This window comes from Lygodium microphyllum, chromosome 5, assembly GCF_053477565.2.
Source record: "Lygodium microphyllum isolate KBCC chromosome 5, Lygodium_microphyllum_v1.1.10, whole genome shotgun sequence".
Taxonomy (NCBI): domain Eukaryota; kingdom Viridiplantae; phylum Streptophyta; class Polypodiopsida; order Schizaeales; family Lygodiaceae; genus Lygodium; species Lygodium microphyllum.
Window position 1 is genome coordinate 172190620 of NC_141139.1, and position 144179 is coordinate 172334798.

A 144179-nucleotide genomic window follows, 5' to 3' on the forward strand; every position below is an offset into this window, starting at 1 on the left:
TTTATAGAGATTGTGCTTGTCATTATTTTAATGGAAACTTTGACCATTTTAAGAAAGAATGCTACCATAAGTAGAACACTATGTCTAGAGGTCATAGAAGGGCTGGGTATAGTCATTATGCAGGTGGTTATGGAGGCACATGCCATGTCTCTAGAGGTGGTTCATTACCTAGAGGCCATATTTTCTCTATGGAGCATGTAGTTGGTAGCATGATGCATCCCCTTAGAGAGGATGACTGGTTTTTGGGTTTCACAAGATACAAATCATATGACACATCATGTAGAATGGTTTAATAGGAAGGAAAAAATGCAAAGTGAAGAGTGTATTGCTATAGGAGATGATATGTTGCATAAGATAACTCACATTGGTAGTGTTCCATTGGTAATAAGAGATGGGATGAAGGATAAACTTGGGGATGTTTGGTATGTGCCTACAAAAACTAAGAATTTGGCTTCTATGGACAAATGATTGATTAAGGGACGCAAGTAAGTTTCAAGAAATATACTTTTTTCATTGAAGAATCTAGAAATGGAAAACTTGGTAGATTGATTGCTCATGGCCAAAAGAAAGGGAGGTTTTTTGCATTGGATATAGGTACTTCTGTATAGAAAGTTCTATGTATGTAGAAATTGGACATAGACAAGACACAGATTTTGAGTTATGGCATAGAAGAATTGGATATGTTAACTTAAAAAGTCTTAAATAAATGCAACCTAGATAGGTCATGTATGTGAGGCATGTCAATTTGGCAAGTAGTCTAGACTCACATTTCCAAAGAGGGAAAGAATCAACATATATCCTTTGGAAATGGTACATTTGGTCATATGGGATCCCATTTCAGTAGGATGACATGGGTCTATTTCTTGCAACATAAAAGTGAGTCTTTTTAGAAGTTTTTGGAATTCAAAGTTATGGCAGAAAAGTAGTTTGAAAGTTACATAAAGTGCTTGAGATCGGATAATGGATGTGAATACATGTTAATTGATTTTTTTGACTATCTAAGGGATCATGGATTAAGAGATTAGTTACATGTAAATATATACCACAACAGAATGGTGTTGCAAAAATAGAAAATAGGTTCATTGTTGAAGTTACAAGAGCTATAATGAACCAAATGCACATGCCATTAACCTATTGGGTTGAGGTAGTACATATTGTAGTTCTTATTATGAACAAAAATCCTAAAGTATTGACTCATCACATATTATCGTATGAGAAGATATATGAAAGAACACTTGCAGTTACATATTTCAGGGTGTTTGTTGTATATGCTATGTTCATGTTCCTAATGATTTGAGAAGAAAAATGGAACTCAAGGATATCTAATGTATTTTCCTTGGCTATCCTCTTTTCACTAGAGAGATCTATATAAGTAGGGATGTAAGATTCAATGAATATGAGTCTTGATATAGACCTACACCTTGTAGTTGAGTTGGATGCTATGAAAATAGTGATGATGATGGTTATGAAAAAAAATTTGTAGCAAACATACTCAAAGAAATCAACATATTAAGATCTACATGGTCCTCAAGACAATGAAGCAAGAAGTGGAGCTATAGTCCATAGAGTGGTAGGTTGAGGAGTGCACAAAAGAAGGCAAAAATAGCACAAGGAAAGAAGCTTATGTGTGAGCGTTTAGACGATGAGTCCATGGATGATGAGCTTGAGATACCTCACGGTAGAACTCCATGCATAAAAAGTGTAGGAAAGTATATACCACCACATATAAGATCAATTGAAACACCTTCTAGTGCACCTCAGTTGAGATGATTGGAAAGAGTAAAGCATCTAGTTGACAGGTTGACATACAATGGCTTTATGAAAATGCATTATATGTATATGGTATCTTATGTGCAACATGTAAAGCCTACTTGTCTTAAAGAAACAATTGAAAGCAAAGATTGGAAGGAAGCAATCGATAAGAAAATAGATGCATTGACCAATAATAATTTGATCTTGTTGAGCTATCTTATGTCAAGAAATTAATTGGTTAGAAGTGGTTTTATAAGGTTAAATGCAAGTCTAATGCTCATTATATAGGCACAAAGCTAGATTGTTTGCAAAGGGTTATGCAAAGACATATGAATTGGACTATGAGGAGACATTTAGTCAAGCTATTGTTAAAGATGACTATTGTTAGATCAAGGATTTTCTTGACTTCGATTTATGGCTAGAATTTATACCAAATGGATTCTTGAATGGAACTTTGAAAGGAAGTATTATGGATGGAGCCCCAATAGAAACACCAAGAAAACTTGAAAACTACTATTAAAAAATCTATCTTGTCACACCAACAAACATGTTCTTCATACTTTAATTAACCACAAGAAGAAAAATAACACTAAGAACAACCAATCTTTATGCAACATCACATAGTGAATCTCCCATGGATTTATTGCAACAAATATTCAACATATTCTTCATAGAAACCATCAAACAACCATAAGAACACAAAGGAATGATCAACTTTGAATGGAATTCATCACATAGTAATCATATTTCATCATCTTTATAGTCTTCACAGTTTTCTCTCAATCTCTCTCATGTAGATACATTGTTTCTTCATAGAAATTAACTATCTCTCATACACTATCTCTCTCACATATGCTCTCTCTAAGTAGTATATGAAAATAACAAAGAATCACACTCAATAATGCTCTCTTGGTTGTAGATACACCTCCTAAGAGGTATGCCTAATATGAAGATGCACTAGAGCCACTATAGTGTCCCTTGGTAGCTCATTAGTGTCACTATCACTTTAGTCTTCAGTTCAAGTCTTCATCAACTACTTCTTCTACTTCTCCGAGCTATAAAGAGATTCCATTCTTCTCTTTCTAAGATTAGAAAACATCCTCAAGCTAAATATCCATCTATCAAAGCACTTACACAAGTATACATAAGGCACTAGAAGGCATACAGAAGCTCAATAGTACACTACAAAAGATCTATAGAAGGCATAAAAACCATACTATAGCTCAAACCAAAACCAACTCAAACCATTAGAAACCATCCAATACACTCTCAATAATTCATCAAATCACTCATTTACAATCATAACCTCTCAAACAAAAAGAAAACAGATGAAAATAGGAGCAAAAATAGATCCATTAGAACCAAACAGACACATAAGAGAACCAATTAGCACATCATAAGTGTGTTTGGTGCATGAAGCACGTGCCGCCATGTGAATTATTGGGATTATTTTATTTTATTTTAATGGTATATTGGATGATGCAAATACACATGAAAAATTAGATCAATTGGTTTCCTTTTAGGAATTAAATGTGATTTTTTGTGCATTAAAAAAAGAGAGGAAACATTGATACTTGTAGGATGTGCGTATGCACCCTAATTTGAATGGACACACTAAAAAGTAACGGCCATGTTCAAGATGAAAACCAATTTGCAATCCAACCGGTATGAGAATTGATAGCATAAGGGCAAATACAAAAACATGACATGTTTTAAAAAATATATTTTTGTATTTTTATGAATATTGAAAAAGAACGTATTTTGTTTCTTTTTACATTAAAATGAACCAATTGGAAAGACAAGCAACAATAATAACTATGCAATTTTGAATTATATTTTCTTTCTAGTTTTTTCATATTTTAATGCTATTTTTAGCCATTTTGTGATTTTTTCAAGATTTTTAATAAAAATTCTAAGTTTTTATTAGATTTTTCTAAAAAAGTTCCAATTTTTAGATGATATTTGCTATCCAAAAAGGGTGCTTAAGTTTTAAAAAAACTATTTGTGTAAAATATTTAATTTTATTTGATTTTTATTTTTTATATTTATATTTTTTTAAATTATGAAATTTTTTATTATGTTTGTGTTTAAAGGTTTTCAACAATTTGAAATTGGCAAGAAGACAGGTACCAGGGTTTGCAATGAGCTTCGTGGCACAAACAAAACACCACGCATGCCATTGTGCATGAATGGCGACAAAGAACCACATACATGCACGTACCACGATGCACAAAAACTGAAGCAGAAGCCAGCATGTGAATAGTAATCAAGAAGATAGTACCAGGGGGAAGAGATAATGGGGATTGATGGTATGAATTTGTGCTTTTTATGTTGGTGGGTTTTGGTACAAGTATGGGGGTGAGAATGGGGGCTAGGGAGGGGAAACCAGGAGGAAACTCAGGGGCAAGGAAGAAGTATTATGGGGGTTGGAAAATGGGGGGAGGAAGGGGTAGGAATGGGGTGTATTAGGGGGGGGGGGGGGGTGTGGGGGTGGGGGTGATGGTATTGGCTGGAACGGGGAGGGTAGGGAGTAGGAAAAGGGGAGGAGGACAAGGTGGTAGTGGTAATGGCCCATGTAGGGCCACATGCAGTGGGGATGGGGGCGACAATGAGCAACCACTAGACAAGGAAATAGGCGGCGGGCAATGGGTGCTAGTCCACTAGACAGGCGGATGGAGGAGGGAGAAGGAGAGGGATAGGAGGAGCATGAGGATAAGGAAAAGGAGGAAGAGGAAGAAGTGGGAGGAGGAGAAAGAGGAGAGGAGGGAATAGGAAGGAGGAGTAGGAGGAGAGGGAAGAAGAAGGAGAAGAAAGGTGACAGGGAGGAGAGAGAAGAAAAAGAAGAAGAAAGAAGAAGGGAAGGAGGAGAAGGATAGCAAATGGATGGGTGGGGGTTTTTGTTTTTTCTTTTTTTTGTTTTCTATATTTTCTTGGCTGGTTTTTGTTGGTTTTTTTAAATCTTGTAGTAAAGGATGAACCACATGCACCTCCTCGGACCATATCGAGTGTGGGGTGGGGTAAAAAAAATTGAATTGCTAGGATCAGAGGGAGCAGGTAGAGCATGGGTGGGTCAGACACGACACTCGCGTGTATCATCATGAGATGAAAACCAGGTGTTCATGCGGCATGCAAGAAAGACGATAGGAAAAAAAAAATCAAAAAAATTAATTGGGGGCAAACTAGACATTGAATGAAGGTGTAAAAAAAAGGAAAAAAGATAAGACAAATGGGGAAACTGGATGGACAACTCAAATGATGCTTCCAATAGCAAAAAGAGGTGCTCACATGGAAAAATACCAATAAAACAAACAAAAACACAAAAAATTTTAAAAACAGAAAATTGGACAATCCAACAGAATGTAGCAGGAATAAAAAAGTCCAAGTTGAGGTAATAGTCAGGTTTATCAAGTGAGAACATAGTTTTTGATGAGAAATGAGGGTGTTCACATGAAAAAATATAAAAAAATATCAAAGAAAAATACACATAAATATGCAAAAATTAATAATAACTAATTTGTGCATTGTAATGATGGGAGCTAAAAAGGAAAAATATTTCAGGGAAGGAAAAATTAAAATGATAAGGTCAAATTATAATTGTGGAGCAAAAATGACCATTCACATGAAACACGTTTAAGGTGCATAAAATTCTTAAAAAATTAATAATTTATGAACCAGAGCTTGAAACAAAGGGTGATAAAAGGAAAAAATGTCAAATTCAAAGGGAAAAATAAGGCTAAAAGGTTAGATTTCAATTTTTGGGAGGATAGGAAACGTGCCCATGGAAATATGTCCAAAGAGCGTAAAAATGGTAAAAAATGAATAACAAATGAACCATAAGCCAAAATAGGGGATTGTACAAGGGAAAAATGTCCAATTCAAAGGAATAAATTGGAGTATGATATTAAAGTGTAGTTGTGTATCGGAATGATAGGTTGTAAATAGGAAAAATGTGTGGTGTGATGGAATGATCTAGGCTAGAAGGTCACATCACAGTTTTGACATAAAAAGAAGGTGGTCACATGAGAACATATTTGATTAGTGTAAAAATTTTCAAAATTTCTAATAGACCAATCAATAGTCGGAATAGGGGACTCTAAATGGAAAAAGTTTCTAGTTCAAAGGGATGAACATGTGTACCAAATTAGATATCAATTTTGTTGATCTTAAATGATGTTCACGTGGAATACTCACAAAACAAGAACATTACTAAAAGGAAAAGAGGGAAATCACTAGTTAAGGGAGGTGACATGATGGATGGGTGGGGTAGGATCCCCTTGAGGGTATAGAAAAGGGAATTTTTTGTTTGCAGATTGGATAGAGACATATGTATGATGATATGAAAAATAAGCACATAGAAATGCATCCTCGTACTTAAAATCTTAATAAACCAGTGATGCTAAATCAACAGGGTTTGAGATACTAACAATCACCCTCATATCTCCATATTTAAGATAATACATACACATATAAATGCGATAGGTAGGGTTAGAAACACTTGGCTTGTTAAGTAGATAGTTGATGCTCATAATCATTAACGTGCCAAGTATCAAAATTGATTGGAGAATGTACCACTGCTTGCCACTGCATACTTCAATCATGGTAAGGACTACCCAACAACACCCAAGGAGATAGCATTGTTGATGCACCCACTAACTTATTGACGATGAAGAATATAGCACTCAACTCACAGCTACTCATGTTAAAATGAGAGATCACTCTCGCACCCCATAGCTCATGTCACTAAGAGAGGAATTAAGGGAAACCATATCCTACACCTAGTTTAGAAATCAACAAGAGGGATGGCTCAGAGGGAGTATGCCAGTGTGCACAAGTGATGGCGCATCAATGCATCCCAATCCATCTAGCATAGGTGCAAGAAGGAAGGCTAGGGAGCCTTGTAGTATAGTGTATAGGATAGAGTGACATGTCTTGATATGGTGTGACAAAGGCGACCCATGTCTCCTTAGGGAAATAAGAATGTACTTGATCACTTGTTGTCGTAATGGCCCTTAATCCTTACCTCTAAATTGATTGAAGCAAAGATTACACATTCTCAATCCCCCATTTGTCTCACACTCTGTTGATAGATATAGGAGGGCACCCTAGTTCTGCACACCCATTAATATAATCCTCATTGCTACTTATGCAAAGGTTTGTATGCCTTGTGCACAATTGAAGGAAAGATTATACACGCTCAATCCCCCCTCTATCTTACACTCTGTTGATAGATATAGGAGGGTAACCCAGTTTTGCACACCCATTAATATAATCCTCACTACACTTATGCAAAGGTTTGTATGTCTCATGCATAATTGATGGTACAACAGTGCATTCTGTAGTGTTCTAGCATACAATACATCAAGAAAGGCTAGAGAGTCTTATAGTGCCATGCACAGGAATAGATCATGCTTTGTACATTGAAAGGCCCAACTTGTGCATGCATGAAAGCAACCCTCCCACAAATAAAAAAACCACAAAACTGAGGATAAAGCACACAAAATCTGTGTATGGCTCTGCCATTAATATGAAAATTGAAAAGAAACCATAAATCTTTCTCTTAATAATTAACAAATTTGTTGTTTTCATCATCTTCATCCATAGCTTCAACCATTATGCACAAAAGAAAGAGCAAAAGGGAAAATAGGAATTTTTGCACAAAAGACAGTGGAGAGAGGAGAGAGAAATATTGACACCATCCAAAAGGAGAATGTGTGTGTCTTGGAAGAAAGGAGAGAAAGAGACACATAATGAGCTGTGCACTCTATCCCACCTCTTTCCCAAATTTTCCCAAAAGACACACAACCCTTCATATTTTTTATTATTTCTTTGAATTGTTTTGATATATTTGTATTGTGATAGATGATCAACTAGAACATAGGAAGGTTTGGATCATCTTGCTCCCCTTCATCACTCTAAAGGATTCATGATAGATGATTAGCTAGAACATAGGAATGACCAAGTTTAGTAACCCCTTCAATATCAAACTCCTACATTAAAAGGAGCAATCTCATCATTTTTCCTTTGACATTTGCCTTGTTCATTAGGAAACATAGAGTCTCATAATCCACATAAGACTTGAAATGTGTTGATAGAAGGTAATTTAAAGAAGGCGATCTATGGGCTGAAGCAAGCACCTAGAGCATGGTTTGACAAGATTGGAGAGTATCTTGTCAATATTGGATTTTGTATTTTTGATGCTGATCACTCACTTTATGTGAGAAAGGGAGATGCAGGGTTGGTCATCATAGTCATCTATGTGGATGACTTGATTATTACAGGTGACAGTGACAATGGGATTGTTGAAGTTAAGGACTTTTTGAAGAAGAAGTTTGAGATGAAAGATTTGGGTGAGCTGAGATACTTTCTTGGTATTGAGGTGATTAGATGTGATGATGCTATATGGCTATCCCAAAGGCAGTATGGCTTGGATATGTTATCCAAGTATGGTATGACAGCATGTAAGCCTCTTTCAGTACCATTGGAGCAAAATGTGAAGCCGAGTGCTGGTGTTGGGGATGAGATAGAAGACCCTACTATGTTTAGGAGGATAGTAGGGAGTTTGATTTACATGACTAGCACAAGGCCAAACTTGAGCTATGGTGTTGGCCTTGTCAGTCAGTTTAATGCAGATGCCTAGAAAGCCTCATTTGGATGCAGTTAGACGTATATTGAGGTATGTGAAGTCCACTTTACATTATGGACTTTTTTATGAGGCAGGTAAGGATGTACAGGTCTTTGGATACGTAGACGCAGATTGGGCTGGTAGCATGTTAGACAGAAGATCTACAAGTGAATTCATGTTTTCCCTTGGTAGTGCAGCAATTACATGGAGTAACAAAAAGCAACCTACAGTTTCTTTATCAAGTACAGAGGCTGAGTACAGAGGTGCTACTATGGCAGCATGTGAGGTGGTATGGTTGTAAAAGTTATTAGGTGATTTGGATGTGCAGGGAGATGGTCCAGTTGTCATTCATTGTGACAACATGAGCAGCATACATTTAGCTAGGAATCCAATGTTCCATGCTAGGACAAAACACATTGAGGTGCACTACCACTTTGTGAGAGAGAAGGTACTTGCAGGAGAGATCGACTTGGTTTGTGTCAGCACACAGGATCAGATAGCTGACATTGTCACAAAGGCATTGGGTGAAAAGAAGCTTCGAAAGTTCTGAAGCTTACTTGGAGTTGCAGAGATAGAGTTGAGCTTGAGGGGGAGTGTTGAGATGGCAAGCTCAGCATGTGTGGACATTGATGATGGACCGCTTGGCTAGATGAGTCCGCACGTCTACACTTAGCACGCTGGTGGTCATTATGATACTCACATGGCCACTGACTTATCACTTATTTTATTTATTTTGTTACACCTACCTACAGCTGGCAAAGATATAGTGCCAGTCGATTATTGTAGCCAGTTATGCACTGTTTGACTTAGAAGGCCACTTTCCTTTATGTTGTATCTTATCTATACTTTTTGTGTACATTGTATAGTGTGTGGAAGAAGAAGAAGAAACCAGCAAGAAAATGTTTTGACCTCCATCTCTCTTCTTGTGTTCTTGAGTGAGCTTCCTCTTGTGTATACAAAGTGTGTGTTTGGCGGAGCAACTCAAGCGCATCCCCCCATCACGCGATTCTTGACAGTTTGTACTTAGGAACACCTGTTTGGAAAATGAGTCATCTAACAAAGGAATTAATAAGACGAAACTCTTTCAAACTGGATTTAGGTTGAAATACTTGGAAAAGGCACGTTGAGCACCCCTAGCTAGTCACCAACCCTATCAAAGGGGGTTTTTGATAGGCACATCGGGAATCTAGATTGAACCCATCATGAGAGGTCTCTCCATAGAAATTTCTATTCATAAGAGGATGCTCGGGTGCCAGGGGGGCTCTGGCTATAAATCCCCTGCCTTTGGGTCCTACTCAGAGGGTCTACGTGACTCGGGAAGGAATCTTAAGGCCCTATTACTAGTGCAAGGGGCGGAAACTTGGAGGAAAATAAGATGCATCCTTATGGATTACAGGAATTTTCCTATGGACAGGATTTGTATCTCAGTTGAAATTCTAATATAAAGTTTATTTTCAAAGAATTTGTCTAAACTATTTTTGTGTTAGTACATAAAATTACATAAAGAAAGATGTGACTAACGGGTTAATAAAGGAAGCTACTTGTATGTGTTACCACTAATGTGCCCTTAGGTAGGTAGAAAACTAAAGATATTAAGGGAAGCAGGTGGGCAGAACCCCCAATGGGTTTGTCCTACGGCAGGGTGGTCCCTGAGAACTGGGAGGCTTCTTGACATTCAAATCACGATGACATATTGACCTTAGATAATGTAGGGCAGAACCCTGGCTCATATCGTTTTAGGGGATCGGAATAGGACTTTACCCTACAGGTAGAGAGGTCAAGCGATGCATCCCTCTCGTTTCCCGTTCTCTTTGAACCAAGTGCGATAAGACTCCATGTTAGTTTAGATGCTCTACTCAAAGTAGATCATGATAGAAGGTTGTAGAATGACTTGACATTAGAAACCTAGGAGGATTCAGGTCGATCCTAATAGGGTTGGCCGATACACTTCATTACAGAGTAGACTCAAGATTCGCTATCCAACAAACCCTGTGACATTCCGTGGGAGTGCCAGGCAGTGTCTTTTAGATCAAACTTCCGATGGACTATTAAAACATGTCGCGACCCAAGCACATTGCAGTTGGTATCAGAGCAAACCAACAAACAACATAAGCAAGATAAGAGTAAATCACATAGCGTTAAGTAATTTTTTCACTAGAAAATATATTTTTTAAATTACTCATGTTAGTATTGTTGTTGTATCCGGACCTGCGAGGCGTGGAGTAGATTCCTCATATTTCATATAATGTTTGGGACTGTTATGAGATCCTCAAGCTATTGTCGTCGAAGAATCGACATGATGGGGATCCTGGATCACCTCTACAACCCTTCACCGTTGTTTGTGGAAAGGCATAGAACTTGAAGTGTAGGTTATTGCTACATAGATGCCAACCAGTTTTCTTATCTTTAAAACAATATGAAGAGGCTAAAATGGCTGGAGGACTTGAAGGTTATCAAGTTATTCATCTTCCACGAGGCACATGTGAACTCGATCCTGCACATTGGATGCCGGCAGGTAGAACAGACTTGCTACATCTATGAAGAGGTGGTCAAAGTCTTGCCGCCAGATAGAATTAAAATAATAGGGTGATGCGAACATCATGGCTATCAGAAGCTGAGATTCCATGAACTTTTCATGACTTAATGCTTCCTGAGAATCCATTCCTCAAATCCATATTACTACTTTGTCCCTGTAGAAGAATCCAATAAGGAATTTCTCTCCTAGTGTTGATATATCTTTTGAATAGTTATCCAGCCTATCTCTATCTCCCCTGAATGATTGTACTTGAGGCTTATACCTCTTTTGAATAAATGAGAATTTTATGATTACATGATTTATTGCATAATGTTGAAGTATGTGTGAGTTAAATCATAATCTATGCGTTGAGACAAGTTGTGAAGAGATGTGTAAATGCAATCTTAACACGGAAATTTCAATCAAATCAAACACAACCCCAAACACAAAATCAAGATTGTGTTCCACCACTAAACCGATAGAGGCACAAGAGAAGAAGTTTCTTCTCAAACAAATCAAACCACTGGAACTTGATGGAAAAGGGAAGAATGTTAAGCTAATGCTGAAGTATGGATTGAATCCATGGAGGATTAGTTCAGTGCAAAGAAAAAACAACACTTGCAAACTAGGCTATGATTGTCAAGCTCAAGCTAATTGGCGAAGCTAGGATCTAGTGGAAGTAGTGGTGCAAGGACCAAGCAGTAGATGAAAGAACATTAACTTGGGATAAAGTCAAAGAGGCAGTGCAAGGGAGATATATGCCACTGGCATACAAGACTCATAAGAGGAACGAGTTCTTTAAGATAAAGCAATTTGGTCTATCTCTGGAGGCATACTACTTAAAATTTGTCTCCTTGCTAAAGTACGCCCAGAGTATGAGCATATCCCAACAGGTTTCTAAATTTTGCGATGGGTTAGATCCACCAATGAATACCTGATTGGAATCGATGTGTCCTACAGATTTACAAGACACATTGATAAGAGCACGTCCCATTGCCCAAGAAGTTCAGCCCAAATCCAGGAATAATAGATATTGGTCTTACAAAGACCAGAACCAGGGAATGACAAAAGCCCAATTTAAAAGAGTACAAGGAAAAGCTCAAGGAAAACGGAAGAAACCAAAGGCAAATGTAGTTAGTGACTTTGTTCCTACACAAAGAAATGACCAAAGCCTGTGATGCTTCTACTGCAAGGAACCCGAGCACTTCAAAAGAGAGTGTCCCAAACTTGGTAAGGACCACCACCAAGGACAATTCTGTGGGGAAGCCAGAGTTACACGTGGTTGGGGTCAAGCAATAATGGGGAGGGCAAGGACTTTCAATATTACCATTAAGGAAGTAAATGAAGAGGAAGAACCAACTATGGAAGCAGAGATTGAAAAGGTGATAGTCCATGCTGCTCTCCATAAAAAGGAACCAAATCACCAATTCTCGGTGATCTAAACCCCTTCAAACTACCAAGGTAAGAATTTCAAAACCTTGATTGACTATGGAAGTATGCATTCTTTTATTTGTCTTGTTTGTGCAAGAAAGTTAGGAATAACCACAATAGTTGCACCCACTTTACTTGTGGAATTAGCAAATGGGCGTGAAATCAATTGTACTAGACAAACTGCCAAAGTGAGATTCCTACTCAGTGGAAAGCCAACAATTGTAAAATTCAGAGTAATGAACTTAGGGGCTCATGAATGCTTACTTGGCATGGACTAGTTAATACCCAATGATGCCCACATTCACTGTGGAAGGGACCAAATTTCCTTCTGAAGTTTTGAAGGGAAACTAGTCACAACTCAAGGGGAGGTTGGTAAACCCAAAATCCAATTAGCAAAGGCATCATAGATAGTTTAGGGAATGCATAAGGGTTTACCCATCTACTTAATCAAGCTAAATAAGGTAGAGCAAAGCAAGAATTCTTAAGAAGAACCTTCATGGCTGAAGGAGTATGTAGATGTGTTCCTTGAAGACTTGATGGCGCTACTGCCCCTAAGGGAGATTGATCATGAGATCAAACTCATAACAGTCACCGCTCCAGTTACCAAAAGACCTTTAAAAATGTATATTCTCGAAGCCATCAAATTAAAGGAGCAGCTCAAACAACTTTTAGATCAGGGGTTCATTCGGTCTAGTAGTTTGCCATCGGGAGATCCTGTGTTGTTTCAGAAGAAGAAGGATGGAATGCTTCGGCTATGTATCGACTACAGAGGGCTGAATCAAGTAACCATCAAGAATAAATATCCTATCCCAAGGATAGATGAGTTACTCAATTGCCTACAGGGGGCAAAAATCTTCTCAAAAATTGACTTAAGGTTAGGGTATTACCAAATCCGCATCAAGGATGAGGATATTCCAAAGACAGCTTTCAACACCAATATGGTCATTTTGAGTTCACACTAATGTCCTTCGGATTAACCAATGCTCCTGCTACATTCAATAGGAGAATGCAGGATATCTTTAGACCATATCTTGACAAGTTTGTACTTGATTTCTTTGATGACACCCTAGTCTACTCCAAGGAAGAAGAAGACCATGAGCCTCAACTTTGCATTGTCCTTGAAATCATGAGGACGCACAAGCTTTATGCCAAAAAGAAGAAGCGTGCCTTCCTTAAATGAGAGATTGAGTATCTAGGCTTCATTGTATCTAAAGAGGGAATCTCTTTGGGTCGTGCAAAGGTTAAAGATGTACAAGAATGGCCCCCACCAACCACTATTAAGGAAGTGCTAGCTTTCTTGGTCTAATAAGATGGTATAGAATCTTCATCAAAGATTATGCCTTAGTTGTGGTACCCCTTATAGATCTACTAAAGAAGTAGGTTGCCATAGTGTGGATAGCCATTGAACAAGTGAACTTTGACTAGCTCAAACATAGCTTAGTGACATTGCCAATTCTAAAGATCCTAGACTTGAGCAAGGAGTTTGAAGTTGTTATAGATGCCAGCTCACTTGCACTAGGCTGTACTAATGAAAGAAGGTCATCCTCGAGCATATTCCTCAAGGAAGTTAAAAACCCATGAGAAAAATTATGCTACTCGTGACTTGGAACTGCTGGCTATCATTTATGCCCTCAAACTCTGGAGGCACTACTTGCTCTGCAACAAATTCTCCTTGATCATGGACCATAAGAGCCTCAAATGGATCTTCTTTGAGGAGCCTGACCTCAACATGAGGCAACATTGTTGGATCGAGGTGCTACAAGAGTATGCCTTTGAAATTAGGTATAGACCTAGCAAGGAAAATGTGGTCATCGTTGATGCCTTAAGCCATAAAGCATTCCTCAACTCTCTCACTATGGAGGAACCTTTGATGGCTGAATCACTAGCCACCATGGTGTCAATGCCAAGCAACCCTATCCTTGAATTGGCTAGGGAAGACTCTAAACATGACCCACAATATTAGAAAATGATAAAGGAGATCCTAAAAAAGGACCAAAGTCCCAAACTAAAAGTTAAATACCAAGAGTACTCTGTCTATGAAGTCCTAGACTACTTCAGGACAAGACTATGTATTCCTTTGAGCCAAAGACTTAAACAAAAAGTACTTTGGGAAGCACATGATTCCCCTTTCTTTGGTCATCCAGGATATGGCAAGACCCTCAACATGGTCTGGAAGAGCTATCATTGGGAAAAACTTAAGGGAGATGTACTCAAATATGTCACGGAATGTTTTTCTTGCCAATGTATCAAGGAAGAGCATGTCAATATGCTTGGAAAGTTACAACCCCTTGACATCCCTCAGATGAAGTGGGAATTTATTAGCATGGACTTTGTTGTTGGGTTACCTCCGGTTCCAGGTGGGTACAACTCAATTATGGTTGTAGTAGATATGCTCAGCAAGGTTACACATCTCATCCTAGTAAATACAAATTATAAGGCTTTAGATATTCCAGACTGTTCCCTAAGGAGATATTTAGACTCCATAGTCTACCCAAAAGGATCATCAATGATCCAGACTCCCTTTTCACATCTCATTTCTAGAGAGGGATATTTGAAGCTATTGGGACTCAAATCTATTTTAGTACACCCTATCATCCTCAAACTAATGGACAAATAGAAAGGTTCAATCAAGTGATTAAAGATATGCTTATAGCATATTCTGTCACAAATCCAAGAAGTGGATCCAATATCTACCCTTGGTGGAGTTTGCCTACAATGCTTCCTTCTAGTGAAGCATTCAAATGACACCTTTCCAAGCATTGTATGGGTATGATTTCTATTCTCCATTAAATTTCATGGACTCTACTTTAAGGTTAGAGACTTCCAAGAAGATGCTAGAAGAAATGAATGAACAGGTTAAGGCCATTAGGCAAGACATCAAAGCCGCCAAGGATAGGCAGAAGGCTTATGCAGATTTGAACATGCAAGAGTGGCTCTTCAAGGAGGGGGATATGGTTTTCATTCATGTACGACCCAAGAAGAGTTCTTTATCCTTGGGAGAGTTTAAAAGGCTTAGCCTAAGGTATTGCGGGCCTTACAGGATCCTCAAAAGCCTAGGACCTAATGCTTACAAACTTCAACTCCCTGAAATGTAAAAGTTCACAATGTATTTCATGTTAGTCTAATAAAAAAATATGTGCCTAATCCTAGCCATGTACTGAGTGATCAACAAATTGTAATGCCTAGCCAAGGAGTCCTTAGGATGCAACCAAATAAGATCCTAGATACTAGGGAGAGAGAAATGAGGAGTAGAATCCTTAGAGAATATCTTGTCTAGTGGAAGGATTATCCTAAAGAAGATGCTACATGGATAGATGAGAATGCTCTTCATCAACAATACCCATGGTTTTTCTCGAGATGAGGATATCTCAATTTCTCTAAGGGGAGGAGGATGTAATACTTCCACACAATTAAAAATTAGTTGGTTAGTTTGAAAGTTAGTTAGTCAATTAATAAGTTAGTAAGGTTATTAACTAAAGACTAACTAAAGTAAAAACTAACTAATATTTTTTATTTAATTAAAAATATTAAAAAAATCGAGAGTCATAATCCGACATTTTCCCCGGATTTACAAGGACCATAGTCATGACCCCTTCGTGGAAGTTACAACGTGAACGAGAGTTATGAGCCATATTAATAATTAGTGTTAATGCGTATAGTATGGATGGTCCAAAAATACTAGATTTTTTGGTAACTAGCATATTTTAGATATTTTAGATATTACTTATTGTAAATATCCTAAAAAGCTATGGAGATTTCTAGAACAGGATGTCATGTAAAAAAAAAGTAAGTGTTTTTTTCAGCTTTTTTTGGAGATTTAATACAAAAAAAGAAGGATTGGCAAAATCTCACACACTGCGATCATAATTTTCAAGTAGTAAATAGCACTTCGAATAGGGAGAAGAAGAAGAAGTGATCTAGAAGATTTCTAATCAAGTGTCCTGGGGTTTTACCCCTCTTTCGAAGCTAATCAAACCATCAGATTTATGATTTGAGAAACATATCACTAATTTTTCCAAGATCCCCTCCACGAAGAGCTCTTCTTCTCAGCCACAACCCTTCTTCTCTAATTCACTATAAATAAGAGGCATGGGGAGCAATTTGGAGAAGCACAAGGAGACCCCAAGAGGCTGCAAGAGAGAGGTAGAGAGAGGAAAGTAGAAGGATACCCCTCCAAGAGATTGCGAGAAGGAGCTTGAGAGAGAGAGAGAGAGAGAGAGAGAGAGAGAGAGAGAGAGAGAGAGAGAGAGAGAGAGAGAGAGAGAGAGAGAGAGGAGTTACCTCGAGAGGCTTCGAGGGAGAGAGTTAGCTCAATTCCCCCTATCGCTCAGTCTTCCACTAAGCCATCTTCTCTTAACTCTCCCATCTCAAATTCATTCCCCCTTCTTTATCTCTCGAGTCCACTTGTGGATGATGGCCCCCAAGTAGAAGATATCTCCAAATGCTAAAACTCCCACCACAACCAACGAGACCGCGAACTAAGGGACCGCAATTATGGGAAACACATCTCTTATGAATCACATGCACCCCGTTGTATTAGGGAAAATAAATTGGGAGAAAAGAATTTTTACATTAATTATCATAACTTAATTGAGCATGTTTTGAGATAATGAGCATACTAGAAAAATTTGTTCATCGCATTCATCTCACGTGATCGATTAAAATTACACTTAGAAGCTGTTAAATTGCACATGAATTGCATGGAAAATTTATGCTAATATATATAAGAAAAGATTCAAGAATATGCATTAAATTGCAATTAAGCCAGATAGGTTTTATGCATTTGCATCTGTTTGCTTGGTTGAAATAATAGGAAATCCTATTACATCTCATAAAATATAGATTGAACTTGTGATAGAAAACGTAAGGTTCTTAGGAAGTTGAAATAATTCAAACCCTAAAGTGTTAGAAGTTGAAAGGATTCTTGTCAAGGCCCATTTTTCTTGAAGGTGAAAGGAATTCAAAGTCCTTAAGTAACTATATGAATTATGCGACAAACCCTAGTTCAAATGAATACGTAGGGTTTCGTTGTAGGGAATCCAATGTCCCAAATTGCAATCAACATTGCAAAGATACTGCTTCATTCAAAAGAATGAGGAAATTAAATTAGGTTATCTCTAGAAATCTTGGACGATAATGGGAATAAAGTCAAGACTAGATGCTACTGCATCAAGTCAGAATTTCCTTTGGCAGAGAGAACAAAGAATTGTCTAGTACATATTGTGCACTTTTGCTTGTGTTTGTACTTAGGAACACCTATTTGGAAAAGGAGTCATCTAACAAAGGAATTGATAAGAAGAAAATCTTTCAAATTGGATTCAAGTTGAAACACCTAGGAAAGGCATGTTGAGCACCGCTAGCTAGTCGCCAACCCTATCCTATCTAAGGGGGTTTTTGATAGCCACGTTGAGAATGTGGACCGAACCCATCGTGAGAGGTATCTCTGTGGAAACATCTGTTTGTAAGAGGATGCTCGAGTAATAGGGGGCTCTGGCTCTGTAAATCCCCTGCCTTTGGGTCCTACTCAGATGGTCTACGTGACTCACAAAGGTATCTTGAGGCCTTATTACTAGGGCAAGGGCGAAAACTTGAAGGAAAATAAAATGCATCCTTAGGATTGCAAGAATCGTCCTATAGACGGGATTTGTATCTCAGTTGAAATTTTAATATAAAGTTTATTCTCAAGGAATTTGTTTGAACTGTTTTTGTGTCAGTACATAAATTACGTAAAGAAACATGTGACTACTAGGTTAATTAAGGAAGTTGCTTGTATGTGTTACCACTAATGTGCCCTTAAGTAAGTAGAAGACTAAAAGCTATTAAGGGAAGCGAGTGGGCGGAACCCCCAACGGGTCCTGAATCCTACGGCACGGTGGTCCTAGAGAACGAGGAGACTTCTCAACATTCAAATCGCGATGATATATTGAACTTAGATAATGTAGGGTAAAACCTTGGCTCATATCATTTTAGGGGACCAGAATGGGACTTTACCCTAGAGGTAGAGAGGTCGAGCGATGCATCCCTCTCATTTTCCATTCTCTTTGAACCAAGTGTAATAAAAGCATGCATTGGTTTAGATGCTCTGCTAGAAGTCTGTAGAATGACTTGACCATTAGAAACCCAAGAGGATCCAGGTCAATCCTAACAGGGTTGGCTGATATGCTTCATTGTGAAGTAGACTCAGGATTCTATCCGACAACCTTGTGACATTCCATGGGAGTGCCACACAGTGTATTTTAGATCAGACTTCCGATGGACTACTAAAATGTATCACGACCTGGGCATGTTACATGGATATATCACAAAAGAAGATGCAATCCACAAAAATGTATTCTTTATGAGTGCAGTCCCGAAAATAGTGCATGCCAATCATATGTAAAAGATACACCTCTCTAACATTTTCTTTACATTGCAAGCCTTTCCCCTAAATGATATATGCGTTATTATGCACAATCCATGCATAATCCCTCTATATTCTAGTTAGTACAATAGCAAAGTGGTCTAGATATTAAAGTTATGATTTTGACTGGAACCATATAAAAATGATAATATCAACTCAATTTTATAACTAAAAGTAGGGAAATATAGAGAGAACACCTAGGGTCCATTGCAAGTTGTGCACTTATTTTCACATGCTTGCAAGAATAGTAGGATCAAGGTGGGTTCGAGGAATCACCCTCCAACTTGGTACTTCCTGACTTAAAGGTGTTGCCACCACTTGCTAAGATATGGTAGTTAGACCAACTGATGCACAAGGACCGATGGATGAACTCGCTATTGAGTCCCAGAATAAGAGATGCCTCCTCCTCTCATTTTGTTAAGAGTGGAAAAAGATTGAATTTTTGGTTGATTTTTGTTGTTTTTGAGGTCTGAATGGTTGATTTTTGATGGATTAAGAGTGATGTATGTTTTTTAATGGAAGTGTTTGAGAGTGTTTTGGATGAAATTGATTATGTTTTGGAAGTTCATGATGATTCTTAGTAGAAATATGAAGCTCTGTGATGTTCTGATAGGTTCTGTTGAGGTTCTGATACCTTCTGTTTAGTTTATGTTTTGTTTTGATTTTCTTCTGTAATAAGCATGGATTGATGAATTGAAGGATGAAAATTTTTGGAAGTTTATTGAAATTTTTTTGATAGTTTCGAGTGGTTTTCGTATGATATATAAGGATCTGCTATTCTCTGATGACCTTCTATAACCCTCTATAAACCTTCTGTAGAGCCTCTATCTCTGTTGTGTTCCTGTTATGTTCTGTTCTGTAGATCTTCTGTAAGTGTTCTATAGAATGTATGTGTGACTTTGGGAAAATTTTCTAACTTTTGGAAAAGATGAATCTAAGTTCAAAATAGCTAAAAAAAAATAGAAGAAGTAGCTGCTGAAGACTGAAGAGAAGACTAGAGTGACAGAGACAGAAGTGAGCTATGAAGAGACACTGTAGTGGCTCTGGTGCCTCTTCGACACAGACATACCTCTTGGGAGGTGTATCCATGACCTAAGAAGGATTATTGAGAGTCATTATTGAGTATTGTAGTGAGGAGGTGATGTATTATTGAGAGAGAGAGAGAGAGAGCCAGAGATAGCTATTTCTATCAAAACAATGTATCTTTCTATGAGAGATTGAGAGAGAAAACTATGGACATTGAAGATGAATACTGTGTGATTTATTTCCATTCAAAAATGGTGTATTCTTTTATGTTCCTTGTTCTATTGATGGATTTTGTGAAGATGTTAAAGATTATGGTTGATTCTATCAAATCTGTGGGAGATATCTACTATAATGCTGCGTGAAGAATTATTGTTTTCTTTGTTTTGGTCATCAAACGAATGAAATAAAAGCTTATTGATGTTACAAGATAAATTTTCTTGGAGTAGAAACCCCTTTTCCTTGGTGTCTCTCATGGGGCTCCATGTTTTTTGTGCGCAGCCAGGGAAGCTTGCCATCAACAAGCATCAAAAGAGCCTTATCCTTTTTCTTTCCTTCTCTCTCTTCTCTTCCTTCCTCTTTGTTGAGATAGCAAGCTCAACACGTGTGGACATTGATGATGGACTGCCTGGCTAGATGGGTCTACACGTCTATAGTTAGCATATTGGTGGTCATTATGATACTCACACATCCACTGACTTATCACTTATTATATTTAGTTTATTGTACCTATCTACAACTGGCAAAGATATACCACCAGTTGATTAGTGTAGTCTATTATGCACAGTTTGACTTAGTAGGCCACTTTCCTTTATGTTGTATCTTATCTATACTTTTGGTACATTATTGTATAATGTGTGGAAGAAGAAGAAAAAAATCAACAAGAAAACGTTTTGGCCTCCATCTCTCTTCTTGTGTCATTGAGTGAGCTTCCTTTTGTGTATACACCGTGTGTTTAGCGTAGCAGCTCAAGCAAGTCCCTCCATCATGCGATTCTTGACATGGTATCAAAGCCACGGCACTGAGAGAGGCTGATTTTGAAGGCTAAAGTGAAGGACAAGAAGCAAGGTTTGAGTAAGCAAGGAACAGGTAAGAATCTCTCCTATTCTTCCACTTCTTCTCTTAGATAGTGCCTATGGAGGCACCGGAAGCAGGGTAGAGTGAAAATCTTAGATTGTTGAGAGATTTGGTGTGCGAGTAGAGCAGTGTATATTTTGCAGATGAGCCCTTTAGGGCATTTCCGTAGTTTTTTTGGGCATTTAAGTCTGTTTCAGGCCCCATTTTAGAGCCGCAAGGTTGTGGACATCAGTTTCAGGGGGTGCACTGTGATTTCAGCTGTATTGACTGAACCTGGGTGCACAGGTTACAGCTTTTAGCATTCCTGATATGTAACCTGTGAAGTTTCAGCATTTGTGATATGTAACTTGGATTTCAAATTTCAGGAATGTTGAAACTTCATGCATGTTATCTAAAATTTGAAATCCAAGTTACATATCATGGAACATGGGTGCACAGGTTACAGATTTCATTGATATTAGGAATGCTGAAACTTCACATGCAACTTGGACAATTTTTGAGAACATATTTTCAGTAAATACAAAGGCACGAAAGATTCAACTCAAGCAAGAGTTGAATACCTTGAAGAAATGAAAAATGTCTGTCAATGAGTATGTATCGAAGGTGAGGAGCATTGCAGATGCGTTAGTAGGGATTGATGCAATGCCTGATGATGATGATTTGGTTTCATCCACTTTAAGTGGACTCAATAATGAGAAGGTATGGAAATCATTTGTTACTTCAGTATACGTATGGAAGCCATTTCTAGATTTTGATAAGTTGGTTTCTCTCATGATTACCGAAGAGATCAATATGTAGGGTGACTCATCTGAAAGAAATGGTGAACAGGTCCAAGAATTTTACTCAAGTTCAGGAAGGGGTCGTGGTAGATCCTCTTTGAGAGGCCGTGGTATGGGACGTCCTGGTGATAACCAGCAAAATAGGTTCAATTAGCAATTTGGTAAAATGCAAGTTTCAAGAGGCCGAGGAAACTTTAGAGGTAGGGGGAGCTCTAGAGGAAGAGGTGGATGTCAGAATAGAGAATCTAGAAATTCTGCTATTGTTTGCCATTATTGTGAAAAACCAAGCCATATTGCATCTCATTGCTATGCTAAAAATGATGATATTCGCAATGGTAAATTGCAGCAAGGAAACTATGCATCATCTTCACGATAGAATGAAGACAAAAATGAGTGTTTGTTTGTTATGCATCATATGATGAATGCAGTTATGGGAAAGGGGATGCATGATTATTTATGGTATGTTGATTTAGGTGCATCTAATCATATGACCTCTCATGTTGAATGGTTTGGAGAGATGTAAGACTTACAAAATCTAGGTTATGTGCAAATGGGTGATGATTCATGCCACCTAATTTCACACATTGGAAAGATTCTCTTGTCCTTGCAATATGGCCAGACAAAGAGTTTGATAGATGGATTACATGTGCCATCAATCACAAAAAATCTAGTGTCTGTTGGCCAAATGGTAGATCAAGGGTTGTAGGTCTGATTCAATGCAAAAGGTTGTTTTGTAGAAGACTTTAATGATAAGTGCAGGTTGGTCACAAAAGGAAGTAGAGTTGGCCGCATGTTTACTTTAGATGCTAGAATTTATGCAATGGATGCTGCTATATATGCTAAAGGAAAAGAAGTAGTTGTAGATATTGAAATATGTCATAAACGTATTGGACATGCAAATGTGCAAAGGTTGAATCAATGCAGTCCATAGAATTGGTTACAGAATTGCCTTCTTTTAGAGTTGCAAAATTGCACAAACTTTTTGAAGCATGCCAGTTTGGTAAGGAGGTAAGACAATCCTTCTTGCATGAGAGAGAAGTGAGCAAAAATATACTAGATGTAGTGCATACAGGTATTTGGGGGTCTACACAGAATGTATCTCTTGGGGGTAGCAAATACTTTGTCACATTTATTGATGACTATTCAAGGAAGCTATGGGTATACTTCATGAAGTAAAAGAGTGATGTGCTTGAGCACTTCAAATTTTTTAAGGCAACTGTTGAAACAGAAACATGCTTGAAAGTGAAGTGCTTGAGATCAGATGGAGTAGGAGAGTACCTCTGTAATGAGTTTAGTAGCTTCTTGAGGACTCATGGGATAAAGATGCAATTTACTTGTAGGTATATCCCACAACAAAATGGGGTTGCAGAAAGAAAAAATAGACATATTGCAGAAGTTGTATATGCATTAATGGCTGAAAAAAATATGCCAAAACATTTTTTGTCTGAAGCTGTCCATACTACTGTCTATATTATGAATAGAAGTGCTACAGCTTCTGCAGTTCATGGGATGACTCCCGAAGAATTATTTACTGGCAAGAATCCTGATGTATCCCACTTGAAGGTATTTGGCTGTGTTGCATATGTTTATGTGCTAGATGAGCTATGGAAGAAGTTTGATCCAAAGGCTAAAAAATGTATTTTTATTGGATACCCTTTAGAGCAGAAAGGGTATCGTTGTTATAACCCTATCACAAGTGAGTTTAGAGTGTGCATGGATGTCATTTTTTTATAAGATGAGCAATTAGTATGCACCTATTGGTGATGTATTAGATGATGATAATGATCATGACAGTTATGTGTAGAAGGAAAAGAAAGAATCACAAAGTCTTAGTGGACCAGAAACATCATCTGGTACTACACCTACATTAAGCCCTTGGTCTAGGAGACTAAGGAGTAGCCCCACATCTTCAGGTGGATCGATAAGTGTTGTAGGCAAGGACAAAGGAAAGAAGAAAGTGTTGGATGGTAATGATGCATCTACTAGTCATTTGGGATTTGATGGAGAGTTTAGTGGTTTAGAGAGTTTGGATGATGAGCTTGGTATCCCTTCAATCAGGACACCAAGCATACAGAGAGCTCATAGTAATGTAAAGGCTCCATTAACTGATCCAGTGGTACACAGGTCTAGCAGGGTCAGATACCCTATTAAAAGATTTATGCAGCTCACCATTATGCTTGTATGGTGAAACTAGTTGGGGATGTTGAGCCCACTTGTTTTGAGGATGCTGTTGGTCATGGTCATTGGGATGCAGCAATGGATGAGGAGATGGTTGCATTAGAAGCCAATAAGACTTGGGATTTGGTATAAGGATAGGCTAGCTAAAAAAGGCTATGCTCAAACATATGGTATAGATTATAAAGAGACATTTAGTCAAGTTGCCAGGATGGCAACTGTTAGATGCATGATTTCCTTGGCAATAGCCAAAGATTGGAGTTTGCAGAAAATGGATGTTAAGAATGCCTTCTTGAATAGTGAATTGCAAGAAGAAGTGTATATGGAGCAGCCAGTAGGTTATGAGAATTTAGAGCATCACACATATGTGTGCAAGATAAAGAAGGTGCTCTAAAGGCTGAAGCAAGCACCTAGAGCATGGTCTGACAAGATTGGAGAGTATCTTGTCAATATTGGATTTTGTATTTTTGATGTTGATCACTCACTTTATGTGAGAAAGGGAGATGCAAGTTTGGTCATGATAGTCATCTATGTGGATGACTTGATTATTATAGGTGACAGTGACAATGGGATTGTTGAAGTTAAGGACTTCTTGAATAGGAAGTTTGAGATGAAGGATTTGGGTGAGCTGAGATACTTTCTTGGTATTGAGGTGATAAGATGTGATGATGGTATATGGCTATCACAAAGCAAGTATGACTTGGATATGTTATCCAAGTATGGTATGATAGCATGTAAGCCTCTTTCAATACCATTGGAGAAAAATGTGAAGCTTAGTGCTGACATTGGGGATGAGACAGAAGACCCTACTATGTTCAAGAGGATAGTAGGGAGTTTGATTTACATGACTATCACAAGGCCAGACTTGAGCTATGTCATTGGACTTGTCAGTCAGTTTATGTAGTTGCCTAGAAAGACTCATTTGGATGCAGTTAGATGTATATTGAGGTATGTGAAGTTCACTTTACATTATGGACTTCTTTATGAGGTATGTGCAATTGGATGTATATTGAGGTATGTGAAGTTCACTTTACATTATGGACTTCTTTATGAGGTAGGTAAGGATGTACAGGTCTTTGGATACACAGATGTAGATTAGGCTGGTAGCATGTCGGATAGAAGATCTACTAGTGGATTCATGTTTTCCCTTTGTAGTGGAGCAGTTACATGGAGCAGCAAAAAGCAACCTAAAGTTGCTCTATCGAGTACAGAGGCTAAGTATAGAGGTGCTGCTATGGAAACATGTGAGGTGGTATGGCTGCAAAAGTTATTAGGTGATTTGGATGTGCATGGAGATGGTCCAATTGTCATTCATTGTGACAACATGAGCAGCATACAACTAGCTAAGAATACAATGTTCCATGCTAGGACAAAACACATTGAGGTGCGCCACCACTTTGTGAGAGAGAAGGTACTTTTAGGAGATATTGACTTGGTATATGTCAGCATACAGGATCAGATAGGTGATATTTTCATGAAGGCATTGGGTATAGAGAAGCTTCGGAAGTTCTGAAGCTTACTTGGAGTTGCAGAGATAGAGTTGAGCTTGAGGGGGAGTGTTGAGATGGCAAGCTCAACACGTGCAGACATTGATGATGGACTGCCTGGCTAGATGGGTCTGCACATCTATAGTTAGCACGTTGGTGGTCATTATGATACTCACATGGCCATTGACTTATCACTTGCTATATTTAGTTTGTTACACCTACCTACAACTGGCAAAGATATAGCGCTAGTCAATTAGTGTAGTCTGTTATGCATAGTTTGACTTAGTAGGCCACTTTCCTTTATGTTATATCTTATCTATACTTTTGGTACATTGTATAATGTGTGGAAGAAGAAGAAAAAATTAGCAAAAAAATATTTTGGCCTCTATCTCTCTTCTTCTGTTCTTGAGTGAGCTTCCTCTTGTGTACACAGTGTGTGTTTAGCACAGCAGCTTAACCAAGTCCCTCCACCACGTGATTCTTGACATTCTTTCCTCCTCTTTCTACTCTTGTTTATATATATGTTTATCACACTAAAGCTCTCTCTCTCTCTCTCTCTCTCTCTCTCTCTCTCTCTCTCTCTCTCTCTCTCTCTCTCTCTTTGTGCTTCACCGTTGAAGGATTCTACTGCATGGAGACATCATGATAGATTTGGCAGTCGTCAGCCAAGGTGCAAGGTTGCGGGCTCTGTAGGCATCTACATGATCGCTCTCATTCTCTCCATCATTCTCTGGGGTGTGGTAGTGGAGAACCCGCTATCACTTTGATTGAGGACACGTGAAAGTACCATCTAAATACACCCACTGATAACTAGGAGCACTACACGACAATCACAAGTACAGACTAGGAGCACCACATGATTGCCACTATATTGCTGAGATATAACAATTGTGTCAACAACTAGGTCCGTAGGTCTGCAAGTCCCCACAGGCTGGACAGAAGTTCTCTCTTTTTGTTTTTTGTGTCTATCTAGTAGTTAACAACAACCTGCTCAGAGTCCATTTTACCTATGACTGAGCACTTATTTACCTAATTCCTTGGGCTGTTTATCTAACCTTGTTGTCTGTGTGAAAGTTTGGAAAATGTTTGTTCCCTATTCAGAATAGCTCTCTCGACAACCAGGCTGTCTGTGTGAACCTGCGCTTGTTTTACTTGCTGCCTCGTCAGTCACAACTCCTGTCATGATGCTTGGGTCTGTTTGATGTGATGCTCTACAAAAATTAAGGATAGGTAAGCCTCTCTCTCTCTCTCTCTCTCTCTCTCTCTCTAATGGAACCAGGAAACATGACTACGATTGGAGATACTAATGAGCGCCTTTCTTGGAGTGGACGATATGTCACATGCAGTGCAGCCAACTTGACAACCATAGTTTCACCTCTCTCTACTGGCATGTTGGAGCATTCGTGTGTTAGAGAAATCTCACAAGATGGGATATGGAATTTTTTGGTGACACTTTAAGCATCAATCAATGTGCAAAATCAAGAAATCACATGCTTGGCTCTCAAGTGTCAAGCATTGGAAAGCAAGAATACACAGTTGGAACAGACTGTGGAGGAACATGTCAAGAGAATCACAGACTTGGAAATGAGTAACGTGACATGCAATGCATGGAAACACCAAATACATGGGCCAGCGTAGTAGCACATACTCCCTCAAATGGAGACATGACTGTACTTCATTTAAAGGCTGGTGATGCAGTGGTAGATGATGTGGATGCATGTGAACGTAAAGAAAGAGAAAAGTGGACTCAAAACCTAGTTATTTGGGGGTTGCTTGAAATAGATGATGAGACTGCACTATCTCTTACTACAGAAGTCACCGAGTTTTTTGGTAAGCATTTTGCCATGGTAGATGTACCTGTCTATGGTGCTCTACATATGGGCAAGAAGAAAGACGATGGGAAGGCAAGTGCCATTGTATGCACTCTATTGGATGCATAAGAGAACTATACTTTTAGATAGTAGTCGAGTATACCTCAAGGGAACAAATTTTTATGTAAATGAGGATCGCATCCCCATGCAACAGGAGAAACGTTGGAAGCAATACAAGAAGCGAAAGAAATCTAGTGATAACACTTCAAAGGATGCATAGGGATGCGCGATCCATGGGAGCTGCGCACTTGTGAAGGTATTTTTTTGCAATTGCAGAGGGTTTCCATGGCATAAAGTTGAAAGCATTAATATTATGGCTGGTGATGCTGACATTGTGTTCCTCACCGAGACATGGGAGCAGGAGACATATAGAATTTTGGATATTCCAAGGTACATAATTCATAGCGCATATCAACCACATGTAGGAAAAAGAGGGCAAGGAGGAGTTGCATGCATATATTGTCACGAATCGCATGGTGGGGGGGCCTTACTCAAGATGCTGCGCCGAACACACACAAAATGCACAAGGAGAAGCTCACTCAAGAGACAAGAAGAGAGATGGAGGCCAAAACGTTTTCTTGCTAGTTTCTTCTTCTTCTTCCACACACATTACAATGTACACAAAGTATAGATAAGATATAACATAAAGGAAAGTGGCCTACTAAGTCAAACAATGCATAGCCGACTACACTAGTCGACTGATGCTATAACTATGCTAGCTTTAAATGGTGTAACAACCTGAATATAATAAGTAATAAGCCAGTGGCCATGTGAGATTCATAATGACCACCAACATGCTAAGTGTAACAAGTGGTCCATCATTAATGTCCGCATGTGTTGAGCTTGTCATCTCAACACTCCCCCTCAGGCTCAACTGCATCTCTGCAACTCCAAGTAAGCTTCGGAACTTTTGAAGCTTCTCTGTACCCAATGCCTTCGTGAAGATGTCAACTATCTGATCCTGTGTGCTAACATACACCAAATTAATCTCACCTACTAATACCTTCTCTCTCACAAAGCGGTAGTGTACCTCAATATGTTTTGTCCTGGCATGGAACACAGGGTTCCTAGCCAACTGTATACTGCTCATGTTGTCACAATAAATGAAAACTGGACCTTCCACCTGCACATCTAAATCAGCCAATAACTTTTGCAGCCATACTACTTCACATGCTGCAACAGCAACACCTCTATACTCATCCTCTATACTTGACAAAGCAACTATAGATTACTTTATACTTCTCCAAGTAACTGCTGCACTACCAAGAGAAAACATGTATCCACTGGTATATCTTCTATCAAACATACTACCAGCCCAATCTGCATCTGTGTATCCAAACACCCGTACATCTGTACCTACCTCATAGAAAAGTCCATAATGTAATGTGGACTTCACATATCTCAATATGCATCTGATTGCATCCAAATGTGGCTTTCTAGGTACTTGCATAAACTGACTCACAAGACCAACAACGTAGCTCAAGTCTGGCCTTGTAATGGTCATGTAGATCAAACTCCCCACTATCCTCTTGAACATAGTAGGGTCTTCTATCTCATCCCCAACATCAGCACTCAACTTTAAATTCTGCTCCAACGGGACTGAAAGTGGTTTGCATGCTGTCATACCATACTTGGACAACATATCCAAGCCATACTGTCTTTGGGACAGTCATATACCATCATCACATCTGATCACCTCAATGCCAAGGAAGTACCTTAGCTCACCTAAATCCTTCATCTCAAACTTCTTCTTCAAAAAGTCCTTGACTTCAGTAATCCCACTATCACTATTACCTATAATAATCAAGTCATCCACATAGATGACTATGATGACCAAACTTGCATCTCCCTTTCTCACATAAATAAAGTGATCAACATCAGAAACATAAAAGCCAATATTGACAAGATACTCTCTGATCTTGTCAGACCATGCTCTAGGTGCTTGCTTGAGCCCATAGAGTGCCTTCTTCAACCTGCACACATACGTGGGATGCTCTAAATCTTCATAACCTGCTGGCTAATCCATATACACTTCTTCTTGCAAATCACCATGAAAGAAGGCATTCTTCACATCCATTTGCTGCAACCTCCAACCTTTGGCTGCTGCCAAAGCAATCACATATCTGATAGTTACCATCCTAGCAACTGGGCTGAAGGTTTCTTCATAATCTATGCCATATGTCTGGGCATAGCCTTTTGCAACTAGCCTAGCTTTGTACCTACTAATAGAACCATCTGCATTGTGCTTAATCTTATAAACCCACTTACATACAATAGCTTTCTTGCCCTTTGGCAATGATACTAGATCCCAAGTCTTATTGGCCTCTAATGCAGCCATCTCCTCATTCATTGCTGCATCCCAATGATCATGACCAACAGCCTCCTCAAAACATGTGGGCTCAACATCCTCAATCACTCTCACCATATAAGCATAATGGTGAGATGCATAACCTTCAAAACCAAATCTGTTAATAGGGTATCTCACCTTACTAGACCTGCGTACCACTGGATCACTCAATGGAGTCTTTGCATTGACGCGTGCTCTCTGCACACCTGGAGTCCTCATTGAAGGAATGCCAAGCTCATCATCCAAGATCTCTGAGCCACTGGAGTCTCCATCAAGGACTGCATCAATGCCATCTGACACTTTATTCTTTCCTTTGTCTTTACCTGTAGTGCTACTAGATGCACCTAAAGATGTAGAGCTACTCCTTAGTCTCCCAGATCAAGGACTACCAGATGATGTCTCTGGTCCACTAAGAGTCCGTGATTCTTGCTTTTTAGCCTGCACATGAGTGTCATGATCATCATCGTCATCCAATGCATCACCACTAGATGCATACCAATTGCTCATTTCATCAAAGATGACATCCCTACTCACTCTGAACTTACATGTGACAGGGTTATAACAACGATACCCTTTTTGATGTAAAGAGTATACAACAAAGACACACTTTTCAGCCTTTGGATCGAGTTTCTTTTGCAACTCATCTGGCACATGAACATATGCAATACAGCCAAACACTTTCAAGTGTGAGACATCAGGCTTCTTACCTATAAAACATTCTTTGGGGGTCATACCATGAACTGCAACTGTGGGAGTTCTGTTCATAATATAAACAACAGTATAAACAGCCTCAGAAAAAAATGCTTAGGCATATTCTTTTCAACCATCAAGGTGCGTGCAACTTCTGCAATATGCATGTTTTTCCTTTCTGTAACCCCATTTTGCTGTGGGGTATACCTGCATGTGAACTGTCTCTTTATCCCATGAGACCTCAAAAAATCACTGAACTCATTCGAGAGGTACTCTCCCCCTCCATCTGACCTCAAGCACTTTACTTTCAAGCATGTTTCTCTTTCAACTATAGCCTTGAAAGTTCTAAAGTGATCAAACGCTTCACTCTTTTCCTTCATAAAATATACCCACAACTTTCTAGAACAATCATCAATGAAGTGACAAAGTATGAACTCCCTCCAAGAGATACATTTTGTGTAGGCTCCCAAATACCTGTATGCACAACATCAAGGGTATTTCTGCTTACATCTCTGTCATGTGAAAGGGATTGTCTTGCCTGCTTACCAAACTAACATGCTTCGCATACCTTATGAAATTTTGCAATTCTAAATGTAGGCAAACGTGTAACCAACCCTTCGGACTGCATTAATTTTAGCCTTTGTATATTTGCATATCCAATGCATTTGTGCCAAATTTCAATATCTGCAACAACACCTTTTCCTTTAGCATACATAGCAGCATTCATAGTAGGAATTCCAACATCTAGAGTAAACATACATCTAGCTCTACTTCCCTTTGCAACCAACCTGCACTTGTCATTGAAGTCTTCTACAAAGCAGCCCTTTGCATTAAATCTGACTTGCAGCCCTTGCTCTACCATCTGAACCACTGACACCAAGTCCTCTAATAGATGGCACATGTAATACATCTGAAAGACTCTTTGTCTTACCATCATGTAAGGACAAGGAAACTTTTCCAATGTGTAAAATTGGGTGGCATGAATCATCACCCGTCTACACATAACCTGTATTTTGCAAATCTTGCATCTCTCCAAACCATTCTGCATGGTTGGTCATATGATTGGATGCACTTGAATCAACATACCAAACATCATCATGTGTTCCCTTTCCTGTAACAGCATTCAGCATATGCTGCATAACAAATAGACGTTCATTTTTATCTTCATTCTCTCGTGAAGATGATGCATAGTTTCCTTGCTGCAACTTACCACTGCGAATATAATCTTTCTTAGCATAACATTGGGCTGCAATATGACCTGTTTTTCCACAGTAGTGACACACAATACCAGAGTTGTTAGAACCTCTATTTTTCCATCCACCTCTTCCTCTAAAGCTCCCCCTGCCTCTAAAGTTACCATGACTTCTTGAAACCTGCATATCACCAAATTGCTGATTCAATCTATTTTGTTGGTTGTCACTACCATGTCATGTACCACGGCTCTTGAAGAGGACCTGCCACGTCCCCTTCCTGAACTAGAGTAGAAAGCTTGGACCTATTCACCACTTTTTTCAGATGTCTAACTCTGCATGTTGATCTCTTCAGTGATCATAAAGGAGACCAACTCATCGAAATCTGGAAATGGCTTTCTGACCTATACGGAAGTAAAAAAAGACTTCCAAGCCTTTTCATTGTTAAGTCCACCCAAGGTAGATGACACCAAATCATCATCATCGGGCATTGCATCAATCGCTGCCAAGGCATCTGCAATGCTCCTTACCTTCAGTGCATACTCATTGATAGACATATTCCCTTTCTTCAATGTATTCAACTCTTGCTTGAGTTGAATCTTTCGTGCCTTTGTATTTACGGAAAACATACTTTCAAGTATGGTCCAAGCTGCATATGAATTCTCTGCATTTCTAATGTCCGAGCATATTATTGTCAATTACTGCAGATAGCCAATACATGACCTTTTTGTCTTTTGCATTCCATTTCTTCCGTGCCTTTTTCTCTTCTACAATTGGAGGATCACTCACCTCCGACTCCTTTTCTTCACCTGAAACAAACTCGTAGAGGCCTTTTCCAATAAGGAAGTTCGTGACATGAAACTTTCATGAAGGGTAGTTGTTCTTGTCGAGCTTATGAATGATGGGGTTTCCACTGTTCTCTACCATTATCACAAAACTAATACTAAACAGCAAGCAAATCTTCTGCAACCCTCGACTTGTAGTACACAGCAATACACCAGACAGCCTTTTTCATTGTCTACTCAACAATACGTGCAATCTGTAAGTAGTTTGTAGATAAACCTTGTGTTTATTCGCTGATAAACACCTTTGAACCTACAAATCTAAAATTTGTAACCTGTGCACCTGTATACAACAGACACAACTGAAATTACAGGATACCTCGAATTGCTATTTGCAACCTTGCGAGTCTAAAACGGGGCCTGAAATGACCTCGGATGGCCAAAATAGCAGCGGGAAAGCCCTAAAGGGTTTTATGCAGAATACATAACGCTGTTTGCGTACACCAAATCTCATTGCAATCTGAGACTTTTGCTCTGCTCTGCTTCTGGTACCTCCATAGGCACTGTCCAAGAGAAGAAGTAGAGAATGGAAGAGCTTCTTACCCATTGCTTGCTTGCTCGAATCCTTGGCTCCTCTCCTTTGCTTTAGCCTTTAAAACCAGCCTCAATCAGTGGTGTAGCTCTGATACTATGTCACGAATCGCATGGTGGGGGGACTTGCTCAAGATGCTATGCCGAACACACACAAAATGCACAAGGAGAAGCTCACTCAAGAGACAAGAAGAGAGATGGAGACCAAAACATTTTCTTGCTGGTTTCTTCTTCTTATTCCACACACTTTACAATGTACACAAAGTGTGGATAAGATACAACATAAAGGAAAGTGACCTACTAAGTCAAACAATGCATAACCGACTATACTAGTCGATTGGCGCTATAACTATGCCAGCTGTAAATAGGTGTAACAACCTGAATTTAATAAGTAATGAGTTAGTGGCCATGTGAGAGTCATAATGACCACCGACGTGCTAAGTGTAGACGTGTGGATCCATCTAACTAGGCGGTCCATCATTAATGTCCGTATGTGTTGAGCTTGTCATCTCAACATATACGAATGTCATTTGGAAGGAATGATTGATGTATGTAAAGTGGACTGACATAAGCGGTACATATGGATTATGCTCAAGCACACTACATTGATGTACATTGTGGGATGTTACATTCCACATAAGGAGTCCCCCTTCTATACATGATATGAAGTGGATTCACAATAACCCTTTGAAGATTTGAGTATGGATGCATGCACATATATGCAACAAGGACATGTGATTGACTTAGGTGACTTAAATGCACGTATTGGATGTATGAAATTTCATCCCATAGCATGTGATGAGCTAGACAAGTAAGAGGTTGTGGATGTAGATGCACGTTGGTGTAGACAGTCTAAGGATACAGACATTAATGCTCATGGATATGCTTTGATGGATATTGTTAATGGTTCGCACATGCTAATATTGAGTGGAATGAATTGTTTCCCCGATACTGAAGGATACACATGCTACTTAGTTAGTGGAGGTTCCAATGTGGTAGACTATGCAATGGTACACATGAATGATTTATACATGATCAGAGAGTTCTGGTTAGGTGGAAAACATCCAAAATTGGATCATATAGCTTTGGGCTTGACACTTGATATTTTCCACCATGTAGGACATGCAGGGGACACAATAGGTATTGTTACATTCCGTATTGATGTAGATAAGAAACAAGCATATGATGGTCATCTTGATAGTCTTATGAACAATCTTACTAGGAGCACATGGGCTGATTCTAGAGATGCAATGTTAAATATGGCTATAGAGATTTTTGGGAAAAGAAAGAGCAGTCACAAAAATTTCAAAGGATTGCCATGCAAGAAATGGTTTGATGATGAATGTAAGGCCGCATGTAGAGAGCTGAAAATCCTCCCTAAGGGACAAGAATGAAGTAAGGTGAAAAAAAGATATAATGCTCTCATGCGTAAAAAGTGATGAGGATATGTAATGGCCAAAGAAAGTGAAGATGCTAGGGAGTTTGAGAAATGTCCAAGGCAAGCACGAAAAAAATTGCAAACCAAACGGTCAAATGTTATGGGGGATTTTACAGATGTTGACATGCTATCATATGTTACAGAACTTTACATGCATAAAGGGGTACAACCCATCAAAAGTGATGTACATATGCAGCCATTTAGTACTCTATTCACTTTAGAAACATTGGAGGAAGCCCTCAACAAGATGGCTAATCAAAAAGCATGTGATACTTTGCAATTGTTGTGGAGATGTTGAAATGGACAACAAAGGAGATGAGACTCTTTACGTTGCATGTGATAGATCATGCTTTTGCATATGATTTTTCCCAATAATGGCATGATAATTGGATACAACCATTGTATAAGGGAGGATATTGTAATTTGCTCACAAACTACCACACGATTATGGCCAGTTCAGCCATGGCAAAGCTATTCAGCACTATCTTGGAAATGCAAATGAGTAAATGGGCAGAAATTAATAACAAATGAGCTTATGGACAAGTAGTTTTTTGCCCTGGTCATAACACCATAGACCATTTGGTTACTTTACGTGTGCTTATGGATGAGAGTCGGCTTGAGGGAGCAACATTGTATTGTTGCTTTGTGGATTTTAGGAAGGCTTTTGACATCGTACCAAGGGTTGACTTATGGCAAGGAATGCGAGAATTAGGGATCCCAAATGATCTATGCATGGGAATTTACAAGATATATCAACGAGTGGTGTGCTGCCTCAGAGGTCGCAACGGGCTGTCACAAGTATTTGAGAGTAATATGGGAGTCAAACAAGGTTGCTTGCTCTCCCCTACATTATTTGGTTTATGCATTGAAAAGCTAGAGGAAATACTTCTCACGGATATGAATGAAGATGAAGCCAAAATCCCGCATATTGTTATGTTTGCCATCTTGCTCTTGCTCTATGCAAATGATGTGGTCTTCTTTACATATACTGGGGAACGTATGCAACAATTCATGGGGATTCTTGAACGATTTTATCAAGATAGTGGTTTGACAGTGAATGTATCAAAAACAAAGCTAATGGCTGTGTGCACCAAGTAATCAAAGATCCCACCAAAAGTACATTATGTGGGACAGCGGTAGTATCAACTTTTAAATACTTGGGGATTGAGATACTTGCAGACCACAGATGGCATACATGTGTGGAGCAGCGATTAGTAGCAGGAAAAAGCAAGTATTATCACTTTGAAAATGATTGCAACCGTACAAATACTAAATGCTAGAAAATACATTGTATGATTTTTTATGCATATGTTCTATAGACGGTATTATATGGAGTGGAAGTGTGAGGGGGGAGCATCTCCTCATCTGCATTGAATGACATTGAGAAGTTACAAAAAGCTTTTATTCGTAGACATTTGGGCATCAAAAGAACCACACCATATGTACTTATGCTTTTGGAAACTAGCCATTGGCCAATTGAGGTACATGCTATGATCTGAGCATTGAGATATGCCACTTGAGTATGTCAAATGGATGCCAATAGGCTCCCCAAACGGGCATAGGATATGCAAAAACGGTTTAAAGGATTATTGAGAGTGGAAAAAGACTGAATTTTTGACTGATTTTTGTTGTTTTTGAGGACTGAATGATTGTTTTTTGATGGATTTAGAGTGATGTATGGTTGTTAATGGAAGTATTTGAGAGTGTTTTGGATTATATTGATTATGTTTTGGAAGTCATGATGATTCTTAGTGGAGATATGAGGTTCTGTGATGTTTTGATAGGTTCTGATTGGTTATGTATACCTTCTGTATAGCTTATGTTTTGTTCTGATTGCCTTCTGTATGAAGCATGGATTGATGATTGATGAAGATTGAGATCTTTTGAAATCCTATTGAATAGTTTTTGATAGTTTGGAATGGGTCAAGTATGAGTTATGAGGTTTTGATGAGGTTCTATAGATCCTCTGCAGAGCCAATTGTACTGTAGCTATTCTGGTACTGTACTATAATTGTTTTGTAGACCTTCTGTAAGTGTTCTGTAGAATGTATGTGTGACTTTGGGAAAAGTTTTCTAACCTTTGGAAAGGATGAATCTAAGTTCAAAAGAGCTAAAACAAGTGAAAGAAGCAGCTGCTAAAGACTGAAGAGAAGACTAAGTGATAGTGACAGTAGTGAGCTGTGAAAAGACACTGTAGTGGCTCTGGTGACTCTTCATATCAGACATACCTCTTGGGAGGTGCATCCACGACCTAAGAATGATTATTGAGGGTTATTATGAGAGCATTTTAGTGAGGATATGATGTACTATTGATGGAGAGAGAGAGAGAGAGCCAGAGATAGTCAATTCTATCAAAACAATGTAACTGTATATGAGAGATTGAGAGAGAGAACTATGAAGTCATTGAAGATGAATAATATGTGATTGATTTCCATTCAAATATGGTGTATTCATTTGTGTTCTTTGTTATATTGATGAATTATATGAAGATGTTGAAGATTATGGTTGATTCTATCAAATCCGTGGGACAAATCTACTATGATGATGTGTGAAGAATTGTTGTTTTCTTTGTTTTGATGATAAAAAGAATGACATAAAAGCTTGTTGATGTTACAAGATAGATTTTCTTGCAAGAGAATTTCCTTTTTCTTGGTGTTCCTTTTGGGGCTCCATGTTTTTGGTGCGCAGCCGGGGAAACTTGCCATCAACAAGCACCAAAAGAGGCTGAAAATGAAGGAAATGGCATTGTCAAGAAGAGGAGAATTCAATGGATGTTTGCAAAGTTCCTTCTTCCACTGAAGAGTTGTAATTTCTCATAATCAAAGCCACTTTCCACAAGAAGTTCATCCCACAATGGCGGAAACATATCACCACCATGATGCATGCTCTATGTGGTAGACTGTTTCCTCTTCCTGTTGACGCAACAGAAACTTGCATCTTGGTGGCAAACTGCTTGGGAACGAATTGAAGAGTAGAAACAGAGAGAATGACCATCCATGGAAGATTTGGCATTCATTGAGAAGTTTCTAGACAACATCAAGTGGGAGATTGTGAAGAAGCTTCAGGAGTCTTGGTCTATGGAGGTTCATGAAGACAAGAAGGAAAAGAGTTGGAATTTGTTCGTGGATGCTCAACAGCAAGATACATGGGATGCTTGGTGCACTGACAATCTTCTGTTTCTCCAATTAGCAACCCACTGGAAGTTGGTGGACATAGTTTTTTTCACAACATACACGGTTGAAACCCTCAGAAGCTGGCATTATTATAATGACGCAACAACAATCCTAAGAAGAATGAGTTTTGATACTTTCAGAACGGAATATCTTCCCCTCTATAGTGGTTTGAAAGCTGAATCCAGAGATGTTGAAAAGAAGGAAGTAGAGGAGATGTTGGCTAGAGAATCCCTCAGAGACTGAAGCCCTCTCTGATGCTATCCTATTGAGTCCAGACCAACTGGTTGAAGCCAACCCCCTGATGAATGACGCAATAAAGAGGCAAGCGTTGGAACGAGTCCAGAGGTACATGAGAAGAGAGAAGGCAAAAATCAAAGCTGAGAACAAGCTCGCAGCAGAATCCTCCTTTGACGCTCTAAAAGCACTCTTTATAGAAGTCCCCATGGCGACTCAAGGTCCCCTTGCTAGTCAGATTCATCCTGGAAATGTTGATGATAGGCCAGCAAATGTAGTCCCATTGCCAGTTTTTAAGGGAGAGTACAATGAAGACCCTGATCTTCATGTAGCAGAGTTCATGGTAGCATGTGTGGCTAACAATGCCATAACCCCTAAGCATTGGTTAGCAATATTCCCCGCCACTTTCAAGGGCGCGGATTTTCAGTGGTATGAGAGACAAGCAGCAGGAACTTTTGGCACATGGGATGACCTGAAGTTGTCCTTCCTCACTAAATTCAGGTGTGAAGGTTTTGAAGAGCGGATGCGAGAGGAGTTCATGAACCTAAGTCAGTCCTATGGCGAAAGAGTAGAAGCTTATGTTTCGCGAATGGAATCCATCCTGAAGAGATGGAATAACCATCATTTGGATGAAGGCATCCAAAAAGGAGTGTTTCTAAGGGGCCTACAACCAGAGGTTCACAAGTTCGTGGAATTGAGAAGACCAGTCAATCTGCAAGCTGCAGTGGAAGGTGCAAGATTGTATGACGAAGTTAAAGCAAGGCTGTCAATGACTCTAGGAAGGGGAGTTTTACCTCCTCCAATGCTTGGAATGGTATACCCACCAAATGCAGTCCCAGGGACAGTTCCCTACCCCTATCCCCAGATGCAAGTAGTGCCGCAGTATAGTGCACATAATCCAGTGTGGTCACCGCAGATGATAGTGCCTCAAATGATGGTTCAACCACAACAACAGTGGCCTCAAACAGTTCCTCCTATAGCGACTCAACAACAGTGGAATCTTACTAACTGGAATCAACAACCCCAAGTCTCAACAGGAGCTCTGAATCAGAGCCAGAACAGAGGACCTTCTGGATCGACCCAACCAGTTTATGCAGTAATTATAGATGCTTCCCAAAATCCCACTACAAGTACTTCAGGAGGTGAAAATCTGAAGGATTACTTATCCAACTCAGTTGCAAGCATCAAGAAAGAGCTTTTGGATGTGATTATAGAGCAGCTACAGACGCTGAAGGTGAATACCACCAATATATCCACTCCTGCGGGAGTTAGAAGGGATGTGATGTGCTCTAATACATGGTGTGGAAAGTGTCATCAAGCAGGACATTTAGCCACTGAATGTACCCGAAAACCAACCATTCCTGGAGCCTTCTATTCTTACTGTTTGCAGAAGAACCATACAGAGGATATTTGCTCTTTGAAAGAGATGTATGAACGAAGACAGAAAGATGAAAATGTAAGATTCAACTTGCTAGAATCCAAAATGACAACACAGGATATTGGACCAAAGCCTAGGGAATTTGGTCCTAATTTTGGTCCAAGGAGGTTTCCCTCTCAAAGTTACAGAGGACAACAGTCTGGCAGTGGTCAGAGATCAGAGGTGGAATGTTATAGGTGTGGAGAAAAAGGGCATATCTCCCCAAATTGTCCAAACCCTAGACGATCTGTGGATTACAAGCCCTTATGCAGTGGATGTAAAGGAGAAGGCCACACTGCAAAGGACTGTCCCAGTCCATCCCCTATAAAGACCAATGCCACTGATAGCCAACAGAAGGTACAAGAGCCTACTTCCAATTTGGTCGAGTTGGAAGTTGCCGCTGTTACGCGTACCAAGAAGAAGGAATAAGTGGTTCAGAATGAAGATAATTCTCCTGCCAAGACTGTGAAGTTCAACCTATCTACAGAGGGACAGATCAGTACAGAATAGAACAGTACAGTACAGAGCACTACAATGCCACAAAAAGCAACAGAGATAGTCCCAGAGACAGGACCAGAGGCCCAGGAGATGGATGATACAGAAGCACTTCCAAAAATAGAGAAAGTGCCGATGTTGCAATTATTAGAATAAAAAGGAAAGATGAAAATGGGTGTAGCCCCATTCCCCAGCCGGTTGGAGAAGCCTATGGATCCTATCAAAGATTATGACTTGGTCAAAGACCTAGATACTTTTAAACCAAACTTAACATTCCGGCAGTTGTTGATGATGTCTCCCAGCTGTGCCGAAAGAGATTCAAAAGCATCTTGACAAGAAGGCATGGACTAAGGATCGCTCCTTCAACAGTGACCAAGACTAATAAGGCCCTAGAGCCTGTAAAGGAAGTAGATGTGGCTAATGCCTTCCTAGACCTTGGAACCCCAGAGATTAGTATATGGATAGAAGGGTGCTTTATTTCAAATGCATTGATTGATGGGGGCTCATCAGTAAACATAATGACAGATGTCACAATGAAGGACTTAGGGTTGCAAGGAATTCAACCTACATAGTGGCTTATCAGATTGGCAGACCAAAGCAGAGTCAAACCATTGGGCATCCTTTCATACGTAAAAACCCTTGCAGGAAGAGATTATTGGCTAATATATTTGGTGGTCAAACCAAATTCTTATGGGACTTCATATCCTCTACTGTTGGGAAGACCTTGGATTTTTGAAGCAAGAGCCAAGACGGACTGGTTCAAAGGAACCCTAACCCTAGATAGAGGACCCAATAAAGCGGTCTTAAAGCTGTATGGATCGTAAAAAGGCAATGGATCCACATCCATTGAAGTCATAACCGACTCCTCTAATGAGGTAAGAGACAATACATCAGGAGATGAAGAGGCTGTTAAGCAAATCTTTCCTAAGAAAACAGAGGCACAGTCCCTAATAGTTGGCACTATAAGCCAAGTGCCAAGAGAAGCAAAATCCTTGTCCATGGGAGAATACCTCCTGCCTCAATTAGAATTAACTTCTGAAATCATCTCTGACAGTGAAATAGAAGCATGGATGTATTGTTCTCCCTGTTACATGATAGTCGCAGAGATAGAGCAGAGTCAGTACAGAGACAATACAGTTATAGAGCAGAGACAGTACAGAGGTAGAGCAGATACAGAGCGGCTACAGAATAGAGACAGAGCGGATACAGAGATAGTTACAGAGACAGTAACAGATACAGAGCCAGAGCCAGAGCCAGAAGCAGAGTCAGAAGTTGTGACAGAAGCATAAGCGCATGTAGAGGCAGAAGATCTGTTCTTCTCCTACAGAGCCTCTACAGAACCAGAGATAGAGCCTCCAGAGGACGAGGATGAAAATGATGAGGACGAAAATGAAGTAGGCTATGAAAGTGCAGATGAAGAATTCCCTCTGATAGAGGATGATCTTGTTGATGTCCCTACAGGACCTCAGAGGTTGAATATTTATGGGTGCTAGATGGAATGACTATGGTGCCGTTCGGGTTGATCAATGGACCACAAAGTATGCAGAATCTGTATAAGCAATGGATTAAAAGCATAAAGATTAAGTTTATCAGTGGCTCCTGTTGCCTTGACTGTTCAGTCCAAAGAAAAGATGATGATGATGCCCCTTGTCAACAGAAGCCAAATCCCTCAGAGCCACAGCCTCTAGAAAGTCCGTGCTATATGACATTCATGGATGCATCCTCTGAAGATGAATCCCTAAGTCCAAAAGAAATCACTACCAATACAGAAGCAAACAAAGCTCTGATACCCTTCCAGCAACCTAAACAGACGAATGAGTCATCTATTCAGAAGGAGGACACTAGTTCTAGTGGGACATCAGACGAGCATACTACTCTCTTGAAAGAGTCAGACCTCTATCTAGAAGCAATCTGTGGGACATTTATCCGCGAAGTGGAAGGTGAAAGACAAGTAACGTTCTTGGATACTGAGGGTATTGAATGTCATCTGAAAGTGGATCTCAATCTTTAGAAAGAGGAATTAGTGGTCCTTCGAGACCTACTCAAAGAGAACTTAGACATGTTTGCTTGGTTATATAAAGACCTAAAGGGGATTGATCCCACAGTATGCCAACATCACATTGACCTAGAGCCTGATGCCAAACCTGTAAGGCAAAGACAAAGGCGTATGAATCCTAATTACTCTGCTTTGGTGAAGGCTTAATTATTGAAACTTCTTGAAGTAGAGTTCATCTATCCCGTGGCTAACAGTGAATGGGTTTTGCCCATTGTGGTAGTACACAAGAAGAATGGGAAACTCCGAATATGTGTCGACTTTCGAAAGCTCAATTTGAAGACGAAGAAAGATCATTTTCCTATCCCTTTTACGGACCAGCTGTTGGACACAGTGGCAAGCCATGAGCTTTATTCCCTCTTGGATGGATTCAATGGATATAACCAAGTCCAAATCGCAGAAGAGGACCAATACAAGACAACCTTCACCACAGAATGGGAGACCTATGCCTACAGAGTGATGCCATTTGGGCTCTGTAATGCTCCTGCCACCTTCCAACAAGTAATGATGGCTGCCTTCCAGAATCATCTGCATGATATCATTGAGGTGTATCTTGATGACTTTTGTGTCTATAGCTTAATTCGAGAGCACTGAGGACACCTAGAGCAATGTTTTGAGACAGATGCCGAGAGTATGGGATTTCTCTCAACCCTGACAAATGTGTCTTTGGCATCTCCTCAGGAGTTCTTTTAATTCATATTGTCTTTGGACAAGGGATTGCAACAAACCCGGAAAAGATTGAAAAGATTGCCACCTTAATAGCACCGAAAAAGCTCAAACAATTGAGAGGATTTCTTGGCCGTGGGCTACTATAGAAGATTTATTGCACATTTTGCAACTTAGGCAGCCCCTCTGCACAAGCTCCTAAGGAAAGAGGAAGATTTCCTTTGGATGGATGACTGTGAAGAAGCCTTTAATACCCTAAAACAGTGCCAGATCCAAGCACCTATTTTACAGCCTCCTGATTGGACAAAGGAGTTCCATGTGCACACAGATGCATCAATTGAAGGGCTAGGTGCTGTCCTATGTCAAAAGGGCCCCTCTAAATTAGATCAACCGATATGTTATGCAAGCCGAAAGGTCACTGATAGGGAACGGAACTATACAGTGACAGAGCTTGAGTGCTTGGCAATGGTGTTTGCATTGGAGAAGTTTCGACACTACCTATTGTCAACGCATTTCAAGTTCTATGTGGATCATGAAGCCATGTCCTTCTTGATGAAAAAAGCAGATGTTAAAGACCGACTGATGAGATGGTTGCTCCTATTCCAGGAGTTCGACTTTGAAGTAGTCACTAAGCCTAGCCGTTCCCATGTCCTAGCTGATCATCTATCACGGATCCCTCAAACAGAAGAAGAGGAACATGATGATCCAGACCTCCCTGATGCTTCCTTGTTTCTAGTTGAAACAGTTACTCCCTAGTATGCAGACATAGCCAACCTCTTGGCAACTCAACACTATCCTCATGGCATCTCAAGCCGTGAGAAGAAGAAGCTTCTGTTAGAATCAGCCCCCTACACTTAGTTAGGCGGTGCCCTGCACAAGAAAGGCAAAGATGAAGTGCTGCGAAGATGTGCTGCAGGGGATGAAATCGGCATAGTATTGAAAGCATGCCATGACGAACCCTGTGGTGGACACTTCGCAGGAGAAGTGACATCTAGGAAGGCTCTATTAGCAGGATACTGGTGGCCGACCCTCCACAAGGACGCATATGATTATTGCAAGAGATGTGATGCTTGTCAGCGAATGGGGAAACCCACCAAAACAAGTGCCATGCTACTGCAACCCATTCTTCCTCTAAAGCCGTTTGAGAAGTGGGGGATTGATGTTGTGGGTCCCATTGATCCACCCACCAGATGGAAGCAGAACACATACATCTTAGTATGTACGGATTATGTCACAAAGTGGTGTGAAGCTAGAGTCCTAAAGCGGGATGATGGTAATAATGTAGCCCTATTCATGTACGAGAATATTATCACCCGTTTTGGTAGTCCCCTCGAGCTGCTGAGTGACAGAGGTACTCATTTCCTTAACAAAATTATGGAGGAGCTGACGGAATTGTATAAGATCCGCCATCGTAAGTCCACTCCCTATTACCCCAGAGCCAACGGCCAAGTTGAAGTCACCAATCGCATCCTCTGCTCAATTTTGACAAGAACGATTGCCACACATCATCGCGACTGGGACGATCGACTTACAGAGGCCCTCTGGGTGTACAGAACCTCCCATAAGGTAGCTACAGGACAGACACCTTTCTAGTTAGTGTATGGTACAGAAGTCGTCTTCCCTGTTGAGCTGGAATTGCCCTCTTTGCGAGTGGCAGTTAAAGAATGTTTGGGAGAAAATGAGTTACTACAACGCCGTCTCCTGCACTTGGAATGCTTGGATGAGATACGACGGATGGCCCTATAGTGCATGGAAACCACTCAAGCACGACGCAAGGCCTATCATGACAGTTTCATCAAGCACAAGGAGTTCAAAGAAGGTGATCTTGTCCTAGCCTATGATTCAAGATTTGGCAAGTTTCCTGGCAAGCTTGAACAACGATGGATGGGTCCGTACAAGGTACTGGCCGTCAATCTTAACGGCTCTGTTCAGATACAGACCATTGATGCCTCTGATGATCCTTTCCTAATCAATGGCTATCGCTTGAAGAAGTACTTCCCTCCCTGGGGATCTGGACAATCACAGTCAACCTACCCCTTTCCTTTTGGGCATTGCACTGTCATTCTTGTTGTGCTTCTGATAGCCATTATGATTCTCCTTATGAGGCTGTCTCGTTCTGCTACCCCCTCGCAGAAACATCCCAATCCGACATTGTTCTCTTCTCCTCTGATCCAACAACAGTGGCGAGGTTGGTTCTAACATATGGTATTTTTACCATTCTCTTTCTTATTTTTTTTAAAAAAACAAGAGAGAAAAAAAAAAGAAAAAAAAAAGAGGAAAAGAAAAGAAAAGAAAAGAAGAAGAAGAAGAAGAAGAAAAAAACAAACTGTTATGGGAGAAAAGGAAGAAATTCCCTGTCATAACAGGACTCGTTCCAAGAAAAAGTGGAAACACCCTTGGGTGAGAAGTTGACTATGGAAAAGGTGGTAACACCCTGCAGTTCAAGATAGCTGACTCACCAGTAGAACCTTGTTAGCAAATAATTTGAAGCCACCTCCTTTGGTGCGATGTCTCTACAATATCAGTCCGTCTACCCTTCTTAACAAACGACTCTTCTTACCAATCATTGAAGTACGAGATTTGTAGGCTGCCTCCCTGGGTACGCCTTGTCCTCAAGATCCTAACGACAACAACAGCCAACACGATCTTCATCACCAACCCCTTGAGTGATGTGAGCTTTCATCCTAACAGGATGGGGACGTGAGTATGGGTTGCCCTCTGTATATATCAGAGAGTGAGATAGAGGGTGGGCTGAGTGACCAGTCTTTCCCTTTAAATCAAATGAGAGGTGAGATGTGTGAACGGAGTGTTGCACGCATGGGATGGGCCTCTCAATGCAGAAAGCACGATCATGCATCTTGTTCTGATCATGCATCTATGCCGTGACTTCATTGTACCCTGATGGGGCCCCTTCCCCACCCTTCCGTTCTATTTCACCCTGTCCTAGGGGTTGTTCCTTGACTGTTACCCTTATTCTTGGTTTTGTGCTTCTTTCATCCGAACGGATCTTACATTTACCAAAAGGTCAATCTAACCTTACAGCCCTATTCGTCCCTTCAAACTTCCTATTTTTCCTTTTTACCAACTCTTGTTCTGACAAACAATTCTCAAGTTATTAAATTTTGAAGCAATTCCCGTAAATTGGACAGTTTTCCATGTGAACGCATCTTTATTACTTCGAAACCCTGATCTGATGAGTCAAGCCTATCCTACCCATTCCCCCTAATATTTTTTCTTTTTACTCCATGTCATTTTGATGTATGGTTCATCCGTTATTAATTTTTGCGGATTTTCGAGTCTTTTTCGTGCCTGTTTTTTATATTTTTCCATGTGAACCTGCCCTATTTTCACCGGAATTCCAGTTTGATTTGACAGCCATGTCCTGCCAACCTTTCCCCCACTTTTTCCTTTTTCCTCCCCCCTTTTCCGACTATCGGATTTTTAGTTATTATTTTTTTCGAGTGTTTTTTAATGCATTTTTTCTATTTTTTCCATGTGAACCCTTCCTAATTTTCCCCACACTGAGTTTTGATGTGCTAGTCCTGTGAATTCCTTTTTTAAGACATTTTTCCTTTTTACCACTTGCTATTCCGACGAACGGTTTTTCCCGTATTTTGTCCCGAAACCGGTGTTGCGTATTTCCAACATTTTCCCCTCATCCCCCAACCCATTTTTCCTTTTTACGGATTTTTGATTTGACAAACGGTTTGGCTTTTATCAAATTTTCTTTATTTTTCCCGTTAACCGTGTTTCTCGCCTCGCCCGTGAACGCGCCTGTTTTTTATTCTATGCGCCTCGAGACGCCTCGTGGGGTCTGTGGCTCGCGCGTCCCTGTCCCTGCCCGTTTGAACCCGTCATTGCAAATTTTTTTACCCCTGCCTGTGCATGCGCACGGGTCAGGGATGTGTTCTTTTTTTATTTTTTCATTATTTAATATCACAAGAATTTTTTTTAAAAACATTATACACACAATCTCAAACAAAAAAAATAAAAAAGTAAAAACAAAATCTAACTTTAAAAAAAGAGGAAAAAAACAAAGAAAGAAGAAGAAGAAAAAACAAAAAAGAACCACAAAAACACACATACACATAAAGAGGGAAATCCATATTTTAAAAAAAATCAAAAAATAAAAAAAACAAAATTGATGAAAAAGAAGAAAAAAAAATGAAAAAAACCACTACGTATCTGTCCGACGCTCCTCTCCCCTTCCTCCTCTCCTGCTTCTCCTCCTCCTCTCCTTCTTCTTCTTCTTTTCCTCCTCCTTCCCTCCACCTCTTCTCTCTCCTTCCTTCCACCTCTTCTCTCTCACTCCCTCCACCCCTCCTTCCTCCTCCTCCTGCATGGCGGCTTGTCTCTTGCATGGCGGCTCCTAGCGCCTCCTGCACGACAGCATCCTCCACTGCGGCGGCCTGCATCTCCACCCCAGTGCGGCTGCACCGCTGACCTCGCCCTCACTGCCGCCCTCCTCGCCTCCTGCGCCCTCGCCTGCTTTCTCCTTTGCCTTCTCCCTTCGGCCGCCCTCTCCCTCAGCCCTCGCCTTCCACCAATAGCGGCCGCCCCTTCCCCTCCGCTATGGCCGCCGCTGCCACCGCTTGGGCCTCCTCCAGCCACCCGCGCCGCCACTGCCACCGTCTGGACCTTCTCCTCCCCCTCCTCCTCCTCCTCCTCCTCCTCCTCCTCCTCCTCCCACCTAACTGCCATGTCAGGTTAGGATCAATTAACCCTAGTTTAGTTAATTTAACCTTAATATAGTTAATTTAACCCTAATCTAGTTAATTTAACCTTAATCTAGTTAAATTAACCTTAATCTAGTTAACTTAATCCTAATGTAGTTACCTTAACCTTAATTTAGTTACCTTAACCCTAATTTAGTTAACTTAACCCTCTTTAGGTTATCAGTTCCGTATCACAAGCATCTTTTGAGCAAAACAAATAGGTTTGTTCAATAAATGACGAGCTTTATAGATAAATATTTAATATAGAAGATAGATAGATCTCTGACTAACTTACAAACCCAATAAAAGCTTAATCCTGTGAGTTTTAATATTTTCTAATTTGCCAGCCTTTTGATTTCCTCAGTATATAATTTTTCTAGCCTGTTATCTATCTACATATTATCCTTAAGCTAATCCAAGGATAAGAACATTGACCCTCTTATCCTTGTGAGAGGATTTGATGGCAGTCCACCCATCCAAAGGTCTGTAAATTGTCAGGTGACCGGTGAGGCAAAATTGGCCATGTCAGTGGATTGGCAAGATTGAAAGTTGTCAATCTGTACACGGACAAGCTACAAAAACAATAACTGGTAAGAAAATCCCAACTACCACACTTCAGTTACTTTAACCTTACTTCAGTTACACTAACCTAACTAGACTGAGGTTAACCCTAACCCTAACCTAACTATAGTAAGTTAACTAACCTACCTTAGTCCCCACCCTACTAACTACCCTAGGTTAGCTAGTCTAACCTAGGTTAGTTAGAATCTAACTTAGCCTAACCTAACTAACCTAGACTCACCCAGACTAAACTACCCTAACTTGACTTAGCCTACCCTAAGTAACCTAGACTAACCCAGACTAACCTAATCCCCCTTGACTAACCTGACTTGACTTAGTCTCACTTACCTGACTTACCCAGCCTAACAAGACTTAATTGACTTGATTTGACCCTACTTACAAAACTAACCTGATTTCCATGATTTAATTACTTTAGTTAATTTATAAATTCATTTCAACTCAAAAAATTTTTAGAAAAAATTATAAAAATGCCCCTATATTTTTGCAAATTTTTGGAAAAATTTTCAGGTGAAAATCTCAACAGACAAAACTACAAAAAATTAAATATTTGACAATTCATTCAAAATTACATACAAAATGCATAAAATTTATTTAAAATTAGTATAAAAACAAAAAAATTTCTAAAAAATTCCTAAAAAATTCACCCCACCCCCTAGCCTTTTTTCATTAATTTCTCACTTTAAAATATTTACATACAAGGCCCAACTATTTAAAAAAAACAAAACAAAACAAAACAACCAAACCAACACAAAATAAAACCCTAATTTTATCAACATAGATTGTGGATATTTCCTAAATGGTTGAGATTTTCTTTTTTTCCTTCATCACATATCCATGTGCTATATATCTTGATTTAATTATTATTATTAAAAAAACAAAAACAAACCACAAACAATGTTTATAAAAAAACAAATAATAAAATAAATAAACCAAATCATATTATAAAAACACAACAAACACACCTACAATATAAAACAAACACACTACAAAATAAAAAATTAAAAATACATTAAAAATTAACAAACCTACTAAGGTGTTTTCTTTGTTGTTCAGTCAGTGGTCTTTGATTTTGTTTGACTGGATTCATTGCTTTTGGGGGACTCCTACATGCGCCTTCAAGCCATTGCATACACACCCCTACCAAGTATTTATTTTGTGAGATTTATTTATTTTCATTACCCCCTTAATCACAATTAATTGCTAAAATGAACTATTTATTCACCCACATTTTCCATGCGCATTCGCGCTAAACACACAATTTAATAATAAAAATGAACCAGCTGTTCACTTTGCACGCACTACGTGCGCTTAAGAGACACCTTAATTGTAATCAAAATGAACTAGCCGTCACGAAAAAGCACGCACTAGCAAAAAAGCGCTCCACATCACTATTAATTTTTAATTAAGAAATTTGTATTTAGAGACCCAGTCTGGGAATCGTAGTCCGGGTTTCGTTAAAGCACCGTTTCAATATAATAATTTGTAATTGAACTTTTAAGAAGGAACCGCCGTTTTCTTATTAAGGTTTATAACCTAATAAAATGTCACCCATTATTAATAATTTCTTAAAATGAACCCTTCATTAAACTAATTCTTCCTCACTGCACTTTTTTTCTCTTTTTAATAAACACGCTTCATGGGATGGGCGCGTAAAAGACTTTTAGTTGACACTGATGGTCAAGGTTATGGTCACGTCCTGAGGTATATTTTTATGGTGGTCTGATTTGTCTATGTGTTACGATTATGGGTACGGTGTGTAGTTCTTTCTTTCTTGCCTGATACGGGGATTTGGGTGCTTGAATGTTGCATCGCATGAAGCTTTCGGTCACATATGTGTAGAGGTCATGCCGAAATTTTTCTAGGCTGTGTATTATCTGGGGTGGTAACTGGGTTAGTTATGTCTATGTCTGTATGAGTGTTCTTCATTTTGGATCGATTCCTTTTTTATAGCCCTTTGGTTGTTTTGCAGGCATTCTTTGTGACTGTCTGTGTTGTGTGAGTAGGGATTACTCTCCCCTACTCACTTTTGAGCCTCTCATGAAGGCAGGACTCGCGACTTTTGTAGCTGCCTCTTTCCCCTTGGTTCTCGAAGATCCATCCATGTGTGACGAGTTCCTTGCCTCATACAGCAAGAAGTCGGGACTGGTCCATGGTACTTCCATGACATTGACACCCCGAGGGTTAGGGAAGGCTTTGTCTCTTCCCTACAAAGGAGAGCCCTTTGTTACAGCTCGACAACTATTCTCTAACGATGAGATTTTGAAGCTATTACAGAAACAAACCAAGGAAATTCTGGATGTTAAGAAAGTGATCAACACTTCAAGAGTTTCCTTTTCCATGATCATTGATCCTATGTGGAAGTTGGTCTGCCACTTTCTCCAAGACAGGTTTATGCATGCCAAAATGCCATCTCATTACTTGTCCAAAGAGCTCTTTACAGCTTCAAGGATGGTGTTAAAAGGAGTAGCTATTGATTGGAGCACTTACCTACTCACCAAAATGGATTAACATTTCGTTAAAGTAACCAGGGGCAATGCCACAAATGTCACCTATGGATCCTACCTGTTTGCTTTCTTGACATACTCAGGTTTAAAGAAGGGTGTGCCTCTACCTCCTCCAGCTGATCCAGTACCTCCCCCTCCACCTTCAGAAGAGTCAGAACCAATTGATATAGAGGATTTGGATTCTCCTCCTCCACTGGTCATTCAGCGCAAACGCTTGAAGCGGGTGGCAAATAAAGCTCCTTTAGTTCTTCCTTCAGTTACAATTCCTGCTACATCTAGCAGTGACCTCCCTGCTTATCTCACCTGTACCAACCTGTTCAGAGCACATAGAGAGGGTTCCTTGGACATATCAGTCCCTTCACTAAACAGTTTAGTATCGGGAGATGCCATTCCATTCCTATGTAAAGACATTCAGAGTTCAATTGAACTTTCACGTGACAGCTTGTGTTCAACAGCTGTATGCTTCCTCTTATGAAGACCTGATGCAGTCTAAAGACCAATTGCATAAGACAACATCAGAGTTAGCCTCTGCTAAAGACACACTGGCAGATCTGTTTAAGCAGATGGAGCAACAAACCCAAATGATTGCGAATCAACGAGAAGAGATATCTTCTTTGAAGATTTAGTTAACAGAAGCTCAATCAGAGGTCACTAGAATCTCAGAGGAGAAGGAGAGGATGTCCAAATAAGCGCAAGAGTTTCACACTATTTTAGATGTCAAACTTTCAGCCTTACAGACTACTAATGACACAGTGGAATCACAAGCTTCCCAAATCAAGCAGTTGCAAGACCAATTGGCACAGTCACGGTCTGTTCCTCCAAGCCCTAATGTTCCCCTAATTCCTTCTCTCTCAACGCAGGACTTGGCAATTCTCCAAAGACAGGCTACCTTGTGTCCTTTATTCCAAGATAAAGTGGAACGATTGCAGTCTAGGATGGATTTGCTATGGTCTACATTTGAGTATTTCCAGGAATATGTTCCTTCGGACCATTCTTTCTTTGTCCACTATCAATTGCAGAAGTTGGCCTTTTACATGAAACTTTCAACGATGGATCTTCCTCTTCCAGAGGATGGTTGGAGTGGGGCTTGGTCTCCTAAGTTACTGACAGAAGTGGTCCATATGGTGTTTGAAGATTCTGTCACGATGGATACCATGTTGCTATCATATATGTATCTACGAGGTGACCTGTTGATTCTAGATGAAGTGGATATGGCCTGGTATGTGGGAGATGTGGTTTTACAAGCTGTTTTGTATGTCAACTATTTGGAGTTACGAATAGATAACATGTTCTAGAGTTACTCCTCAAAAGTGGCTACTTGCCCTGATAATTCTTCACACTCCATGATTGATTTTATGGTCCTGAATCAATGGCAGAACACAGCTTCTACCTATGTACAGAGCACTAACCAACTGAGGGTGGATCTCTTAGCTCACCTTTCCAAAAATAATCCATTTGATTCAACCTTTTTTGATGCCTATCAAAGAAGATCTATCTTAGGTCCCTCTGTTCCTAGCCTACTGTACTACCAACAAATGGCTCACCGTTATGATACATATCTTTCCCTCTATCAAACCAATTCCACAGCCATATTACCTCTTCTTTTTCAACCTCAATCTTTTTCTCAAATTCCCATGTTTACATATTGCTCTTTTATCGAAGATAGAGTATTTTCCCCTTCTCCACCATGCCCTTCTCCATCCATGTACCTTCTACCTTTCCTATTTATCAATTAACACCCTTCCTAACTGATTCCCTAAAAATTTCAGCCACTCCTTCTTTAACCTATTCCTCCTTTTATGATTTTTCCTACCCATCTCTTCATCCACTTTTACTTATTCCACTTCCATCTCCTGTCACTTCTATTTCTCAACCCCCTCAGTTGGTTAGTGAATATGAAGGGTTTGATTAGCAGATTCCCAGAAGACGAGGATGGAGCTCGAATGATTCTCTTACGGGACCTCAGATAAAATGGCCAATAATTCGAGGGGATTGGACAACTGCTAGTCAAGCATATCAGAACTACCTTCATTTTGCTCACCAATATTCACAATCTCTGGATCCTTCAGTGAGATTGACAACTCATTTTGCTTGGTATCTAGCATACATGCATAGGCATTCCCATAATCATCAAAAGGCCATTCCAAAACTTTGTATGAATGTCAATGTGAACATTGATTCCCACCAGTTGGAAGTCTTGTATTTTCATGTCCTATGTCTCCCTAGTAGATACCTTGTTTTGCTAGAAAGGATGTGCTGCCTGCATTTCTTTCAAAATCCTCCAAAGACATTTGTAGATGAATCCTTCTCCATGGATCGCTTTCGAAACCACCAAGCCTTCAAAAGGGATCATCTTCATTGATTCCTTTGCAATGTATCTTGGATGATTCTTAATTATATATATCTCTTTTTGAAGGTGTCATTCAAATGGTTGTGTTAGTGTTTGTGTATGTGTTGTATTAATTGTATGTGATGAGTTCGTGCTGATTGAGAATAACTTGTTTGAGAGATATTTTCAACTGTTGCTGGTGGATGAACAGCCTATGGTGGAAAGTTGAAGAGAACCTCTTATATCCTTAACAAATTTGTTATGGCTTTTAAGTGATTAATCAGATGAGTTAATGAATAATGGAAGTTTTCCTTTAGTAGTTTTTTCTATCAGATACATGTGATAAGTTGGGGTCGTGGTTTAGCCAGATTATTGAAGATCCTACAGAAGATACAATTGAGCTCTTTAGTGAAATTATATTCTTCTTTTCCTTAGGTCACGAGGACGCTTCCTTTCTAAGTGTGGGGATATGTTGAGAGTGGAAAAAGACTGAATTTTTGACTGATTTTTGTTGTTTTTGAGGACTGAATGATTGATTTTTGATGGATTTAGAGTGATGTATGGTTGTTAATGGAAGTATTTGAGAGTGTTTTAGATTATATTGATTATGTTTTGGAAGTCATGATGATTCTTAGTGGAGATATGAGATTCTGTGATGTTCTGATAGGTTCTGATTGGTTATGTATACCTTCTGTATAGCTTCTGTTTTGTTCATATTGTCTTCTGTATGAAGCATGGATTGATGATTGATGAAGATTGAGATCTTTCGGAAGCCTATTGAATAGTTTTTGATAGTTTGGAATGGGTTAAGTATGAGTTATGAGGTTCTGTAGACCCTCTGTAGAGCCTCTATCTCTGCTCTATCTCTGTACTGCAACTGTACTGTAGATGTTCTGGTACTGTACTGTAACTGTTTTGTAGACCTTTTGTAAGTGTTCTGTAGAATGTATGCATGACTTTGGGGAAAGTTTTCTAACATTTGGAAATGATGAATCTAAGTTCAAAAGAGCTAAAACAAGTGAAAGAAGTAGCTGCTAAAGATTGAAGAGAAGACTAAGTGACAGTGACAGTAATGAGCTGTGAAAAGACATTGTAGTGGCTCTGGTGACTCTTCATATCAGACATACCTCTTGGGAGGTGCATCCACGACCTAAGAAGGATTATTGAGGGTTATTATGAGAGCATTGTAGTGAGGATATGATATACTATTGATGGAGAGAGAGAGAGAGAGAGAGCTAGAGATAGTCAATTCTATCAAAACAATGTAACTGTATATGAGAGATTGAGAGAGAGAACTATGAAGACATTGAAGATGAATAATATGTGATTTATTTCCATTCAAAGATGGTGTATTCCTTTGTGTTCTTTGTTATATTGATGAATTATATGAAGATGTTGAAGATTATAGTTGATTCTATCAAATCCATGGGAGAAATCTACTATGATGTTATGTGAAGAATTGCTGTTTTCTTTGCTTTGATGATCAAAAGAATGAAATAAAAGCTTGTTAATGTTACAAGATAGATTTTATTGCAAGAAAATTCCCTTTTCCTTGGTGTTACTTTTGGGGCTCCAAGGATGGGGACTGGATAGATATCTAGATATGACATCCGAAGATATATGCATGGACACATTCAATTGGATCTCTTACGAGCATATCAAGCAAAACATCAAAGCAAGGGAGAAAATGGCAAACTTGCCTATTATAGTATGCACCTTCATGTTGGGAATTCTACATATTGCAGGCAGAGTCACACACGCGACCATACATAGCCAACCCGCTATTAGTGGTATTTAGATGGAGTTTTGTATGACTTCGAACTCAATCACACACTTTATTAATCAAGATAGGTGCATGGAGTGCCAACCCTTTGGACTACATTAATTTTAGCCTTTGTACATTTGCATGTCCAATGCGTTTGTGCCAAATTTTAATATCTGCAACAACACCTTTTCCTTTAGCATACATAGCAACATTCATAGTAGGAATTCTAGCATCCAGAGTAAACATACGCCCAACTCTACTTCCCTTTGCAGCTAACTTGCACTTGTCATTGAAGTCTTCTACAAAGCAACCCTTTGCATTAAATCTGACTTGCAGTCCTTGCTCTACCATCTGACCGACTAACACCAATTTCTTTGTAATAGATGGCACATGTAATACATCTGAAAGACTCTTTGTCTTACCATCATGCAAGGACAAGGGAACTTTTCCAATGTGTGAAATTGGGTGGCATGAATCATCACCCGTCTGCACATAACCTGCATTTTGTAAATCCTGCATCTATCCAAACCATTCTGCATGGCTGGTCATATGATTGGATGCACCTGAATCAACATACCAAACATCATCATGTATTTCCTTTCCTGTAACAGCATTCAGCATATACTGCATAACAAACAGATGTTCATTTTTGTCTTCATTCTGTCGTGAAGACGATGCATAGTTTCCTTGCTACAACTTACAACTGCGAATATCATCTTTCTTAGCATAACATTGGGTTGCAATATGACCTATTTTGCCATAGTAGTGACACACAATACCAGAGTTGTTAGAACCTCTGTTCTGCCATCCACCTCTTCCTCTAAAGCTTCCCCTGCCTCTAAAGTTACCACGACCTCGTGAAACCTGCATATCGCCAAATTGCTGATTCAATCTATTTTGCTGGTTGTCACTACCACGTCCTATACCACGGCCTCTTGAAGAGAACCTACCACGTCCCCTTCCTGAACTGGAGTAGAAAGCTTAGACCTGTTCACCACTTCTTTCAGATGTCTCACTCTGCATTTGATCTCTTCAGTGATCATAAGAGAGACCAACTCATCAAAATCTGCAAATGGCTTTTTGACATATACGGAAGTTACAAGACTTCCAAGCCTTTTCATTGTTAAGTCCACCCAAGGTAGACGACATCAAATCATCATCATCGGGCATTGCATCAATCGCTGCCAAGGTATCTGCAATGCTCCTTACCTTCAGTACATACTCATTGATAGACATCTTCCCTTTCTTCAATGTATTCAACTCTTGCTTGAGTTGAATCGTGCCTTTGTATTTACAAAAAATATACTTTCAAATATGGTCCAAGCTGCATATGAATTCCCTACATTTCTGATATGTCCCAACATATTATTGTCAATTACTGCAAACATCCAATACATGACTTTTTTGTCTTTTGCATTCCATTCCTTTCGTGCCTTTGTCTCTTCTGCGGTTGGAGGATCACTCACCTCCGGCTCCTTTTCTTCACCTGAAACAAACTCGTAGAGGCCTTTTCCAATAAGCAAGTTCGTGACACGGAACTTCCATAAAGGGTAGTTGTTCTTGTCGAGCTTCTCAATGATGGGGTTTCCACTGTTCTCTGCAATTATCACAAAACTAATACCAAACAGTAAGAAAATCTTCTGTAACCCTCGACTTGTGGTGCACAGCAATACACCAAACAGCCTTTTTCACTGTCTGCTCAACAATACATGCAATTTGCAACCAGTTTGCAGATAAACCTTATGTTTATTCATTGATAAATACCTTTGAACTTACAAATCTGAAATCTGTAATATGTGCACATGTATACGGTAGACACAACTAAAATTGCAGGTATCTCGAACTGTTGTTCGCAACCTTGCGGCTCTAAAACGGGGCCTGAAACGGCCTCAGATGCCCAAAATAACTGCGGCCAAGCCCTACAAGCCTTGTCTGTAGAATACATAGCACTCTTAATGCACACCAAATCTCACCTCAATCTGAGATTTTTGCTCTGCTCTGCTTCTAGTGCCTCTATAGGCACTGTCCAAGAGAAAGAGTGCAAGAATGGGAGAGCTTCTTACCCGTGGCTTGCTTGCTCGAACCTTGCTTCTTCTCCTTCACTTTAGCCTTTGAAATCAGCCTCTCTCACTGGCGTGGCTCTGATACTATGTCAAGAATCGCGTGGTGGGGGGATTTGCTCAAGATGCTACGCCGAACACACACAGAATGCACAAGGAGAAGCTCGCTCAAGAGACAAGAAGAGAGATGGAGGCCAAAACGTTTTCTTGCTGGTTTCTTCTTCTTCTTCCACACTCTTTACAATGTACACAAAGTATAGATAAGATACAACATAAAGGAAAGTGGTCTACTAAGTCAAATAATGCATAACCGACCACACTAGTCGACTAGCGCTATAACTATGTCAACTGTAAATATGTGTAACAACCGAATATAATAAGTAATGAGTCAGTGGCCATGTGAGAGTCATAATAATCACCGACATGCTAAGTGTAGACATGTGGACCCATCTGACCAGGCGGTCCATCATCAATGTCCGCATGTGTTGAGCTTGTCATCTCAACACCTCACACTCTCACATTGGTCAATGTTTGGCAATCAAGTGCTATGCATCCAGAATTTTATACCATGTGGCATGAAAATTGCAAATGTGGATGCCTATCATGCACAAACATTTTATTTTAAAACAAATCAGTAAAGTGGAGTGTAAAATCAGTCCTTCAATGATTTTCAATCTATGCGCTGTTGCTGCATTACTAGAGACTAGCACTGAACTTAATCATGCTACTAGCCTCTTAACCTTAAACAAAAGATTTCCCTATATGACATGCACAAAAAAAAGATTAGACTTTACTTCATTTTCCACACTTAGATACTTCCACAACCATTCTTCCACTTAGCAGTATTCCATCGTTGCAGAGGTGTAGGGTTTTATTTTTTGTCATTTTCAATGTATAAAGCAATACAAACACACTAAAACATAAAGACAAGGGCTAAAATGAGGCTATACCTCATGCTTCAGCCTTGCCACACATTCACGGACATTAATCATATTTTTTCTTAATTTTGAAAGCACGAAAACCTAATTTTCTCTATTTTTTGTTATTTTTTCTATTTATTTATGTATAAAAATAGGTTATTTTGTGATCTATGATTATTGATTGATTATGACAACTGAAAGATGTTTCTTATCAGAGTTTTATTCCATGTGCATCCCTTTTCCTAACCCGAAACCAACAAAATCTTCATTTTTCCTCTTTAAAAAACACTTTTCATGTTATAATTTAATTATTGTGGCTATGTGTCATTACGGTTCTGCAGTTCTTTTATGCACACCCCTGAATCATGATACAAACAAGATCAAAACGAATTTATGTTCCATATGAATCTCATTTAGACCATCAAACATAAGAAAGAAGCAAAATTCCTTTGTAAAAATGAGGCATACTGCTTATGCACGTGTTGCTGGGTTTTTTAAGTAATTGATACGGACTGCCAATGGACCATTTGGCAATCATTCTTTAGTGCTAAACACCTTCCCTTAGCCTCCTCTTGATCTTGGAGAAATCCTATCAGCCGCCGTCAGACAAGCATCCTTCAGCCCTCTTCTTCTTGATTTCTCTGACATGAACTGCCGTTTGGAAGAGAGAGAGGGAGGAGAGAAAAATACTAGATTTTGAATCAGACCATTTGAGTAGCCATTTTTGAAGACAAGAGTGGCAATGGGGAGCAAAGATCTTCTGTATCTTGTTGGTAAGATCGGTTCACAAGGGTACATTAAGGTGGGAGATGCCTTATAGCCCCCCCCCGCTCTCCACTTTGAGTCGTTTACTACCGCCATATCCCTTTTTTTTCTTCGCTTGAAAAAAAAAACACCCCCCCTCCCCACCTTGTCGCGTGAGAAATTGGGGGTATGGAGGCCCCAAGGGTCACTCCCTCCTACCGCTCAAATCCTTTTCACACTTGACTTCTTTGGTCTTTGCCTCGGGCACTCCCATTTCTATGTTTAGCCTCCAATTTGACTCTTAGAAATTACTGCCTATCCAACTCGAAGTTCCCTACTTTCGGCCACTTCCTGAAGTCCCGTCTAACATCCGGAGAAATTATGAAAATTCCACAACCGTGGCTTAGTGAGTAGTCTTTAGAGCGGTGTTGGAGCTCGAATCGACCCAATTGCTTTTGCCGCATTCGGCGACGGAGTTTAATTTTCCCTTGAAATTTGGATTTTTTGGCAAATTTTAAGCACCTTCCCGGGGCAAAAATCCACCGCTCACTATATCCTTGGCTAGTTTCTTCAGGGTTTCGTTCTTAGTAATTTCTTCTTGAATTCACTAGTCTTTTTTTTTGGGATAACATTAAAATTCTTCATGATTTCTCTTGAGTTCTAGGTTTTCATAGTTCTCCTAGCAGTTTCTAGCCTATAAAATGTTCTAATAATTTATCAAGTGAATGCTCTAAGATTTCAATATTTCATAAGAAACTTATCTTATTCCTATTGAATTTGAATAGAATTTTTTTTCTAAAAAACATGTGGTATCGCAATTGGTAAAGGGTTGTTATTCATGCGCATAACTTCGTTAGTGACTCCCATGCTCGTAACTCCAACTATTACTTCCATGTTAGTAGGGTCATTTGCGATTTGTGCTTTTGAATTATTTTTCTTCGGGGCCATGACAGAAATATGATTCGTAGAAGAAGAAAAATGCGATAGTAATACCAGTCAGCAAGGGTGTAAGACTCTTGATGATGATGATGGTTATTATGGGACTCAATGATGTAGGCCTCACGGATGGTTCTTCTTGCCTCGTGGAGAGAAATACTTCTCTCTCTCTAGTAGACGGAATAGGGACAAGAGTAGAGGTATGACTTCTAACCGGATTGATAGAATAGGATAAAGTTCTTCAATGTCTTCTCTTCTCATATTAGAGTAGAAAAGGATGAGAGACCTTTAGCATATCCCCTTCCTTGGGTTGAATGGAATGATGTCTTTTTGTCTCGTGAAATAGAGTCTCCTCCTTCTCAATCAGTGTCTCATCCTCGTCAAGATTTCTCTTATCCCCCTCCCTGGTTATCCCCAAGTCCTCAATTTATAGTTTTGCAAGGGGGGATAAAAAAGAGGTCACTTACTTTTTTTAGCATTTTTTTATGACATCATCGATGACAAAGAGAGAACGCCTTCTTTTAGCCCTTCTAATGACATCATTGATGATGTCAGAGAGGGAGCTCCATTTTTGTAGCACGAAGATAAAAATTTACAAATATATGGGCGAGCATCACGTGGCGCGTTGTTGGGCATACTTGGCAACGAGCTATGAAGACTTTATTGGTACGGTTGGCTGCATGTGAGAAGCTCCCACAAGCTCGTAGGAAAATCTTCCTAGGAGGTCACCTATCCCGGCAGTGTCGTCACCCAAGTGCACTTAACTGCCAAGTGACTATCCATTAGGCTAGTTCTTTTTGTTGTTCTATACTACAAACATAGTTTTAATAAGCTAGTCTTGGGAGGGTCTCCCAAGTCTTTCTTTCATGAACGGACATATAATACATGACTAATAATAGTTATTATCTTCATAATGAGATTTAGTTTCATAATTAGGGCTAGTTTTTTTTAAATGTACAACATAAATCAATTTTGTTTGCAATGTATATGCACATTAAAATAAACTAAGTAATGGGGACATTACAACAGAAGGATCACACTAGGCTATCCCCAAGATAGTTGTGAGACCCTACTCCAAGGGGATCATGGTTATCACTTCGAGAGACTTAGACCCACTCCCTAGCAAAAGGTTTGTCCGTAGGGATAGTCTCGGGCAGTAGGAAATGTGGATGCTAGAGGGGGGTCTGGTTGTAAATCGCATTGCTCCTAGAATCTGATGAGCCCCTTCGTGACCCAGGATGGGATCCTAGAACCCTAAATACTAGTTACGAGGGTGGAAAATTGGTGGGCAGAATACCCTCGTGGAATTCTGTATAACTTTCGCAGGGTCGAAAATATGGAAATTGTAATAAGCTTCCAATAAAATAAATAAGTTTGTTTTATTCAAGGATTATTTGAATTGTGTGTGTGTCCATGAAATAAATTACATGAAGGAACCTATGATTTAACAAACTAATTAAGGAATCTAGTTGTATATGTTCCAATAAATGTGCTCTAGGTAATTAGAAAATTAAAGATGATTCCCTCATCAAAGGAAAGTGGGTGGGCATAACCCTCGATGGGTAGGGTGATCCCAGTTAGCTGGGAGCTTTTCTAAATCACCAACAGAAATAGGAAGATGACAAATTGACCAACTAGTCATTAAGTAGAACTAACTTGCATTGTTTTAGGGGGCCAGAATGGGATTTTGCCTTATGGGCAGGAGGGTTGATATACTACTTTCCTCCATCTTCCATTCTCTTTGAACCAAGTGCAATGGCAAGTCTGCTTCAGATCAAGTAATCCTGTAGAAGTGGGAACTCAAAATTACTGACGCTAGCTAGTTGTTAGGAGACCCATCTGATTTTAGGAGCCCAAAAATTTAGGCCAGTCCTAGTGGGTTCAATCAAAAATCTCTTGTTACGAAGTAGAATCAGTAGGTTCTAAGTGGCAAACCCCATGTTACTCCAAGGGAGCACTAGGCAGCATCATTTTCAGAAAACCTACTGATGGACTACTGAAAGGTGTGCCATGGATTGAGACTAGCAGACACCTCACAGTTTATATAAGAGCGCACGTTAGTATAGAATAGGATGTATGCATAAGAAATAATTTGAGTATCAAACTCTAATATTAACGCTATATAAATTTCATAAAATTTAACTTAGGAATGGTTGAAAATCCCAGAATTTTGCACCCACAATAAGTCCAATGAAGCTTAAGAGAAAAGGATTCTTTTGAAGCAAATCAAACCTCTAGAATTTGATGGGAAAGGTAAGAATATGGAAGCCAATGCAAAAGTTTGGATTGAATCCATGGAAGATTAATTTACTGCTGTTGGAACTATTCGAACCAACCAAGTCATGATAGCTAAGCTAAAATTAATTAGCGAAGCTCGACTCTGGTGGAAGAAGTGGTGCTTAGATCAAGGTGTCCCTAAAAATACCATTACTTGGGATTTGCTGAAAGAAGCTATAAGAGGAAGATATTTACCTCCAGCTCATCGCACCTAGAAATTGAATGAGTTCTTTAATTTGAAGCAAATGGGACTCACCCTAGAAGCATATTATTCCAAGTTTGTATCACTTCTAAAATATGCACCCTCCATGGATACTACTCAACAAGTGTCCAAGTTCTGCAATGGGATGAATTCTCCTTTGAACACTCATTTGGAATCAATGTGCCCAATAGACCTCCAAGATGCTTTGGTTTGAGCTACTCCTATCGTGTGGGAAGTACAATTAAAGCCTAACATTAATCAGTTTTGGAGCAGCCAATTTTACCAAGGTAAGAAGAAAGAGGCAAAATCCAATGTAGTTGGAAATTTTATTCCTACACAACAAAATAAGAATGCTCTTAGGTGCTTTCATTGCAATGAGCTAGGACATTTCAGGAGATATTGTCCAAAGCTTGGTGGAAACCATCGCTAAGGCCAATTTTGAGGTCAAGGTAGAGCTACCCAAGGTCGTGGTCAAGTAGTTATGGCAAGAGGAAGAACGTCAAATATTAGCCTAAAAGAGACTAATAGGGAGGAAGATTGTACTATGGAAGAAGATATTGAAAGAGAAACTGTTCATGCTGCATTCCACAAGAAGGGTCCAAATCATAGTGTGCTAAGAAGTTAGGAATAGATATAGTAAATGCATCAAAACTGCTTGTGGAACTAGCAAATGAAAAGGAAGTACTTTCTACACAGCAAACTACCAAGGTAGAGTTTAACCTAGGAGGAAACCTTTTAAGTATGAGGTTCAGAGTAATGAACTTAGGAGCTTATGAATGTTTACTAGGAATGGATTGGTTGATTCCCAATGATGCTCATATCCATTATGGAAAAGGTCAAGTCACATTCTAGGATTTGAACGGTGAAATAGCAACTACCCAAGGTGAAACATGGAAACCTAAAGTTCAATTATCAAAAGCTTCTTGAATTGTGAAAGGATTGAAGAAAGGATTACCTGTTTACTTGATCAAGCTTAACAAGGTAAATCAAGACGGTCAAACAGAAGAAGAATCATTGTGGTTAAAAGAGTACGCTGACATATTTCTTGAAGAGCTAACTGAGTTACCTCCGAAAAGAGAAGTCGATCATGAGATCAAACTTGTTCCAGGAGCCGCTCCAGTTGTTGCAAAAAGACCTTACAAAACGTCTATTCCTGAAGCCATCAAACTAAAAGAAAAACTCAAAAAACTACTTAAACAAGGGTATATTTGGCCAAGTAGTTCACCATGGGGAGCCTAGTATTATACCAAAATAAGAAAGATGGAACTCTCCATCCTTGTATCGACTATCGAGGACTAAACCAGATAACAATAAAGAATAAGTATCCGATCTTGAGGATAGATGAGCTTCTTGATCGTCTACAAGGAGCAAGGATCTTTTTTAAGATTGATCTTCAGTCAAGATTTTACCAGATCAGAGTTAAGAATAAAGTTATTCCAAAGACTTCCTTCAACACAAGATACCGTCATTTCAAATTCATTATGATGTCATTTGGGTTGACCAATGCTCCAGCTACCTTCAATAGGTTAATATAGGACATTTTCAAACCTCATCTTGATGATTTTGTTCTTATATTCTTTGATGACATCCTAACTTATTCTAAGGAGGAAGAAGATCATGAACCACATCTTCACAATGTCTTGGAGACAATGACAACACACAAGTTGTATGCCAAGAAGAAGAAGTGTGCCTTCTTCAAAATGAAGATTGAGTACTTAGGATTCATAGTGTCTGCTAAAGGTATATCAGTAGATCCTACCAAGGTCAAAGATGTTCAAGATTGGTCACCCCCAACCACTATCAAGGAAGTGAGAAGTTTTCTAGGTCTAACAGGATGGTATAGGGTATTCATCAGAAAATATGCCCAAATTGCAACACATCTTACAGACCTACTAAAAAAGCAAGTTACCATTAATTGGATGCCAACTGAACAATCTAGCTTTGAGCAACTAAAGCATAGTTTGGTAACTGCTCCTATCTTAAGGCTACCTACCCTAAGCAATGGATTTTAACTTGTCAAATGCTAGCTCTCTTACAATGGGATGCGTACTAATGCAGGAAGGTCATCCTATAGCTTACTCTTCAAGAAAATTGAAAGTCCATGAAAATAGATATGCTACTCATGACCTGGAGTTGTTAGCTATGATTCATGCTCTCAAATTATGGAGACATTACTTGCTTGGGAATAGGTCTTCCTTAGTCACAGATTATAAAAGTCTTAAGTGGATTTTTACTTAGCCTGATCTCAATATGAGGCAACGATGGTGGATCAAAAATTCTGCAAGAGTATGATTTTGAAATTAAGTTCAGACCTGGTAAAGAAAATGTAGTAGCAGATGCCCTCAGTGGAGCCCCAAGAGGAACACCAAGGAAAAGGGGATTCTACTGCAAGAAAATCTATCTTTTAACATCAACAAACTTTGATTTCATTCTTTTGATGACCCAAAACAAAGAAAACAACAAATCTTCATGCAGCATCATAGTAGATATCTCCCACGGATTTGATAGAATCAACCATAATTTTCAACATCTTCATAGAATCCATCAATAGAACAAAGAACATAAAAGAATACACCATTTTTGAATGAAAATCATTCACATAGTATTCATCTTCAATGTCTTCATAGTTTTCTCTCACAATCTCTCATATGCTGATACACTGTTTTTATAGAATTGGCTATCTTTTACTCTCTCTCTCTCTCTCTATCTCTCTCAATAGTACATCATCTCCTCGCTAAAACACTCAATAATGACTCTCAATAATCCTTCTTAGGTCGTGGATACACCTCCCAAGAGGTATGTTTGTGTCGAAGAGGCACCAGAGCCACTATGGTGTCTCTTTATAGCTCACTACTGTCACTGTCACTCCAGTCTTCTCTTTAGTCTTCAGCAGCTGCTTCTTCCATTTTTTTTAGCTCTTTTGAACTTAGATTCATTCTTTCCAAAAGTTAAAAAAAAATTTCAAAGTCACATATACATTCTACATAATACTTACAGAAGATCTACAGAACAGAACAGAATAGGAATAGAGCAGAGACAGAATAGACACAAAGGCTCTACAAAAGGTTTACAGAGGATTATAGAAGGTCATCAAAGAACATCAAATCCTCATAACTCATACTAAAACCATTCCAAACTATCAAAAAATATTCAATAAACCTTGAAAATATTTCAACCTTCATCAATCATCAATCCATGCTTCATACATAAGAAAATCAGCACAAAACAGAGGCTATACAAAAAGTATCAGAACCAATCAAAACCTCAACAGAACCTATCAGAACATCACAGAGCCTCATATTTCCACTGAAAATCATCATGAGCTTCCAAAACATAATCAATATCATCCAAAACACTCTCAAACACTTCCATTAATAACCATACATCACTCTAAATCCATCAAAAATCAATCATTCATACCTCAAAAACAACAAAAATCAATCAAAAATTCAGTCTTTTTCCACTCTCAACACTCAGCAGCCTTCCTTAATGCTCTTATCATTGAAGAACCATCTAGGGCAGAAACTCTAGCTACAATGGTATCAATGCAAACTAATCCTATCATCAAGTTTACCAAGGATGAAGCAAATAAGGACCCAGACTCAACAATTGTTTTGGGAAGTTCAGAATAAGGAACAAGATTCCAAGCTCAAGACTAAGTATCAAGAATTCTCTACAGATATAGACGAAAGACTTGTTTATTTCAGAATGAGACTATGCATTCCTTCAAGTAAGACTCTCAAGAGAAGGATACTTTGGGAAGCACATGATTCTCCTTTTTCAATACACCCAGACTATGCAAAAACTCTTCATGCTCTTAGGAAAAGCTATTACTGGAAAAAACTCAAGGGTGATGTACTTAAGTATGTCATTGAATGTCTAAATTTTCAAAAGGTAAAATGTGAATGTGTCAAGCTACCAGGAAAACTCCAGTCACTTGACATTCCCTAGATGAAATGGGAGTTTATTAGCATAGACTTTGTAGTTGGGTTACCTTCTGTACAACAATGAGGATATAACTCAATAATGGTGATAGTAGACATGCTAACAAAGGTCACTTATCTTATTCCAACAAAAACCAATTACAAAGCTTCACATATTGCTAGAATTTTTGTAAAAGATACTTTTAGGTTACATGGCTTACCTAAAAGGATCATCGGTGATCGTGATTCTCTTTTCACATCACATTTCTAGAAGATTTTATTTAAAGCCATTGAAACCTAACTTTGTTTCATCACTGCTTATTATCCACAAACTGATGGGCAGACAGAACGAGTTAATCAAGTAATTGAGGATATTCTGTGTGCATATTGCAGCAAGGAACCTAAAAGGTGGATTCAGTATCTACCCTTAGTGGAATTTTCTTATACTGCCTTCTATCATTGAAGTATTCAGATGACTCCATTTCATGCACTATATGGTCAAGTTTGCCGTATGCCACTTAATTTTTCTGATCCTACTCTAAGGGTAAAAGCTTTAAGAAAAATGTTAGAAGAAATGGATGATCAAATCAAAATTATCAAGCAGGATATTCAAGTTGCCAAGGATCGACAAAAGGTGTGTGCTGATCTAAAAAGGCAAGAACGAATCTTCAAAGAAGGAGACATGGTCTTCATCCGTGTTCATCCAAAGAAGAGTTCTTTGTCTTTAGGAGAATTTAAGAAGCGAAGTCCAAGATATTGTGAACCCTACAAGGTTCTCAAGTACTTAGGACTGAGCGCTTACAAAATACAACTCCCTTTAAAGAATATAAAAATCCACAATGTATTCCATGTTAGCTTATTAAAAGCATATGTAACTAATCTAAACCATATCCTTGATGATCAACAAGTTGTAATACCTAGCCAAGGAGTCATTGAGCTACAACCTGATAGAGCAATTGATGTAAGAGAGAGATAATTGAGGAGTAGAACCCTTAGAGAATACATTGTCTAGTGGAAGGATTATCCTGAAGAAGATGCTACATGGATAGATGAGAATGCTCTTCATCAACAATACCCATGGTTTCTCTCGAGATGAGGACATCTTGATTTCTCTAAGGGGGAAGGATGTAATAGTTCCATGTAATTAAAATTTAGGTGGTTAGCTCAAAATTTAGTTAGTCAATTAATAATTTAGTAAGATTACTAACTAAAGTAAAAACTAACTAATGTTAATACTAACCATTTTTATTTAATTAAAAATATTTAAAAAACTCCAGTCATAACTTGGCTTTTTTTTTTGAATTAACAAGGAATGTAGCCACCCATCACAAAAGTTATCACGTGAATGAGAGTTATGAGCCATATTAGTCATTAATGTCAATATGTATAGTATGGATGGTCCAAAAATATTAGATTTTTGGACAAAACTAGCATATTTTAGATATTATTGTAAATATCTTAAAAAGATATGGAAATTTCTAGAATAGGATGCCATGTAAAAAAAACAAGTGATTTTTTCAACAAGTTTTGGAGATTTAATGCAAAAAAAGGATTGGCAAAATTGCGAGCGTAACGATCACAGTTTAAGGCAGAAAACAATACTTTGAACATGAAGAAGGAGTGATTTGAAAGATTTTTAAACAAGTGTCTTGGGATTCTTCCCCCCCTTTTGGAGCTAACAGAACCATTAGTTTATGATTTGAGCATCAGATCACTGATTTTTCCAAGATCCCCTCCACAAAGAGCTCTTCTTCTCAGCCACAACCCTTATTCTCTAATTCACTAAAAATAAGAGACATGGGGAAAGTTTAAAGAAGCATAAGGAGACCTCGAGAGGCTGTGAGAGAGAAGTAGAGAGAGGGAGGTAGAAGGATACCCCTCCAAGAGGCTATGAGAAGGAGCTTGAGAGAGAAAGAAAGAAAGAAAGAAAGAAAGAAAGTTATATTAACGTCTTCTAAAGACCAAAACTGGCCTATGAGACAAACTGTGATACAACTGATGAGGTCCAACTATCCAAAATAAAAGTGCTGAATGAAAAGCTAAAAACTGGAAACTGAAAATACGGTGCTGTGAGTGTGATAAGTGGCGTGTATGTGTATGTGCGTATGTAGCTCTGGTACTCCAGATAATGGCTACAAAAGGGGAACAAATGTCGGTTGTGATAGGGGAACAACTGTCGGCTGTGATAAAGTGGTGCGATGTGTATATGTAACAGATGCAGGGAGATATACTATCCTGGGATGTAGTAGCAGTCGTCGAAGTCGCTAATAGTAGGTGATCCCTCCTGGATGCAGGATGTGGTACATCGGCGGTGGAGAAAGAGCAAACTGGAGGTCTGAGATCCAGTGTGTCGAGTGTCGTCGGATCTCAGTTTGTTGTCGATGTAGATCAAGAATCCTCCGGATCTCCTGTCGGTGTGGCTGTGGGGTCCGAAACCCACCGATCCTCGTGCGGCGTTGGGTACGCTGGTCCTCACCCTGCTGTAGTGTGAGCCCGGAGGTCTGGCTGGAGGCTGGTACAGTAGCTCTCACTCTGTCTGTCTGAAAGAACTGTGTAATAGTCATCTGGGTGGGCCCCTCTCTGACTGGGACCCGCTGTGTGCTCTGCTCTCTGATGTGCCATGCCTCTGAGAGAGAGAGAGAGAGAGAGAGAGAGAGATATATATAGAGAAAGAGAGAGAGAGGAGTTACCCCAAGAGGCTATGAGGGAGAGACTTAGCTCAATTCCCCTTTTCTCGGCCTTCGACTAAGCCATCTTCTCTTATGCTCTCCCATCTTGAATCTATTCTACCTTCCCTATCTCTCGAACCACTCATGAACGATGGCTCCAAAGTGACAAAGTGGAAAGACCACGAGAACCCCTACAACCGGTTAAGGAGCAGGTATTGCCAGAGATACGGGAGTGCCCAAGGTTGTCGGAGTTGCCACTACCAATGAAACATCGGGTGTGGCAAACACGAGTGCGGGAAAAGATGAAATTTCCAATGTTGTCATGCCAAACCAGGTTATTCATTACTAGGTTATTATTTCACCACATAAAATAATTACATAAAATATTGTCTTCTATACTTACATGAATTAATAGCTTCATCTAGAAAGCATACTAGTACAAGCATAAATGATTAATCACTATGAATTGCAGGTAGATTAGTTGAGATTCTAAATCATAGAATCATGTTGGAAATAATTGCCAGAGGTTATTGCACATATTTCTTTATGCACATTCAATATAGTTATGGTCAAATGCGACAATGTTAAGTGTTGGCTAACGGTTGTTATGAAAAGTGAAACTCTATTTTAAAGGATTTGTAAGTCGTCTCATTAATTTATTGGCACAATATAATTATTTAAGGAATTTACTTATGTTGGGTAAGATAGCCCAAATGGGAAATTTATACCTTGCTTAACATGTTGTAAGACATGTACTCAACACTTCTCTATGGGGAGGAGAATCCTCATTAGAATGTAAGGTTACCTTCGGATAATAGCTTGGCTATGGAAGCTGTGAACTATACGATGGTATGATTGTCATTGTATCATTTGATATACTTTTGAAAAGACTATTTGTGCCTGCTAGAATCTAGATCTCTGATTGAAAATATTGACAAACAAAATAAAAGGAAGGTTTGCGCTAGGCTACTCCCAAGCTAGCTGCGAGACTCTACTCCAAGGGGGTCATGGTTATCACTTAGATAGGCTTAGACTAGCTCTATAGCAAAAGGTCTATCTATAGTAATAGTCTTGGGCAGTAGGAAATGTGGGTGCTAGGGGGAGTCTGGCTGTAAATCCTGCATTATTCCTAGAATCTAACAAGCCCCTTTGTGACTCAAGATGGGAACTTGGAACCCTAAATACTAGTTACGAGGGTGGAATCTTGGTGGACTGAATACCGTCATGGAATTCTGTGTATCTTCCACAGGGTTAGAAAGATGGAAATTGTAATAAGCTTTCAATATAATAAATAAGTTTGTTTTATTCAAAGATTGTTTGAATTGTATGCATGTTCGTGAAATAAGTTACGTGAAGGAATCTGTGATTTAATGGAATAATTAAGAAAGCTGATTGTATATGCTTCAATAAATGTATTGTAGGTAATTAGAAAACTAAAGATGATTCCCTCATCAAAGGAAAGCAAGTGGGCATAACCCCCGATAGGTCCATCCAATGGTAGGGTGGTCCTAGTTAGCTAGGAGCTTTTCTAAATCAGCAATAGAAATAGAAAGATAGTCATTAGATAGAACTGACTTGCATTGTTTTAGCGGACTTGAATGGGATTTTTCCTTATGGGCAAGAGGGTTGACGTACTACACTCCCCTCTGTCTCCCACTCTTTGAACCAAGTGCAATGGCAAGTCTCCTTCTGTAGTGGGAGCTCAAGCTCAACAGCCAAGACCCATGGACCACTTATTGTTCAAGTGTTCCAAGTGAGCTCTAATGGCTATCTCTCACCTAGCCGACACGCCTTTGAACCTACGAATGCAGTGAGCTTACCTCGATGTTGAAATGATCTTTCTCCTCCTTCGCACATACCAGTAGCTCCATGATCCTAGATGTTAGCTCAAGCACCCTCAAGCTTCCTCCATCAACCTCCATCCACCATAGTTGTGCATGCACGAGAAAAGAGAAGAGAAGGGAAGAAGAGAAGAGGAGATGGTGAAGAGCTTCACCCTCTTGATCCCTCATTCTCACACACTCACTCCCTCACACTCTCACACTCCCTCTCTCAAGAGCACACACACACACAAGCAAGGTGAAGAGAGAAGAAGAGAAGAAGAGAGGTTTCTTGTTAGCCACACACCAAAGAATGAGCTTCCATTCACTTTTTGAACTTTATATATAAACCCTAGAATCCCATGGGCACCCATCCCTTTTTACATGACCGACCGTTGTGGCAAGGTCCGTTTTCCTATTTCCCTCTTCTTGCCTCATGCCTTAAGCTTACACCCATCTATTCTCTTACAAATGGCATAGGAGGGATCCTGGCGCTCTTTTACAAGAGTTTCTAGAGTTTTTTGAGGTGCCCTCCATTTAAAATTGTGCTTTTTTCCTTAGCTTAGCTTTAGGGGCCACCCCTACACCTTTGCTCTTTTTATGTCATTTTTCCACTCTTTACTTCATTTTTCCACCATCTCGAATTGAGGTTAACATTACCCCCCTTTGAGACGGGTGCCAGTTCTATGGCACTTTGAGCTTTTTGTTGTGAAAGAGTGCAAGTGGTTGATGGGGTGATGATAGGGCCACATGTGGACTTTGATTTCTTCCTCATCATTTTCATCCTCTTCCTCTAGAGGCTCTGTCTCTGCTTCTGTAGAGGCTCTATAGGAGAAGAACAGATCTTCAGCCTTTGCATTTGCTTCTGCTTCTATCATTGCCTCTGGCTCTGCTTCTGCCTCTGTCTCTGGCTCTGTGTTTGTTACTGTCTTTGTGACTGTCTCTATATCTGCTCTGTCTCTGTATCTGTTACTACTTTGTATCTATTCTATCTCTGTTCTGCATCTGTGCGACTGTCATGTAACAAGGAGAATAGTACATCCATGCTTCTATTTCACTGTCAGAGGTGATTTCAAAAGTTAATTCTAGTTGAGGTAGGAGGTATTCTCCCATGGACAAGGATTTTACTTCCCTTGGCAATTGGCTTACAGTGCCCACTATTAGGGACTATGCCTCTGTTTTCTTAGGAATCGTTGGAGGAGTCATTTATGACTTCAATGGATATGGATCCATTTCCTTTTTGCGATCCATATAGCTTTAACACCACTTTGTTAGGTCCTCTACTTAGGGTTAGGGTTCCTTTGAACCAGTCCGTCCTGGCTCTTGCTTCAAAAAGCCAAGGTCTTCCCAACAATAGAGGGAATGAGGTCCCATAAGAATTTGGTTTGACCACCAAGTATGTCAGTCAATAGTCTCTTCCTGCAAGGGTTGTTTTGAGGTATGGGAGGATGCCCAACGATTTAATTCTGCTTTGATCTGCCAATCTGATAAGCCACTGTGTAGGTTGAATTCCTTGCAACCCTAAGTCCTTCATTGTCACATCTGTCATTGTGTTTACTGATGAGCCTCCATCAATCAATGCATCTGAAATAAAGCATCCTTCTATCCATACACTAATCTCTGGGGTTCCAGGATCTAGGAAGGCATTAGCCACATCGACTTCCTTTATAGGCTCCGGGGCCTTATTGATCTTGGTCGTTGTTGAAGGAGCGATCCTTAATCCACGTATTCTTGTCAAGATGCTTTTGAATTTCTTTTGGTAGCTGGGAGACAACATCAGTAATTGTCGAAATGTTAAGTTTGGTTTAAAAGTGTCTAGGTCTTTTACCAAGTCATAATCTTTGATAGGATCCACAGGCTTCTTCAGCCTACTAGGGAATGGGGCTACACCCATTTTCATCTTTCCTTTTTCTTCTAGTAATTTCAGCATCGGCACTTCATCTGTTTCTGGAGGTGCTTCTATATCATCTATCTCTTGGACCTTTGGTCCTGTTTCTAAGCCTGTCTCTGTAACTCTCTATGGTACTGTAGTGCTCTGTACTGCATTGTTCTGTTTTTTACTACTCTGTCCCTCTATTGGTAGGTTGAACTTCACAGTCTTGGTAGGAGAATTATTTTCGTTCTGAATAACTGGTTCCTTCTTCTTGGTGCACATGACAGCGGCAACTTCCAACTCTACCAAATTGGAGGCAGGCTCTTGTACCTTCTGTTGGCTATCAGTGGCATTGACCTTTACAGGGGCTAGATTTGGACAGTCCTTTGCAGTGTGGACTTCTCCTTTGCATCGACTGCATAAGGGATTGTAATCCACAGATCGTCTAGGGTTTGGACAATTTGGGGAGATATGACCCTTTTCTCCACACCTGTAACATTCCACCTCTAATCTCAGATTGTCGTCCTCTAACTTTGAGAGGGAAACCTCCTTGGACTGAAATTAGGACCCAATTCTCTAGGCTTTGATTCAATATCCTGTGTTGTCATTTTGGATTCCAGCAAGTTGAATCGTGCATTTTCATCCTTCTATCTTCGTTCATGCATCTCTTTCAGAGATCAAATATCCTCTGTATGGTTCTTCCTCAAATAGTAGGAACAAAAGGCTCTAGGAATGGTTGGTTTTTGGGTACATTCAGTGGCTAAATGTCCCGCTTGATGACACTTTCAGCAGCATGTATTAGAGCGCATCACATCTCTTCCAGCTCCCGTAGGGGTAGATATATTGGCGGTTTTCACCTTCAGCGTCTGTAGCTGCTCTATAATCACATCCAAAAGCTCTTTCTTGATACTTGAAACCGAGTTGGATAAGTAGTCCTTTAGATTTTCACCTCTTGAAGTACTTGTAGAAGGGTTTTGGGAAGCTTTTGTAATTATTGCATACACTGGTTGGGTTGATCCAGAAGGTCCTCTGTTTTGGTTCTGATTCAGAGCTCCTGCTGAGACGGGGTTGTTGATTCCAGTTGTTGGTAGGGTTCCATTGTTGTTGAGTTGCCATTGAAGGAACTGTTTGAGGCCACTGTTGTTGTGGTTGAACCATCGTTTGAGGCACTGTCGTCTATGGTGACCACAGTGGATTAGGTGCATTATACTGCGGCAGTATTTGCATCTAAGGATAGGGGTAGGGAACTGTCCCTGGGATTGCATTTGGTGGGTATACCATTCCTAGCATGGGAGGAGGTAAGTCTTCTCTTCCTAGAGTCATTGACAACCTTGCTTCAACTTCATCATACAATCTTGCACATTCCACTGCAGCTTGCAGATTGACTGGTCTTCTCAATTCCACGAACTTGCAAACTTCTGGTTGTAGGCCTTTGAGAAACATTCATTTCTGGATACCTTCATCCAAATGATGGTTAGTCCATCTCTTCAAGATGGATTCCATTCGTGAGACATAAGCTTCTACTCTTTCTCTAGAGGAGTGACTTAGGTTCATGAACTCCTCTCACATCCGCTCTTCAAAACTTTCACGCTTGAATTTAGTGAGGAAGGCCAACTTCAGGTCGTCCCATATGCCAAAATTTTTTACTACTTGTCTCTCATACCACTGAAACATCGTGCCTTTGAAAGTGGCAGGGAATATTGCTAATCAATGCTCAAGGGTTCTGGCATTGTTAGCCACACATGCTACCATAAATTCTGCTACATGAAGATCAGGGTCTTCATTGTACTCTCCCTTAAAAATTGGCAATGGGACTACATTTGGTGGCCAGTCATCAATATTTCCAGGACGAATTTGACTTGGAAGGTGACCTTGAGTTGCCACGGGGACTTCTGTAAAGAGTGCTTTTAGGGCATTAAAGGAGGCTTCTGCTACAAGCTCGTTCTCAACTTTGATTTTTGCCTTCTCTCTTCTCACGTACCTCTAGAATCGTTCTAATGCTTGTCTCTTGATTGTGTCATTCATTAGGGGCTTGGCTCCAACCAGTTGGTCTGTACTCAACAGGATACTATTAGAGAGGGCTTCAATCTCTAGGGGATTCTTTGGCAAACATCTCCTCTACTTCCTTCTTTTCAACATCTCTGAATTCGGCTTTTAAACCACTACAGAGGGGAAGATATTCCATTCTGAAAGTATCAAAACTCATTCTTCTTAGGATCGTTGTTGTGCCATTATAATAATGCAAGCTTCTGAGGGTTTCAACAGTGTATATTGTGAAAAACACTCTATCTACCAACTTCCAATGGGTTGCTAATTGGACAAATAGAAGATTGTCAGTGCACCAAGCATCCCACGTATCTTACTGTTGAGCATCCATGAACAAATTCCAACTCTTTTCCTTCTTGTTTTCGTGAACCTCCATAGACCACGACTCTTGAAGCTTCTTCACAATCTCCCACTTGATGATTTCTGGAAACTTCTCAATGAATGCAAAATCTTCCATGGATGGTCATTCTCTCTATTTCTGCTCTTCAGTTTGTTCCCAAACAATTTGCCACCAAGATGCAAGTTTTTGTTGCTTCAACAGGAAGAGGAAATAGTCCACCACATAGAGCCTGCATCATGATGGTGATATGTTTTCGCCATTGTGGGATAAACTTCTTGTGGAAAGTGGCTTTGATAATGAGAATCTCAAACTCTTCAGTGGAAAAAGGAACTTTGCAAACATCCATTGAATTCTCCTCTTCTTGGTAATGCCATTTCCTTCATTTTCAGCCTCTTCTAATGCTTGTTTATGGCGAGTTTCCCCGACTGCGCACCAAAGACATGGAGACCCAAGAGAAACACCAAGGAAAAGGGAATTCTACTGCAAGAAAATCTATCTTGTAACATCAACAAGATTTTATTTCATTATTTTGATAATCAAAACAAAGAAAACAACAACTATTCACGTAGCATCATAGTAAATATCTCCCACGGATTTGATAGAATCAACCATAATATTCAACTTCTTTTCAGAGAATCCTTCAATAGAAAAATGAACATAAAATAATACGCCATTTTTTAATGGAAATCAATCACATAGTATTCATCTTCAATATGTTCATAGTTTTCTCTCTCAATCTCTCATATACAGTTACACTGTTTTGATAGAATTGACTATCTCTGGCTCTCTCTCTCTCTCAATAGTATACATCTCCTCACTACAATACTCTCATAATGACTCTCAATAATCCTTATTAGGTCATGGATACACCTCCCAAGAGGTATGTCTGATGTGAAGAGGCACCAGACCCACTACAGTGTCTCTTCATAGCTCACTACTGTCACTGTCACTCAGTCTTCTCTTCAGTCTTCAATAGTTGCTTCTTCCATTTGTTTTAGCTCTTTTGAACTTAGATTCATCCTTTCCAAAAGTTAGAGACCTTCCCCAAAGTCACATATACATTCTACAAAACACTTACATAAGATCTACAGAACAGTACAGTACAATACCAGAGCAGATACAGAATAGTTATAGAGCAGAGACAGAGGCTCTACAGAAGGGTTATAGAAGGTCATCAGAAAATAGTAGATCCTCATAACTCATACTGAAACCATTCCAAATTATCAAAAAATATTTAATAAACTTTCAAAAGATTTCAATCTTCATCAATCATCAATCCATGCTTCATATAGAAGCATGGTAAACACTAGAGGTTGTTGGAAAAAAGGCTAAATGTGGGTACCAAAGACATGGTGGACATCCAAAGGCTATAATGGGGGCCTCACAAAGTTTATAGAGGCTGTGGTACAAGGTTACATGAGGATTTTACAAGCTTATGCTAGAAGCTTTAGGGCTAGGCAATACAAGGCTAAAAAAGTCTATCAGAATAGGAGTGGAAGGACTGATGAGGCTTATCCTTCTCCTGGTGGTCTTCTTCTTCTTTTTCTCCATGTTCCTCTTCTTCTTTAATAGTAGCTAGATAGTCCTTTTGAGATCTCTTCCTGGAATGGCAAAATTTCTCTGTGTGCCCAATCTTTTTGCAGAAGTCACATACGAGCTACTCTTTCTTGCCCTTGTACCTGTTACCAACATATAACATTCATTCATCTTTAGAGGTTCTTGGTTCTTCTTTGAATTTTATCTTCTTTTCTTCTTCTATCAAGGAGGCCTTAATGTCAACCAGTTTAGGACTAGGTATGTTGATTAATGTAGTTGACACATTATTATAGTCAAGAGGCAGGCTTTTTAACAACACACCAATACAAATATATTCATACATCTTGAGATCAATTCTTGCAAGCTGAGTTAAGAGACTTTCCATGTAGTTTAAATGAGTTGCAAGAGATGTGTTTGATTTCATATCTAGCCTGAAAAAATCCATCAGTAATCCATACTTAGATGACTTTGATTGTGCACCAAATAAAGTATCTAATCTCTTCCATGTATCATTAGAGGTTTCACAGGTATCCACATGGTGGATGTAGCTGTCATCCAATTCCAACTTAATGATGGCCTATGCTTTGTCATCATTCTTTTGACAAGTAGCTACAAGGTCTGCATCCCAAGGCTTCTTCTCTTTGCCATTGATAATGGCCCAAAGACCCTTCTTCATCAAGATGAGCTTGATGTGGGTTTGCTAGGTGTGAAACCCGACCCCTTTGAACCGAACAGTTGGAGAGTCTTTTCCCATGCTGCTGGAGCAACAAGTTAGTACCAAAGACTTAGATTTGCCAAAAGATTTAATTGTGTCAAGAGACATAAGGAATGTAGTGTCAAATAACACTTGATAAGTATCAATAGATACTATACTTTCAAGCACTTGATGTTCAGAGTTTGATGCTTGGATTTCTCCCCTCCTTGCTAATTTGATGGAAAATACTTGCTGGAAACTTCAATTCTCAATTAGTTTAGAGTGGTAGAAGATTGATTTGAGTGGCAGGAGAGAGAAAATGAAGTAGAAGAGATTAAAATGGCTATGGCTAATTGGGTTTGCAGGACAAGGGCTTGGTTTTTTTCTCTATGAAGCTTGTATAGTGGACTCTCTTGGACAAAATTTGAGCTAGGGGTGCCTTAGGTGATGAGCTTTCATTTCCCTATGGTCGTGGTTAATATTGTGGCTTGTGCATGCATCAATAGAAGTACGACTTGATCTGTATCTTTTTGAGACAGTGATGACAAATTCAGGCAATGTGGGCTCCTATAGCATGCAATGTTGGGATCTATTATGATGGACTGGAGCCCCTTGAGTCAAGGATCAAATCCCTAGAAGGAATCTTATGAAGATATGCCTTGTATAGAGAGATCCAAGAGCTCAAAGGAGGCAAGGTGCAGGCTGTCTATGACGCTGGCTAGGCTACCACAAGCTCAAGTGGAGATAGAAGTGAGAAATGGAACCATGAGATAGATTTGAGCTAATCTAAGGTTAAGAGGTATTGCAGAGAAGAGAGTTATTCCATGCCTAGGTGAGCTCTGATACCATGTTTAAATGTCGGATCTAGAGCATGGCTATGGAGGTTGAAAGAGGAAGAGTGAGCTCATGAGGACATAAACATTCAAACTGACTGTCACACAAGTGAATTAGGTTCCAAGATTGAGACTTGGACTCTTAAACACAATCTTGTGTGTTGAAAATGACATAGACACTTTTCTAGAAGTACAAAGGTACTATGACATTGCATTCAAAAAGAGAGCAAGTACAATGCTTTATAGGAATAGACTAGGCTGCACTTTCCACCACTATGCATATGGGATTTCTGTATCTTGAGCCCACAGTGCTCCATACGAAGAGGCTAAGCCAAGTGTGATTGCCAATATCTCAACACATCTATAGTGGAGTTATCCAGCTCACCCCAACCTCTTGTAGGCCCCAAATCCTCCTATAAGCAAAGATCCATCCCTACGTTGACCTAGCCGCAAATACAGGGGACAACCTCGTCACCTGTATCAGACACTTAGATACCACATTCACCATGCTAGCTCCAGGAGCTATGAGTGGCTGGACTTAGATCTCCTCGATGAGACATTAGCAATGGAAGTATCCTCCTTGCCATGCACTTGGGATAAACATAAGTTTGTGCTCGTCAAGATTCCTAAGGTAACCAAGGAATTGATCACCAATGAGATCTTTGAGAGCAAGCTTGCACACAACAATTGATCACATCTTATTGCTCACAAGAGCAAAGTCTCTACAGCAAGCCAAGAGCTAGAAGCTGACAAAGATAGTCGATTCTGACTCTTCCTTTCTACAAAAATGGTATGCTCTGTGTCTCTAATGGGAACAAGAGGGTTGCCAAATCATGACCAATGCCGAGCAAAGATGTGCAATCAAAATTGCTGAGTATGACCCTATCTATGTGGATCCTATCTCGCTTAGAGTCTTGACCATCACGTGCAAATGACCTTTGGGAGAATATGTCATGGCCCACCCCTATTTTGATTGAATATTGACCAAGGAAGAATTGCATATTGCTAGACGATGAACTCTAGTGACTTTCTCACTGATGTCGTGACCTATATTACACACGTAGGCATTAGACCTCATGACATGGATTGTCACACCCACTTGGAGTATAGCCCAAACTTCTACAATTGGCTCATGACAAAGTAAAGCATAGTGGCATGTGCTTCATGCCCTTCACTCTTCATCCTCTAATCCTAGGAAGGATTTTCATCACTCTCAAGGGGGAGGGGGTAAGGCAAAAAAGAAGACACAACTTGAGCCTTAAACCAAAATTTTAAAAAGTAAAAAGGATTGATAAAAGTTAATATGTACTTAAGGAAAACTTTATATGAAATGTTGGGCGGAACTATGTGGACTTATTGAAGCAAAAATTTTCATTTTGTACTTGAGCACTCCATCTTTCCATAACATGTATTCATAATCCCCTCATATTTTAGCAAAAATTCATTTAAAGTAAACTAATAGTGAGCTATCACATCATGATAGGAACTTGAGATGGCCGAGCATGACAAAGGCAGTAAGCTCCCATTAATGGAAGAAGAGCACAACAAATATGGCCTAACAACAGAAACAAGGGCCGTCAATCAACCTAAATTCAGAAGCATTCAAAACTTAGAAAGTGGGGTGATGAAAGAGAAAGTGGTAAAGTAGATGGTCAACCAAGGTAACCTTGGTATATATATGGAGAAGATCAGCCAAGCCATCAACTACAGTAAGTGCGTAGAATTCCTACAATGTTTTGATGCAAATAAGAACTGTGACACCATGACAATGAGATAGGGAGGAGAGATTCACAGAGTAGAAGTGAAGTTGAGCCTTAAAATGGTAGAAAGAGCTCTAGGGCTGGTCACAACAAGCCTGAGAGGTGGGCCAAAAGAGATGTTTAGGCATACCATAAGAGTTAGTTTGATAAATATGTCAAGTAATGAGACTTTGGGCGAGGAGATTTTGTCTTGCTATACTCTATCAAGGGACACAAGCAAAAAATTAATTTTAGGGGATTAGGACCCTTCAAGGTTCACAATATCAGTAGTAGAACAAGGAATGTGGAACTTGAAACCCTAGAAGGACAAGGTATAGGTTTCTCCAATGAAAGTTGTATCATAAAGTATTACCCTCTGTCACATCCACTTCATGAGCCTTCAATGACAACAACCATCAAACATGAGGGTTACAACTTTCATTGAACTCAAGGAGAAGGAGGAGGAAGTAGTAGCACGACCTACCTATGGATCACTATAACCTTCCTAAAGACATACACCCTTGATACACTAATTGATGAGGGAGCCGATGCCAATGCCTTAATGCACAAACACTAGACCGCAATGGATCAATCCCAATTGCAACCAAGCAATGCAAAATTGAGCCCATTTGGGGGCAAATCTGTTGAGATATTTGCAATCACACCTACTTTAGTCCCTTTGTGAGAAGTAGTGAGGGCTCATGACCAGAATCCCATATGCATAGTAGGAGAAAGTACCACCACTCAATTCCTATAAAGCATTGTACTTGCACTCTTTTTCTAATGCAACGATAGTACTCTTTTCTTTCTAGTAAAGTGTCATATCACTGTCAATACACAAGATTGTGTTTATGAGTCCAAGTCTCAATCTTGGAACCTAATTTACTTGTGAAACAATTTTTCCTAGTCAGGGTTAGTGTCTTCATGAGTTTCTTTTTCCTCTTTCAACCTCCATAGCTTTCGCATCTGCCATGCTCTAGATCCCACATATTTCCATCTCTGCTCTGCTCAGTTTGAGTACTGGACCATATCTCCAACTTCATTTGCATTCCTACCTTCAATTAAGCTTCCATGGCAGCCATAGACAACAATACCCTATCAACTTGAAGCTTTCATATCTCTCTCCATAGGCCAAATCTCTCTGAACTTCCTTCTAGATAATGTTTCTCTACTTCCAAAGCTCCTGCTTGGCACCTCAATCATTGAGATTGGGCAACTATAGCTTCAGCATTGCCTCTTTTCAGAGTTGTTGCCTCTGTTGGAGCAGCCATATCTCATCAACCAGGCCATATCTCTTCAAGCTTTCTTCTCGAGAGTTGTTCTTTAGGTCAAGGTGCAACTTCTTGGTACAAAAATCAAGGAGATTGATGCACACCATGCCCGACATTTACATTTCCCGAATCTGGACGTAGTTTTGACAATGACCACTTTGAAGGCTTAGATCTCTCAACTCGGGCAAAATATGTACAAACCCTCTTAGGAGGAGTTAGACCCATCAGTGAGGTCCTCCATCTCAAAGGGTTTGAGCAAATTCAACCTGTGGGGCACATGGGAGCTCATTTACCAATCACTAGTCCCTGTTTTGACAAGACAGCCATAGCCACTTACCTTCAAGCTCATTTTTCCTTTATTTTCTCTCTCCTGCCACTTAAACCAAGCCAAGGCCTTCAACCATCAAATTAGCAAGGAGGGAAAGCTATGAAGAGTTTTTGAAGATCATCAAGTCAAACTCAAGCAACAAACATCAAATTTCAAACTAGTATCTTTTGATACTTCATTGCCATTGCTTGTGTCTTTTGACACATACAAAGATCAACTCATTGCTGGTTATTCTCAGTCATTTGAAGTTGATTTGCTACTGGTCTCTCAAGTTGAACATGGGCAAAGATTCTCTAACTGACCATTTCAAAGGAGTCGGGTTTCATACCTGGCAGACCCGCATCAAATTGATCCTGATGAAGAAGGGCCTCTGGGCCATTACCACTGGAAAAGAAAAGAAGCCTCGTGATGCGGATCTTTCTGTCACTTGGCAAAATAATGATGATAAGGCTCAAGCCATTATCAAACTCGAGCTAGACTACAGCTATATCCACCATGTGGACAACTATGAGACCTCACAGGATACATGGAAGAGACTTGACACCTTGTTCGGTGCACAGTCTAAATCATCAAAGTATGGTCTCCTCATTGAGTTTTTTAGGCTTGAAATGAAGTCCAGCACATCACTTACCACACATCTAAATTACATGGAAGAACTTCTAACCCAACTTGCAGGAATCAACATTAAAATGGAAGAAGATATTTGCATCGGTGTTCTACTTAAGAGTTTGCCTCCTGAGTATAACAATGTATCAACAACTCTAATTAATATGCCAAATCTTGAACTTGTTGATATCCAAGCATCATTGTTAGAGGAGGAAAAGAAGCTAAAAACTAAGGAAGAACCAAGTACCTCTAGATATGAACATGCATTATATGTTAGCAATAGGTACAAAGGCAAGAAGGATCAGCTCTTCTGTGACTTTTGCAAAAGGACTCGACATACCGAGAAGTTCTGCCACGCCAGAAAGAGGTCCCAAAAGGCCTATCTAGTTGCAGTCAAAGAAGAAGAAGAAGAAAATGGAGCAAAGGAAGAAGAAGAAGAAAAGACCACCAGGAGAAGGACAAACCTCATCACTCCTTCTATTCAGATAGACTTTTTTAGTTTTGTATTTCCTAGCCCTAATGCCTCAAACATAAACTTGTAAAATCCTCAATTATCCTTGTACTACAGCCTCTATACACTTTGTGAGGTCCCTAATACAGCCTCTCGATGTCCATCATGTTTGTGGTACCCACACTTAGCCTTTTCTCTGATAGCCTCTGGTGTTTTTGCCATGTTTATGGTGTGCCCACACTTTACAGGTGTTGCTTTCACTAAAGCCTCTACACACTTTGTAATTTTGGTTGTGATTGAGGAGGGGTGTTGAGATATTTACAATCACACATACTTTAGTCCTTTGTGAGAAGCAGTGAGGGCTTAGGACCAGAATCCCGTATGCACAGTAGGAGAAAGTACCACCACTCAATTCCTATAAAGCATTGTACTTGCACTCTTTTTCTAATGCAATGATAGTACTCTTTTCTTTCCAATAAAGTGTCATATCACTGTCAATACACAAGATTGTGTTTATGAGTCCAAGTCTCAATCTTGGAACCTAATTCACTTGTGTAACAATTTGTTCTAGTCAGGGTCAATGTCTTCATGAGTTTCTTTTTCCTCTTTCAACCTCCATAGCTTCCGCATCTGTCATGCTCTAGATCCCACGTATTTCACAAAATCCTATCCACTCTTGGGGAAATGCAAACTGATAGTTTCTGTCAAGATTGAGAGTCTACTTTTCATTTTCTATGTGCTAGCCAACAAGCAAAAAACAAGTTCATTGTAATGTTAACTATGGCTTGTAGCACATTCAGCTTGCCATCGATCATGTTAGAATAGTAATAGCTTTTAGCAAGGGCACCATAGTTGTCCCAAACCTGGTAGTGCCATTGGTAGCTAAACCTAGTATCCATCCTAGGGAGTGGGTGGTACATTCCAATGTGCTCCCATGCTACCTTTCCAATTGCATCAAGGAACCACATTCCAAACACCCAAGTGGGTTCCTAAGCATAGAACATAGTTTCACAAATGTCAACCCTTGGGAGTGCATAGTATTCATGCCTCATACTCTAGGCCTAAACAATGGAGCTAGAGCTCCTATAGTTCACGCATGACTAAGCAACACTAGGTTCCAAAAGCCCTATTGTTGTTGCAAGCCCAAGGATACTATGAGGGTAAAACCTCACTGTAGTTTCCTAAACTCGTGAATGCTATGTATTGTCAAGAATCACATGGTGGGGGGACTTGCTTGAGTTGTTGCACCAAACACGCACTATATTCACAAGAGGAAGCTCGCTCAAGAACACAAGAAGAGAGATGGAGACCAAAACATTTTCTTGCTGATTTCTTCTTCTTCTTCCACACACTATACAATGTACACAAAGTATAGATAAGATACAACATAAAGGAAAGTGACCTACTAATTCAAGTCAATGCATAATAGACTACACTAATCGACTGGTGCTATATCTTTGCTAGCTATAGGTAGGTGTAACAAACTACATATAATAAGTGATAAGTTAGTGACCATGTGAGTATCATAATGACCAAATGCTAAGTGTAGATGTGCTGACCCATCTAGCTAGGCGGTCCATCATCAATGAGCTTGCCATCTCAACACTCCCCCTCAAGCTCAACTCTATCTCTACAAATCCAAGTAAGCTTCGGAACTTTTGAAGCTTCTCTGCACCCAATGCCTTTGTGAAAATGTCAGCTATCTGATCCTGTGTATTGACATATACCAAGTCAATCTCTCCTGAAGGTACCTTCTCTCTCTCAAAGTGATAGTGCACCTCAATGTGTTTTGTCCTAGTATGAAACACTAGATTCCTAGCTAGCTGTATGTTGCTCATGTTTTCATAATGAATGACAATTGGACCATCTCCCTGCACATCCAAATCACCTAATAACTTTTGCAGCCATACCACCTCACATGCTTCCATAGCAGCACCTCTATACTCAACCTCTGTATTCGATAGAGCAACTGTGGGTTGCTTTTTACTACTCCATGTAGCTGCTACACTACCAAGGGAAAACATAAATCCACTAGTAGATCTTCTGTCTGACATGCTACCAACCCAATCTACACATGTGTATCCAAAGACATATACATCCTTACCTGCCTCATAAAAAAGTCCATAATATAAAGTGGACTTCACATATCTCAATATATTTCTAATTGCATCAAAATGAGGCTTTCTAGGCATTTGCATAAACTAGCTGACAAGGCTAACAGCATAGCTCAAGTCTGGCCTTGTGTAGTCATGTAAATCAAACTCCCTACTATCCTCCTAAACATAGTAGGATCTTCTATTTAATCCCCAATGTCGGCACTCAACTTTACATTTTATTCCAATGGTACTGAAAGAGGCTTACATGCTGTCATACCATACTTGAATAACATATCCAAGCCATACTACCTTTGGGATAGCCATATACCATCATCACATCTGATCACCTCAATACCAAGAAAGTATCTTAGCTCACCAAAATCTTTCATCTCAAACTTCTTCTTCAAGAATTCCTTAACTTCAGCAACCCATTGTCACTGTCACCTGTAATAATCAAGTCATCCACGAAGATGACTATGATGACCAAATGTGCATCTCTCTTTCTCACATAAAGTGAGTGATCAGCATCAGAAATACAAAATCCAATATTGACCAGATACTCTCCAATCTTGTGAGACTATACTGTAGGTGATTGCTTCAGCCGATAGAGCACCTTCTTTAACCTGCACACATATGTGGGATGCTCTAAATCCTCATAACCTGTTGGCTGCTCCATATACACTTCTTCCTGCAAATCACCATGCAAGAAGGCATTTTTCACATCCATTTGCTACAACCTCCAACCTTTGGCTGCTACCAAAGCAATCACACATCTGACAGTTACCATCTTAGCAACTGGAGTGAAGGTTTCTTCATAATCTATGCCATATGTCTGGGCATAGCCTTTTGCAACCAGCCTAGCTTTGTACCTACTAATAGAACCATCTGCATTGTGCTTAATCTTATAAACCCACTTACATCCAATAGCTTTCTTGCCCTTCAGCAATCATACTAGATCCCAAGTCTTATTGGCCTCTAATGCAGCCATCTCCTCATCCATTGCTGCATCCCAATGAGCATGACCAACAACCTCCTCAAAACATGTGGGCTCAACATCCTCAACTAGTTTCACCATATAAGCATAATGGTGAGTTGCATAACCTTCAAAACCAAACTATTTAACAGGGTATCTGACCCTGCTAGATTTGCGTACCACCAAATCACTCAATGGAGCCTTTACATTACTATGAGCTCTCTGTACACCTAGTGTCCCGACGGAAGGAATGCCAAGCTCATCATCCAAACTCTCCAAACCACTAGAATCTCCATCAAATCCCAAATGACTGGTAGATACATCATTATGATCCAACACTTTCTTCTTTCCTTTGTCCTTCCTTGCAACACTTATAGATTCACCTAAAGATGTGGGGCTACTCCTTAGTCTCTTAGACCAAGGGCTCACTATAGGTATAGTACCAAATGATGTTTCTGGTCCAATAAGACTCCGTGATTCTTATTTTTCTTTCTACACATAGCTATCTTGATCATTATCATCATCTAATGCATCACCATCAGGTGTATACCAGCTGCCCATCTCATCAAAGATAACATCCGTGCTCACTCTGAACTCACCTATGGCAAGGTTATAACAATGATACCCTTTCTTCTCTAAAGAGTATCCAATACAAATATATTTTTTTGCCTTTGGATCAAGCTTCTTTCGTAGCTCATCTAGCACATGAACATATGCAACACAGCCAAATACTTTCAAGTGTGATACATTGGGCTTCTTGCCAGTAAAGCATTCTTCAGGAGTCATCCCATGAACTGCAACTGTGGGAGTTCTGTTCATAATGTAGAAAGCAGTATGGACAGCCACAAACCAAAAATGTTTTGACATATTCTTTTTAGCCATTAATGCACGTGTAACTTCTCCAATATGCCTATGTTTTCTTTCTACAACCCCATTTTGTTATGGGATATACCTACAAGTAAATTGCATATTTATTCCATAAGTCCTCAAGAAGCCATTAAACTCATTAGAGAGATACTCTCCCCCACCATCTAATCTCAAGCACTTCACTTTTAAGTATGTTTCTATTTCAATAGCTATCTTAAAAGATTTGAAGTGCTCAAACACATCACTATTTTCCTTCATGAAGTATACCCATAACCTTCTTGAATAGTCATCAATATATGCGACAAAGTATTTGCTGCTACTAAGAGATACATTCTATGTAGGCCCACAAACATATGTATTCACTACATCAAGTATTTCTCTACTCACTTCTCTATCATGCAACAAGGGTTGTCTTGCCTGCTTACCAAACTAGCATGCTTCACAGATTTATGCAATTATGCAACTCTAAAAGAAGGCAACCATGTAACCAATCCTCTCGACTGCATTAATTTCAACCTTTGCACATTTACATGTCCAATACGTTTATATCATGTTTTAATATCTGCAACTGCTCCTTTTCCTTTAGCATACATAGTAGCATCCATTGCATGAATTCGAGCATCTAAAGTGAACATGTGGCCACCTCTACTTCCTTTTGCGACCAAATTGCACTTATCATTAAAGTCTTCTACAAAACAACCTTTTGCATTGAATCGGACCTGCAACCCTTGCTCTATCATTTGGCCATAGACATTAGATTCTTTGTGATTGATGCCCCATATAATACATCTATCAGAATCTTTGTTTAGCCATCATACAAGGACAAGGGAACCTTTCCAATGTGTAAAATTGGGTGGCATAAATCATCACCTATCTACACATAACTTGGATTTTTGAAGTCCTACGTCTCTCCAAACCATTCAACATGACTGGTCATATGATTAGATGCACCTAAATTGACATACCATACATCATCATGTGTCCCCTTTCCTGTAACTGCATTCATCATATGCTGCATAACAAACAGAAGCTCATTTTTGTCTTCATTCTATGGTAAAGATGATGCATAGTTTCCTTACTGCAATTTACCACTGCAAATATTATCCATCTTAGCATAACAATTGACTCCAATATGACCTATCTTGCCACAACAATGGCAAACAATAGCAGAATTTCCAAAACCTCTATTATGCCATCCACCTCTTCCTCTAGAGCTCCCCCTACCTCTAAAGTTTCCTCGGTCTCCTGAAACCTGCATTTCACCAAATTGCTGATTTAACTTTTTTATTGGTTATCGCCAACACATCCCATACCACAGCCTCTCGAAGAGGATCTACCACGTCCCCTTCTTGAACTTGAGTAAAATGCTTGGACCTGTTCACCATTTATTTCAGACGAATCACCCTGCATATTGATCTCTTTGGTAATCATGAGAGAGATCAGCTCATCAAAATCTGAAAATGGCTTCCCTACATATACTGAAGTAACAAATGATTTCCATGCCTTCTCATTGTTAAGGCCACTCAAAGTGGATGAAACCAAATCATCATCATCAAGCATTACATCAATCGCTGCTAAAGCATGTGCAATGCTCCTCACCTTCAACACATACTCATTAACATACATTTTCTCTTTCTTCAAGGCATTCAACTCTTGCTTAAGTTTCATGCCTTTGTATTTACTGAAAACATATTCTCAAAAATTGTCCAAACTGCATGTGAAGTTCTATATTCCTGATATATCCCAACATCGTATTATCTGTCAAGAATCGCGTGGTGGGGGGACTTGCTCAAGATGTTGCGCTGAACACATACAGAATACACAAGGAGAAGCTCACTCAAGAGACGAGAAGAGATATGGAAGCCAAAACGTTTTCTTGCTAGTTTCTTCTTCTTCTTTCACACTCTTTACAATGTACACAAAGTATAGATAAGATAAAACATAAAGGAAAGTGGCCTACTAAGTCAAACAATGCATAATCGACTACACTAGTCGACTGGCACTATAACTATGCAAGCTGTAAATAGGTGTAACAACCTGAATATAATTGTTGAGATATCGAGCTCCACTCGTGATACGCCAGGGTGACCGTTGTGTATTTATGTCACCGACTTGTCAGTTGCAGACGCGGTTGGTACACCGCCCATGAATAATAGCTACATGATAGCTATCCTTATCTACTCTAGTTCGTAGCTCAGTTAGTATGCCACCTTAGTTAGTTGAGTTTGGTTTGAGACCCATATATAGGGTTCTTCTATTTCTTTGTACTAGAGTTCTTTTTGGCTTACACAACTAAGAAGAGAAAAACTGTTTTCAGCCTCCACCCTTGTGTGTATTCCCCCATTGTGCAAGCAAGAAAGCTACAAGTGAGACTCCTTCCTTCTCTCCCACAATCTTGACATGGTATCAGAGCCTTGTTCGTGGTAAGGAGCTCAAGAAAGCAAGCCAAGCTCGCGGTGGTCTGGTAAGAGGAGCAGTGTTGCTTTCATTTTCTGTTTTGGGAGCAGATCTCTGCAGGTAGCACAGCCGAAAATTGCAGGAGTGCATTGTCTCAGGTTGAGACGCCCTTCGCGGTGAAGCAAGAGGGCACTATATGCTACGGGAAAGGGCTTTAGCCCAGGGCGACCTTGTTTTTTTGATTTGAGGCCATTTCGGGGCCTGTTTTGGAGGCGGAAGTTTTCTGCACGCACTTAGGAAAAGGCCCAGTTTTATGCTGTGCAACCACTGTTCTACAGGTCGGTGAAAAGTTTTTGTAGAAATTGCATCGTATGCTTGTGCACAGAGACATTGGGAGTTACAGAATCATCCTTGGTTCCTGTTTATGCAAAATCGTCACTAGGAAGTGACTGTGTGGTCAAATACCACTTTCGCCAGTTTTGCAGATTTGCCCTTGTGAGGGTGAAGCTGAGTTTTTGCAGTGACAGAATTTTTCACAGTGTTCTGTAATGGCGTCTGATTCTCTCTCACAGATTGTCACTGAAAAGCTTGACAAGAACAACTTCCAAGCATGGAAGTTTAGAATGACGAATTTCCTTATGGGAAAAGGATATTGGAAATTTGTTGCAGGAAATGAAGAAGAACCAATTCTTCCTGATGTTTCCAATCAACAGCAAATGCAGGCATTCAAAGCATGGCATGAGAGAGCCAGGAAAGTTATGTACTAGTTGTCTATCAGCATTTCAGACTCTATGATTGTGCATATTCAGGATGCAAGTACGCCAAAGGAGGCATGGGATACTCTGTCAAAGATGTATAGCACAAATATGCAAGCCAGGAAAATGCAGCTCAAGCAAGAGTTGCACAATGTGCAAAGAGAAAATATGAGCATCAATGACTACCACATGAAGGTGAAGAAGATTGTAGATGCACTTGCTTCCATTGGGTCGCCAGTGGAAGATGATGATTTAGTTTCTGTGACCTTGAATGGTCTAGGAAATGATTATGCGCAGTTTCGGACATCCATTTCCGTCCGTGAAAGATTTCCTGATTTTGAGGAGTTGATTGCTCTTCTAATTTCTGAGGAGCAGAGAAATGGTGGTGCATCTTCTTCAAGAGGAACTTCAAAAGAAACTGTCTTCTACTCAAATGCTGGAAGAGGTAGAGGCAGAGGTAGAGGAGGCCGATTTGGAGGCCATGGTAGAAATCAGAATATGCAGCAAACTCAAGAAAACCAGTCCTATGGAGGAGGACGTGGTAACTCTAGAGGCAGGGGAGCCAAAGAGGTCATGGTGGATGGCAAAGAGGCCAAAATGCAAACAGTAATGTTGAATATTACTATTGTGGTAAAATGGGTCATATGGCTAAAGACTGCTACAAAAAGCAGAATGACATCATGAATGGAAAACTGCAACAAGGAAATTATGCATCTTCTAGTAGACAGGGTGATGACAAAAATGAGCATTTGTTTATGGTGCAGCACATGAACAATTCTGTGACAAGTGCAGAAGAAAGCAACGATGTATGGTATGTTGACTCAGGTGCGTCAAACCACATGACAGGTCATGCAGAATGGATGGAGGATGCAAGGAAAATGAAAAAACCAGGATTTGTGGAGACTGGTGATGATACTGCATATCCGATTGTGCAGATTGGAAAAATTCCTTTGTCTATGCAGGATGGGAAAAAGAAATACCTGTCCGATGTATTTCATGTCCCGAATATCACCAAGAATCTGGTTTCTGTTGGTCAAATGGTTGAACAGGGCTTGCAGGTCAGATTTAATCCTCATGGATACTTTGTTGAGGATATAAAAAATAAAGGTCGCTTGATAGCAAAAGGAAAGAAGAAGGGCAGAATGTTTACGTTGGATGCAGACATGTCTGAATTGAGTGCAGCAATGTTTGCACATGGGACCGGTGTAGTTGCAGATATTGATATCTGGCATAAACGCATTGGTCATATTAATGTACAGCGACTTAAATCAATGCAGGCCCAAAATATTGTTGCAGGATTGCCTAAATTCAAGGTTGCAGAAATACATAAGATATGTGAAGCCTATCAGTTTGGAAAACAGGCAAGGAAACCATTTCCTAGACATGTTCAAGAGAGTAAGAAGCCATTGGAATTAATCCACTCTGATGTATGGACTACTAAAGCTGCATCTCTTGGAGGCTGTCATTATTTTGTCAGTTTTATTGATGACTATAGCAGAAAAGTTTGGGTGTATTTTATGAAAAAGAAAAGTGAAGTTTTTGGGCATTTCAAAACTCTTAAAGCTATGGTTGAAAAAGAAACAGGCCTGCAAATAAAATGCCTAAGGTCAGATGGAGGGGGAGAGTACCTCTCAAATGAGTTTGCAAGGTTCTTGCAGGAGCATAGCATAAAGTAGCAATATTCATGCAGTCATACCCCACAGCAAAATGGAATTGCAGAAAGAAAAAACAGACATATTGGAGAGGTGTCTCGTGCCATGCTCAATGAAAAAGACCTGCCAGATTTTTATTGGGCTGAAGCAGTTGCTACAGCAGTCTACATAATGAACAGGACTCCCACTACAGCAATACATGGAATGACTCCAGAGGAGAGGTATACTGGTAGGAAACCAGATATTTCTCATTTGAAAATTTTTGGTTGCATTGCCTATGTACATGTGCCAGATGAGTTGAGATCCAAGTTGGATCCAAAAGCTGAAAAGTGCATCTTTATTGGTTACTCTCTGCAGCAAAAAGGGTATAGATGCTATAACCCTTCTACTCGTAAGTTTACAGTGAGCAGAGATGTTGTTTTTGATGAAATGAGTAGCTGGTATAAACCAGTAAATGTGATTGATGCTGTAGATGCACAAAATGGTAATGCTGCACAGAATTCACAGCAGCAGTCACAAAATATTAGTGGACCTGGAGCGTCCTCTAGCAGTGGTTCACATTCTTCGCCATGGACAGGCAGATTGAGATCAGGAGAATCTTCTCAAAGTAATGCAGATAGTGGTATGCAGGTATCACGAAAAGGAAAAGAGAAGGTTGATCAGCCCATGTTTGATGTGAATGCATGTCACTCTTATGTGGATGGTGAATCCAGTGGCTCAGAACAGAGCATTGATGATGAGTTGGGTATTCCTTCTATTGTTACACCTGGAGTAAGGAAGACCAGGGATGTTTTGAGAGCACCTGGGAGTGAACCCACTTTGCGCAGGTCTACCAGAGTTAGGTATCCTGTGGATAGGCTGAAATATGATGGATTTATAGCCATTCACTATGCATATATGGTCAAGGTGATACAGGAACCAGAACCCACTTCTTTTGAGCAAGCCATGGGAAAAGAAAAATGGGAGAAAGTCATGGATGAAGAAATGGATGCCTTGGAAGCAAATGCTACATGGGAATTGGTACCTTTGCCTAAAGGTAAGAATGCAATTGGCTGTAAGTGGGTTTATAAGGTGAAGCACAATGCAGATGGTTCTGTGAATAGATACAAGGCAAGATTAGTAGTCAAGGGGTATGCACAAACATATGGCATTGACTATGAAGAAACATTCAGTACGGTTGCAAGGATGGAAACCGTAAGAGCAGTCATTGCTATGGCTGCATCAAAGGGATGGTCTTTACATCAGATGGATGTAAAGAATGCCTTCTTGCATGGTGATTTGCAAGAAGAGGTCTATATGGAGCAGCCACCAGGTTATGTGCATGCTGTTCATCCTGAGTTTGTTTGCAGGTTGAAGAAAGCTTTGTATGGCTTGAAGCAAGCACCTAGAGCATGGTCTGACAAGATAGGACAGTATCTTGTCACTATTGGCTTTCAGATTTCCAAGGCAGATTTCTCACTTTATGTGAGAAAAACAGAGAAAGGTATTATGCTACTTGTCATTTATGTTGATGATTTGATTATGACAGGTGACAGTGATGAAGATATCCTTCATGTGAAAATGCTATTGAAGCAGAAGTTTGAGATGAAGGATTTGGAAGAGCTGCGTTATTTCTTGGGCATTGAGGTGATTAGATCACCAAGTGGGATACAGCTCTTGCAGAGGCAGTATGGATTGGACATGCTGTCCAAATATGGGATGACAGGCTGTAAGCCTATTTCAGTTCCTTTGGAGCAGAATGTGAAGCTGAGCACAGATGTAGGTGAGCTTTTGGAAGACCCTACTATGTACAGACGCATAGTAGGAAGTTTGATTTATATGACTATTACCAGGCCAGATTTGAGCTATGTTGTTGGATTGGTAAGTCAGTTTATGCAGGCTCCAAGGAAACCGCATTTGGATGCGGCTAGACGCATACTCAGGTATGTGAAGTCCACATTGCAGTATGGACTATTTTATGAGACTAGGGTTCAGATACAGTTGCATGGATACACTGATGCTGATTGGGCTTGTAGTATTTCTGATAGACGATCTACCAGTGGATATGTGTTCTCTTTTGGGAGTGCTGCAGTCACTTGGAGCAGCAAGAAACATCCTACAGTTGCCTTGTCGAGCACAGAGGCTGAGTACAGGGGTGCAACAATGGCTGCATGTGAGGTAGCTTGGTTGCATAAGCTACTTTATGATATGCATTAGTCTACAGATGGGCCAGTTGTCATTTATTGTGACAACATGAGTAGTATACACTTGGCAAATAACCCAGTCTATCATGCTAGAACAAAGCACATTGAGGTGCATTATCACTATGTGCGAGAGAGGGTTTTACTAGGTCTTATTGATCTAGTTTATGTCAGCACAGAGGATCAGGTAGCTGACATATTCACGAAGGCATTGGGCGCAGAGAAGCTGCGCAAGTTCAGAGACCTGCTTGGTGTACAGGAATTGGGATTGAGCTCGAGGGGGAGTGTTGAGATATCGAGCTCCACTTGTGATACGCCAGGGTGACCGTTGTGTATTTATGTCACCGACTTGTCAGTTGCAGACGCGGTTGGTACACCGCCCATGAATAATAGCTACATGATAGCTATCCTTATCTACTCTAGTTCGTGGCTCAGTTAGTATGCCACCTTAGTTAGTTGAGTTTGGTTTGAGACCCATATATAGGGTTCTTCTATTTCTTTGTACTAGAGTTCTTTTTGGCTTACACAACTAAGAAGAGAAAAACTGTTTTCAGCCTCCACCCTTGTGTGTATTCCCCCATTGTGCAAGCAAGAAAGCTACAAGTGAGACTCCTTCCTTCTCTCCCACAATCTTGACAATAATAAGTAATGAGTCAGTGGCCATGTGAGAGTCATAATGACCACCGACGTGCTAAGTGTAGACATGTGGACCCATCTAACCAGGCGGTCCATCATCAATATCCGCATGTGTTAAGCTTGTCATCTCAACACTCCCCCTCAAGCTCAACTACATCTCTGCAACTCCAAGTAAGCTTCGAAACTTTTGAATCTTCTCTGTACCCAATGTCTTCATGAAGATGTTAGCTATCTGATCATGTGTGCTGACATACACCAAGTCAATCTCACTTGCTAGTACCTTCTCTCTCACAAAGTGATAGTGTACCTCAATATGTTTTGTCCTGGCATGGAACACAGGGTTCCTAGCCAACTGTATACTGCTCATGCTGTCACAATAAATGACAACTGGACCTTCCACCTACACATCCAAATCAGCAATTAACTTTTGTAGCCATACTACCTCACATGATGCAACAGCAGCACCTCTATACTTAGCCTCTGTACTCGACAAAACAACTGTAGATTGCTTTTTGCTGCTCCAAGCAACTACTGTACTACCAAGAGAGAACATGTATCCACTGGTAAATCTTCTATCAGACATACTACCAGCCCAATCTGCATCTATGTATCCAAACACATGTACATCTGTACCTGCCTCATAGAAAAGTCCATAATGTAATGTGGACTTCACATATCTCAATATGTGTCTGACTGCATCCAAATGTGGCTTTCTAGGTACTTGCATAACTGACTCACAAGACCAACATCATAGCTCAAGTCTTGCCTTGTAATGGTCATGTAGATCAAACTCCCCACTATCCTCCTGAACATAGTAGGGTCTTCTATCTCATCCCCAACATCAGCACTCAACTTTGCATTCTGCTCCAACGGGACTGAAAGTGGTTTGCATGATGTCATACCATACTTGGACAACATATCCAAGCCATACTGTCTTTGGGACAGCCATATACCATCATCACATCTGATCACCTCAATGCCAAGGAAGTACCTTAGCTCACCTAAATCCTTCATCTCAAACTTCTTCTTCAAAAAATCCTTGACTTCAGCAATCCCACTATCACTATCACCTGTAATAATCAAGTCATCCACATAGATGACTATGATAACCAAACCTGCATCTCCCTTTCTCACATAAAGTGAGTGATCAACATCAAAAACATAAAAGCCAATATTGACAAGATACTCTCTGATCTTGTCAGACCATAATCTAGGTGCTTGCTTGAGCCCATAGAGCGCCTTCTTCAACCTGTACACATACGTGGGATGCTCTAAATCTTCATAACCTGCTAGTTGATCCATATACACTTCTTCCTGCAAATCACCATGCAAAAAGGCATTCTTCACATCCATTTGCTACAACCTCCAACCTTTGGCTATTGCCAAAGAAATCACACATCTGACAGTTGCCATCCTAGCAACTGGACTGAAGGTTTCTTCATAATCTATGCCATATGTCTAGGCATAGCCTTTTACAACCAGCCTAGCTTTGTACCTACTAATAGAACCAACTACATTGTGCTTAATCTTATAAACCCACTTACATCCAATAGCTTTCTTTCCCTTCGGCAATGATACTAGATCCCAAGTCTTATTGTCCTCTAATGCAGCCATCTCCTCATCCATTGTTGCATCCCAATGAGCATGACCAACAGCCTCCTCAAAACATGTGGGGTCAACATGTTCAGATTCAAAGAGGCAGATAGATGACAGACAGAGTGAAGCAACTAGCTTCCTCTCTCACACTCTATTATTTATACCACACTCAATAGTGAAAGATACAACCTACGGTCATAAGACCATTCACACCAAAGGCACCGACTTATTTAATGTATCTAACTACTATGGCTAGACTAGCTGTGTCCAGCTCATGTCGGTCAACACACACTAAATGAGCTTGATATTCTAACACTCCCCCTCAAGCTCAAGACAGCATATGTACTCCAAGTAGCTGTCTAAAACCACAGAACTTATCTTTACCCAGAGACTTGGTAAAGATATCCGCTACCTGCTCATCAGTCCTCACATGCATAAGATCAACCTTTCCTACAAGGACCATCTCACGAATAAAGTGGTAGTGTACCTCTATGTGTTTTGTCCTAGCATGGTAAACTGGATTCATGGCCAGGAGTACACTACTCAGATTATCACATAACAGTTTCACTGGAGCATCAACCTGAATATCCAAGTCAGCCATAAGCTTGAGCAGCCAAGCAATCTCACATGCTGCCAATGCAGCCCCCCTGTACTCTGCCTCAGTACTAGATAAAGCAACCGTAGGCTGCTTCTTACTGCTCCAACTGATCATGCCGCTACCAAAGCCAAAGGCATAGCCACTCGTAGATCATCTGTCAGTTGAGTATCCTGCCCAATCTGCATCTGTGTATCCAATCAGTATCAAGGGCTTATCTCTGACATAGAACAGCCCATAGTCTACAGTGGACTTAACATACCTCATGATGCGTCTAACTGCATCCAAGTGCGGCTTTCTCGGCTTTTGCATAAACTGGCTTATCAGCCCTACTGCATAGCTCAAGTCAGGCCTAGTGATGGTCAAGTAAATCAGACTGCCGACCATCTGCCTGTACATAGTCACATCTTCTACTTCAGCCCCAGTGTTCATGTCTAGCTTTACATTCTGGTCCAGAGGTGTATCCAGTGGTTTGCATTCAGCCATGCCATACTTCTTAAGCATTTCCATGGCATAGTGCTTCTGCATCAGCCATAAGCCATTTTCAGCTGGTACGACCTCAATACCCAAGAAATATTTCAGATCTCCCAGATCTTTCATGTCAAATTCAGATTTCAGCATCTTCATAGCATGCTGAATTCCCATGTCATCATTTCCAGTGATTATCAAGTCATCAACATATATGACCAGCACTACCAAGCCACTGTCAGTCTTCTTTGTAAACAGGCTGTGATCAGCCCTGCCAACAACAAATCCAAGACTCTGCAAGTAACTGCTGATCCTAGCATGCCAGGCTCTCGGAGCCTGCTTCAGCCCATACAGTGCCTTTTTCAGCCTGCACACATAATGCTGAAAATCAGGGTGCTCATACCCTTCCGGCTGAACCATGTATACATCCTCTGTTAAATCACCATTGAGGAATGCATTCTTAACATCCATCTGCTGCAATTTCCAGCCTTTTGCAGCAGCCAAGGCAATAACAGTTCGTATGGTTGCCATTTTTGCAACCGGGCTGAATGTTTCATCATAATCCAAGCCATACTGCTGAGCATATCCTTTAGCGACCAGCCTTGCTTTGTACCTTTCTACACTGCCATCAGACTTACATTTGATTTTATACACCCATTTGCAGCCAACAGGCTTTTTCCCTTCAGGCAGTGGTAGCAAATCCCAAGTCTGATTTTCAGCCAAGGCTTTCATCTCTTCGTCCATAGCCATACACCAGTTTTCATCCTTTGCAGCTTCGGCATAAGTACCTGGTTCTTTGATCTCCATCACTTTTGTCATGTATGCATAATGCTTTGCAGAATAACCAGAGTACGTCAACCTGTCAACAGGGTATCTGACCCTCTGCGATCATCTAGGCTGTGGTGCACTACTCGATTCACCTCTCTCATGAGGCGGAATGTACCTGTTCTGCCTCGTGCCAGGCGTATAGACAGTCGGAATACCAAGTTCGCTGTCTAAAGTATCACTAGACTCATAGCCCGAAGTCATTCTGCCAGGTGTCATCATACCATCCTCACTAACTTTCTCTTTTCCTTTGCTGTCCAAGACATCATGTCTCCCCCTCACTGACATACCCGTGTCAGTGGACGGTGAGCTCCTCAATCTCCCTGTCCATGGGGATACTGTCTGACTGATAGGGCCTGTCATAGCAGTGCTCTGCTGCATATCAACTGTAGAGACATGAGTGGAAGACAGATCGGATAGCACTGCAACTGGTGAGACATACCAAGAGCCCAGCTCATCAAAGATGACATCCCTGCTTACCAAAGTCTCCCTGGTAGAGGGATCATAACATTTGTATGCCTTCTTCTCCTACGAGTATCCAATGAACACACTCTTATGCGCTTTGGGATCCAGGTTTTTCCTCTTCTCATCTGGAATGTGCACATAAGCAAGACAGCCAAAGACCTTCATGTGTCTTACATCTGGCTTATAGCCATAGAGCCTCTCAAACGGTGTCATGTCATGAATGCCTGCAGTGGGAGTCCTGTTCAGAATATATGCGGCTGTCACAACAGCCTCTGCCCAATAGTAAAGCGGCATATGCTTCTCATTCATCATGGCCCTGGCAGCTTCCATTAGAACCCTGTTTTTCCTTTCAGCTACTCCGTTTTACTGCGGAGTGTAGCTGCAGGTTAGGTGCCTACGAATGCCATTTTTAGCCAAAAAATCAGCAAATTCATTGGAGACATACTCCCCACCGCTATCAGATCTCAAGCAAGATATGTAACACTCAAATTCCTTCTCAACCTGTGCCTTAAATTTCTGAAAAACAGCAAAGACCTCATCTTTTGTTTTCAATATGTAAAGCCAGGTATATCGACTGTAGTCATCAATGAAGGATACATAGTATCTGGAACCCCCCATAGATGCATTATGAGCTGGTCCCCAAACATCAGAGTGCACTAACTGCAGTGGTCGTGTACTCTGTCTTACATGCCTGACAAACGGCAATCGTGACTGCTTACCAAACTGGCAAGCCTCGCAGACATGACCAATATCTGAATATTGGAATCTAGGTAGCCCTGTTACCAGCTGCTTCTTCTGCATGGTCTGCAGCCTCTGCAAATTGACATGCCCCACTCTCTTGTGCCAAATCTCTAAGTCCCTGATAGTGCCAGAACCTTGAGCAAACATAGCGGAATTCAGCTCTGGCAGTGTAGCATCAAGAGTGAACATTCTTCCATTTCTGTGGCCTTTCGCGATCAACTTGCATCCATTGCCAAACTCTTCAATAAAGCAGCCATGCTTATTGAAGCGAACCTGCAAGTTCTGCTCTGTCATTTGACCCACAGACAATAGGTTCTTCGTAATCGAAGGAACATGCAAAACATCATGAAGATTCTTCTTCCTGCCATCATGTACAACCAGAGGCACTTTGCCTTTATGCTCAATGCTATGTTGCGTGTCATCACCTGTGCATACATAGCCATGCTTTTCAACCACCATATCCGTGAACCAATCACCATGAGGGGTCATGTGATTCGACGCCCCCGAGTCAATGTACCACACTACATCATCAGATGATTTTTGAGCAGCCTTATCTTTGACATATTGCATGGCAAACAGTCTATCACCAGAGTCATCTGCCTGACTGGACGTAGCATAATGTCCATGCTGCTTGCCCTTCTGATTTCCCTGCTTCTTCCAGCAATCCTTTGCAATATGCCCATACTTTCCGCAGTAGTGACAATCCTTGTCCTTATTTGGATTGTCTGACTGACGCTGCTGCTGCCATGAGCCTCTGCCACGGGAGTTCGATCTCCCCCTACCTCGAAAGCTGCCACTACCTCTTGCATTTGATGACTGCTGATTGCTATTACTATAGGATGCATTCTGCTGGCCTCCCCTGCCAGATCCATAGCCTCTACCACGGCTACCACGACCACGCTGATTCGAATAAAAAACTGCATCCTTATTCTTAGAGCTGCTTGACCCTGTAGCTAAGCCAAGCTTCACCTCTTCATGAATCAATAATGCAACCAGCTCATTAAAGTCAGGCATCTCAGCCCGCACAGATACTGAAGTGTCAAAAGACTTATACTCCGGACCCAAGCCATTTAAGGTCACTGCAACCATATCCTCATCTTCTACCTGTGAGCCAACAGATGCGAGCTGATCTACTAAGGTTTTAATCTCCGTGACATAGTCCTGTATGGATCTGCTCTTCCTCTCTATGTTGTTGAATTTTTGCTTCAGTTGTATCTTCCTGGCACTTGTAGTTGTGCCATAGTACCTGACCAATATGTTCCATGCATCTGCTGGGGATTTACAGTTCATGATCTGCATCACCATAGCATCCGATATACATAATGAGAGCCAATGTAAAACTCTGCGAGCTCTTTCCGTCCAAGCTCGATGTGCTCGTCTTTGATCAGCTGTAGGATTCCTATATGGAACTTCAGGTTCAGCCTCAACACCTGTCACTAAGTCCCAGTATCCTTTGCCTATCAGAAAGTTCTCCATGCAGAACTTCCATATTGCATAGTTGTTGCTATCAAGCTTTTCTCCCACAATCTGTGTTACATTATCAGTTCTATCAGCATTTGCCATGTTGTAGACCTTGCCTGACTACCTGCAAACCAAGATTTTCTTAACAGTTCAACTTCAGCCCGGAACTGTTTATGACAGTTTTCTGCAATTAATTGCAGTAAAAAAACCAGAGTATTTCAGCCCACTGACACCCCAAAACAACCCACAAACAAGTGGTCTCAACTGTAGATATAACTGTCAATACATAAGCTATGTGTTTGCTTCAGCTTAAGCTTATGTAACCTCACTGCCAGGGTACATACATGCAGTCTGAAAACTGTAAACTGTGAGTAACCAGCAGCAATTTCAAGTCCAAAACTAAGTGTGTCAACAAATTCAGTTTCAGGTTGCAGTCAACCAGAATTCAGCATATCAAGCTCCAAGCAGCTCCAAAATTGTAATTAGCCAGGACAGTGTAACTGCATTTACTTCAGCTTCAAAATTCAGTTTTCAATGATGCTCATTGCTTGCTTCAATTTTCCATGCATTAGCATGTATAGGCCAGTTCATATAGATGATGGAACCCCCAAGATGACCTGTATTGCTTCAGTAATGCACAGTACTTGTCATTGACTGTGTATGACAGTTTTCAGCTTGTCATTGATTTTCAGATCTGAGTATTCTGTCATTGACTGTGTATGACAGTTTTCAGCCTATCATTGATTTTCAGATCTGAGTATTCTGTCATTGACTGTGTATGACAGTTTTCAGATTTTCAGATCTGAGTATTCTGTCATTGACTGTGTATGACAGTTTTCAGATTTTCAGATCTGAGTATTCTGTCATTGACTGTGTATGACAGTTTTCAGATTTTCAGATCTGAGTATTCTGTCATTGACTGTGTATGACAGTTTTCAGATTTTTTAGATCTGAGTATTCTGAGCAAGAGATCTCAGCTCCAAGACATTTGATCCAATGTATACATGCTTTGACACATTCTTGTGCTCCAAAGATGCTTTCTGAGTGTAGTACAAGGCTCCTGTGTGTCAGTAATGACTGAATGCATGATGTCCATTCATGTTTATAGCAGTTCAGAAATGATTACAGGTCTGTGTCTGTCACTCCAGCTCATAACAGAGCTCCCACACAAGCATTTACTCCTTGCACACTTCAAATACCTTCAATAGTGAGCATACATGCTCTATGAACCTTGTCCAGGTGCCCCACTGAAGATTGACAGGTTGCTATTCACTCAGATCAGCAAGCGCAGATTTTCAGATACAGGTTGCTATCCATTCAGATCAGCAGGCGCAGATTTTTAGATACAGGTTGCTGTCCATTCAGGAGGCAGTCCACGATTTTCAGACACAGGTTTCAGGAGGCAGTCCACGATTTTCAGACACAGGTTGCAGTCCACGATTTCAGGACACAGATTTCAGGAGGCAGTCCACGATTTTCAAACACAGGTTTCAGGAGGCAGTCCACGATTTTTCCTGATTCCTTACTTCCATCTCCTTTGCACTGCAAGTTGTCATGCCCATTCTCCCACAGCCTCATGGATGAAGCTCTGATACCATGTTCAGATTCAAAGAGGCAGATAGATGACAGACAGAGTGAAGCAACTAGCTTCCTCTCTCACACTCTATTATTTATACCACACTCAATAGTGAAAGATACAACCTACGGTCATAAGACCATTCACACCAAAGGCACCGACTTATTTAATGTATCTAACTACTATGGCTAGACTAGCTGTGTCCAGCTCATGTCGGTCAACACACACTAAATGAGCTTGATATTCTAACACAACATCCTCAACTAGTTTCACCATATAAGCATAATGGTGAGCTACATAACCTTCAAAACCAAATCTTTTAATAGGGTATTTGACCCTGCTAGATCTGCGTACCACCGGATCACTCAATGGAGCCTTTACATTACTATGAGCTCTCTATACACGTGATGTCCTGACAAAAGGAATACCAAGCTCTCTGAGCCACTGGAGTCTCCATCAAGAACTGCATCAATGCCATCTAACACTTTATTCTTTCCTTTGTCTTTACCTGTAGTGCTACTAGATGCACCTAAAGATGTAGAGATACTCCTTAGTCTCCCAGACCAAGGACTACCAGATGATGTCTCTGGTCCACTAAGAGTCCGTGATTCTTGCTTTTCAGTCTGCACATGAGTGTCATGATCATCATCATCATCCAATGCATCACCACTAGATGCATACCAACTGCTCATTTCATCAAAGATGACATCCCTGCTCACTCTGAACTTACATGTGACAGGGTTATAACAGCGATACCCTTTCTGCTCTAAAGAGTATCCAATAAAAACACATTTTTCTGCCTTTGGATCAAGCTTCTTCCGTAGCTCATTTAGCACATGAACGTATGCAACACAGCCAAATACCTTCAAGTGTGATACATTAGGTTTCTTGCCAGTAAAGCATTCTTCAAGAGTCATCCCATGAACTGCAGCTGTGGGAGCTCTGTTCATAATATAAACAGCAATATGAACAGCCTCAGACCAAAAATTCTTAGGCATATTCTTTTCAGCCACATCAAGGCACGTGTAACTTTTGAAATATGCCTGTTTTTTCTTTCTGCAACCCCATTTTGCTGTGGGGTATATCTGCATGTGAACTGTCTCTTTATCCCATGAGACCTCAAAAAATCACTGAACTCATTCGAGAGGTTCTCTCCCCCTCCATCTGACCTCAAGCACTTTACTTTCAAGCATGTTTCTCTTTCAACTGTAGCCTTGAAAGTTCTAAAGTGCTCAAATGCTTCACTCTTTTCGTTCATAAAATATACCCACAGCTTCCTAAAACAATCATCAATGAATGTGACAAAGTATGAACTGCCTCCAAGAGATACATTTTGTGTAGGTCCCCAAATGTCTGTATGCACAACATCAAGGATATTTCTAATTACATCTCTATCATGTGAAAAGGGTTGTCTTGCCTGCTTACCAAACTGACATGCTTCGCATACCTTATGAAATTCTGCAACTCTAAATGTAGGCAAACTTGTAACCAACCCTTTGGACTGCATTAATTTCAGCCTTTGTACATTTGCATGTCCAATGCGTTTGTGCCAAATTTCAATATCTACAACAACACCTTTTCCTTTAGCATACATAGCAACATTCATAGTAGGAATTCCAGTATCCAGAGTAAACATACGTCCAACTCTACTTCCCTTTGCTACCAACCTGCACTTGTCATTGAAGTCTTCTACAAAGCAACCCTTTGCATTAAATCTGACTTGCAGCCCTTGCTCTACCATTTGACCGACTGACACCAAGTTCTTTGTAATAGATGGCACATGTAATACATTTGAAAGACTCTTTGTCTTACCATCATGCAAGGACAAGGGAACTTTTTCAATTTGTAAAATTGGGTGACATGAATCATCACCCGTCTGCACATAACCTGCATTTTGCAAATCCTGCATCTCTCCAAACCATTCTGCATGGTTGGTCATATGATTGGATGCACCTGAATCAACATACCAAACATCATCATGTGTTTCCTTTCCTGTAACAGCATTCAGCATATGCTGCATAATAAACAAACGTTCATTTTTGTCTTCATTCTGTCGTGAAGACGATGCATAGTTTCCTTGCTACAACTTACCACTGCGAATATCATCTTTCTTAGCATAACATTGGGCTGCAATATGACCTATTTTGCCACAGTAGTGACACACAATACCAGAGTTGTTAGAACCTCTGTTCTGCCATCCACCTCTTCCTCTAAAGCTTCCCCTGCCTCTAAAGTTACCACGACCTCCTGAAACCTGCATATTGTCAAATTGCTAATTCAATCTATTTTGCTAGTTGTCACTATCATGTCCTGTACCACGGCCTCTTAAAGAGAACATGCCACGTTCCCTTCCTGAATTGGAGTAGAAAGCTTGGACTTGTTCACCAATTCTTTCAGATGTCTCACTCTGCATGTTGATCTCTTCAGTGATCATAAGGGAGACCAACTCATCAAAATCTGGAAATGGCTTTTTGACATATACGGAAGTTATAAAAGACTTCCAAGCCTTTTCATTATTAAGTCCACCCAAGGTAGACGACACCAAATCATCATCATCGAGCATTGCATCAATCGCTTCCAATGCATCTGCAATGCTCCTTACCTTCAGTGCATACTCATTGATAGACGTCTTCCCTTTCTTCAATGTATTCAACTCTTGCTTGAGTTGAATCTTTCGTACCTTTGTATGGTCCAAGCTGCATATGAATTCTCTGCATTTCTAATATGTCCCAACATATAATTGTCAATTACTGCAGACAACCAATACATGACCTTCTTGTCTTTTGCATTCCATTCCTTCCGTGCCTTTGCCTCTTTTGCAGTTGGAGGATCACTCACCTCCGGCTCCTTTTCTTCACCTGAAACAAACTCGTAGAGGCCTTTTCCAATAAGAAAGTTCGTGACACGGAACTTCCATGAAGGGTAGTTGTTCTTGTCGAGCTTCTTAATGATGGGGCTTCCATTGTTCTCTACCATTATCACAAAACTAATACCAAATAGCAATCAAATCTTTTGCACCCCTCGACCTGTAGTGCATAGCAATACACCAGACAGCCTTTTTCACTGTCTGCTCAAACAATACATGCAATCTGCAACTTGTTTGGAGATAAACCTTATGTTTGCTTTTTGCAAACACCTCAAGAATTACATATTCGCAATATGTAACCTGTGCACCCACTTTCGGTCAAAACAGCCGAAATTACAATGTACCCTGAAACTGTTGTCCGTAACCTTGCGGCTCTAAAAAGGGGCCTGAAACGGCCTCAGATGCCCAAAATAGCTGCGGCAAACCCTAAAGGGTTTGATCTGCAAAATACACAGCGCTCTTCGCGCACACCAAATCTCACTGCAATCTTAGATTTTTGCTCTGCCCTGCTTCCGATGCCTCCACAGGCACTATCCAAGAGAAAGAGTGGAAGGATGGGAGAGCTTCTTACCCGTGGCTTGCTTGCTCGAACCTTGCTTCTTCTCCTTCACTTCAGCCTTTGAAATTAGCCTCTCTCAGTGGCGCGGCTCTGATACCATGTCAAGAATTGTGTGGTGGGGGGACTTGCTCAAGATGCTGGGCCGAACACACACAGAATGCACAAGGAGAAGCTCACTCAAGAGACAAGAAGAGAGATGGAGGCCAAAACGTTTTCTTACTGGTTTCTTCTTCTTCTTTCACACTCTTTACAATGTACACAAAGTATAGATAAGATACAACATAAAAGAAAGTGGCCTACTAAGTCAAACGATGCATAACCGACTACACTAGTCGACTGGCGCTATAATTACGCCAGCTATAAATAGGTGTAACAACTTGAATGTAATAAGTAATGGGTCAGTGGCCATGTGAGAGTCATAATGACCACCGACGTGCTAAGTGTAGCCGTGTGGACCCATCTAACCAGGCGGTCCATCATCAATGTCCGCATGTATTGAGCTTGTCATCTCAACATGTGAGAGTCATAATGACCACCGATGTGCTAAGTGTAGACGTGTGGACCCATCTAACCAGGCGGTCCATCATCAATGTTCGCATGTGTTGAGCTTGTCATCTCAACATTATCAATGACTGTAGATAACCAGTACATCACCTTTTTGTCTTTCACATTCCATTCTTTCCATGCTTTTAATTCATCTACAGTTGGAGGGATACCCAGCTCTGGCTCCTTGTCTTCACCTGAAACAAATACAGCAAGCTAGTTCTTGTCGAGCTTCTCAATAATGGGATTTCCACTGTTCTCTGTCATTATCACAAAAAAGGATACAACACAGCAAGCTAGTCTTCTGCAATCTTTCACAACACATGCACAGCAATATGCCAAGCAACATTTTTCAATGATTGCTCAATAGTACATATAATCTGCAACTTGTTTGTAGATAAACCTTATGTTTTCTTCCTAACAAACACCTCAAAAATTATAGATTCAAAATTTATAACTTATGCATCCACTTTCGGTCAATACAGCCTAAATCACAGTGTACCTTGAAACTGCTGTCCACAACCTTGCAGCTCTAAAACGGTGCCTAAAACGGCCTTAGACGCCCAAAATAATTGCGCACATCCTAAAGGGTTAATCTTCAGAATATATAGTGCTCTGCTTATGCACCAAATCTCACAGGAATCCGAATTTTTCACTCTACCCTGCTTTCGGTGCCTCCAGTGACACTATCCAAGAGAGAGAGTGGAAGAATGGGAGAGCTTCTTACCCGTTGCTTGCTTGCTTGAACCTTGCTTCTTCTCCTTCACTTCAGCCTTCAAAATCAGCCTCTCTCAATGGCACGATTCTGATACTATGTCAAGAATCGTGTGGTGGGAGACTTGCTTGAGCTGCTGCGCTAAACACACATTGTATACACAAGAGGAAGCTCACTCAAGAACACAAGAAGAGATATGGAGGCCAAAACGTTTTCTTGCTGATTTTTTCTTCTTCTTCCACACACTATACAATGTACACAAGTATAGGTAAGATACAACATAAAGGAAAGTGACCTTCTAAGTCAAACAGTGTATAACCAACTACACTAATCGATTAGTACTATATATTTGCCAGCTATAGGTAGGTGTAACAAACTAAATATAATAAGTGATAAATCAGTGGCCATATGAGTATCATAATGACCACCAACGTGCTAATTGTAGACATGCAGACTCATCTAGCCAGGAAGTCCATCATCAATACCCGCACATGTTGAGCTTGCCATCTCAACATAAGAGAGGTGGAAAGAGAAGTGGTAGAGGAGACCCAGGAGCTATCACCAATCCATGAGGAGCATCGCTCTCCCACCCTAGAAATCCTAACCATCTCGCTTTTAGTAGGAGAACCAAGGGGAGAAGAAAGCCATAAAGAGCAAAAGGACAACACAAAAAGAATTGTGAATGAAAAGGAGAATGATCAACCATCTCAACAGCAAGAAGCCTAGAGCAAGAGGGTAGTGAGTGTGCAGCAAGGCTCAGAGTTTTCAAGCCAAGGGGAGAGAAAAAAGATCACTCTCAAAATCCCCATGTGAAGGACTCGCTCCATCATGGAGAAAAACAGAGAGATGTAAAGAGTGGAGGAGGAGTCAAAGAGGCTAGAAGAAGAGCACAAAAAGAGGCACGAAGAGGAGAAAGAATGACTGAGGCAATTGAAGGAAGAGGAGATTTCCCTGGCCATTCACAAATCCATGGAGCAACCCTCCTAATCTCAAGAATTGGTAATGGTGAGCTCAGCAAGAGAGGACATGCAAAGCACAATCATAGCACAATTGAAGAAGCGGAACCAAGATTAGTGGGCAAAAGGTAAGGTAAAGCCCCACTACAACCAACCCCACCAGTCTTGGCCACATCAACAATCACCTCCACACATGATACTATGGAAGGGGCAATCAATATCATGGCTTGGTTATAGTATCTCATTAGCAAAGTACAAGAAATTGCACCTGCATCTAGCGAAGGAGTCTCCTTGTAGGAACAAAGAGGCTAGTAGCAGTCGACGTAAAGTCACACCAAGGGCCAAAGATAACTTGCTTAGAAGTGTCAACCAATTCAGTGTCTTCGGCCATTCGCCACAATGAAGATCAGGATAAACTGGTAAATGAGTTTCAATGCCAGCTCCACAAGGCAACAAAATATAAAAGGACCACTCTTGCAAAGCTTGACAAAGAAAAGACTGCCTTCGCAAACTATAGGATGGAACAAGCAAGAGTAATTATCATCATAAATAGGGAGGTGATCGCACTAAAAGAGGCCTTAAAGGAAAGAGAGGGAGAAGAGGGTCTAAAAGAGTTTTATGATGAAGAGAAAAAGAACATCTCCCTAGAAAATATGTGCACCTTTAACTCCTGAGAAAATAGATGTCTAGAGCTGGAAATAAAGGAGTTGAAGAGGCAAAGAGAAGAGACAACGAAAGAGCTACATGTGGCAAGGAACCAAAGAGATGAGGAGAACATGAAGAAGTTGATGGAGCTATACAAATAGCTACAATCAGCTCTCGATGAACAAGCCACAATGAAAGAGCAAGTGAAACATAAAAACGAAGAGCAAGAGCAAATGCATACACTATGATAGGTACAAGAGTAGGTGATTGCAACCCTAGCCTAGTACCAAAACCAAGGGTTAGAGAAGATGAAGGAAAAAGCAAAAGAATGGGTAGCCAAGAACAAAGAGGGAATCAAAAACTTAGCCTACAAGCTGGCCCATTCCGAGAGTGAGCATCTCCTAGTAGAAAGCAAAGTCGAACTGTCAAGACAGAAATGCTGGAGCAACAACATGCATTCTTAACTATAGTATTGAATGTCATATAGTCAGGAGAAGAAGAGAGATTGGAGCAACTAAGAAGAAAACTAGAGCTAACAAGGAGGACCCTACAACATGGACTCCATGACAAGGCACCCAAGCATAGCACCAGCTTGGGAGTAGAGGAGCAACACGCTCACCTAATCTCAGCTAGTTTAACTACACATAAACTCACCTTGCTAGGGCTTGGGATGCCAGAACAGAAAATGTAGCCACCTCAATAGGAGCCATTAGAGCTAGTCTAGGAAGAAGGGCCTCATTTGGAACTAGACCATCAAGAGGAAGAACAAGTGTAGGAACCAAGCCCCTTAATGGAACCACAAGTGCAACTAGAAGAGCAAAGGGAGGAAGCAGGGCCATCTGAATAGATGGCGGAGATGAGACACAAGCACATAGAGCAAGTGGAATAGGCCCACAAGAAGTTTCAAGACAAGATATCGCAAGTTCCACAAGTGGCTATCCCTCAAAGTGAGGAGTGCAATCATGTCAAATTGGGGCCAAGAACTTGCAATCTGGGAGCAATGGGAGAACCATTATTACCCCTTCAAGTTCTTCACTTTCCCTTACACATTGGACATAGTATTATCTCCTAGGGTGGTGGAGAACATCATCAGGCTTCTAGCCAGGCTAGGGAGGAGATAACTAGAGGAATGGAGGAGGCACCCCACAAGGTGGCAGTAGGAACTTGCAGACTATTGGAAAGACAAGGCGGTGGAGGTACCCCGAAGGGTAGAGGGATATGAGGCAGAGCCTAAGTGGCATAGGAAGATCTGGGACTCTAGCTTAGAGGCTTGGATTACTTTCTGCAATACCCTATCCCATGAATGGGATAATCCTATCTACATGCCCTACCCAAGAAGGTGTGGAGTTTATTTTAACTGGGAGGTACATGGTAGATACGATTTCTTTGTGATCTACAACATAAATGCCTCAATCCCTGAAGATATCTTGATCTTCACCCAAAGGGACCTTAGTTCATCTATAGCAAGTTTCCTCAATGACTTTTTCTCATGCCTCGACCCCGCTTGCATCACCACATGTAACTATCTCTGCCTAATGTGAATATTACTAAAACAAAAATCTACTACAAAGGAAGAGTGGTTGCCACCTCTCTTTTTTTATCTCTATGATGGGATATATAGCTATACAATGGTATGCCTATGATGAGAGCCACTCTCTTGACAGCATTTTGTATGAACCTCTTAGAAGATATGAGTGAGAGTAGATTCACTAGGTATAACCACCCGTTTTTGTCATCTACCCCACTCAATGTAAGAACCAACTTAAAGGGGTATCTATAGAGCATAGCATTCCTTAGTAAAGCCCTCACACGGCCACACAATCTAACCCCTGCTCATCAATGGGATGCCTCTAGCATGCTCCCCTTATTAAGTTGAAATTTCAGAAAAGTGGAGAGAAAAAAAAATGCCACGTCAAATAAGAGAGAAAAAAAAAGATGAGAAAAAGAAAAAGGACAAGAAGGAAAGAAGTAGAAAGAAAAGAAACATAGTAAGGAAATCAGCCCATCTGTACTCTACGAGCATCACAAGCACTACACCTAGGGACTACCCTAGCCCTTTTCCCCACTTCACACACTTAGGGAAAATCAAGGGCAAGACACACCTAGGGAGCTCCTGCTCACCTATGGTTAGAATTGTCTCCCTAAGTCACACCCACAACACCTTCCTTTGTACATGAATTGGGTCCTCAAGTGTGGAAGAACAGTAGAGGCTTTTGACCCAACTCCTAGTTCCATGTACACAAACACCATGCACTACATAGTGAGGTAGGCACACCCCCAGGTAGTTCCCTTCCTTTCCCTTTCAAGTACATTTGGCAACATGTGATCAACCAACAAAATTGAATGTCCCCATCATCAACTCAATCCATCCTCAGCCTCCATAACTCCACGTCCATTTTGGTGTGTTTCTTCTCCATTGCCAATCTCCCCAAAACCCCATCATCAACCTACATAGCAAACCTTCCACCACTCCACTCAAGCCCTTACCAACAAGTGCTATGGGACTGGCACTTGGCTAGGAGGAAATAATGTTACAATCCAAAAAGAAGTCCAAGATGAAAAATCCCCAAAAATTCAAAAACGAAAGACAACCCAAAATGAGAAAAATGGAAGAGAAAGGTAAGCTCAGACAAATGCAAGAACAGTCTCAAATGTAAAAGGAAACACACAACAATAATTGCATAAGAAGTCCAAGATGGAAAGGCCCCAAAAAGTCATAAATAGAAGACAATCCAAGGTGAGAAATGTGAAAGAGAAAAGTAAGCTCAGACAAATGTAGGAAAAGGCTCAAATTTTATCAAAGAGCACCAAGCTCCCTCCTGTGCAATTTGTAAATGTAAATAGGCATGGGTAAATTAACTATGAAAGTAGGAAGGAATAAGGAAAGAGGACCTAGGCTAAAATGGCCAATCATGTAAAAAGTTATGGGCAACCCAACAGGAGAAGGGCACGTATAAAAAGGCAAAACCTGAATGAAGAATATCATTTTTATGTGAGGCCAAAGATAGCTCTCCTCTTCTTCTTATTCTTCTTCTTCTTGCTTGCTTGATCTTGAGCTTAAGAGGAGTGTGAGGGGGTGATGGAGTGAATGTATGAGGGTGGGGAACCATGATTGAGAAGCTCTTCATATTCTCCTCTCTTCTTATTATCTTCTCTTTTCTCCTCTTATCTCGTGCGTGGCAATGGAGCACGGAGCTTGGAGCTTGAGAATCGAGCTTTCTTGAGCTTGCACCTTGGATCATGGAGTTACTAGAGTGCTTGGGGGAGGAGGCAACTTGATTGAGCATGGAGATAATCTCACTACACTCATAGATATGAGAGTGCATACATACGACTATGTGAGAGGTAGCCATTGCAATTGGCTTGAAATGCTTGAAGAAATAAGTAGTCCATGGGTCTTGGTGATTGAGCGAGAGCTCCCACAAGAAGATGTAGATATGGCAGGTATTGATTCAAAAGAAGCAAGTAAGGCCTCTTAAAACCAAGAGTGTAAAGCTCAAACATATTGATGAGGATATTTGGGATGAGTTAGATAAGCTATGTAAATCCATTCTTATATTTTCATTTTCAAAACATGTTTATTTCAATGTTGTGACACCTAAGGATAATGCTTGCAGTTATGAAAAAAGATATGCAATCTTTATGATAAGAAAAGTCATCCTTCATAGATATATTGGTTGAAATATCTTTGAGTCCAAGGATAATCACCCTTGTTCTTATTTGTGATAGTTCCCACATCATGGGACACTTTTCGTACTGCCATATATATCTAAAGATAGTTTGAAACTCCAAGGCCAACATTGAGAGTGTCTTACTCACAAAGGAGATGGATAGAAATAATGTGGATGCAATCCATACTTCTCATGCATTGACTATTAGGAGTAGATATGATGGTAAGAGTAGTAATGACCACCATGGTAGAGACTCATAAATGTCTCAATTGTGTAGGAAATCTTGTAGTAAGTCTTGTGGTTGTAAGCCCTCTCTTATATGTCATTATTATTGAAAGCAAGGTCATATTTGGCTACAATGCCATAAGATGCATGATGTTAAGTGCAAAGAGAAATGAAAGGGAAAAGTGTAGAAAAAGTTTGATGATTGTAACATTATTTCTAGTAAGTCCAATGTGAAAATTGAGAAGATAAATGCCTTAAAACGTAAGTCTGATGATGCTTACATCTTGGTAGCTTCTTCTCAATATGCTAATCAGTTGGTCGATGCCTCATCCACTTTTTCTTAGTGTTAAAGAACCATCCATGGGTCTATATTGGGGCAAGGGTGGCACACCACTTAGAACACACCTCATGAGGTATCACCCAACAATTCCATCCCGATGGCACACAAGAGCATATTAACATGAAATGGGACACAATACAACAAGTGAGCTCAATGGAAAAAATAGTGTCCATATTGGGGGCCAAGATTCATACTACTTGCAAGAGAGTGTGCAAGATAGCTAAGGCACGATAGTAACTTGGTTGTGGGTGAGGGAGGAGGTATCAACACCTTTCTATCATAACACCACAAGTGAGGGATGTCTTAGGAGGCTCATGTCCCTTTATTCGAGGGCTTCTTTCTATGTTACCCTATATAGGGATTGGTTTCATTCTTATCGCAGTATGGCAAGTTCTGTGAGACTAGGAAGTAACTTGGTATTGGTGATATTAGACTGCAATTTACTTAATGAAACAACACTTTTATTTTGTATGTTGTATACTATACTTTGACTTTGACGAAAATCCTACTCTCTACTAGATAGTTGGATGATGTAGGATATCATGTATCTTTTGGTGATTCGGTGTGGAATAACTTGTGGGAATCTTGTCTTTTCTCAAGGTGTCAAGGCTATAAACTGCTATCCCTTGCTTGTATCTAGGTTTATTGACCATATTTTTGTTCTGGTTGATATACCACATGTATCTTTATGGAACCATCACCTTGGGCATATATCCTTAAAAGGAATGAAAATGCTTTCTCGTTTACAGTATCTTCCACCCTTTGGCTATAAACGTTTTGATTTATGTTATCATTGTCTTTATGGCAAACAAACATGCATTTCTCATAAGAAGTCTAAGCCTTTGGCTCTTGTTCATTCTGATGTATGTGGTCTCATGCCCTATCAATCATTAGATGTCACAAAGTACTTTGTGACTTTCATTGGTGATTATTTGCATAAGTTTTGCATAAAGCGAAAATTGGATGTATTGGCTATCTTTTAGCATTGGCTTGCTCTTATTAAGAACCAGTCTAGTTATAGGCTAAAATACCTAAGGTTAGATAATGGGGGTGAATATGTCTCTAAAGAATTTGAGAATTTTTGTGATGAGCAAGGTATTAAGCATTAGTTGAATACCCCTTACACCCTACCCTAGAATGGTATTGCAAAGTGCATGAATAGGATGATTTGGGAGAGAGTCCATAGTATGCTTAGCCACACAGACTTACCGCATTATTTTTAGGCTAAGGTAATTACTACTACCATATATCCCCATGTATTACTATTGGTTGTCAGGTTGTAGAGGAAGTATAGTCTAGAAAATCTCTATCATATACTCATATGCTTGTCTTTGGATGTGAGGCTTTTTGCTATGTTTCCAAGGACAAATGCAATAAGATGGATCCTAAATCATTAAAATGTATCATTCTTGGTTATGGGAATGTAGGTGAGACAGACTATCACCTACATGATCTACAAGCTAGGAAGGTCACTCATAGCCATGATGTTATTTTCCATGAGAGGAGAAGATACATAAGTATCCTGACCAAGTAGTTGAGATACACAAGATGATATTTTTAGGATGACCCTCTTGTTACCATATAGCCAGCTAGATAGTGTGTAGTTGATGTTCCAGTGGCCTATGATCATGATGTTGGACAAGATGTACATGCCCTATAGTTTCTTTGCTCAATGGAAAACATGATGCATTGTCATGCAAGTGGGTGTATAAGTTGAAGAGTACCTTGGATGCCCCAAGTTAGTTGGTAAGACCAAATTGGTTACTAAGGGTTTTAAGCAAGAGTACGGTGTTGATTTTGGTGAGGTATTTTCTCCTATAGCCAAGATGACTACCATATGTTTGGTATTAGCCTTGGTTGCTCAGTTTGATCTAGATCTCTATTAGATGGATGTTAAGACGACTTTCTTACATGAGGACCTATCTTTCTTACATGAGGACCTATATGATGAGATTTATATGTAACAGCCTAGGGACTCTCAAGAAAAGGGTAGGGAACACCTACAAGTTGAGAAAGAGCATTTATGGTCTTAAGCAGGCACCTAGGGAATGGCATCATAAGTTTAATGCATTTATGCATTGTAGGTTATACTAACTCTGGCTACCTAGGACATGTAGATAGAAGTCCACCTCTGGGTATGCCTTCAATTTTGCTAGAGGTGTTGTTTCTTGGATGTCCATGGTGCAAAAATGCATGGCCTTATCTACTACTGAGTCTAGGAATGTTTGTGCTATATTAATGTTGTAAATAGAGTTCTCATAAATAAGCACAAATACAAAAATTTCAAAAAGGTTACATTTAATAAAGATCCAAGCATAAAGACAAATATGAAATTCTCTATATAATTGTATATTATCTACTATATCAACACAATAAAACTGTTTACTATTGAAACTATTATAGACTTAAGTAATTCCATATCTATGGTATTTAGTACTTTACTCGTACATATATTTTCACATATAAAACTTTTCACATCAATATATGTTTGTTTATAAGAATTTAAGTGTCAAAAAATAAAATTTTTTAAACTACACATAGAATTTTGTAAAAACTTCTTAAAATTTCTTACATATTTTAGTTTTTGAGAAAATAACACTTTGATTTTATGGTAGTTTTTAAAAAATGGACTAATTTTGTGACTTTTTAAAAGGAATCTAGAGGCATCTCCTTAGGAGAAATATGCAATTTACCCAAAAGGTTTGCAACTATGTTTTACACCATCACAAAAGCATTTTCTAGCTACTTATAAGAATTGTTTTACCGATGACTATCATAGTTGCCACCCTCTCGAGGAGACTTAGACCACAAGACATAACTATTTATCGGAGTTTCTCCTCTGCATAAGGCATCTTATAGGCTCATTCCACTTCACCTAAAGAATGTTCAACGACAAGTCAAGATAAAGATCTCATTCGTCCTAGCTCACTCGTAGAAAAGAAAAATAAAACATACTACATGTGCATTAACTATAGGGCACTTAACAAAGTCCCTATTAAAAAATGGTATCATACATCCCACGTTAATGTTTTGCTAAATAAATTAAAGGGAGCTTCAATCTTTAGTAAAATTTATTTAAATTATGGATACCATCAAATTAGAATGGACACTATTGACATTATTAAAACTATTTTTTGTACACAATTTGGACATTATGAGTGTGTAGTTATGCCGTTTGGTTTAATGAATGCACTTGTAACTTTTGCTAGGCTTATGAACTTTTTATTGATTATCAACATTTTTTCATTGTGTTTTTTAATGATTTTTTGGGTTTTAGTAAATCAAAAAGTGAAATAAAGATTATGTAAAAGTAGTTTTTGATTTACTAAAATCTAATCACTTATATGTTAATCTTGCAAAAAGTATATTCTTTCAAGACCAAATTGAATATCTACGGATTTTTCTCTTTGCCCAATGCATCAATATTAATCCAAAGAAAGTGTGTAATTATTAATGAATGGCATGTCCCTTGAAATGTGCATGAAGTTTGTTCTCTTTTTGGATTATTTGTTTTTACAGAAAGTTTGTGCATAATCTTTCTTTGATTGCTTTACCACTAACACTCTCACTTCATAAATATATCATTTTCTGTTGGGGATCTAGTCAACAAAAATATTTCAACTCTTTAAAATATTTCTAGACTCATGTTTCTATCTCGCAATTATCTGATTTTAATCAGTCTATCTTTTTTGTTGTTATTGATGCCAACGAATGAAGAATAGATATTGTACTAATGTAGAATGACCATCCCATTGCCTATCATAGTCACAAATTGAAACCATCCAAGCAAAATCATAGCACATACAATAAAAAACTATTAACTATTGTACTCTACATATTTGGAAACACTATCTTGTGGATTCAAAAGCTTTAATAAAAACCAATCAACATGTCATAAAACATCCTTTATCTTAATCGTTAAATTTTTATACGCATATCAAATGGGTTTTCTTTATTCAGAATTATCATCCTATGATTCAATATCAACTAAGATGTGCTAATGTCCTAGCTAATACTTTTAGTTGTCATCTCGATTATCATGTTTCTACTCATCATATTCTTGGTTTTGATAAGATGAAAACTATTTACTTAAATCATGTATCTTCAATAGCAATTCAGTTTTTTGATTCCATGATTTTTACTTAATCTTCTGATCTTGATATTTGTGATGTATGGCATTATATGCATGACTCTAACCTTTTCAATTTTAATGATTATATTTTTGTCGATGGATTTTTGTATTTCCAAAAGAAGTTGTGTATATCTACCCCATTTAGGGTCATGGCTATGAATGAAATGCATACACCACCCTATATGGGCCATTGAAGTATTCAATCTACTTTAATTTATTACATAGAATATTTCTATTGGCCTAATTTAAAACATGATGTAGCTCAATTTGTATCTGAATGTCTTATTTGTCAAAGAGTAAAATGCCATCATGGTAAAACATTTGGTTCACTCATGCCTTTATTTGTTCCTACTAGTCCATTGGAGTAGTTTTTCATGGGTTTCATCACTGGTTTGCCAACTACTTTAGTCCATAATGATATGATTTGAAACATCATTTATAGGTTTCGCAAACAAGCCTGTTTTATTCCATGCAAAAGGACTTTAACTGCTCATCAAGCTGCAAATGTTTTCGTAAGTACTATTTTTCCACACTATGGATTTTCCCAAATTCTTCTATTCGATCATGATCGTCATTTGTTGTAATCATTTATCGATTGCTTTATTTAGAAACTTAGGTTCTAAAATGGACTTCATTTCTACTTTCCATCTTGAAAGCAATGGTTAGATCAAGGCTACTAAGAACACTATCCTAGATCTGCTTCGATGTTACACAATCGATCAGCTTCATAATTGGGACTGCTATCTTATAATTTTCTTATAATAATACATCTCACTCTTCTACTGGACAAGCACCTTTTGAGATTGTCTATGGCAAGAAGTTATTCATTCTTATGACTACTATAGCTTCTCATATTCTTTATGTCAATGCTTTGGTATTTAACCATGAGAATATTTTAAAGGATGAAGGAATATCTATTGGATACTAGAGTAGCATGAAACTTTTTTATTCTGAATGCACGCTCTTCAACGTGGTGATCGTATGATGCACAAGTGCTAGTGATTACTTTTGGGCTAATTTATAAAAGCGTGAAATTATTATGTTATCAATGTATAACTTAACTAGATTAGGATTGACATTTTAGACCTTAACTTTAGGAAAGAAAATTCACTTTGGAGAAAAGAATCGAGAATGATGGCCCGTGCAAGAAAGAGATTTGTGTTGCTTATTTTTGGGATGTCTTTTGTATTTAGAGCACCAAGAGAATAAATTAAATAAACACATGCATGGGTGATGTGCTTACCTATGCATGGGGGGATAATTGTACCCAATTGGTTTCTCCTTCACTCTTCTCTCTCAACTCTACTCTTTGGCAATTAGTTGTTTATGATTTTCTTCAATTTTTGGCAAAGCTATGGTGAATTCTTGTAACATATGAGGAGTCCATTACTAGCAAAGCTGCAAAGCTATGGTAGATCACTATGGCAAGAAGTAAGCTATCATTGTCATGAGTGTGACAAGGACCTAACAAGAATAATATTGATCACTTGTAAAAATCTCACAAGAATAAAATATGATGAATTCAAGACTATATCTTGAGATTTCAAAAGTGAAGTAAGAGATTATATGCAAGAATGATATACAAGCAAGACTTGGATACAATACAAGACTAGAACATGTGGCAAGAATTGAAACAATGCTGATCTCATATGAGCCTCATAGTCTGTGTTGGCAAGACAAAAGGATGTGTAGCCGAAGGCTCATATAGAAGCAAGTTCATGGAATCTTCTTAACAAGCCTAACATAAGTGTAGATACAAGCATCAACATATTGTTGAAGTCACAAGCATTGATATGTGGAATTTTCTCGATATATCCTAATATAACTGCTATGCCCTAACATAAGTGTTGATACAAGCATGAAGATATTGTTCAAGGCACAAGTGTTTGATATAAGTACTAAACATTAAGGCAATTGACTTTCTCAAAACTTCCAAGTGACATTCGTAGAGTTTCTAAATACGGTTGTAACTTCTCATATAATATTAGTATCCAAATTGGTAGAAGTATTGCTAATATTAGGCTATTTTTAAGGCATCTATTTTTTCCTTTCACAATTACACAACAAACTTCCAAAACTTCACTGTTAATTTTCAAAGTGTGCTTTATCACCACGTAGGCTCGAGTGGACTTCAATGCTTTAGACATCTCAATTAATTTTTTCATTTTCAATGATAGAATAAGTAAAGTAGCCATTTAACAAAATACTTTCAAATGCACATGTTGACTTTAAATATAGCACCAATATGTAGGTCAAAAACTAGGCACCTCTATTTATAACTCAATTGAGTCTAAGTGTAAAAATGTGGCGATGTAAAAGATGGATAAGGGCCATATGCCACAATTCACATACCTCATGAAAAGCTAGGATAATTTGCGAGTTAACAATAGAGGACTTTGATTGCAACATGGAAACCTCTTTGTTAGGTTGCCCACCATTGAGAAAGATACTTATCACTTATAAGAATGGCCTGGTTAAACTCATGAACAAGCATTTTGCAAACAGAAACACAATCTAATAGCTTGAGGCTTGTCCTTGTTTAAATGTATTGTTGAGAAAAAAACGAGTTAACTACTCACTCTACTTATCTACTTTAAGCTTTCCTTTTAAAAACATCAATGTACTTCTTGTAAACCCTTAGCACATTGAATTGTAAGTGACATGAGATAAGAGTCATGGAGACATATTGTGCAAGATCACAAGTTCATGTAGATATTTGTATATTGATAAAGATAACCCTTAAATAGTACAAAATTCACATATGCTGCACAACATGCAATAATTGGCTTCAAATTATGGAACTAAATACCAAATTGCATTTCAAATGGTAATTTGTGTTGTGGTAGAAACATATATGCACATATAAATATGAGAGAGAGAGAGAGAGAGAGAGCTTGAATGTGGTCGTAACGTTACCAAGATGTCAGCAAGGGGAGATGTTTTTCTAGAGATAGAATGGTTTGTGAGTGTAGAAACGCCATCTATTTTTCACCATGTTCCTCCACCTCCCCCACCACAACCTCCGCCTCCGCCTCCGCCTCCGCAGCCACCACCATGGTGGCCGCCGCCGCCGTCATGGTGGCCGCCACCGCCATGATGGTGGTGGTGGCCACCACCGCCACCGGGAGCATCAACGCCGATTGGTGGGGTCATGAACGCAGCGCCACCACCGCCACCGGGAGCATCAACGCCGATTGGTGGGGTCATGAACGCAGCGCCACCACCGCCACCGGGAGCACCAACGCCGATTGGTGGGGTCATGAACGCAGCGCCACCACCTCCTCCACCACCCCATCTTCTTCTTCGCCTCTCTCCAGCATCCGCGCACAAGGCAACGACCACAGACGCCATGGCTGCCAGCACGCAACACCCCACCACCACCAACAATGCCAGGCCGCCTGGATACGCCTTCATGCTCCATGCTTCACCTGACAGCATCCGCGCCATCTCTCTCTCTCTCTGTGCGCTCAATTTCTCTCACACCATGTAGAAAACACACACTGCCTCTCTCTCTCTCTCTCTCTCTCTCTCACGCTGCTCTCTCTCACCATGTAGAAACCCACGCCCCCCCCCACCCCCGGTCTCTGTCTCTGTGGTCGCCCAGTACACACGGTTTCCTTCCCAAAGTCAAAGTCAAAGAGATTGGGTTTCACGCGCTATCTTCTTTCCAATCAGAGCTCGCCACGTCACCGTAATGTCCGCTGACACGTCACAATGAAAATGCTGTACTGGTCGGGCAAATGATTTTTCTGTGTGGTCATTGTCGTTCTAGACTGCTTCACTTTTTCACTTTCCCAATGAAAAGGCTGTAAAGCCAAACCAAAAGTAAAACTGGTCAAAATATTCGCTACCATCAAGGTCTATGGGGATCATAGAAAATTATTAGCATGTAAGAGCATGTTTATTTACAAAAAAGTAATTGTTATTCATAAGAGCATAGTGGTTCCATATTATCCTATCTTGGTTGTCCGCTATTCATTGTCGCATTGTCTCTCCTCTTGGCCACACACTTCTCTCTTGTGTTCACACCTTTTTTTCCATCCAAATGAAAAAAAAATAAGAGGTTGAAACAAATATAGTTTTTGGGAAAAGGAATGTGACCATAATTGGTTTTAAAACTAAATGTCCAAACATTATTAAATCTTCAAAGTATAAACTTGAATTTCAGCTAGTTTTCTAAAAATTCATTCGGAAGAAATTACACTAAGGGGAGGGATTCGAACACTTGGTTTGCAGTCAAGCTACATAAAAAGCAGGGATTCCCTTTGTGTGTGTAACCAATTTCAGTCGAAACCCTAATCCGCAGGTCTGACGCTTGATGTGTGATGGGATGCTGACGCCTGACGTATGCCGCGTGACAAGATACTAACGTCTGACTTCTAACGCTTGACGCATGACGCGTGACGGGATGCTGACGCCTTCTTTGCTTTTCTTGTGGGGTCAAGGTCTCCTGGTGTCTGCAGAGCGCCCACATCAGAGACAGAGCACGCACGTGAGAGTAGGATGTTAGTGACAAGGCGCAGCCTGCAGGAACTACCCTGACGTTGCTGTGCATGCGTCCCTTCCTGCTGCACGTGTCTTGTTTGCCCTGCACCCCTCCTGTTTGGTTGCCTTACTAGGATGCACATCGCCGTGGGCCCAACAAACGACTTCTTTTGTGCAAAATTGCAAGGGGGCTGGATCCGACAAGACCTATCATCAATTCATCAACTATTTGCTGGCTGTAACCCCTCGCTTCGCAGCCATGGACACTTCCTCATCCACCCTTGCAGCCTTTGTAAGATTCCTTGCACAAGCAACATCCATCTCCCTTTCCCCCACACAACCCCAACAAGCAGACCAGCGGCTATACTGTTAGAAGATAGACATAGGAACCCACTGTAAGCAAGGGTGTATGAGGGTAGATAGGTGTGAATATCCTGGAGGGTATTTTGATGGATTTAGAGTGATGTATGGTTGTTAATGGAAGTGTTTGAGAGTGTTTTTAATGATATTGATTATGTTTTGGAAGTTCATGATGATTCTATGTAGAAATATGAGGCTATGTGATGTTCTGATAGGTTCTGTTGAGGTTCTGATTGGTTCTGATTGGTTCTGATACCTTCTGTATAGCTTCTGTTTTGTTCTGATTTTCTTTTGTATAAAGCATGGATTGATGATTGATGAAGGTTGAAATCTTTTAGAAGTCTATTGAATAGTTTTTAATAGTTTGGAATGGTTTTAGTATGAGTTATGAGAATCTGTTGTTCTTTGATGACCTTCTGTAACCCTCTGTAAACCTTTTGTAGACCTTCTGTCTCTACTCTGTTCCTGTTCTGTTCTGTTCTGTAGATCTTTTGTAAGTGTTTTGTAGAATGTATGTGTGACTTTGGAATAAGTTTTCTAACTTTTGGAAAGGATGAATCTAAGTTCAAAAGAGCTAAAACAAATGGAAGAAGAAGCTGCTGAAGACTGAAGAGAAGACTGGAGTGACAGAGATAGGAGCGAGATATGAAGGGTTACTGTAGTGGCTCTGGTGCCTCTTCGACACAGACATACCTCTTGGGAGGTGCATCCACGACCTAAGAAGGATTATTGAGAGTCATTCTTGAGTATTGTAGTGAGAGGAGATGATGTATTATTGATAGAGAGATAGAGAGAGAGAGCCAGAGATAGCCGATCCTATGAAAACTATGTACCTTTCTATGAGAGATTGAAAGAGAAAACTATAAAGACATTGAAGATGAATACTATGTGATTGATTTCCATTCAAAAATGCTGTATTCTTTTATATTCTTGTTCTATTGATGGATTTTATAAAGATGTTGAAGATCATGGTTGATTCTATCAAATCCGTGGGAGATATCTACTATGATGCTGTGTGAAGAATTGTTGTTTTCTTTGTTTTGGTCATCAAAAGAATGAAATAAAATCTTGTTGATGTTACAAGATAGATTTTCTTGTAGTAGAATCCCATTTTCCTTAATGTCTCTCTTGGGGCGCTATATTTTTGGTGCACAGCCGGGGAAACTTGCCATCAACAAGCATCAGAAGAGGCTGAAAATGAAAGAAATGGCATTGCCAAGAAGAAAAGAATTCAATGGATGTTTGCAAAGTTTATTCTTCCACTGAAGAGTTGGAGATTCTCATTATCAAAGCCACTTTCCATAAGAAGTTCATCCCACAATGGCAGAAACATATTACCATCATGAGCGATGGACTATTTCCTCTTCCTGTTGAAGCAACAGAAACTTGCCTCTTGGTGGCAAATTGTTTGGAAACAAACTGAAGAGAAGAAGCAGAGAGAATGACTATCCATGGAAGATTTGGTACTCATTGAGAAGTTTTCAAACATCATCAAGTGGGAGATCGTGAAGAAGCTTCAGGAGTCGTGGTTTGTGGAGGTTCACGAAAACAAGAAGGAAAAGAGTTGGAATTTGTTCGTGGATGCTCAACAGCAAGATATGTGGGATGCTTGGTGTACTGACAATCTTCTGTTTGTCCGATTAGCAACCCACTGGAAGTTGGTAGACAGAGTGTTTTTCACAACATACACTGTTGAAACCCTCAAAAGCTGGCATTATTATAATGATGGCACAACAACGATCCTAAGAAGAATGAGTTTTGATACTTTTAGAATGGAATATCTCCCCCTCTGTAGTGGTTTGAAAGCCGAATTTAGAGATGTTGAAAAGAAGGAAGTAGAAGAGATATTGGCCAGAGAATCCCCTAGAGACTGAAGCCCCTCCCCAATTCTATTCAGTTGAGTACTGAACAACTGGTTGGAGCCAAGCCCCTGATGAATGACGCAATCAAGAGGCAAACGTTAGAACGAGTCCAGAGGTACGTGAGAAGAGAGAAGGCAAGAATCAAGGCTGAGAACAAGCTCGCAGTAGAAGCCTCCTTTGATGCCCTAAAAGCACTCTTTACAGAAGTCCCCATATGGCAACTCAAGGTCCCCTTCCTAGTGAGATTTGTCCTGGAAATATTGATGACAGGGCAGCAAATGTAGTCCCATTGCCAATTTTTAAGGGAGAGTACAATAAAGACCCTGATCTTCATGTAGCAGAATTTATGGTAGCATGTGTGGCTATCAATGCCAGAACCTTTGAGCATTGGTTAGTAATATTCCCCACCACTTTCAAGGGTGCAACGTTTCAGTGGTATGAGAGACAAGCTGCAGGAACTTTCGGCATATGGAACGACCTGAAGTTGGCATTTCTCACTAAATTCATGCGTGAAGGTTTTGAAAAGCGGATGCGAGATGAGTTCATGAACCTAAGTCAAGGAGTCTTACCTCCTCCTATGCTAGGAATGGTATACCCACCAAATGCAGTTTCAGGGAGAGTTCCCTATCCCTATCCCCAGATGCAAATAGTGCCGTAGTATAATGCACCTAATCCACTGTGGTCACCATAGATGACAGTGCCTTAAATGATGGCTCAACCACAACAACAATGGCCTCAAAAAATTCCTTCAATGGCGACTCAATAACAGTGGAATACTACCAACTGGAATCAACAATCCCAAGTCTCAATAGGAGCTCTGAATCAGAACTAGAACAGAGGACCCTCTGGATCAACCCAACCAATGTATGCAGTAATTACAGAAGCTTCCCAAAACCCTACTATAAGTACTTCAGGAGATAAAAATCTGAAGGACTACTTATCCAACTCAGTTGCGAGTATCAAGAAAGAGCTTATGGATGTGATTACAAAGCAGCTACAGATGTTGAAGGTGAATACCGCCAATATATCCACTTTTGTGGGAGCTAGAAGAGATGTGATGCATTCTAATACATGGTGCAGAAGTGTCATCAAGCGGGACATTTAGCCACTGAATGTACCCCAAAACCAACCATTCCTGGAGCCTTTTGTTCCTACTGTTTAAGGAAGAACCATACAAAGGATATTTGCTCTCTGAAAGAGATGCACGAACAAAGATAGAAAGATAAAAATGCAAGATTCAATTTGCTAGAATCCAAAATGACAACATAGGATATTTGACCAAAGCCTAGGGAGTTTGGTCCTAATTTTGGTCCAAGGAGGTTTCCCTCTCAAAGTTACAGAGGACGACAATCTGGCGGTGGTCGGAGATCCGAGGTGGAATGTTATAGGTGTGGAGAAAAGGATCATATCTCCCCAAATTGTCCAAACCCTAGACGATCTGTGAATTACAAGCCCTTATGCAGCCGATGCAAAGGAGAAGGCCACACTGGAAAGGAATGTCCAAGTCCAGCCCCTGTCAAGGCCAATGCCACTGATAGCCAACAAAAGGTACAAGAGCTTGCCTTCAATTTGGTAGAGTTGGAAGTTGCCGCTATCACGTGCACCAAGAAGAAGAAACCAGTTGTCCAGAAAGAGAACAACTCTCCTGCTAAGACTGAGAAGTTCAACCTGCCAACAGAGGGACAGAGCAGTCCATGATAGAACACTGCAATACAGAGCACTGTAGTGCCACAAAGAGTCACAGAGACAATCTTAGAAACACGACCAGAGGTCCAAGAGATAGACGATACATAAGCACCTCCAGAAACAAAGGAAGTGCCGATGTTGCAATTAGTAGAAGAAAAAGGAAAGATGAAAATGGGTGTAGCCCCATTCCCCAATAGGTTGGAAAAGCCCGTGGATCCTATCAAAGAATATGACTTGGTAAAAGACCTAGACACTTTTAAACCTAACTTACCATTTTGACAGTTTCTGATGCTGTCTCCCAGCTGTTGAAAGAAATTCAAAAGCATCTTGATAAGAAGACGCGGACTAAGTATTGCTCCCCCAACAACAATAAAGTCCAACAGAGCTGCAGAACCTGCGAAGGAAGTAGATGCGGCTAATGCCTTCCTAGATCATGGAACCCCAGAGATTAGTGTATGGATTGAAGGATGCTTTATTTCAGATGCATTGATTGATGGATGCTCACCAGTAAACATAATGACAGATGTGATAATGAAGGACTTAGGGTTGCAAGGAATTCAACCTACACAGTGGCTTATCAGAACCGTTCGATATCCTCCCATACGTAAAAACAACCCTTGCAAGAAAAGATTACTGGCTGACCTATCTGGTGGTTAAACCAAATTCTTTTGGGACCTCATACCCTCTACTATTGGGAAGACCTTGGCTTTTTGAAGCGAGAGCCAGGACGTACTGGTTCAAAGGAACCCTAACCCTAGGCAGAGGACCCAACAAAGTGGTGTTGAAATTGTATGGATTGCAAAAAGGCAATGAATCCACATCTATCGAATTCATAATTGACTCCTCCAACGAGGTAATAGATGGTACATCAAGAGATGAAGAGGCTAGTAAACAGATATTTCCCAAGAAAATAGAGGCACAGTCCCTAACAGTGGGCACTATAAGCCAACTACCAAAGGAAGCAAAGTCTTTGTCCATGGAAGAATACCTCCTGCCTCAACTAGAATTGACTTCTGAAATCACCTCTGACAGTGAAATAGAAGCATGGATGTACTGTTCTCCTTGTTACATGGCAGTCACAGAGACAGTAGCAGAGACAGAGCTAGAGATAGAAGTAGAAACAGAAACAGACACAGAGGCAAAAGATCTGTTCTTCTCCTATAGAGCCTACAGAAGCAGAGACAGAGCCTCTAGAGGAAGAGGATGAAAACGATGAGGAAGAAAATAAAGAAGGTTATGAAAGTGTAGTTGAAGAAGATCATCTGATAGTGGATGATCTTGTTGATTTCCTTACAGAGACCTCAGAGGCCGAAGATCTCGAGGTGTTGGAGGGAATGACCATGGTTCCATTTGGATTGACCAATAGACCACAAAGTATGCATAATCTGCATAAGCAATAGATCAAAGGCATCAAAATTAAGTTCACTAGTGGCTCCTGTCGCCCTAACCATTCATTCTGGAGAAAAGATGATGATGATGCCCCCTGTCAACAGAAGCCAAAGCCATCAGAGCCACTACTTCTAGAAGGTCCATGGTATGTGACATTCCTAGATGCATCCTCTGAAGATGAATCCCTAAGTCAAGAACAAATCACCACTTACACAGAAGCAAACAAAGCTCTGATCCCCTTCCAGCAATTTCAACAGACAAATGAGTCATCTGTTCAGAAGGAGGACACTGGTTCTAATGGAACATCAGATGAGGACACGACTCCCTTGAAAGAGTTAAACCTCTATCCAAAAGCAATCCGTGGGATATTTATCCGCGAAGTGAAAGGTGAAAGGCAAGTGACATTCTTGGATACTGACGGTACTGAACGTCACCTAAAAGTGGGTCTCAATCTTCCAGAAGAAGAACTAGTGGTCCTGCGAGATCTATTAAAGGAGAACTTAGAGGTGTTTGCTTGGTCATATAAGGACCTAAAGGAGATTGATCCCACAGTATGCCAGCATCATATTGACCTAGAGCCTGATGCCAAACTTGTAAGGCAAAGACAAAGGCGTATGAATCCTAATTATTTTTCTTTGGTGAAGGTTGAATTATTGAAAATTCTTAAAGTCAAGTTCATTTATCCCGTGGCTAACATTGAATGGGTTTCGCCCATCATGGTAGTACCCAAGAAGAACGGGAAACTTTGAATATGTGTAGCCTTTCAAAAGCTGAACTCGAAGATGAAGAAGGATCATTTCCCTACCCTTTTACATACCAACTGTTGGACACAGTGGCAGGCCATGAGCTGTATTCCCTCTTGAATGGATTCAGTGGATATAACCAAGTCCAAATCACAAAAGAGGACCAATCCAAAACAACCTTCACCACAAAATGGGGGACCTATGCGATGCCATTTGGGCTTTGTAATTCTCCTGCCACCTTCCAATGAGTAATGATGGCTACCTTCCAGAATTATTTGCATGATTTCATTGAGGTGTATCTTGATGACTTCTGTGTCTATAGCGTAATACAAGAGCATTGGGGACACCTAGAGCAATGTTTTGACAGATGCCGAGAGTATGGGATTTCTCTCAACCCCGATAAATGTGTCTTTGGCATTTCATTAGGAGTTCTTCTAGGCCATATTGTCTCTGCACAAGGGATTGCAATAGACCTGGTGAAGATTGAGAATATTGCCACCTTGATAGCACCAACAAACCTCAAGCAATTGAGAGGATTTCTTGGCCATGTGGGCTACTACAGAAGATTTATTGCACATTTTGCAACCAAGGCAGCCCCTCTGCACAAGCTCCTAAGGAAAGATGCAGATTTTCTTTGGACTGATGATTGTGAAGGAGCCTTTAATACCCTAAAATAGTGCCTTATCCAAGCACCTATCTTGCAGCCTCCTGAATGGACGAAGGAGTTCCATGTGCACACAGATGCGTCAGTTGAAGGGCTAGGTGTTGTCCTATGTCAAAAGGCCCCCTCTAAATTAGATCAACCAATCTATTATGCAAGTTGAAAAGTAACCGACCATGAGCGGAACTACACAGTGACAGATCTTGAGTGCTTGGCAATGGTGTTTGCACTAGAGAAGTTTAGACACTATCTATTGTCAATACATTTCAACTTCTACGTGGATCATGAAGCCCTATCATTCTTGATGAACAAAGCATATGTTAAAGGACGACTGATGAGATGGTTACTCTTATTCCAAGAGTTTGATTTTGAAGTGGTCACTAAGCCTGGTCGTTCCCATGTCCTAGCTGATCATCTATCACGAATCCCTCAAACTGTAAGAGAGGAACAAGATGATCCAGATCTTCCTGATGCTTCCTTATTTCTAGTTGAAACAATTACTTCCTGGTATGCAGACATAGCCAATCTCCTGGCAACTCAACAGTATCCTCCTGGCATCTCAAGCTGTGAGAACAAGAAGCTTCTGTTAGAATCATCCCCCTACACTTTGCTAGGCGGTGCACTGTACAAGAGAGGCAAAGATGAAGTGCTGAGAAGATGTATTGCAGGGGATGAAATCGGCATAGTATTGAAAGCATGCCATGATGAACCATGTGGTGGATACTTCGTAGGAGAAGTGATAGCCAGGAAGGCTCTGTTAGCGTGATATTGGTGGCCAACCCTCCACAAGGATGCATATGACTATTGCAAGAGATGTGATGCTTGTCAATGAAAGGGAAAACCCACCAAAACAAGTGCCATGCCATTGCAACCCATTCTTCCCCTAAAGCCGTTCGAGAAGTGGGGGATTGATTTTGTGGGTCCCATTGATCCACTCACCAGACGGAAGCAGAACAGATACATCTTAGTATGTACGGATTATGTCACAAAGTGGTGTGAAGCTAAAGCTCTGAAGCGGGATGATGGTAACATCATAGCTCTGTTCATGTATGAAAATATTATCACCCATTTTGGCACTCCCCTCGAGCTGGTAAGTGACAGAGGTACTCATTTCCTTAACAAAATCATGGAGGAGCGACAGAGCTGTATAAGATCCGCCATCGCAAGTCCACTCCTTACTACCCCAGAGCAAATGGCCAAGTTGAAGTCACTAATTGCATCCTCTACTCGATCCTGACAAGAACGATTGCCGCACATCGTCGCGACTGGGACGATTGATTTACAGAGGCCCTTTGGGCACACAGAACCTCCCATAAGGCAGCTACAAGGCAGACCCCTTTCCACCTAGTGTATGGTATAGAAGCCGTCTTCCCTGTTGAACTGGAATTGCCCTCTTTGCGAGTGGCAATTAAAGAATGCTTGGGAGATGATGAGTCACTGCAACACCGCCTCCTGCACTTGCATTAGGGAAGTTCTGAGGTCTCGAAAATGCCTTTTAGGATGTGGAGAGAGAGTGCTCTAGACCAATAGGAGCAAAGCCTCCGTAACGGAACTTCTATTTTTAAAAAATTATTTTTTTACAAAATATATAAATATAATAATATTACGAATTTGTATTTTTATTATCTATTTTTAGTCTCTTACATTCGTGATTATGACATCTTTTGCATTAATGGCATAGAATCTCGGCTACCTTTATTTAATGATATATCTAGATTAATGATAATGACTGATGTAATCTAAATTCAAATTAGTGAAAAGCATGGCACTTAGTTTTTCCCCTCCTTTCTTTTATTCCTCTATTGTTTTTCCCTTCGTTATGGTAGCCTAGTTCTCTCTCTCTCTCTCTCTCTCTCTCTTTGTGTCTCTCTCTCTTCTACCATGGATACAGAAATTCGACCTTCAACACCAAGCTCCCAAATCACATCCATATTAGTGTTTAACTCATTCCAAACTGATGGAAGATGGATTCCTACTATCATTAGCAAAGGTAGTTGGATCACCATGCAACAAGCAAAACGTGGAAAAAGGCAAAGACATGAGAGCTCATTTATCTCTACTTGGAAGGGCAGAATCTAATATTTTAAGCTTGGAGAAAATAAGAATAGCATCAAAGAGGTACTAGTGTAACATGTGTTCATGCATAGAGAGCTGTGTTTGGAACCTGGATCTTCAAAGCTTCCAATGCATAGACCAAATTGTAAGAATTTGATTCTTAAAGTTTTTCCTTTCTTAAATTTTTTTAAGGTTTTTCCATTATAATATTTGTTTGTCTTGTAGATGTCTATCCCTCTAATCTTGAGGAATGGCAACCAGTGGAGTCTATTGTTGATGTTATTGATGTTATACATGGTTCAATTGGAGAAGAAATGTATAGAGGCAGAAAGAAGACAGAGCTTGCAGAGAATGGAATATTCTTTTATGACCATTCTTATGTTATTCCTATGCAACGTTGCCAATGGGGATCAATAAACCTCCTTCCTTTGCTAGATTTTTCAAGCTTTGAGTGGCCTTTGCCAAGTCCAGCTACTAGTGAGGGCTATAGATGTAAGATATTTTCTGAGATCCAGAAAGCATTAAAATCTAATATCTCAAGTAGGCTAAGCAAAGTTACTTTGTTTATGCCTATTAATATATTTATTGATTTCTTCTCTAATATGGAGATAAGAATAACAAAAACCATGCTTTCAGTGAAGAGACTAACATATGATCATGTCATACAATTTGTTGATGAAGGATGGGATACAAGGACAGAAGGAAAAATTATATGTAAGATTGATCAAGACTCTATAGCCTGTAAATATATGATTGCTACTCAAAATTTTATCCTTAGCTTTTACTATAGTCAATGGCATTTTGTTGGTAGTAATCTAGTTGCTTTAGACTAGAATCTTGATGATTTCAGCAAAGATCCTATAGTGGATCTTGATATTTGGTTCAACGAGGATATTATTCTAATCTTAAAGATCATAAAATCATGTACGCTACATCAAGTGAGGATGGATTTACAAAATGAAGACATTGAACTACCATGCTCCTTTGTATTCCAACTTGACAAGAAACGAGTAAGTTTTCACATCATATTATATCTACTTAGATGTATATCAAGATCTCACTTCCTAACTAACAAACATTTGTAATTTATTTTTTGTAGATATCGAAAAGGAGAGAAAAGAATATACACTGCAAGGACATTCAAGAAAAGATATATTTACTGTCAATATAAAATATATATACAAATTTTGTAGCGGATGTCTATCTGCCATCTCTATGAGATATACAAGGGCTGAAGGGCAAATTTCTATATATGAAGGCTTACAAGGAGATATGGCAAAGCTATTTCTTTTTTTGAGAACTATCCTTTCTAGGAGTCCTTTTGTCCTTTTGCCTTTCTTTGATGCCTTGGGTATAGAAGGTGTGGGTAAAGGTGTTGAAGCTGTGGCTTCACCTTCCGTGGTTATAGGCACCGCATCTCCTTCATTGTGGAAATCCCCACCAATCTCTGTTGTTGATTGTATACAATTGACCATTATATACTTCAAGAGCTTTGCTCTGACGTACCAAACATGCTCAGATGCATAGCAATCCTTCGAAAACTGTCACACATTTATAGGAAAAAGAGTTTTAGTTCATTATTGTTCTTACAATAGACTATATTTTTATCATCAATGGACTATTTGCAATGAATATGTATCTTAAAGTTTATCATCTTTCATATTACCTTTACATGTTTATCATCATTAAGATAAACAAAGTTAACCATTCTTCTAGCATTTGCAATCACCCTCCAGCTACAAGAATGGGTATCATCCTAATGAGGACACTGCAACCACCAACACAAAGTAAAACTATGAAATTTACGGATGGTAGTTCATAGAATAAACTTATGTTTTAATTATTTTAATCAATAACTTACCGCAACTTGTCTATATTGCATTGTTGCAAGCAAATCAGAGGACATAGGGGGCCTTTTCTCTAGCTCTTCAATTAATATTTTTGCACCTCTATATATAAAATATATTGAAATTTAGAGTACTTACAAAAAAAAGAATTGAAATATCAAGGAGCCCTTGGATAATATAACTTACAATTTAGCATTTCCATGGCTTCCTTTCATAGAGTTGATTAAAAAACATTGCTTGTCCACAGAGTCTATTGCAATCAAGCTCCAGTGAGAGAACTGAAAGCAATCATATCTCAACAAATTAGTAGGATAAAATCTCAAAAACTCTAATAGAATATTGAATCACTTTTCATTATATAGATTTATAAGGAGCTCCAAAGTATCGAAGTCAATCAGATTGAACCACTGCTCAACAAAACTTGTATCAAGCTCGTTCCTCATAAAGAATGAGATAGATGGATCAAGAGCCTCAATTTTTTGTTGCAGATTCAAAGGAAACTCATGCATTACACACTTAGAAAAGGCATAGAAATAGTGAGTATAAACAAGAAAAATCTTATTGTTAAAAAAATATCAAAAAGTAGAAGTAATTATGGATGGATATACCTTAGGCTAGCAAGAATAATACTGTCATTTATTTCTCTTCTTTTATCCTTAAGAATCTGAACACATGTAGCAATAAAGGAGATAATCTTAGTTCTTTTGCCTAATTCACCAGGTAAGAAACAAAACACATTGAATCCTTTTGGATTAGCTGCTTCAAGAAGGGTGGCCAGCTCATTTTCAAAGGGCTCTAGTTGTTATGCTTCCCTTTCTTCAAACCTTTGCCTCCTATACTCTCTCCATTTATTTGCATGTTCCTCTTTAGCTTTCTCCTCTTTTCCATGTTGCCTTGTATCCCTCTCATGGGTGACATCCTCAACCTTGGGACCAGAATCATCTTTCTTTCTCCTAGCTGGGGGCACATTAAGGATATTAAATGTCTTCTCATTAGTGAGTGGAACTGGCTCAAGGACCTTTGAAAATCTATATCTTAGCCTCCTAAAAATTACCATGTCCTTGTCCATGAGTGTGAGCCTATGAGCATGAGCAGCACAAATATAGGCATCTTGAAAAAACTCAACTAAAAAATTCTCTGTGGCTTCTTGTATACAATTAAGGACTGTTCTTGTCCATCTGAAACTATCCAAACTATATTTGTCACAAATCTCCCTGACAGGCCTTTGAAAAGACAGCTTTGGAATTGCATTGTTAACAGCCTTTATTGGCTTCCTAATCTCCCTTAGGCACCTGACATTTTGAGAAAACTTTCTCTTTGGCTTTGACTTTCCAGAGAGCTTCTGAGGCTTTGAAGATTGATGAATCTTTGATGCTAAACCCCTAGGATCAATCCTCTTCTTCCTTGCTGTTGCTTTAGTCCTAGCCATCTGCCAAAAAAAGACATGTTACTTCTTGTCTAGTGTGTCCAGTGAAACGTGAGTTTCAAAAGAGAGACCTCCTTGCAGCATGTTATTTTCGCATTTCACCAGACAACACATAAATAGCAAAACAATCAACAAAACTAAGAAAAACAAAACATTAACCTAAGGAATGCCATAACAATTACCTACAATCTCTACACCATTAAAGCCATAGAAGCAATGTTATAAAACATTAGGGAAAAATGATTCTTTATAGTGCTCATAGGCTCACACTAGGGAAAAAGTCCGTTTATAGTGCTCATAGGCTCATAATGTTATAAAACATTAGGGAAAAATGCAAAAAACCATACCTTGTCTGGCGCTTTGCTGGAAAAAGTCCGTTTAAAACCAATTTTGTGAATAACTCTGGTGAAATGCTAATACGTTCTTCACAACCACAGCTCGAAGACCCTGCTGCATGACCACGAAAATGTGCTCCATGACCATAAAAATATGAAACAAATTTGGCCGTTGTTTCCCTTTATTGGGGGAATTTTCTAAAAATTGATGGTACATGCATTACTTGACGGTGTGTTAAGTGGAATACGTGCGACGTATTCTGAGACTGTTATTCTTGAAAAAAGGGAGTGTGCACGTCTTCTAAGATATTTCATATGGTGTGTTAAGTGGAACACGTGCGCACGTATTCTGAGGTATTTCATGCGTGCGGAATATTGGAAATTTCGTCGAAATTTGTGGTCGCCTTTATTTTGCCATCATTACGTTAACTTTTTCGTTGGAACTATCAACACATGTTTGACAATCAATATAAAAGCTTTTTGAAATCATCTTCTCTGATATTGTCTTTCTTTCTCCCGAAATTATGCTTCAATTTGCCTTCAAGGTCCTTGCTTCCTGTTTGAAGAGCAGTTTCCTATTTGAAGAGCAGTTCAACAATTTCTGATAGGTAACAAAATTTTGTTTTTACAAGTATCTGAACAAAATCTCATTGATTAGTATAGAAAGAGTTTTTAATAACATTTGAAAAATCACAGATGTCATGTGCTTTGTGTCTTTCAAAATGAGCATGGCATTTCCAGAAAGGATTTTATCATAAATTTTTGTGTTTTAATAGAATTAATTCATAGTTCATATTTTTCTTCTTGTTCTGTATCTATTGACCGATGAAATGCAAAATAATGTCTCTGGTTAGTGATGTTTTGCTAACTGTCGCGTTTCATCGGTGAAATGTTGAAATAACTCTTGTTTTCAAGTAGTGTCCGGTGAAACGTGAGTTCTTCACATGCTTTTGCCTCTGGACACCTCTTTTCGCGTTTCATTAGCCACTTAAAAAAATTTCTCATTTTTCGATCTTTTGTCTTGTGAAACACGATTTTGGGGCCTCTTTCCATGGTTCTGTCGTGTTTGACTGGACATTGTTGCCATTCTGTTTTGTTTGCAGGGATAAATTTTTTGTTGGTCAAGATGACAAAGAGAAAGCTATCTTTGGAAGGAATGGATGAGGAGGAGCTAATGGAGACTTCTGATGATAGGCTCTTTGATTTCTTACACACAACTGGAAATTCTTCCAAGTTTAGCTATATCAGGGAGATTTTCAATGTTCCTTTTGATTTGAAAGAGTTATTGGAGGATCTTGAAGATAAACTTAAGGAGTACAGATATTTTTATGATAGACATATGCAAGGTTTAGAAGTCAATGGATTTGTTCATTATAGTGATGTCATGGGAGCCTGGTACCAGTACAACCAGATCAACTTTACTAGGTAGGTTCAACCTCATTGATGAGAAATTCAAGAAGAGAGAAACATGTTGCCCTTTCCACAGGTATCAACACCAATGCCTTCTGATCCACAAGGACGTTGGATTTATTGTGTATCTTCAGTACATGGAAATTTCTTCTCCAGACATAGCCCAACAGGGAAAGCTAGAGGATATTGCAAGTATGGATAAGGAGGTCGAAGAGAAGGAGGAGATGTTCCAAGAAGATATTGAGAATCAACTTGTCCAAGGTTTTGATGTAGGCTTTTTTAAGAGTGACAATATCACAATAGTGGAAGAAAAGGAGATCGAGCCAAGTGCACAGGTTGATGAAGAAGGTCCTCTTGCATGTGTTCTAGCATTTCCCACTTATCTTATCAACAAGAAGAGATATGTGTTGCTAAATGATATTCAACATATTTTTTATCTTAGAGAAGATTATTGCTTAGCAATCCTTGCAGGTTGGGGCCAAAATGACATGAATTTTATAGGTTATGAACAAGAACCACTAGCAAGTCTTGATGTTGAGGGAGAGAATTTCCAAGACAGCTCTATAGCCTTACATACATGTATTAATCAGATCGTAGAATACGAAAAGGGGGGGCTACCTACAGAAGAAGAGTTCTTGCAGGTCCAGAAGAGACTTCATATTGATGATGTAGGGTATGAAGAGAGATTGAAGTCTCCATTAGATGAGAAACCCAAGAGTTCAATAAATCTTTATGATGATAGTCTTCCCGAAGAAGACGAACACCCTAAGGTATGAAATATAATTCGAAGTTACCCATTGAGTTTATGTTAGACTTTATTATGCATTATAGATAAATATCTTATATCTTATACTATTGTGGTTTGTTGCATAGATTGAGATTGAAGATCTAGACAACTTTCTTGGAAGGGCCAAGGGCTCTAGGCCAATGAAGCTTGGGAAAAATCAAAGCCTTGGCCATTATATTGGAAACTTAAACAATCAAACAATTGTAATATATCATAGTAGATTGTCAAGCTCTCCAAGTCTACCAATGATGGCTTTGAGAGCTATCTCAAAGGTAATTGGATCTCAAGTTTTCAGCAGAGGTTTGGACAAGATCATTTTAGTGGAGAAGAAAGAAGCCATAAGAGTTTTTGGCTTCATGCTTGGATACAGTGGATCTAGAGCTCGATATTTTGGAGTTCTTGGCTCCTATTTGCTCTCTTATGTAGGAGATAGTAAGAATTTGAAGCTTCTTCCAAGCTATCAGAAACATGAGTTTTTGAAATACAGAGGTCTTATTGAGTGGGATGAAAAAAAAGATTCCTCTAGAGGCCCTGTCGAGGTACCTGAAACCAGGGACTCCTTTGAAGGCCCTGTTGAGGTGCCTGAAACTAAGGACTCCTCTGGAGGCCCTGTCGAGGTGCCTGAAACTAAGGACTCTTCTGCAACACAATCAGACTAGAAGATGCCAAAGATCAAGGGTTTCTTGAAACCCATCTTTTCCCAACTCTTTGTTTGGTTTGTAACCATTCTGTAAATCTTTGCTTTGCGCAAGAATTTAAATGTCTATCTTTTCTTCTTTGGGTAACAATTTGTATAGTCCTTGCTAAAGATGATGTATTGCTTGATGTGGTTGTATCTTTAAGCTTGAATTTATGCCAGATTTGTCGATAGAACCATTGAAAGACCTCTAATAAACTGTTGGCTTTGTGTCTTCCACCTCCATGTCTTGTGTGTCTGAAATATTTTGTTCTTGCTTGATAATGTGATTTTTCCATACCTTGGGTTGACCAGATAGATAGAGATCCATATTGTTTAATAAAGTATGGAGCATGGTTGTATAAAATATGCTGCATAGTCAACAAATAAAGAAAGTTATTAAAAAACATTATATGAGTTCGAGAATGAAGAAACAGACATATACAAACTTCTTACCATATAGTGAGTAAAGTGTTGATCACCCCAAGCTTTTGTCATTGCCTTTTTGAAAAGGTTCAATTGTTTTTTAAATTCTTTGAGATCGTCATCATTCCATTCAGTCTTATCACAATAAAAAAACACTTTGTCTAGTGTTTTCCAAACTTTAGCTTTCCTATTCCGAGCTTGTCCATTATCAGTGTGATCCTCAACTGCATTATGTAGGGATTTCCACTGATTAAATTTAATAGTTGAGCCTCCATTTCTCGAGTTTATCTTGCCAAGTCTCCCATGAAAGCCTAGAAACCTTCTAGCCTTCACTCCACCAATAGATGGTTTTTTTGGGACACAATTACCATCCTTAGACTTCTGAAGATCTGGTTCAATAACAAAATTGGCACCATGCAAACCAATTGCAGAGAGAACTTTTTCAACCTTTGTTATAGCATCTATTCTAGTTGATAATGGCTTCAGCTTCCATGCAAATCCTATATAGAGATGAACAAGCTTTTCAATTATCCTGCAAAGTGCATGAAGTGTACAAATATGGGCATTCGCTAAAGGAATGTCCAAGTCTGGTTTAAACTATGGATCCTTATTGTGCCTAGAGGGGGCTCTATTCCAGTTGCTTGAGTTTAACTCTGCAACTGGCGACATGCAGTATAAGCAAGGAGATGGCTCCCTTTGATACATTATACATGCATTTGAGTGTCTTTAGGTCACCAGCTATGTGCCACTCAATCCTGTAGTTCCCAAATCCTTCAACAAATAGCTCTTCTCCTGCTTGTTGCCTTTGAATAACATTAGGTATTGATGTTTGATGAAAAACCCAATATAATATATCAAAATTCTCAGTATCTACCTCAAATGCTCCTAGCCACCAGATGTTATATTCAGATTGAACACTAAATGATGTTGAGTGATTGCAATGACCTGACGAAAGTGCTCTATTCATCAAGGTGATAGAGATTCTCTCCAATTTTTTACATTTTAGAATCTCACTTTCATCAAGTTTAATCACAAATCTAGCTACTCCTTGTGCCTTTGCTACTACTGACAAGTCATAAAATTTGATCATTAAGCATTGTAGGGTGGGCAAGTCAAGGAAAATATTATTAAATTCATTGAATGTAACCTCCTTTTTCTTGCCCTTGAAGGTAGCCTTGATATGAAAAGGCTCACCTAGAATCCCTATCACTTTGTTATTAACTCTCTGTCTAATAGTCCTAACCACAAATGGCTTTGGAAGTATGCAATTGCGTACCTGTCCTTGCTTCATATTTGATTGTAAAAGCTAGAAAAGTTGCATATAAGCATCTCGACTGATACCAATACTATCCAGTGTCTTCTGTACTAACTCAGAATCCAAAGAATGATCCTTTACAAATGACTCCAAGCATCGTTTCTTTGTCTTTTTAAATTTCTTCTTCTCCAAAATATCCTTTGAAACTACTGAAGGAAGAAGATGATAATAAAACTGAGCTGCTTTTAAAGAATCTCTTTTACTTGCATTTGGTTGTAGAAGAGATCTAAGCAAAATTAACATCACAAATCAATGCAAGTAATTTAAATAAAGCCATATTTAAGATTTTCAAAGTGAAAAAAAATATACCTTGCTGCTTGGATTCTTTTACCACAGCCTCCTCCTCCTCGTTTGAGATTCTCAATATTTTTAAGAGCTCTTTGTCAATTTCGAAGGCCTAATAAAGTTTGATTTCGTTGATAAGCTTTGATACGCTTTTCCAATGAATGAATTTTTTGTTGACAATTCTCTAGCTTCTGCAACAACTCTATATTGTGTTTCATCAAAAGATGATTCTCTAGTCCAAGGATATCCTTTTCTGCAACAAGGTTAAGTGTATAACCTAAAAATCCATTGTATCCATCACCAATAAACCTCATTAATGATGAGCTATTATAGAAAGGAGGAGTGCTATTTTTGCTAGGATCTTTGGGATATAGCTTTCCATCTAACCAAAGATCAATATTCTTCTTTCCTTCAAACCTCAGTATATGTTTCATAGACTCTGTAACCGTGATAGATTTTGTTCTCTTTCTTATTGGTTCATACTCACTATCCAACTCAATATGAAGATGATAAAGAGGTCTTTTATGAGAGCTATAGAGATCGTTAGATGATTGATCCATAGCTGAGTTACAGAGATCATTGGGTGATTGATCCATAGCTAAGGATATGATTAGAAGCAAGAACGAAAACAAAGAAGAGACTACTAAGGATGAGAAAAAAAGAAGAGAGAAACGATGGAGGGAGGCAATTGAGTATCCATCAAAATTCAAATTGAATATTAGTTTTCACTTTAATGAGGAGAGGTAAGATCTTCATTATGACAACCTTTGCCAACTTTATGGCGACCTAGATTTCTAGGTTTGATGTGACCACGAGAATATCACGACAATGACTTATTAACGAATTTTGATATTTTAACTTATCAAAATATAAACCTTTTAAAAATTCTATAAAATGATTTTATTTCTTAAATTATTTTCTCTCTCTAGGATCTCTTACAAGGCATTTTCGAGACCTCAAAACTCCCCTAATGGAATGCTTGGATGAGATACGACACATGGCTCTACAGTGTATGGAAACCACTCAGGCGTGACGCAAGGCCTATCATGATAGTTTCATCAAGCACAAGGAGTTCCAAGAAGGTGATCTTGTCCTAGCCTATGATTTGAGATTTGGCAAGCTTCCTGGCAAGCTTCAACAACGGTAGATGGGCCCATACAAGGTACTTGCTGTCAATCCTAACGACTCTGTTCAGGTGTGCAGACCGTTGATGCCTCTGATGATCCTTTCTTGATCAATAGCTATCATCTGAAGAAGTACTTTCCTCCTTGGGGAACTTGACAATCACAGTCGACCTACCCTCTCCCTTTTGGACATCACACTGACATTCTCTTCGTGCTTCGGATAGCCCTTATGAGCTTTCTCATGAGGCGGTTTCGTTCTGCTAGCCCCTCACAGATACCTCTCAACCCTACCTTATCCTCTTCTCGTCTGATCCAACAACGGTGGCGAGGTTGGTCCTAACACATGGTATTTTTACCATTCTCTTTATTAACAAAAAAAGAAAAAAAAAGCGAAAAAGAAAAAAAAACAAAACAGACAAAACTGTTATGGGAGAAAAGGAAGAAATTCCCTGTCATAACAGGCCTCGTTCCAAGAAAAGGTGGAAACAGCATTGGACAGGAAGTTGACAAGGTGGTAACACCCCACAATTCAGTATAGCTGACTCACTAGGAGAACCTTTCCAGCAAGTAATTTGAAGCCAGCTCCCTTGGTGCGTTGTCCCTGCAATATCAGTGTCCATCTGCCCTTCTTAACAGACGATCTTTCTTACAAATCATTGAAGTATCAGACTTGTTGGCTACCTCCCTGGGTACGCCTCGTCTTCAATATCTTGATGACAACAACATCCGACACGATCTTCATCACCAACCCCTTGAGTGATGTGAGCTTTCATCCTAACAGGATGGGGATGTGTGTATGGACTGCCCTTTGTATCTATTAGTGAGCGTGAGACAGAGGGCGGGCTGAGTGACCAGTCTTTCCCTTCAAATCAAATGAGAGGTGAGATGTGTGAACGGAGTGTTGTACACACGGGATGGGTCTCTCAATGCACAATGCACGATTTGTTCCTGTGCACTGCACCATAAGGCTCCCTAGCCTTCCTTCTTGCATTGTATGCCAGCACAGGGTGGGATGCACAGTTGCACCATCAAATGCGCACAATGCATACAACCTCTGCACAAGTGTCAGCAAGGATTACATCAATGGGTTTCAGGAACGGGTTGCCCTCCTAGATCTTTCAACAGAGAGTAAGACAAAGGGTGTGTTGAGTGTGAAGGATGTTTCTGTCAAGATTGTGGGAGAGAAGGAAGGAGTCTCACTTGTAGCTTTCTTGCTTGCACAATGGGGGAAGACACACAAGGGTGGAGGCTGAAAACAGTTTTCCTCTTCTTAGTTGTGTAAGCCAAAAGAACTCTCTTACAAAGAAATAGAAGAACCCTATATGGGTCTCAAAACCAAACTCAACTAACTAAGGTGGCATACTAACTGAGCCACGAACTAGAGTAGATAAGGATAGCTATCATGTAGCTATTATTCATCGACGGTATACCAACCGCGTCTGCAACTGACAAGTCGGTGACATAAGTACTCAACGGTCACCGTGGCGTATCACGAGTGGAGCTCGATATCTCAACACTCCCCCTCGAGCTCAATCCCAATTCCTGCACACCAAGCAGGTCTCTGAACTTGTGCAGCTTCTCTGCGCCCAATGCCTTCGTGAATATGTCAGCTACCTGATCCTCTGTGCTGACATAAACTAGATCAATAAGACCTAGTAAAACCCTCTCCCGCACATAGTGATAATGCACCTCAATGTGCTTTGTTCTAGCATGATAGACTGGGTTATTTGCCAAATGTATACTGCTCATGTTGTCACAATAAATGACAACCGGTCCATCTGTAGGCTGAGCAATATCATAAAGTAGCTTATGCAACCAAGCTACCTCACATGCAGCCATTGCTGCACCCCTGTACTCAGCCTCTGTGCTCAACAAGGCAACTGTAGGCTGTTTCTTGCTGCTCCAAGTGACTGCAGCACTCCCGAAAGAGAACACATATCCACTGGTAGATCGTCTATCAGAAATGCTACCAGTCCAATCAGCATCAGTGTATCCATGCAACTGTATCTGAACCCCAGTCTCATAAAATAGTCCATACTGCAATGTGGACTTCACATACCTAAGTATGCATCTAGCCGCATCCAAATGCGGTTTCCTTGGAGCCTGCATAAACTGACTTACCAATCCAACAACATAGCTTAAATCTGGCCTGGTAATAGTCATATAAATCAAACTTCCTACTATGCGTCTGTACATAGTAGGGTCTTCCAGAAGCTCACCTACATCTGCGCTCAGCTTCACATTCTGCTCCAAAGGAACTGAAATAGGCTTACAGCCTGTCATCCCATATTTGGACAGTATGTCCAATCCATACTGCCTCTGCAAGAGCTGTATCCCACTTGGTGATCTAATCACCTCAATGCCCAAGAAATAACGCAGCTCTCCCAAATCCTTCATCTCAAACTTCTGCTTCAATAGCATTTTCACATGAAGGATATCTTCATCACTGTCACCTGTCATAATCAAATCATCAACATAAATGACAAGTGGCATAATACCTTTCTCTGTTTTTCTCACATAAAGTGAGAAATCTGCCTTGGAAATCTTAAAGCCAATAGTGACAAGATACTGTCCTATCTTGTCAGACCATGCTCTAGGTGCTTGCTTCAAGCCATACAAGGCTTTCTTCAACCTGCAAACAAACTCAGGATGAACATCATGCACATAACCTGGTGGCTGCTCCATATAGACCTCTTCTTGCAAGTCACCATGCAAGAAGGCATTCTTTACATCCATTTGATGTAAAGACCATTCCTTTGATGTAGCCATAGCAATGACTACTCTTACGGTTGCCATCCTTGCAACCGGACTGAATGTTTCTTCATAGTCAATGCCATATGTTTGTGCATACCCCTTGACTACTAATCTTGCCTTGTATCTGTTCACAGAACCATCTGCATTGTGCTTCACTTTATAAACCCACTTACAGCCAATTGCATTCTTACCTTTAGGCAAAGGTACCAATTCCCATGTAGCATTTGCTTCCAAGGCATCCATTTCTTCATCCATGGCTTTCTCCCATTTTTCTTTTCCCATGGCTTGCTCAAAAGAAGTGGGTTCTGGTTCATGTATCACTTTGACCATATATGCATAGTGAATGGCTGTAAATCCATCATATTTTAGCCTATCCACAGGATACCTAGCTCTCGTAGACCTGCGAAAAGTAGGTTCACTCCCAGGTGCTCTCAAAACATCCCTGGTTTTTCTTACTCCAGGTGTAACAATAGAAGGAATGCCCAACTCATCATCAATGCTCTGTTCTGAGCCACTGGATTCACCATCCACATAAGAGTGACCTGCATTCACATCAAACATGGGCTGATCAACCTTCTCTTTTCCTTTTCGTGATACCTGCATACCACTATCTGCATTGCTTTGAGAAGATTCTCTTGATCTCAATCTACCTGTCCATGGTGAAGAATGTGAACCACTGCTAGAGGGTGCTCCAGGTCCACTAATATTTTGTGACTGCTGCTGTGAATTCTGTGCAGCATTACCATTTTGTGCATCTACATCATCAATTACATTTACTGGTTTATACCAGCTACTCATCTCATCAAAAACAACATCTCTGCTCACTGTAAACTTACGAGTAGAAGGGTTATAGCATCTATACCCTTTTTGCTGCAGAGAGTAACCAATAAAGATGCACTTCTCAGCTTTTGGATCCAACTTGGATCTCAACTCATCTGGCACATGTACATAGGCAATGCAACCAAAAATTTTCAAATGAGAAATATTTGGTTTCCTACCAGTATACCTCTCCTCTGGAGTCACCCCATGTATTGCTGCAGTGGGAGTCCTGTTCATTATATAGACTGCTGTAGCAACTGCTTCAGCCCAATAAAAATTTGGCAGGTCTTTTTCATTGAGCATGGCACGAGATACCTCTCCAATATGCCTGTTTTTCCTTTCTGCAATTCCATTTTGTTGTGGGGTATGACTGCATGAATATTGCTGCTTTATGCCATGCTCTTGTAGGAACCTTGCAAACTCATTTGAGAGGTACTCTCCCCCTCCATCTGACCTTAGGCATTTTATTTGCAGGCCTGTTTCTTTTTCAACCATAGCTTTAAGAGTTTTGAAATGCCCAAAAACTTCACTTTTCTTTTTCATAAAATACACCCAAACTTTTCTGCTATAGTCATCAATAAAACTGACAAAATAATGACAGCCTCCAAGAGATGCAGCTTTAGTAGTCCACACATCAGAGTGGATTAATTCCAATGGCTTCTTACTCTCTTGAACATGTCTAGGAAATGGTTTCCTTGCCTGTTTTCCAAACTGACAGGCTTCACATACCTTATGCATTTCTGCAACCTTGAATTTAGGCAATCCTGCAACAATGTTTTGGGCCTGCATTGATTTAAGTTGCTGTACATTAACATGACCAATGCGTTTATGCCAGATATCAATATCTGCAACTACACCGGTCCCATGTGCAAACATTGCTGCACTCAATTCAGGCATGTCTGCATCCAATGTAAACATTCTGCCATTCTTCTTTCCTTTTGCTATCAAGCGACCTTTATTTTTCATATCCTCAACAAAGCATCCATGAGGATTAAATCTGACCTGCAAGCCCTGCTCAACCATTTGACCAACAAAAACCAGATTCTTGGTGATATTCAGGACATGAAATACATCGGACAAGTATTTCTTTTTCCCATCCTGCATAGACAAGGGAATTTTTCCAATCTGCACAATAGGATTTGCAGTATCATCACCAGTCTCCACAAATCCTGGTTTTTCCATTTTCCTTGCATCCTCCATCCATTCTGCATGACCTGTCATGTGGTTTGATGCACCTGAGTCAACATACCATACATCATTGCTTTCTTCTGTACTTGTCACAGAATTGTTCATGTGCTGTACCATGAACAAATGCTCATTTCTGTCATCACCCTGTCTACTAGAAGATGCATAATTTCCTTGTTGCAGTTTTCCATTCATGATGTCATTCTGCTTTTTATAGCAGTCTTTAGCCATATGACCCATTTTACCACAGTAGTAGCATTCAACATTACTGTTTGCATTTTGACCTCTTTGCCATCCACCACGACCTCTTTGGCTCCCCTTGCCTCTAGAGTTACCACGTCCTCCTCCACAGGACTGGTTTTCTTGAGTTTGCTGCATATTCTGATTTCTACCACGGCCTCCAAATCGGCCTCCTCTACCTCTGCCTCTACCTCTTCCAGCATTTGAGTAGAAGACAGCTTCTTTTGAAGTTCCTCATGAAGAAGATGCACCACCATTTCTCTGCTCCTCAGAAATTAGAAGAGCAATCAACACCTCAAAATCAGGAAATCTTTCACGGATAGAAATGGATGTTCGAAACTGTGCATAATCCTTTCCTAGACCATTCAAGGTCACATAAACTAAATCATCATCTTCCACTGGCGACCCAATGGAAGCAAGTGCATCTGCAATCTTCTTCACCTTCATGTGGTAGTCATTGATGCTCATATTTTCTCTTTGCACATTATGCAACTCTTGCTTGAGCTGCATTTTCTTGGCTTGAGTATTTGTACTATACATTTTTGACAAAGTATCCCATGCCTCCTTTGGCGTACTTGCATCCTGAATATGCACAATCATAGAGTCTGAAATACTGATAGACAGCCAGTACATAACTTTCATGGCTCTCTCATGCCATGCTTTAAATGCCTGCATTTGCTGTTGATTGGGAACATCAGGAAGAACTGGTTCTTCTTCATTTCCTGCAACAAATTCCCAATATCATTTTCCCATAAGGAAATTCGTCATTCTAAACTTCCATGCTTGGAAGTTGTTCTTGTCAAGCTTTTCAGTGACAATCTGTGAGAGAGAATCAGATGCCATTACAGAATACTGCAAAAAATTCTGTCACTGCAAAAAACACAGCTTCACCCTCACAAGGGCAAATATGCAAAACTGGCAAAAGTGGTATTTGACCATACAGTCACTTCCTAGTGACAATTTTGCATCAACAGGCAATAGGGATGATTCTGTAACTCCCAAT